The following is a 144,179-nucleotide window of genomic DNA, read 5'->3' on the forward strand; positions in this document are numbered from 1 at the left end:
CTGGTTGAATCTTGACTGATACAATACCTTATTTTACCTTATTTTTGTATATCATTTTATAGTTTACTATCTCTGCATATTTTACTGTATTAATATTAATAGATGAAAAAAGTGGTGCCCAGAAACACTAAATGACCCAATCCATGCCACACGGTCAGCAGGTGGCCTAATCAAGATGTGAATTAAAGCACATGATCCCTTACCTGACTACCCACCTTGTAACAGCAATGTGTTTGCAGGAAAACAAGCTTGTAAAGTGCAAGAAAGCTTTTTTGGAGGGATGGGTGAAAAAACATACTGTAATTTGGGTTAAAATGACTTATCTCTTTAGTAATAGATTCCAAAAATTATATAGAATTTCATATTTGAGTATTGAGGTTTGTGATTAATTCCCAGTACTTATGAAGAAATGAGAGGGGAAAAAAAATACCACAGATTATTTAGCAAAGTGTTTGTGATTAATTCCCAGTACTTATGAAGAAATGAGAGGGAAAAAAAAATACCACAGATTATTTAGCAAAGTGTTTGCTATTTACACGGAGAAGGCAATGGCACCCCACTCCAGTACTCTTGCCTGGAAAATCCCATGGACAGAGGAGCCTGGTAGGCTGCAGTCCATGGGGTCGCGAAGAGTCAGACACAACTGAGTGACTTCCCTTTCCCTTTCCCTTTGCTATTTACAATTAGTACGCTTCTTGAGGTGAAAGTGGAGTGGGCATGGAGTTCTGGGTGAGGAGAGCTCTTCTAGCGGCGACAGATACAGAAAGTCAGCAAATAGAACAGTAGGCCTTTTATGTTCTCACGTTGTGCTTGCATATCACAGTTCTGATGTAAATTAATCAACAGTAGGCCTCATGTCCCAACCCGGCCACTCTCTAAGAATATTTAATCTCTAGATTAATAGAGATTATGTATAGACAAATATCCTCCCCCCCACCATGGAACAATAATAGAAATAGAATACAGGAATAAAGGGACAATTTTGGAAACAATGTTTATTTTTAAATTGAAGGGGGGACTTCCCTGGCAGTCCAGTAATTAAGACTCTGTACTTCCACTACAATTCCTGGTTGGTGAACTAAGATCCCATATGCCACATTTGGTGCAGCCAAAAATAGATAGATAGATAGACAGATAGATTAGATAGATAGATAGATAAATGAAGGGGAAAAGATGAACAAAGAAACGCTTGGTATCAAGTATCACTATTTAACTCTTAGTTGTTTTTCTTCCCGCTTTCTTGCAAACTCAGAAAGCCATAGCCCATGCAGAGCGGAAATATATTGCAGTACACTCCCTCCTGCCATAGTGAGTGGTGTGAGGAGGCCCATTTGGGGGCAGCATCTGACTTAAGCAGGGCCAAGGAAGGCCCTCCCCCAGGACATCTTATGCCTGCCCCTAAGGACCATTTCTTCCCGCGCAGTGAAGCCCTGGACATGGGTTGATAGTGGTTTGCACTGAGAGTGGGGGAAGGTCTGCAGCAGGAGAGCATAAAGCTGCCCTGGAGAGAGGCGAAGGAAAAGAGCCAGTGAGGAGGGGAGCTTGGTAGTTCCAGTGGGTTGTCCCCGCTGTCCTTGAAGGCCTGTCCCACCTGGGGAGAGCTAGTATTTTGGAATATTACAAACTTCCTTTCAAAGAGCAACTAAAGAGCCCTGGGGAACAGGTCTCTCTCTCTGTCTCTCCTCTTTTGCATTCCAAGATATGAAGTTTGGAGTCAGAATTATGTCCGCTCAGGGGTCAGGTCAGGACTTGGATCTATGTTGCCAGAAGAGACTTAGGTGAAATGGGACAGTCCTGGTGGTCGACCCTTATGTACAATGGGTGAGACCACAGAACTGGAAGCAAGCACACGTACTTGGTGAAAAGGTCAGCATGTCTTGCTTTGAAACAGAAGGGCAAAATTTGGGGCGGGGGGGACCATTTAATGGAAGAAGGAAATATTTATGAAAATTTTCAATGCCTCCTGTTATTTTGTAGTTGTGCAACTTGGGTTGAATTTGAATCAGTAAACTCTCAGAGGGCATCTGTAAGCATTTAGACAAGGATAGTTAATTTGCAGCAGATACTAGCTTTTGTGCAAAGGCAGAAAGATGTACTGTAACATATGATGCAGATCACTTTAGAGTAATTGAACCATGGCTTTTGCATGCTTGCCATCCTAAGCTTATCTCTATCTGAAGCCTGTAGAAAGTCTTTTCCCATTTACATAACAGGGCAAGAGATTATTACAACTAAAATTAGATCCACGAATTGCAATGCATAGTGCTTTGTAGCATAATCAAATTATGATAAAATAGCCTTTATTTCTTTATGGCTATATAATATAGTTAGGTTCTTCAGTTATTTGTTTAGAAGTTAAGGAGTGACAGTACCATCTTATTATATTAAAGCATTGCTGATTTTTAGCCAAATTGACAACTTGCTTGATTGTTTTTTAGAAATGCTTCTTCGAAGAATGGCAAGGATCCTGATAAGGTCTAATTTGTTTTTCTTTCCATGCCCCTGTCCCTGCCTTTTTAAAAAATGTGGGCCACTGCACCTGAGTCCTTCCTGCTCACCCTTATCACTTAACCTGATAATACCGTCCTGAGAGAGTGGTTCCTGTTCATTTGATATGACCAGATAAAGGCAAAAGCCTTGTGCTTTCCTAGCACTGGAGAATCTTTTGCTGTTTTCTCTCAGATTCTGAACAACAAAAACCAAAAAAACCTTGCCCTTAGTTAAACTCTTTATTGTAAAGATATAAGAGGGGGAGGAAAACATCCAAACTGTTGAGAAAGACAGGAGGAAGTGGGGAAGGTAGGAACATGGGAATTTAGACTAATAGGACAAAGCTAACAGAACAAGAAAGGAGGAGATACACTGTAAGAATATGGCTGTGAAGGAAAAGGATGAGCGACTGGGGAAATACCACTCGATGGAAGTTTATAGCACAGCGTAGGAGCAGATTTCCTTGCCTGAAAGTATGGCTCTGAGAGCTTGTCCATGGCTTCCACCCCATCCTTTATTACCATTAATGCTAAAGATAGCGGGAGCTGCAGAGGTGGCATTTTCTTCTAATTTAATTTTCAGTTACTGAACTCACTTACCGACTCTTCAGAGCCTGAGGGAGGACGAGCCTTTGTTAAAGCCAAGGCCGTTACCTTTCACTTTTCTCTTCAACCTCATTAGATTTCCCAAGCTTTCTTTCTGGTCCTAAAGCACCGCTGCACGGTGGCTAAGCTATGTAAAATAACGTGGATTTTGTGTGTGTGTGTGAAAAGCAGCACCTGCAAAAAGGTCACACAAATTTCGACTTCAGTTGTATCCAGTGATGTCACCAAATGAAATCCTAGTGCAGAAAACGCGAGTAATACGGTATTAAATTGGTCACAGGCTTCGTGGAAGTCACAGCCTGCGACTTGGTCCACGGCCTCCTGCGGTGCAGTGATGAACCAGAAAGGCTTCTTGTCTGGTGGGCCCTTCATACATGTGCCCGGTGGGGAGCACCGCCACACACACGTTAGCTTCACTAACGCGGGCTTTGAAAAGGGGCTGCTAACCTGTGTCAGTCCACCGTGGGCATCAGAATTCTGACTTAATCAATGCGGATAACCCATTTCCCCTATATGGGGAGATTCTTTACAAAAATGGCATTTTTTGATTTCTTGAGAATGACTAAACTCTGGAATAAGAACTATGGTTGACTCCGACCAATAATGCAAATGATCCATAAAGGTTATATAAGGACCCTGTGATGTGTCTCTGCTTCTGGGTCTTCCAGGTCTGTGCTGTCTGTTGGACCCTGCTTTAGTGACCTCGTCCCAAATGGGCAGGCAAGCCAGGAAGGTGTTACTGCCTCAGGACTCAGCTGCTCATAGTCGCTGTGCCTCTGGTCTTTTTTTTTTAATTAATTACTTTTTTAATTGAAGGATAATTTCTTTACAGAATTTTGTTTTCTGTCAAACCTCAACATGAATCAGTCATGGGTATACATATATCCCCTCGCTTTTGAACCTCCCTCCCATCTCCCCACACCCTGCTCCCCACCTTCCCACTGCCTCTGGTCTTTGTGACAGCTGTCTTCTTTCCTTTGGTGCTATATTCTGTCCTTGATGTGAGATGGAAACATTTAAAAGGCGTTTACATGGGCAGGTCCCTCCGTTGAAGGGTGTACCTCTAATTGGATTCACCATTTGCTCAGTGGGTCAGCAGACACTTGGGGTGTGTGCACATCACTTCTTATTCTCTGTCACGTAGACTCACTTTATGTGAGCTACCAGGTGCATAAGAAACATTCTAAAGGATACATAATGATACAGGAGTTACTAAAGAAAAACTTGGCTTGAATGATAGCAAAAACATTTTATATTTTATTATTCTTAATTAAGAAGATGATGAGATAAAATCAGATATATTTGATAGTAGAAAAATATACCAGATTTCGCTTGGGTTTGTTCTGGAAGAGAATTTTACAAACTTAAAAAAAAGTACTTAGTATGAAATAGAATTTACATCATTATGCATTTATTGCAAAGTTACACTATTCTTGTTAAGAAACCATGTGTTCTGATTGCTTCTATTCTATCCCATCTATTTATTTCATTAAAAAATGCTAGTTACAAGCCACTCATTTATTTCATTGCTCACCAGTGGGTAGTGACACCCAGTTTATAAATGACTTTTTTATAATTTTGAGAAACATTAGCACAAAAGATAATAAAAATTCAACCTAATGGAAATTAAGTAGTAGACTTAGATGTCTAAATTCTAAACACACAGTATGCATTTTGTTCTTATTTTAAGTATTGAATTTAATTGCTGATTATTATTTTCCAAGATATTGATAACATGTTACACTGACTTCAATATGATGTTTCAAACCAGTCTGTGAGTATACACAATATTAAGACTCTTTATGATTATTATCTTATTTCACGTTCAGAATAACACTAGGAGATAAATGATGTATCAGATGAGGAAACTTGAGGCTGAGAGTTAGGTAATTGCTGCAGGCCATGGTAGACCTAGTAAGCAGTAGAGCAGAGTTCTCCCCAAGTGCTGTGATTTTCCCTCCAGTCCACAGGTCCTTAGCTGGGACTCTGTGCAGGGGTGTGTGTGTGTGAAGTGGGAGGAGCCTATCAGAATCACCAGGAAGTACTTTCTAACCACACCTCCTCCCTCCCCTTCCACCCAAACCTCATACCACACTTGGCTGCTGCTTAGACTAAAGGGGAAGGAAAGGAGGTTGATCCAGCTTTCCTTCTCTAAACAGACCTCACCTTGACACCTCCCCAGCTTGACATTTTTATACCATAATAGTTTGTTATATAACTTCTCACTAATGATTCAGTACATATCATAGGCAGATTGAAAAGTATACCAATTAGTCATGGAAATATAAAAAATAAAATAAAAAGCACAATGTCTCACCTTTTCTAAAGACAAAAAACTTTTGGAGGTGTTATAGGTATTTGAAAGTAGTTACTTCTAATGAAGAAGCCATTCATTAGGAAAGTAAGTCATTATACTGACAATATGTGCACAGTCATGTCCAATTCTTTGTGACTCTGGATTATAGCCTGCCAGGTTCCTCTGTCCTTGGGATTTTCCAGACGAGAACACTGGAGTGGGTTGCCAGCATCTCCTATGTCTCCTGCATTGGAGGCGGATTCTTCGCCTGCTGAGCCATTGGGGAAATCCCTATATGGAGAGTATAATGGCCAAGAAAAGATATCCCCTTCTCTTTCCCTAGTGACCCAGTTGTTGGACTGGAGCTGTTGTTTATTGTAAGCAGGCTTAAGTCAACAAAATTGGGCCTGGGATAGGGTGTATTGAGTAGACAGGTGAATAAATGCACACAAAAATTCAACTCATTTGTAGAACATGTATGGACACAAGCTGAGATATGACACATATTCAATAAATATTTTGTTTGACGAAACTAGTTTGTAAGCCATAAACAAAAGCTAGAAGAGAGCAGCATAAAAATTGAAATACAGCTAAATATAAAGTAGATTAAATAGGCACCGCTTTTGGAGTTCAAAAATGATTTTGTTTAAAAAAGTTTAAGTTAACAATAGACATTGAAAACTGGAGTTAGTAAAGAAGGTGGGGTGGAGTAGAACCAGGAGAAGAAGAGAAAAATGTCAAAGAATATTATTGGATAGTTTTTAGAGTCATTTTTCAAATACAAAATATTTTCTGGTTGAACTTTCTGAATAGCAGTCACTTAAAGACTATCATATTGGTAGTCAATTGCTAATAAATGGATTTTTTAGTAGAAGGGGTTAATGCATCAGTATTCTATAAAAGTAGAGTGCATGATTAGGAGAATATATTTTATATTTTGATGACATAAATTATGTGGGCTGAATTAAACTTTTGGAGGTTCTTGACTGAACTATTATTTAAAAGTCTTCGCTGGAATTGCTTTATTTGGTTACGATCTCTCAGAAATAAAGAATAGTTTTGAAAATATCACTAATCTATCAAATATAGTCACTAGTCAGTCTATCTAATTAACTGTTCATTTCCATTATTTAAGGGAGAACTGGTGTATTTCTCTGCCTCAAACTCCTTCACTTAGTCGAGCAGGTGTCCTCCTATTCTGTATGCTAGGGACAGCGGTAGGTTGGTGTGGTGAACATCACTGCTCCTCTCCAACATTTCCAACTCTCCTCACCTTCTGGCACTTGGGAAGACTAGCCTTCCCCACCTGCTTGCATATAGGTGCAGCTGTGTGGCTTTCTTTGGCTAAGATGGAGCAGTGAAGAGTACCACTTAGAGGTGGCATCAAGGAGCCTGTTTAGGATTTCTCATGTTTCCTCTTCCTCTTTCATGTTTTCCTAGAAGGGCACATGCCTCATATGGTAAATGCTTTGGCCGGTCATCCATGGAGAACAGGCTTCCGGGAGCCGAAGTCTTAGAGAGAACAAGAAATAACATTTGTTGTATTATTCACTGAGGCTTGGGGATTGTTTGTTATCACAGCATAACCAAGACCTATCTGAGTTGGGAAATAAACAATGCTGGTAAAGAATCTTAAAACATATGTATATATAACTCTAAAAATTGTTTTAAATTGATAATAAGTAGATATATATAAAATAACCTGTATCTTAGTTGTTATTAGCCAAGGGCTTTTCTTTGATTATGAATTTGCCGACTGGAGTTCCATATTGTCTTCTGTGAGGTACCACATAGGATGCTTTATATATGATTTTCCTTGGAGCAAGAATGTAAAGTTACGGGTGATACAATCTGAGTACAGGTTCTTCTGGCTTTTTACGTTGGCTTCTTACAAATATTTTACAGTTGTCTCCCTTAATATACCTACTCTGACAGCACTTTTTATAAAGACATACATTTATTAAGTCTTCCCAAAACACTCCTTAGTTTACATACAAATACCTCTCATTCTTTTTTACATTCATATTTTATCATCTTATGTGGTATTTAACTAAATTGTGATTATAATAACAAGTGCAAACAGCAGGAAAATTTAGGAATAGACATAACAGATTCTTAACAAGCATGTAATTAATCTAGTTAGACTGGAAGAATGGAGAATACTGGTCTTCTATGATGGCTCAGATGGTAAAGAATCTGCCCACAATGCAGGAGACTCAGATTTGATCCCCGTGTCAGGAAGATCCCTTGGAGAAGGGATTGGCTACCCACTCCAACATTCTTGCCTGGAGAAAACCATGGACAGAGGAGTAATTTGTCTGGTTAGACCAGATGACTGGAGAATACTAGAGAATAGCCTACTGATCATGAGTTTTGACACAGCGAGTTATCAGTCCAGTCTTTTAGACAGGCAACTAGAGAGTCAGGGTAGTGGACACAATTCTCTTGCATCTTCTCAGGTTGCGTGGATGACCTTCCTCCTCCTTTCTGTTGGTGGCACCCGCTCACACCAAGTCATCTTCCCTGGCTTTTGGAGTGGTTACTAAGGCCCCTGGTAATGCACGTTGGAAGATGTCTCCTTGTGAATCGTGACAGGAAACGAGAGCTGGCAGGGATGGGCAGGTGAATCTAGTCTCCTTTCTTCCCTCCATGGAGGGGACAAAGTGAGCTTCTCCTTGCAGCCTCTTAGGAAAAAGTCCTTCGTGCTGAGTAAACAGGCCTGTCCAGCGAACCATGCATCTTTGGAGCTCAGAATGAAGTGGTGATCATCATGATGATGACTTGCATTACTCCACATTTTCGTATTGCTTCACTTCTCACTTTCTCCTCCTCTTCATCACTCTGGGCTTCTATGTCCCTAGTGCTATTGCTTTAATCCCTCCGCCAACTAGCAGAAACACACAAGGACAGTCAGTTAATCTGGTGAGTCAGTTGCACAGAGGTTTGTTTTAAAAAGCTTCTAGGGAACAGTGCTAGCATCAGGCAAGGAAGGACTAGGAGCCCAGAGGGGTGGTGGAATACCTATGGTGATTTACAGTTTGTAGGGCTTATCTAGGGAATGCAACATATATTGAGACAACTAAAATTAATATAAGTCCTGAAGGACAGAGATGGAAAAATAGACCACTATAGAAAACAAGGTTTCTAGTCTGATATGAAAGCATAGCAAAGAGGAGGCATAATTATGCTATTACTAAAAACAAGAACTAACATTTAGTGGTTCTTACTATGTTCCAGCAACTATGTTAACCACTTACTTATTTAAGTGTTATAAAAATCCTCTCAGCTAGCTACTGTTAATTTTACCTCTTTTTAGATGAAGAACCTGAGGCCTAGGAAACTTCAGAGGTTTTCAAATGGTCACCCACTAGGAAATGGTGGAGTAAAGATTCCAACCCATATAGTCTGACTCCTAACCACAGAGTAAGAGAGGACAGGAAAATATTTAAATGGAGCACAAGGCACATGACAGCGATGGGGTACAGCCCAGAGAACTGAGAATATTTCAGGCCCCAAACAGAAGGACCACTTCATCAAGTAAAATGCCTGCATGCTGGATGCTGGTCAGAGCCCCTCTGAATAATCACTCAGAACTCAGCCAGCCTTCAGGTAAAGCGAAGCAGAGCTGGTGTAAGCCTTTTAGCAAGAGCCTGCTTCTACATTTTATAATAATTTCTGCAGATAGCTAGATCTTCCTGACTTTATTATTTCACTTATTCAATCACTCAGCAAATATTTAATAAATATCCACTCTGGGCCACGCAGAATTATAGGTGCTATGGATACACAGAGGTAATTAAGGCAAGTCCAAATATTAAAGAACTCCCAAGCTGGTAGAGAGGATTGCCAAGCACTCGAAAGATCAGAATAGAACAACAGTAAACATGGGGTGTGAGGAATTCAGAGGAGTGTATCAAACCCATTGTCTGTAGCTAGAGGACTGGGGAGATTCCCAGAGACAATGAAGCAGAGCAGAGTCCCCCAAATTGGACGTAATTTTCCCAGGAAACAAGGGAAGTAAAGGACATTTAAGGCAGAAAGAACAGCACACAGGAAGAAATGGAATCCTGAATGAGTATGGTGCATTCCAGAAACAGCTGATAACATGGCGGATTTAGAGAGCAGGAAGAGGGGGCTATACTGTAGTTCACCATCAAGACCAGGTTGATACTTTTGCAAGTGAAAGGAAGTGTTTTTCATAATTAATCTGGGATAACAGGAGCAAGCAAGCACTGTCCCAGATAAACTAGGATATTTGGTCACCCCAAGTAAGCAGAGCACAGATTTGAGAAGGTTTAGAAATCACATAGACTTGGATCTGGATCACAGCTTGGATAGTCAGAGGCAGAGTAATTGTGTGTAGTCAGTTACTAGCTGATGATGCCTTAATTCTTCATCTGTAAAATGGAAATTAATAATTCCTTCCTTGTAGGTTTGGGTGAATGAGGCAACTCGTATAATGTAACTAGTACACCACCAGTCTATAGTGAGTGTGCAATAAGTGTTGTTTCCCCGTGTCTACCCTACTCCCACCATGGGTCAAAAAAAGGGAGATGAGGCTGGAGGATTAGATAAGTCTGAGATCAGTTCAGTTCAGTTGCTCAGTCTTGTCCAACTTTTTGCGACCCCATGGACTGCAGCATGCAAGGCTTCCCTGTCCATCACCAACTCCTGGAGCTTGCTCAAACTCATGTCCATCTAGTCAGTGATGCCATCCAAACATCATCCCCTTCTCCTTCCACCTTCAATCTTTCTCAGCATTAGGGTCTTTTCAATGAGTCAGTTCTTCGCATCAGGTGGCCAAAGTATTGGGGTTTCAGCTTCAGCATCAGCCCTTCCAATGAATATTCAGGATTGATTTCCTTGAGGATTGACTGTTTAGATCTTTTGTATCATGCTAAGGAGTTTAAATTTCAACCTGAAAAAAAAAATAAGCAGAGAAGCTGTCCAACCATGCTTGTGCTTTAGAAATAATGAGTCTGGCATTCGCATATAAAATGTGTATCAGCAGTGAGTCTTATCCAGGAGCTCCTGGTGACCTCTGGCACCAGAAAGCCTGGAGATTTTCATCTTTCTGAATGGGACTCATCCTCTTCTGATATTTGAAAATGGGGGTAGGGAAGTTATCAGTCTTTTGGAGTGGCAACAAGCCACAGAAGGTGATTTAAAATGGGAAATTTTGATAAATTTTGAAACCTAGGAATCAGATTTTCAACGAGTGGTCCCACATTAGCAGCATCTGGGAACTTGAATTTGCTAGAATTATAAATTATCAACCCTATGTAGACTACTGAATCAGAAACTCTGGGGTGAGAGCCCAACAATCTGTGTTTTAACTGGTATGCAAAAAGATTCTGATCTGTGTCAAAATTTGATAATCACTGTGCTAATTCAAAAGATTCTGCAGAGCTCAGAATCCAGGGGCAGATGAAGGTCAGTGAATCAGAGAATAGGAATGAGTATGTGACCAAACTAAGGGAGAAACAGAAGTAGTCATTAAAGTCAAAGTATAAAGGGAGGGACTTAGAGTGCCAGAGTGGTGAGCGGGGGGCCTAAGTGAGAAAACATGCAGTTAAGATGGTCTCTGGAAAAAAACAGGGAGAGTCATTGTAGCCTGTGTTAGTTTCCTGGGGCTGCCATAACAAAGCACCTAACTGGGTGGCTTAAAGAACAGAAATTTGTTCTCCTATTTTGGAGGCTAGATGTCATAAATCAAGATATCAGCAAAGCCAGGCTCCCTCTGAGGTTCTAGGTAGAATCCTTCCTTGCTTTTTCCAGCTGCTGGGGGATATCCATCCTTGGCATGCCTTGACTTGTAGATGCTGCACCCCAGTCTTTGCCTCTATCATCACATGGCCGCCTTCCTATGTGTCTCTCCCTCTGTGTCTCTTCTTCTAGGGATACAAGGCATATTGTATTACAGCCCACCTTAATGATCTCATCTTAACTAATTACATCAACAACATCCTTATTTCCAAATAAGGTCACATTCTGAAGTACTGGGGATTCAGACATCAAGATGATTGCGTTCCTAGGTACTGTGGATTAGGACTTCAACATATTTGGGGGGCAGAGTGAGAGACAGAAATTAACCCCTAACATATCACATTGGGCTCTTCTATATGACAGTGCATAGTTTGGGTTTTCTTAGACATAGATCCTGAAACAGATTTGTTTCTAAATAGTTTATTTAGTAGGTGATCCCGGAAAGCACTCGAGGGAAGTGGAAGGGTGGCACAAAACAGGAAAGATATTCAGTGAAGGGTGTGGGCAGCCAGAACTCAATCCACTAGAGAAGCTGGGGAATGCACAGAGCTCACTAATCTGAGACAGGGCTCAGGTGTTTGCTCTGCCTTGGAGGAGGGCTACTCAGTAGAGCCGTTAGTCCTTGGGCATTCCCAGTCTGTTAACAGCCATGGAGGAACAGGCCTCGCTGCTCAGGAAAGCCCTCAGGTGGAGGGATGCTGGCAGCGGCAAGTCAGGTCAATGTGCACAGAAATGGTTGAGACCGAGGGCAGAGTACCACAGGCATCCCTGGGAGGGCTGGGCTTTAAGGGGGAAGAAGGAAATAAAGAAATGCACACCCTCCATACAGATCAGTAAATGAATCATGTCAAGAGGTCTATACAATATGAAATAGCCAATTTGATTGTTTAAGTTTCTCTCTCGGTTGAATTGATTTATTTTAGTCTAAAGCTGCCTGGCCTGTGAATAGTTAAAAAAAAATTCTTACATTACCTGATTTTAATTGTTGTAAAGTTACTAATAAGGATATTTGGAGTTTTCAAGGGACTTCATTTTTCTAAGTTTGTGAGAATTTGAAAAATAAGAAGACATTCTGACAGCTCCCTGGTACCACAGAAGGACACACCCAGACAGAGAGAATTTAAATAACCTGCCCATGGTCACTTAATATAATGCAGAAAGAACTGGAAAGAGCATTTCCTGTCTTGGCCTCCTCCCAATCTTTAGCTGTCCAGCTGTGTCTCACTTACTGGAGGATTAACGTAAACCAAATTGCTATGTTGGTATATGCTGCTCTTTCTTAAAACATGGTGGATTTCTTAGCATTAAGGTTTATTTTTAAGGTGATACCCTGCCTTTTCACATGGGTAGAACTTAATGCCACCTGTATCTTATTTTTTAAAAAAAGGAAACAGGCTCAGAGAGTTTTCTTGCTTACAATCATACAGCAAGTTTTTTTTTATATAATCAGAATTACAATCCAAGCTTGTTTTCCTCTGATTTGTATTCTTTTTACACAAACACAACTATTTTCTGGTTATTTAAGAGATATGCACATAGTGTGATCTCACCATCGAGATTGCTACTATAAAATACATTTTACTAGAGAAAGAGACTTCCCGGGTGGTCCCGTGTAAGACTCTGTGCTCCCAATGCAGGGGGCCTGTGTTCAATCCCTGGTCAGGGAACTAAATCCTACATGCCGCAACTAAGACCTGGTGCAGTCAAATGAATAAATTAAAATTTTAAACAACACTCTAAACGTGAAAATCACTTTATAAAAACTTAAAATATATATATGTATATATATATATATATTTTTTTTACTGGAGACAGAGGCACTCTAACATGATTTGACCTGCTCATATTTAAACTGTGTGCCAAGAAAGTTGGCAAAGTTCAGAAAGAATGATTTTTCCCCTTTACATACTGTGTTTTGTAATATGAAGATTTTGCATACAGAATGATATTCCTTTATATATGTAATATAGTAATATAAAATCCAGTGTGGTTAAACCACTATAATTTTGGGTGATAACCTAATTGAAGTTGCATGCAAAGAAGTTTCACCAACAAAGAATTATTTTTAACACTAGACTACGTGAGTAGTCCTGGAAGAGTCAAAGGAGAGAAGAGAATCTAGTTCTTACTTTCTCAACACAGTATTTAATGGGTAATCATGCTTTCTAGGCTCATAATTTATAATTGTCTCAAAAAATCATGAAAATTAGATTTATGACAAAATTTTAGCAAAGTTATGAAATAGATGTGAATTTCGTATTTTCTTTTGACAAAAACTGGATCTAGGAGGATTTTGTATGAATTATTCTTTGGATTCTTACTGACATGGTTTCAAATCCTATCTCCTACTTAGTAATAGCATGGACATTTTATTACTCAACCTGTTTTGTCATCTGTATTTTCAAACTTTTATCCCCAGAGCGACTGATCTGATCTGATCTGACTAATGTAATGCCTTATACACATAGTGTCAAGTCTTCTAAATAAAACTATTTTAAATGATTATGGTTAAGATAAACGACAGTCTGATATATTAAGTGTGTGTGTGTATGTGTGTTTGTGCACATGGACGTGTACTCAGTCCTGTCTGACTCTTGCAGCCACAGGGACTGTAGCCCGCCAGGCTTCTCTGTCCATGGGATTCCCCAGGCGAGAATACTGGAGAGGGTTGCCACGCCCTCCTCCAGGGGATCTTCCCGACCCAGGAATTGAAACTGCATCCCCTGTGTCTCCCACATTGTAGGCAGGTTCTTTACCTGCTGAGCCGTCAGGGAGGCCCTGATATATCAAGTAGACAGTCAGTAAAAAATATTTTTATTCCCAGTCATGGTATGTGCTCTTTGTGCTATATCATGACATGTGTTGAAAGAGGTATAGAAAGACAGAGACTTGGGAGTTGGACAGACTGGGATTTATCAATACCAAATATGGTCTTTATCAACCTTATGACTATTGATATGTTACTTAATCTCTCACTACTTCAATTGTTTCTTCTCTAAGACAAAAAACAGAAACAGCCATCCTTCAGTGTTGAGAATCAAATGAATTTATGAATATATGTGGTTCTTCAACCTTAGTTTTTTCATCTTTAAAATAGGAACCCTATTCATTACTTATCTTAAAATGTTATGAAGTCCAACTTAATGTGTTTGTAAGTAAATTTTTAAAAAATCTGCTGAGTGTTATACAAGTGTTAATTTTTGTTGTCATTAAAATGTCATTAAAATTACTAAATATGATATTAATATCATTAAAATAGTGAAAATTAAAAGATAATTTAAAATATTATAATTTCTTTCTGAATAGTAATTTATCATAGAAGTTATTTGCTTAACTCCCAAACTTAATCAAATCATGAAGTTGTTGAATATTATAAATCATGACCCAGTTTTTTCTTTTTTTTGGCTGTGCCCCATGGTTTGTGGGATCTCAGTCCCCCAATCAGGGATTGAACCTGGGCCCTCAGCAGTGAGAGTGTGGAGTCCTAATCACTGTACCACCAGAGAATTCCTATGACCCAGGATTTTTAAAAATTTATTTGTGAATATTTAAGTTTCTAGCAAACCAAAACCTATCTGCTAATGATTATTAATATTACAATTTTATTTTCATTTTTAAAACGATTTGTTATAAAGCTTCCTTTAATCACTCAGCCCTGCTGCTGCTGCTGCTAAGTCACTTTAGTTGTGTCTGACTCTGTGCGACCCCATAGATGGCAGCCCACCAGGCTCCCCCATCCCTGGGACTCTCCAGGCAAGAACACTGGAGTGGGTTGTCATTTCCTTCTCCATTGCATGCAAGTGAAAAGTGAAAGTGAAGTCGCACAGTCGTGTCCGAATCTTAGCGACCCCATGGACTGCAGTCTAGTAGGCTCCTCCATCCATAGGATTTTCCAGGCAAGAGTACAGGAGTGGGGTGCCATTGCCTTCTCCGCACTCAGCCCTACTCTCTATTAAATATGTGATTTAATCAGTAAAATTCCAATACATGACTTTTTAGGGTTTTGCAGCTTTTTGAAATCATGATAGTGTAAAATGTTTTCCTGTAATTAAAATGAACAAATTAGAAACATTGATGAATTCCTGTGGCTGAAGCCCCACAGGTAATCTCTGAATTGCAGGATCTGCCCTGATGAAGCTTATGTACTAAGTAAGGTAGAAGGCAGACAAGACTGATGATGTCACTGAAACATTCGTGGAGGAATTGGTACCTGAGTGAGATACTGGAGGCAAAGAGGATGGGAAAGGAGAGAGTGGTAGCCTGTGTAAAAAAGAGAGCTGGGATGACCAGGCATTTTCAGACACTCAGGCATTGGTCATGAGAAGAAATAGGAAATCAGTTGCTTGTGGGAGTCATTATTTCCCAGGCTTAGGAGGGAGTGAACAGACATGGAGAGTTTTTAGCAAAAGAGATGCCAACTAAAAAGTAAAGTTCTGGGGGATTAGCTTGTCAATGAAGTCAAGCTAAATAGAGTGGAGAGAAACAGAAAAACTTCTTGGAAGAGTATCGACAGTTTGGGTATGACTTGAGTCTAATGACAGGCATGGATAAAAGGTTAGGAAGTGAGTTATTACAAAAAGTTAAAAACATATTGTACTTGTCAGCTGATCCAACTGGAAATGGAAAGAGTTTGGGATTTTTTTGGGGGGGTGAAGGGAGGGACTTGTGGATGATATGGTCCACTCAGGTATAGAAACATTGTGTTTCATCTGATGGGGCATCCAATTAGAATATTCTTGTAGCAGAGGAAGGCTAGAGTCTTGAAAGTAGGCTAGTTCTGTGAAGAAGAAAATGTGGTCATGTATAACTAACCCTGGTCCCAGGTCCAGAGCTCAGGGAAGTAGACCTGTGTGCCATGAATTTTCTTGCTATTGTGAAAGAAAGAAAGTGAAAGTGTTAGTTGCTCAGTCATGTCAGAATCTTTGTGACCCTATGGATTGTGGCCCGCCAGGCACTTCTGTCCATGGAGTTCTCCAGGCAAGAGTCCTGGAGTGGATTCTCATGCCCTTCTCCAGGGGAACTTCCCAACCCAGGGATCAAACCTCGGTCTCCTGCATCGGAAGCAGATTCTTTACTGTCTGAGCCACCAGGGAAGCTCTACTGTAGTCCTACTGTATCAAAGGATTTTCTCTAAGAGGTACTTTGTTCAGATTACAGGTAAACTTTCTAGTTCTGAAAGTCTTTTCAACCTTCACACTGTCAACCAACATACTTATATTCTGTTGAACACCAAGAAAAGCTGTAGGTTTTCACATTTATTGTAATAGAATGTTCTTTGCAAAGCTTTAGCTATGGCCACTTAAATGTCAACATTGTTAACAATACTGTCTCTAAATTAGGTACCTACAGGAAAGCTCTTTTAGTGGAGAGGTCTTGCTTGTTATAGTTTTCCTATATTTGAATATATTAGTAATAAGAGGTATATTCCAAAGTACAGGTTCTTCTAGTCCACTATCCTAATCATCTGGGTTTAAAGTCAGTTTTGTACTTAAAAACTTTATGATTGGTTAGGAAAATCACCCCAAAAGTGAATACATCCAAAGAGAACTTTAGGGTTTTAGGCATTTAAAATATCTTTCATTCACCTTGGAATTAATTTTAATAAGAACACAGTTTGAGATAATTCTAAAACTGAAACATTCAATTTTTCAGTTTGTCAGTTTAGCAAGGTATCGGGATTTCTCCTTCCCTGCTAAAGACGGAGCTCTGGGTTTGTGGCTTTTTTCTGATATAATCCTGTTGTGTCTCTTTGCCCACTTTAGAAAGTCATGTGTGAAGATTTCAGGGCCATGTGCTTATATGATGGAAAGTAATTGAGAATATGGTGTCCTGTCTCCCTTCCGCTTTACACAAGTCACATCTCATGCTCCCAAAGTCATCTCCATTAGTCTTCCTGGCTTACTCTTAGTACCTCCTCCAGGTAGATTCTTGGGTCACTGAGAAAGGTACTTCCTATCAGTTGGGGTGTTCCCTTTACAGACATCCAAAAACTAATTAGACAGTAGGCACAGATCTTCTAACTATTGAATTTCTTAAAAATAAAAGTAAAAAAATTCTACCTTTCTTCGTCATCAGGCTAGAAAGGGCCAAGAAAAATTTGTGTTCTCAAAGTCACAAGATCCTCTAAAATTATGATTTTTTAAAAAAATTATATACGTCCTTCAATAGCAGGTAGTTTACATTTATAGATCCTAGTATTATTGTTATTTGAATACTAGTATCATAATACACATGTTTGCATCTAAAACCTAATACAATTTTAGTTGTTCAGGCATTAGTCAGAATAGGATTTCTCACCAGTGCTCACACGAGTTAAGTAAAAATAATCAGTGGTTGCTAATTTTCTTCCTTTTATATACTTGGACACACTTCATTTTATTTTTAAACATTTTTATTAGAATATTGTTGCCCTACAATGTTTTGTTAGTTTCTGCTGCACAGCAAAGTGACTCAGTCATACCTATACATATACATATACCCACTGGTTTTTAGATTTCCTTCCTCGTTTAGGTCAGCACAGATCATTAAGTAGGGTTCCCTGTGTTATGCAGTAGGTTCTCATCAGTTATCTATTTTATACATCATAGTGTATACATTTGGATACAATTTACATAATTGAAATAGAATCTCTAGTTGTTTAAAATATGCATAAAACAAAAAATTACCTATTATCTCTACTATCTGCATATCTATTTCTATATATCTGTATATACATATCGGAGAAGGCAATGGCAAACTATTCCAGTACTCTTGCCTGGAAGATCCCATGGGCGAAGGAGCCTGGTAGGCTGCAGTCCATGGGGTCGTGAGGTCAGACATGACTGAACGACTTCCTTTCACTTTTCACTTTCATGCATTGGAGAAGGAAATGGCAACCCACTCTAGTGTTCTTGCCTGGAGAATCCCAGGGACAGGGGAGCCTGGTGGGCTGCTGTCTATGGGGTCGCACAGAGTCGGCCATGACTGAAGCGACTTAGCAGCACCAGCAGCACCAGCATATATACATATACATCATATCTATATATACATATATATCAGTCTGTATCCATATCTATATATTGTATGTGTGTGACTGTACATGTCCACACATATCACATTTTTTCATGTCTTAAAGTTAGGTCTATTTTTACCCAAGTTATACATGCACACAAATTGCATCTATCAGCACTGAATTTATTCTTCTAGCCTTCCCAGTATTCAGGCAGCAACATATTTTGAAGATTGAATAATTATGGTTTTCTTAATATGAAAACTGAAAATTCAACTGGAGTTCAAAGCTGGAGTTATATCTAGAGTCTTCACTGATGCCTCTTTTTTAGTTATGGTAAAATGTAAATTGTGAAATAACGACTGAATATTTCATTCTGTCATATTTCACATGGCCTCCAGACTGTGTGCCAAGTTGGCGGAAGAATGTTGATAACTAAATGCCAAGAACTAGCCAATAGCTTGGCCACTTGCTAATGTAAAGCATCTGCTCAGTTGCAAATCTCTCCTTCCTAGAGGTAAATGTGGACCAGCAGGCTGGCCAGGAGTAAGTCCTGCAGGAGCCAAGTGACCCAGGCCACAGGAAGACTCTTCCTACTAAAAGGCCTCACTTTCCCAGTAGATAGGCTTTGGACCTCATCCAAAAATCAGTCCAGTTGAGCAATATTGACCTAAATGATTATTTTTAGCAATAAATTTATAAGAAGTTTTCAATCTGAAAATGACATCTAAAGTAGATACTTGCATTCTCCTCCTCCTCAAGCATCCTCACTACTAGTTTCTTCAACAAGGAAGAAACTGGAACTGCTCAGTGTATCACTGTATATTAGGGCAACCAGCCTCCAAAAGCAGTTGATAAACTTAGTCTCAAATTAAATCGATAGGACGGTTATGCTTAAGTACTTTTTTTGCTGGAGATTTCACCTGTGTGAGATCAGTCTTCATGACTGAAGTCCTTTCCTTTCACTTTCACTGGAGAAGCTCTGCAGGAATTTTGACTAACCCTAAAAGGTTTGCAAGTGTTCAGTGCAAGGCTACAGGATGTCTCCTCCTCCACCACCTCTAGTAATCATTGTTATTTTGAAGCCATTTTAAATCGACCACAGCATCCCTTATTCAGGAAAGCTCTCCTGGCTTGTGTCACTTCACCCCCATTGTTCTCTCTGGCAGGTAAGACTAATCCTACAGCTTTTTAACTTCAAACCTAAAGGAGGAAAGCGGCATTGCCAAGACACATGTGAATATCATTCATGTAACTCAAAGCAATGTGTTGCCACAGAGGTAATACAGTCATGAACGCTACCCCCAATTCCTGGGCTTCCCTTCTATTTAGAATGACTTCTATTTTCACACGCTAACCCTTGGTTCCAAAATGCAGCCTGGGACTGGCTCTCTGACAACATCGTGGAGAAGCTGTAATTATTGTTTAGTTAGGTGCCTGCTCCATTAAACCTGCGTGAGTCACTTTTGTTCTCTTCTTTTTTTTTTTTTTTTTTTTTTTTGCCACAAGGCTCCTGTCCCTTTAGATTCCTTGTCTCTGTGCGAAGGGTGAAGTCTCTCTAGGCTGTTCCCACAGTGTCCTCAGTCCAATAGGTTACAAAGGTACTAACACACTAAATAGAAGTGGTGCCCTTGGGAAAATCCATCTCTTCTGAGTTTGTTCCTGTCCCAGTGAATGAGGACCTCTTTGAGGTTACAAATATGTTTAGCAACATCTCCATACAAATGATTACAGGTTGTTTCATTCAGACTCCAAGGAGAAAGCGCTCCTATCTTGGACATGCGTGAGGTGATGAATACACTCTTTTGGAACAAGGAAGCTTTATTTAAAGGACGCTTTTATTCTGCTGAGTACCCTAATGAGCTATCCAGGGTGGCGCATCAGTGTGGGAGCAGGCGGAGAAGGCCCGTTACCCTCTTTTCATTAGTCCTGCTCTCCTTTGTAGCTCTGCTTGTTGTTGACTCACAGGACTCCTCGTTCCTGTGACTGCACAGAAGAAAAACCATGACTTTCATTCTGTGGCCCAAACCACCAAAACTATCAGCTTTCATGTATGGCAGACAGGTTATGGGAAACCTAAACTCTTGCCTCTCTGCCTATGACAGAGTCTCTCCTGGTAGGGGTTTTGCTCCTTCAAAGATGGATGCAGAAAACACCAGTCTGAGAGCTTGAGGGATATGCTTGTTTGTTAGGTTCGCCGTGTTTAACGATCCTCAAATCACTGGTGAATGAATTCAGATACAGTCGGGTTGGATCTATAAAAAGTGAATAATTAAGATCCTTATCCAGATAACCTGGGCCCAGTGCATATTTCAAGAGTCACTTTTCAAAGCTTGCATTATTCAGATAATGCCTCAATTTTTCATTGTCTGTAATATTTGTAGATTTGCCCTTAATGGCAATGTTTTCTTATCCTGATAGTCTTGGACTTAAATTCACACTGCAGTTCAGTTGAGACAAAATTTTTAATTACACGTCTACAAATTCATCATATTTTAGTAACATAGGACCTGTGGAGATTTTATTTCTCCACTTTCAGAGAAAGGTGAAATAAGTTTCTTGCTTAAAATATATAGATATTTAAGGCCAGATGTAAGATTTTCCACATGATTTATGTTGACCGTTGCCTTGAGTCTCCATTTTCCTTTGTATGTGTAATAACCTAAATGATACACTGGCACGATACTCAGAAACTCCGCTATATCTACAGAGATCCAAGAAATAGACATTTGCACCACATGAGTATAGATAATTTATTTTTGTACAGTGTCATTTGTGCCAAAATATGAAACACCTCATGGTTGATTTGATTACAAGGAGAAGAAGTAAGCGTGTCACACTGTTTCATTCAGCTGGTAGCCACAGACAGATGTAGGCAGTTCAACGTGGACAGCATCCTCAGCTTTGGAATATGATTTTACTCAGGGAACTCAGAGGCTCAGTGACTTTTTATGGCACTTAGCCATGCCGTCATTTCTTTGCTCGCCCTATATAATAGGGCTCGTCTATATAATACTTTTCCTTTTAAATGACAGACTGAAAACTCTTGGCAGAGAATAGAAATGAATTGGAGAAGATGTGTACAGGCAAACTCGAAACCTCAAAACACCATTCTCATACTTCTTAAAAAAGAAAGCTGTTAATTCTTCCAAATTAGTTAGCCAGTGTGAATTACAGGGTGTTTTATAACATACACTCCAACCTGTACTTTTTGTTGTTGCTGTTGTTTTAATACATTTTATTGTTTAAAAATTTATTTATTTTTAATTGGAGGATAATTGCTCTGTGATAACCTCGAGGGGTGGGATTGGGGAGGGAGGTGCAGAAGAGAGGCTTAAGAGGGAGGGGCCTTATGTATACCTGTGGCTGCTTCACGTCAATGTACGGCAGAAACCAACACAGCCTGCACCTTTGAGGCAAAACACAAAAGCCTTGTTTCCTTCTGACCATCAGGTAGCCCCTTGGCGTTTTGGTATTCCATTCTACTTGTTTTTTGTATTGAAGCCTCCGTTAGAGTGAAACCCTGGTGAATGAGGGTAGGCTGCCACTCCCTGAGCCCAGGTCAGTTTGCCTGGAGTTGGTATACAGGAGTGTTTTGTGAAAAACCTGATATCACATACAGCTGACACATTCTGTGCTAGTCCCCAGTAACTATGTGTCCACTGTAATTCAAACCTCTGTCCTTAAAAAGGCAGCTCCCAAAGTAAATGAAAATGGTGTTTGAGGGCAAAGTGACAGGAGCTACCGAAATAGGCAACAAAAGAAACCCCAAGTTCCTGTCGTATATTCCTGTGTTTGTGACCATTGTGCCAATTACACTAAAACCAAAAATTAAAAGGGAGAAAATAGAAGATTCCGATCTCTGAGTGAGGCCTGGTTGTATTTAAAATGATGAAGAGAGACAAGATGGGAGAAGACAAGAAAGGACGGGTAAAAACTTCTCCAGTTAGTCTTTATAATTAGTTAGGAAACATTTAATAACACAATCCGAGAAATGCAGCATGTGTGGCATATATCACATTTTAAATTAATTCTTGAAATAGTTACTGGTGTCCTACTTTATTTCAATTTTGATAAATTAGCTTACAGTCACTTTTTGATGGGTGTCCCATAAAGTAAAAATTAGTCTCTCATCTGCCATTAACTACTCTTCTTGTAGCAAACTAATGTTATTAATAACATATATAAAAGGGAAGATTTAAAATAGATATTGAAAGTTGATCCTATTAATTTATAGGTTTAATGATGGCATTAGAGGGGAAGGAAGGGGGAACAAGTTTTATTAGCTTCTGTGTATAGCTCTATAGAAGAAAAACCCCTTGATTGTCCATGTTTGATATAAAATCAGTCACTTGCCTTCATTATTCTTCATTGATATGATGTAACAGTCATCTCTGGTATTTTGGAATTTGGAGAAAAGGCCTGGAATTATAGGACTGCCTTTAATAGGCTAGTTTTTGTACTAGAATTGTATAAAACCATAGTCTGCTGATTACACTATTAGGGAGCTGCAGCCTCACTGGCCTGATGTCATAGTTACCTCTGGAATCCTTAATGTCTCAAGGCAGACTTTGACGTGATCAAGGGTTGTGCTTCTGGAAATTCTCTAATGTGATTTTGTCTGGATCCATGTATGTGCACACATGTATTTAAGTTTGAGCAATTAGGAAAAAAAAGACTTTTGTGCAACCCAGTTTTAAAATCTGTGATCTTTAAGCCTACCAGTGAATCCAGCTACTTTTCTGTGTGTTTGTTTTTTAAATTTATGTGCTTTCACACCTAAAGATACAACCAAATCAAACATAAGTAACAATAGAAGACCCAGTATAGACTAAATAGTGATCATACATAAAGTTCAGACAAATGATCTAGGGACAATTAAGTGAATTTAAGAAGTAGCTGGAAGAATCATCAGCTTTATTTCTTAAGTTTTCTGATTTTTGGAAATGTATTACAACTCAAGAGGGTATAAGCTCATTTTCATTAAATTGGTGGAAAAGAAATCAGAAATGTTTCTTTTGATTTGCAACTCTGTCACCAATGCGTGCCTGTTCATGAGTACATTCTTTTTAAAATATTTCTTTAAGGACCATTATTTATCACTCACCACCCCCACCCCCCAAACACACACTCAAATCCCCACCTCTGCATTAATTGTTCATTCTAACAATACATATATGTTTTAATCATATATATTTAACCTACTCAGCCTTTTTTAAAAGGACATATTTATGCATCAGAAAACCAAATAATTCCACTTTGTTCTGAGAGAACAACTTACATTTCATTCAAGTGTCTCTTTTTAGGTGATATTCTTAGCAGGGATTTTATTTACTAAATGACATTTCTGCTAACCTGGAAAGGAAGATATCCATTCTTCAAATACTGTCATTACCCAGCTTTAAAAAGACTTGATTGTACCATATTAGGAAAACAGTGTCAGATTTTCCATCAAACTTTCTCAGACTGTAATAACTGAGCATAAAAATGAACTTCCAGTAATGAAATGACTACAAAGCAAATTAATGCAATCAAGTCTTTAGTAACAACTCTGTCCATATCTGTTAAATATTTTCAAACTATTCTAAAAAAACACACCCAGAAGGCAAACTAACAGTGAATGGAAACAAAATGGTCAGCAGCGTGTGTCGCATGTTATTTGAATGGAAAGTAATTTATCGCGTCTGAAATAAAAGCTGTTTATTCTTGTGTTTCACTGTCTGTAACAATCTTTACCATTTATCTGTGAAAAAGTGAGAAACTGTACCGTTATTAGCATATGAATACTTGACACATCAAATTGGCTGTACAATAACAGAAGGGCATTTGCTATTGGTGTATGCACACAGACAAAGCAGCCATTTTGAAAAAAATGAAATGGGGTGGGTGGTTTAACCCTTTGCTTATCTTTTAGGTTTCCCACTCCTGATTTTGACCGGAACAGTTTAGCAGTTAGCATCAGAATATTTTTATAACAAAAAAAGTAATCAGGGGCCATTATGCTTATGATAATTATATTGATACATTCACTCTACTAGAAAAATAGAAGCAGAATGACAATAAAGGAGTTTGTGTGTGTGTGTGTGTGTGCGTGCGTGTGCATGCATGCACAAGATGGGGGAAGGGCGTGGAGTCTGGCAGTGAGTAGACGGTACAGAAATGAAACAATGCCCACGTACAGTTTTATTTCATGGCAACAACATAGTGGGCCTTGGGTCAGATGTGTGAAACTATTTCTCAAAGAAGCTGCATACATAATTGAGGCCCTCGAAGGGTTCCCAGTTGAAGTTGCCAGGCTACATTCATTTCAAAAGCAGAGCCATTTGTTATCAAATTTAAATTAACTCTCTGCACACTGAACTTGAATTTTAGAGCCCTGCTTACTTACAGTTCTTGAAATAGTAGAGAAAGGAGAAAACCTGCATCTGGAGAATGGAAATAAGATAGTCCCCACAAGGAACTGCAGTGATTCCTGCCTAGGCCTGCAGTGTAGCAGTAATTTAGATTAAAGTGAGAAAGATCTATTTGGAGTGACTAGAAACAAACCTGAATCTTCCCCTGTGATTTTTGTAGATCCAGACTTAATGCAAAATCATTTTATTTGTACATCTATATTTCAACTACATTTTATCTTCATCAAGCATTCTAGCTCCATCCCCTCTCCCAGTTAATTACTCTTTGCTGTGAAATTTAGAGTAAGACAATTTATAAACTTGTACAATAGTTGTACTATATTAATATGTCAGTATCAGTATTTTTGCTGTCTTGGAATACAGATTTCCCCCCCTAATCTGCATTGCTTTATCCTCTATTTTAAACCAGGTTTATGAAACTCACTAGATCATTTTTTGGTAACTGCCAATTGTTGATCCATCCATTCACTCAAAATGGAATATGTAAAATGTCTTGTGTTAGGACCTTTCTACAACTACACAGAGGAGAAACTTTCCTCCAAAAGAGTGGTGTGCATGTTTTTTCATAGGATGCATGCAGACATAACTGCACACAGTTCTGTGTCTGGCAGAAGTATTTAAAATTGAAGCTATCTTGATTATCAGAATTTTTTCATCACATGTAAGTTGGAAAAGTTAATTGAAGGACAGACTTTTATTCTTAAGTTTGATCCACAGAGCTAAATAGTCCATTCTGAGTAATCTATGTATTTTTCTTCTCTTTTGAAAAACAAATTCAAAGGTTTTAATCACCATTCCTTTATCCTTATAAGATATTGATTTGCTATAATCAGGTGAACCTGTTTTCATTCTTGTAATGAAATTTTAACATTTTAGTCTGAAACACATGTAAACTTTGCTTTTAAGGAACTAAAAAGCAAACAAACAAAATCAAACCAAAGCAAAGCAAAAAAAACCCCCACAAATATGAAATACTATTAATGGCTGTGATATTAAGTATAATGTTCCAAATATCTGCTGAAAGACCCCAAAGAACATGAAGAACATTTGTTGTTCTCTATAAATAACTAGTACTTGTGAAGTACGATTATAGCCATAGAAAATAGGAACTAATAATTCTAATGGCAATTTCTGTTACTGATATAAGAATAATTGATATGCAGTGTGAAAGTAGAGAAGAAAAAGAGTTATGCAACTTTAAATTCCTCTAAAATTGCTGAATGAATACATAGAAGCAGCCATTAGTCTAACTTTCTTTTCTTTTGCTAGGATATGTTGTATTAAAACCACAAACCATTTGCTTATTTAAAACCCTCTGCCGCTAACAATACTGTAAGTTAGTATGTCTCCCAAGTGCTCTTTGAGAATCTTGTTTACTTACTGGTGGAAGTGATGTCCCATATTGTGAACCCATGAGAAAAGTGCAACATGGTGGAAAGTGCCAGATCTTCTTTCCTTCCTCCCTCCCTTCCTTTTCTTTTTTTTCGGCGACTGCAATATGAGATTAAAAGTAAGACACTAAATCTTGTTAAATAGCAAAAGCTTTTTAAAAGATGATACATAAACTTGATGGGAATTTGTGTGCTTGAGGGGACACATTTCTGCTATTCCACAACTTTACCCCAGTTTAATCCATTGCCTGTGAAGAGTCTAAATGGTAGTGGGTAAAGCACTGTCAATTCTCCTAAATTTTTTTTCATCATAGAAGTAATGTGGTTTGGCTGTGGAAGACTGAATAATTAACAATATTAATTCTACATCTAGTATTTACATTAGAATTTTGTCTTTGGAGTCCTTCAAATTATTTTTCATATGTAAAATTATTTTTAAAAACTGTTAACTGCTCTAGGGAATTATCAACATACTTGCTTATTAATATCTAGACACTATTTACTACCAACAGTTTGCCCCATTGATATGTTGTATTTTTGTCAGAATATCTTAATTAATGTGCAGAATAGAAACTTCCAAAAAAAGTATACATTTTCCTTTTTCAGCCTTGTTTTTGCTGGCTAAAAGGATATTTTTATTATTCTGTGGAATTATTTTAAAATTTAGAGTTATTTCAGTGAATCTAAGTACCATGTTTGCAACCTTTTTATCCTCCCCTTTGATGGTTAGAATTACTTATTTGGTCCAGCAAGGTTATTTTGCATTTGAGGTTTTCTCTCTTGGAATTTGTCAAAATATGACAAACTTATAACTTTTTATAAGTCCAGAATTAAAATTTAAACTCAAGTGGTTATTAATGTTTGTTCTATTTGATAATTTGATCACATATCATAGAAAAAATCAGAGATGACTAGATATCAAAATATCTCAAGTGTTAGGGTTCATCTATATGACACCTTTGCTATTTTGACATTCTATAATTTTGGAAATTACCTAGTAGCAGTAAAAACACTATAATATGACCAGAAATTTTCTTATTAACATTCACTGAAAAAGGAAGAGATTAAGTTTTAAAAGGAAAATGAATGAAGAAAATGAAAAGTAATTCTCATTTCCTTTCCCTTTCTCTCTTCCTCTCTCTCACCCTCTCCTCATCTTTGACTTCTTTCTCAATCTGTTTCCTGCTTGTTTTCCTTCTCCGAGTCTCTCAGGCTAAGCCAATCAGCTCCCATGCATCGTGCTCTGGATAAACTGTGGGACACATATGGCAGGGAACTGGTTTGGTAAACATATGTCTTCTCGGGCATTGGACGTCTTGCCAGGAATGAGATATTCCATTTTGGGGAATGAGGGTGGGAAATGCTTAACCACCTACAGATGTTTTGCAGCAAAAGCTAAAGAATTGCAGTCAAAGAGCTGCAAAATGTGTAATTTGGAATTTTTCCAGGCTGCTTTTTTTAATAAGAAAAAAGTTAACAGCTTTCCTATTCATCTCTTTTGAGAAAATTTACAGTCGTTTCCCAGTTCTGCCCCATTCTGAAGTAAGGACAAAAGACTGAAACCGAAGCTGTCCATCTGCTCCATAGCAGTAATGTTATAATGGGTGCTGTCCATTTTTATGCTATTGCTCGTGTGTGCCCAGGGGACTGGAACTATTTAATTCACTGATTTCACAGCTCTGTTGTGTGTCACAAAAGGTTAAAAAAAATCCAACACACTTTTTAGCACCCTGTTTACAAGGACTCCCTGTAAATCTAACTGAAGTAACAGATTCCCACCCTGCCCCCACGCTAGCGCCCTGTTTTACCTCCTGATTTGGTGCATTTGGATAACAGGTCATAGATGGAGCTCACACCACTCACTTGGCCTTTACCAAAAATGGAAACCTCAAATCTGCTGTGAATGTTGCTTTCCAAAGCTCATAAATTCCAGGAGTAGATTTGAAAAGAAAATATGTTTGCCTTTAAGAACTCAGGATTAAACAACTCTGTTTCCCCAGAAGTCCAAGAATGAATTCTCTAGGTTAGCAGAGAGTTTATGAAAACCTGCCGAGCAAGACTGACGACGTCTATGCCTCTTAGCTGGGCAAGAGGCCGAGCAGTCCCACACACAGCTGGTGTGAGCTGGTGTTTTGCCAAGACTGTAATGAATCCTCTGTTCTTGCGGGCATCTTCCTCGGGAGACAGAGGTGGCCAGCAATACCCACTTGGGTCCCTTCTGTGGTCTTCTCAGAGCAGTGATGTGTCGTGTTGAAGCTGGCACTATGCTTACCACCAAAAAAGAGAAGGTGGACCTAAAGTCAAGGATGTTTCTCTCTCTTCCCACCAAAAAAGAGCCTCCACGAGAATGCCTCCGAGTACCATATCCTTCCAGCAGCCCACATGCCATAGTATGTTTCTCTTCTATTTTGGGCAGTTAAAATATTAGCCATAGATGATGTGCTGTGCTGTGCTGTGCTTAGTCACTCAGTCGTGTCCTACTCTTTGTGACTCCACTGACTGTAACCCACCAGGCTCCTCTTTCCATGAGGATTCTCCGGAGAATCCTCTGGACTCTCCAGAATACTGGAGTGGGCAGCCTTTCCCTCCTCCAGGAGATCTTCCGAACCCAGAAATCGAACCCAGGTCTCCTGCACTGCAGGTGGATTCTTTATCATCTGAGCCACCAGGGAAGCCCAGATAATGTGCTGTCTTGGTGCAATTGTCACTTTGATTTTTATAACATTAACCCAACTCACATCCAACTATGGTGGCTGTGAAGATACCTATATAGTCCCTTGAAAACTAGTTCCTGAGTAAACAAGTGTAAAGGGCAGTGGGGTTCTCCTCATATACCACTTTAAGAAATATGATTATTAAAAAGCTGTATTTCTTCATTTCTTTTTTCAGTCACAATAGCAAATATTTATGTTGGGTTCATAAGTTACATGAAACCATTGGATGCTGCAGGCACCTGAAAAATTTAAATCAGAAATGCTCTCTAACCTTAGAAAAATTCCATAAAGTAGTTTGTTAACACTTCTCACACTCAATGTGTTCATTCATTTATTCATTCATTTATGTATTCATCCAAACATTTCTTGAGAATCTACTGTGTACTTGTGTGTTGTGTGTTAGTCACTCAGTCATGCCCGACTCTTTACAACCCCATGGACTATAGCCCACCAAGCTCCTCTGTCCATGGGATTCTCCAGGCAAGAATATTGGAGGTTGGCATGCCCTCCTCCAGGGGATCTTCCTGACCCAGGGATTGAACCCTGGTGTCCTGCACTACAGGTAGATTCTTTACTGCCAAGCCACCAGGGAAGCCATACTGTATGCTTCAGTTCAGTTCAGTTCAGTCGCTCAGTCGTGTCTGACTCTTTGCGACCCCATGAATCGCAGTGCGCCAGGCCTCCCTGTCCATCACCAACTTCCGGAGTTCACTCAGACTCACGTCCATCGAGTCAGTGATGCCATCCAGCCATCTCATCCTCTGTCGTCCCCTTCTCCTCCTGCCCCCAATCCCTCCCAGCATCAGAGTCTTTTCCAATGAGTCAACTCTTTGCATGAGGTGGCCAAAGTACTGGAGTTTCAGCTTTAGCATCATTCCTTCCAAAGAAATCCCAGGGCTGATCTCCTTCAGAATGGACTGGTTGGATCTCCTTGCAGTCCAAGGGACTCTCAAGAGTCTTCTCCAACACCACAGTTCAAAAGCATCAATTCTTCGGCACTCAGCCTTCTTCACAGTCCAACTCTCACATCCATACATGACCAGAGGAAAAACCATAGCCTTGACTAGATGAACCTTTGTTGGCAAAGTGATGTCTCTGCTTTTTAATATACTATCTAGGTTGCTTAGCCTACTATATTTTTCTGCTTTGAGCCATCTTAAATATCTTCATGTCCCAGGAAGGCCTGTTCTACTCTATTAGATCTGAGAAATCCTTTGTTTCATTCAAACTTTCATTCTGTAATTTTTGGAACCTTTGTTTCCTCCAAACTTCTTTTCCCTAAACAAAGCAATGCCAAAATACTTGGTATCCCAGTACTGAAAGATGAAGTTTGGCAAGCATCAGTATAATATCGAGAAAATAGTGGCAGTTAGGACTATTCTTTTTACTTTTTTTTCTTTTTTAAACTTTTTATTTTGTATTGGGATAACATACCAAACCTCTGTTTATTTATTTATTTATTTATTTATTTTCAAACCCCTGTTTAAAATGCAGAAGTATATGAAATTTTTAGAACTTGAGGTTTGGGCAATGAATGAAAAACAAAATGGTCTAGCCAATATGTCTGGATACAGGCCAGGCTAATAGTATATTCCAGTCTTTTATTTTAAAATTTGAACGTTTGTTTTTACTCTATAAGAGGTAATTTTACAATGAAATATGGCTTTGTGAATAGCCACTTTTTCTGGACCACACAAGTTTTTTGGCACTCAGGATAAATGATAGTTTGAGCTTTCAATTCAACTTACAGTACTATGCTGAAAGGAAATTAAAATATGTATTTAATAGAACAAGACAGTAACAATGATGTTCTACAGATCTGTGTCATTTATGAAGAAGAGGGATCCAACTAGAGAAGTTTATGAATCTCCAAAATAATCAATTAATGAAGATCTCATCTTAGAACTATGGATATAATCTTTCTGATACTTTACTGAAAGTGAAACACATTCACCAATTCTCTAAAGGCAAAATTTCTCTTCACCCCAAATAAATCTTCCTTATAGGCCATTTAAATAGAATTAAGCTGGTTTGTAATGTTTCCAGAATAAACTCATTAACGTTAAGTCTATTAGGAAATGATATTAAAGCATTTAATTGCTTGTGCATATTAAATATACTTAAAATTTATGAAAATAAATATCTTGAAATTGAATAGATATTCTGCAAAAACAGAAAAGTGAATGTGGACTTAATACAAATCCATCAGGTGGTGTAGACATACAATACTACAATATGTAATGTGTACCTCTAGGAAGCATATGGAAATTCTAGGATAGAGAATCTAGACAAAACAAAGGCAAAAATCTGTTTTTAGTAGCATGTGTAGAATTGTTAATAGATTATAAATGGCAATTTAATTTTTTTAGACAATATCATTGGATGAAATATTGTATCCATGATAATGATGAGAAATTTACTGCAATAGGCATGGTGTTTTGTTGGCCGAGGCATTCACCCCCAAGAGAAAAATGCATATTTGAACGTGTGTCTTTACACTTTCAGAATAACATGTTTCAAACTTGCCTGACTGACAGCTGCCAATTATCAAAAGTTTCTGTGAAATGAAGAACCAGTTAACAATTTAACACTAATTAGGCGCATAAACAAAACTAATGATTAAGTAAACTTAATGAAGTCCCAAAGTCCTGGAACCTAGCCTTGACTTTTGTTTTCTCAAAAGCTTCTGTAAGGATTTTTATGTTTTAGATTTTATGGCTAGACAATACTAAGAAGGAAAACTTGAAACTATTTTGGAAGTCAGGTAAGCGTTTTTATAGAAACCTTGCCTTTATTCTCACACAATATCTATGCAAGACTGTCTAATACATTTGCTGGAACGCAACAAAATTGGTGGAATGAAATGGGTCCAATTCAGAAAAATGAATCCAGGCTTAACTTTGTAAGGTAATTTTTTTTCAAAACAGGGTTCCTCAGGACAGTTTGAATGGGAACACGAGTGATTAGTTAAATTCTAATTTTCTGTGTGTTCTGTACTAGGGGGAAAGAATTGAAAGAAAGAAACCATGAAAAATATATACATACTTGGGGAGACTTTGGATTACATATACAAATAGGTAATTTTTTTCCAGAAAAATATTAAACCACAAAGACATAAAACTTCAAAGATGTGGTTTTAAAAACAGCCATTGTACTTTCTCTCTTCAGTTATTTTAAAAAGTGAGACAAACTTCATGAAGTAGGATGAGCTAGTTTCTGTCATTCTAACATCTAGTCTATTTCAGAAGGCAGAAGTTTCTGTTAAGTAAGAGGTGCTGGGTCTAGTGTTCTTTGATTTACAAACTGCTGGATTGGTTTTGTCCTTCTTTAACCCCATTTTTCCTATATTTCATTTCCCTGAGGAGAACACCTGTGTTCGCTTGGTGCTGCTTAAATAGAACCACTGCCAAGATTCCGTCATGTGATGGGCATGACGATTTTACTCCCTGTCTGTGATTCAGCCACAGGCCTGCCTGAGATGGCATGTCCTTTACGGAAATTGTGCCTTGTCCATTTCTGATTTCACAGTAACTCATATGGCCCATGGAACACAGTGGATGCTCAGTAAATGTTTTCTGAATAAATCAGGTCGTTTAACAAAGCTTATAGTAGACTTCACTTAAACCTGGGCAAGAGGTTTCAAGGGCTAATGCTGTCCATTAGAAATTTCTGTGATGGTGGAAAGACTGTATATCTGCCGTGTGACTAACATGGTCATCACTAGCCACAGGTGGCTACTGAACATTTGAAATGTAACTAGTGCAACTCAAGAACTGAATGGTTAATTTCACCAAACTTTTATTAATTCAAAATGTAAATAGCCACAAGTGACTAGTGGCTAGATATCTTTAAAGGGTCCTGCTCCACATGTCCGTCAGCCATGCCTCTCCCCCGGCCAGAGGACATGTCCTCCAGGGCCCGTGCTCTCCCTTAGAGAACCTGCTTTGGATGCCCAGAGCACCGGAGTTTCCCACCCAAACAGTCTGTGCTCACTTCCAGGCATGCATGGCCTCTTCCAAGCAGGGCAACCCCTGTTGCTGGTGGACACATCCTGTACCAGAGGAGTTTCTGGAGGGGGACAGTTTGCCGCAAGGGTGGCAGGGTGGAAGAGTGTGGCCAAGGGCTTAGACAAGCAGCTGGACTGTCCGACCATATGTACGCGGCTCCTTGCAGTGCAGGAGGCTGGGACTGGAAGCTAGGGGTGGAGTGGGAAACTCCCTAAGCTACCATGTTCCAGCATCTATATTTAGCAGTTTAGTGATTTTATTACAAAATACATGCAAGAAATAAACTCTTAGTACATCATATGCATGCGTGCATGCTAAGTTGCTTCAGTCATGTCTGACTCTTTGTGACCCTATGAGGCTCCTCTGTCCAGGGGATTCTCCAGGCAAGAATACTGGAGTGGGTTGCTGTGCCTTTCTCCAGGGAATCTTTCCAATACAGGGATTGAACCCACGTCTCTTAAGTCTCCTGCATTGGCAGGTGGGTTCTTTACCATTGGGGCCTTCTGGGAAGCCCACATCATATGCAGTATGATCCAATGAGTTCATCTGTTCAGGGCCCCAAATATTTACCGAGCGCTTACTGTGTTCCAGGCACTTACTCTAAGCACAAGAGATATAGCAGTGAACAAAACAGAGCCTTTGGCTTTCATGGGGCTTATATTCTCTTATCTTGAGCAAGATAAAAAGCAAATAAGCTAAATAAATGCAGATGCACGTGTGTGTAAGAAAAAATAAGGCATCCTGCAAGGACAGAGAGTGACAGAAGCGTTCTTTTAAATACGTTGTGTGGAGAACACCTTTCTGAAGAAATCACTTTTGAAGAAAGACCTAAAAGAAAGCAAGAAGCAATGGAATATCTGGGGAAAGGGTTTCTCAGCTAGGGAATAGCAGATGCGAAGGCCCTGAGATGGGGACATCCCTGCCCTGTTCCAGAGAGCGCAAGGTCAGTCTCCTTGGAGTGCAGTGAAGCTGAAAGGAGGTGGCTCGAGTTCAGATCATGCTGGACTATAGAGGCTAAACTAGGAACTCAAGATTTACTCTGAGTTTCACAGGAAGGCATTCCATCAAAGCTGTGATATTTGCATTTTAGAAAGAATCACTATAGCTGCTTTTGGGAGAATAGGTGGCAGGGTGCAAGGGTGGAGGCAGGAAGACAGTTCCAGTGGCTCTTGCAATAATTCAGGTGGCAAAGGCAGGGACTTTGATAATGCTCTCCATGTTGTCTCAGTGGGAAGACACAAATTTAAAATGACACAATGAGCTTCTTTCAATCCTGGCAGTTTCGCTCTGCAGCTGCATGGGTGACCTCATTTGGAAATAATGTCTACAGTCTAAATTTGAGATCTTCATGATTGTGAGTCCAGGATTGAAAGGACCTTCTACTTACCCCCCTTAAGACACTAGAACTGGCCATGTTAGCCTCATAGAAGTGATTGTACCTCTATTGACACACCCTGACTTGTAGACACCCATGGAACCCGGACTACAGTCCATGGGGTTGCAAAGAGTCAGACACGATTGAGCAACTGAGCATGCACGGAGCCTGGACTCACTGCATCACAACAGTCCATGGTTCTGCTCGCAGCACTGCTGTTTCCATGCAAAGGCCTTATGGATTCTTCTTGGTGTGACATGAATCTCTTCATTTAGACATGAATACAAAACCACTCTTTAGAACTTTTCAAGCCTTCCTGTCCCATCGCTTCTCCCTCTGCTAAGGCTTTTGGGTCAAGGAGAAGGAGTGGTCACACTGTGGAGGAGGGGATGGATTAAACTACCCATGTTTTCCCATTACAAAGTCAGTCTCCTCCAAATAGCCAGCTTGAAGTAGCTTCTATAGAGAGGAGCAGAAAGACTTTCCCTCCGTCTTTTCAAAACCGCCTATAAAAGACAAGTAAAAACCTTAAAAAAAAAAAAAATGGGAAAGAGCAGTTTTGTACATACATTTCTATGCCTTTTCTAAAGGTTTTGTTATATTAATTTTTTGTAATTTTTGAGTCACTCACTGTGATGTGAAATTTTTTTTTCCTTCTCACTTTCCTCCAAGGACATAATATTATTGCAGGCTTTCTACTAAAAGATAAAATTACTGCCACAAGTAGCGCGAAGTCACGGAGAGATCATATTCCAGATTGAATAGTTTCTGAACAAAGAAGATGCTTTTTAAAGATTCTACTAAATGTGACTTTTCAAGGGCCAGTGTAGGCAGTCTAGACGCTAAAATTACTTAGTCCATCTGCAAATGGGAGGGGCCATGGCTCTCTGAGAAGACCTCTAGCTATACATAGGGCGGTGGGCTGACAGTATGAAAGAGCTTAATGAGGGTCAACCTTCAGAAACACTAGTTCACTTTCCTGTCCTATCACCTTGATTCTCCGTGACTTTCACATGTGAAATATTATGTGGAAACATTTTTAAATGTTGTATTTATCTTGTGGTTTCAGTGTTTCAAAGTCCTCTCACATTTATTGCAGTAAAACATATATGAAAGCATCTTGTAAATTGCAAAGCACTATGCAAATGGAAGTTGTTAGAATTGTTACTGCCTCATTTTTTTTTTTTTCATAAAATCTTAGGAAAGGCAGGTGTTAATACAACCCTCATCATATAAAAAAGAAATTGGGACAAGATCAGAAGATGTTAACTCTGTGTCCTTTTAGTGAATGATTTGGGGATTACAGAGAGCCAGTTAAACATTCTTTGTATCAACTTTCTTCTAACTATAAAACAGGTTTGATGGTAAATCTGTTTATGAATAGAAGAAGGATGCTGTGAAGCCACAAGGGAAGTGACATAATCCAATTTGCATTTGCAAAGACACAGAGAATACATTACAGAAGAAAAAAGCTGGAGGCAGAAGAACCAGTTAGTAGGCGGTTGCAGTAGGTCAAGAGAGAGAAAATGCTGAGGCTCGGTGAGGTTGGCATACATTGGGATGCAGAGAAGTGGAGGCATTGAAAAGACATTTTGAAGTTCGTGTTTGCAGTTCTTGTGATGGATAAGGGGAGGGGAGTTAAAGAAGAGGTATCTGGATGTAACTGGATTGTTGGTGGTGCCCTGTCCTAAGATATAAAACAGAGGAGGAGGTAAAGTTTAGGGAAAGAAGATAATAAGTTACAGTTTGGACATGTTGGGTTTGGGGGGCATGTGATAGAAGTCAGTAAGTAGTTGGCTCTAAGAGTCTGGCATAGAGGATAACAGATCTTAGCTGAAAATCTAAGTTTGGAAATCAGCATATTGATGGTAAGTGAAGATTACACTTCCAAATTGTGTGGAACAGAAGAAGGTGTCTTGTGAACCAGCTTAAATAATTCACAAAAGCTTTTTGTGTGTATCTATGTTCATTTTTCTGGAGAGTGAGAGCATAGTTTTGTTTTGTTTTTTCAGATTCTCAAAGGCGTCAGTGCCTCCAAAAGAAAAAAACAAGAAAACCAACATTGAGAACTCCCAGTATAAAGTGACCAGAGAGGAGAGCCTAGGACCAAATGCTGAAAAACACACATTTGAAAAAATAAACTTATTAATTTGTTTCTCTTTTGGCTGTGCTGGGTCTTGGTTGCTGTGCATGGGCTCTTTCTAGTTGCTGTGTGTGGGCTCTTTCTAGTTGTGATGAGCAGGGACTACTCTGTAGTTGTGGTGCCAGGGCTTCTCCTTGAGGTGGCTCCTCTTATTGCAGAGCCCGGGCTCTGGGAAGTGTGGGATCAGTAGCTGTGGCACACGGGCTTAGTTGCCCTGCAGCAAGTGGGATCTTCCTGGACCAGGGATCGAACCCATGTCCCCTGCACTGGCAGATGGATTCTTAACTGCTGGACTACCAGGGAACCCCCTGAAACACACACATTTTAAAGAAATAGTTTTATAAGGATATTGTGAAAGAGTGACCAAATGGGTGAAAAGTAGTCTAGAATCATGTAAGTCAAGGGGTGACAATGTTTCAGGAATACCGGCATTGCCAACGAGGTCAAATATTGCCAAAAGCTCAAATAGAAGAAGGATGGAAAGGGTCCATTGGGTTCGTATCTTCAGGGTTACTATGACCTTGTCAAGAGTGATTTAAAATGAACTGGTGGGAGCAGAATTCCTCACGTCAAGGGGCAAATGAGAGGTGAAATGGGGGACTCTCAAACTTTAAAATAAGAAAAGCCTAGGCCTTAGCTAATTCCAAGGTTAACAACTAGGATTGGTTTCATATTTTTCAAAATTGGTAAATCAGCTTTCAACCTTTCTTGTACTCACATTCTCCTTTCATTTTTCTTGGAAATCCTGATTATTCCCCCCTATTATTTAGTGACATTCTGTTTCCTCTTGAAAGAAAAGTCAGAAAAAAATCTACATGCAAAACATTGTCCTTAAGCCTACGTATAAAGTAAAAGCAGTAGACTTTTTGTTGGGTTCTAATAACAAACTTACAGATGTATGTTTTCATAGCGACAAGATAGCACTCAAATAATAGTTGAACTGAATTCAGTTATATTGAGGGGATCACCCAGCTTAATATTGCAGAGAAACTCTGTAACTTCAGAGTTTAAATCCTGCCCAAACTACTTATTGTAATTATCAATCAAATGGTTTGAGGAGAGCATCCTCGTAAACCAGAAACTGAGTCGTTCATTTTTTGAAAGATTGCTTTGGCATCATAGACAAAACAGTGTTAAAGATAACTTTTTAAAGATAAAACTATTTGGTGAAAAGGATGAAGATTATGCTGAAAATGTAGTTTGTTTCCCTTGATAACACAAAGCTTTAAGAAGACACTTTTTCTATGAAGTCTGTTATGATGGAATTGAAATTTCTTCCCTCTCTCCACCTATCACCATCTCAGTTCATTAAATATTTTGTCCTTATTTTTTTATATGTCTACTTTTCTTCACTATTATCTGAAGCCTCTTGGGAGCAGGTACTATATCATATCATCTTTATATTCCCAATCTCTAGCCCATGGGATGTAATAAATGCGTTGAATGAATGAATGAATGATTTTTTAGTATTTACCCAAATGTATCTGTTAGTCACATTTTGAGTTTCCACTAGTGTAATAAGAATTGGAATTTTCTGTTGTCGTTAGAGATGACTATTTTTCCCACAATGCATTTGGATTATTATTAATAAGACAATGGGAAAGAAAATGTCACAATTCATTTGAGATGCAAAGAGCAAATAAACAGCAGTTAAATAACAGACATTAAATGTTGCACATATGTCAAGTAATAACAAGGAAAATTTTCCTGGAACTTGAAACACTGATGAGGGAGATTGTTACAGCATCAGAATTTTTTAGCCTAAAAGGAGTCTGATACAAATTAATCGTTATGTGTATTAAAAGAAAGAAGAGAACAATGAAATGATATCATTAGTTCTACTGACAGAAGACTCCATGGCTTCAGAGCTTGTTATCTGACATTTTACAAGAGTGATTGGAATGCATATGGCTGGGAGGGGTTGCACCAGCTACACTTTTGTAGCTTCCTACCTCCCTCTGGGACCACAAGTGCATCCCTTTCAGGAAGGACTTACTTCTACACTAAAAGAAAACATAGTTCAACAAAGAACAAGACACATACCCACCACTGGGTGAGTTCATTGCATTGAACATTTATTTATTTGTCCAACTCTAAATCACTACAGATGGTGACTGCAGCCATGAAATTAAAAGACGCTTACTCCTTGGAAGGAAAGTTATGACCAACCTAGATAGCATATTCAAAAGCAGAGACATTACTTTGCCAACAAAGGTTCATCTAGTCAAGGCTATGGTTTTTCCAGTGGTCATGTATGGATGTGAGAGTTGGACTGTGAAGAAGGCTGAGCGCCGAAGAATTGATGCTTTTGAACTGTGGTGTTGGAGAAGACTCTTGAGAGTCCCTTGGACTGCAAGGAGATCCAACCAGTCCATTTTGAAGGAGATCAGCCCTGGGATTGCTCTGGAAGGAATGATGCTGAAGCTGAAACTCCAGTACTTTGGCCACCTCATGCAAAGAGTTGACTCATTGGAAAAGACTCTGATGCTGGGAGGGATTGGGGGCAGGAGGAGAAGGGGACGACAGAGGATGAGATGGCTGGATGGCATCACTGACTCAATGAACGTGAGTCTGAGTGAACTCTGGGAGTTGGTGATGGACAGGGAGGCCTGGCGTACTGCGATTCATGGGGTCGCAAAGAGTCAGACACGACTGAGCGACTGATCTGATCTGATCTGATCTTTAGTCATAATGAAAGGGGCAATGGAATTTTCAAAGTGATTCTGATTTAATTATGGCAATGATGCATGGACATACAAAACCTCTTTTTTACATTCTAAAAGCCTTTATTTAATATGGCAAGATGTACTTGGTTAAAAAAACTAAATTTGTATAACATGCACCCCAAAATTCTTGTGGAATTTTTAGAATATGGAATGATGGTTTTAGCAATTATGCAAAATACTTAATTGTAGAGTCACCAAGTTATACATCTCTGCAATACTTAAGACACTTTACTAAAAAGTGTCAAGAAATGACAGTGGTTTTTCATTTATTATGTTACTCTACATCTATTATGTTATCATGCATCTATGCCTGGTCTTGATATCACTCCTCTAGTGATAATAAGCCAAGAAGCAATTTTAAAGATATACAATGTGGGATTTTTTCTATAGAAAACCATGCAAATATTTATCTGCTTATTGGAATTCTGAGCCTACTTTTCTATCTATTACATCTGTCAGGAAATCTTACAAGAATAAGTTTGCGTGTGGAATTTCTGACCCTTGTTCTTGGATGATATACTGTGATGTCAATAATATTTGCAGCTACTGTGTGAATAGCTTTTCCTACCGAGATGCTTAAGTCAGAATCTGAGAGTGAGGGGAAGGTTCTCTTTCCCTGATCACCTGAGCACATCAAGATGAAGCTGCTGTGATGAATTTTCCATTGTTAAAATGAAAATACTTGCCAAAGAGTTACCTCAAGAGGATGGCTTTCTGCAGACCCCTCTACTTTCAGAGCAAAATGATTAGTTCCCTCCCCTATCCTCCCACCCACAAAAGAGATCATTTCAGTGCTATTTTTAAAAATGAAGCTTTGAATGTATTGTTTTATTTTATCTCCGTTATCCTTCCCTATTTATATATCTAGCCCTGACCTCACCTGACCTCCAACTCAAAGGCCAACCATCTGCCTGATAGCTACACTGGAAATTTCACGGGCATTTCAAACTTAACGAGTCCCAAACTTGAGATGGATGTATACACTGCTGTATTTGAAATGGATAACCAATAAGGACCTACTGTATAGCACATGGAACTGTACTCAATGTTATGTGGCAGCCTGGATGGGAGGGGAGTTTGGAGGAGAATGGATACACATATATGTATGACTGAGTCCCTTCACTGTTCATCTGAAACTATCACAAGTTTGTTAATTGGCTATACCCCAATACAAAATTTTTAGAGGTTTAAAAAAAATGAAAAGAACAGCAACAAAGAAGTCCCCAACTTGGTGTTTGGCCGCCACTTCCTTCAGCTTCCTTTGTCATAGCCGCCTCCCTTTTGGCAAACTGTGCCACTGTCCACTCAGGAGTCCAGGCAGGCAACCTAGGAATCACCTCTCACTTAATAATTCCTTTATGTGCAGGCAACCCTTCAGAATTATTATTAGTGTCATCTTCAAAACACATCCTGAACATGTCCGTTTGTAGGCATCTCCACAGCTACCACCTCAGGATAAACCATCATTATCTCTCACTTGAGTGATGGTAAACGGATCTTTCTGTTTCCCCCTTTGCTGCTGTATAGTCTGTTCTGCACTCAGTAAGTGGCCTTTTATAAGTATTAATTTGAGTGGAAAGTGAAGTCGCTCAGTTATGTCTGACTCTTTGCGACCCCATGGACTGTAGCATACCAGTCTCCTCTGTCCATGGGATTTTCCAAGCAAAGGTACTGGAATGGGTTGCCGTTTCCTTCTCCAGAGAATCTTCCTGACTCAGGGATCGAACCCAGGTCTCCCTTATTGCAAGCAGACACTTTACCGTCTGAGCCACCAGGGAGGTGGATGTTTAAATAAAACCTTCGGATGGTTTCCCACTGCTGTCTCCTTCCACAGCCTTCAGTGCCCTGTGTAATGTGGCCCTCGCCTGTCTTTTGTTGTTGTTCAGTCGCTTAGTTGTGTCCGACTCTTTGCGACCCTGTGGACTGTAGCCCTCCAGGCTTCTCAGTCCAAGGGATTTTCCAGGCCAAAAACTGAAGTGGGTTGTCATTGGGGCCTGCTGCTGCTGCTGCTGCTGCTGCTAAGTCGCTTCAGTTGTGTCCGACTCTGTGCGACCCCATAGACGGCAGCCCACTAGGCTCCGTCGTCCCTGGGATTCTCCAGGCAAGAACACTAGAGTGGGTTGCCATTTCCTTCTCCTATGCATAAAAGTGAAAAGTGAAAGTGAAGTCGCTCAGTCTTGTAGGACTCTTAGCGACCCCGTGGACTGCAGCCCACCAGGCTCCTCCATCCATGGGATTTTCCAGGCAAGAGTACTGGAGTGGGGTGCCATCGCCTACTCCATCACTGGGGCCTACCAGACTTCAATTCATTCCACTCTTCCCCTCACTTACTGTGTTCCAATTAGAGGGACTGCCTGTGAACACACCAAGCTCACCCTTCCTTAAGGCAGTTGGATTCCTTCTAACACTCCAAAGCTCCACAGGGGTGGTACAGGTGTTTGGTCCTTTGGGGATCAATTCAAATGTCACCACTTCAGATGTCTTCCATGACCATCCAATCTAAATCTTAACCTGAAAATGTACCCATTACCCTGTTGTTGTTTTTCTTACCTTTATCACAATGTGATATTTTCTTTTTTATTTTGTTGTCCGTCTAACTTTCCTAAGTAAACACTATCCTCTATGAATATAAGCATTTGGTCTGTTGCGTTTAACTACAATATCTACATCAACTGGAATGGCTTTGCCCCATAGTAAACACTTCTTAATATTTGCTGAATTTATGAATAAATGGATGCAGCTCTAGAAGTTTTAAATAAGTGTATTTAGAAATGTAGCAATTAATAACACTATATTAAAAGTAACATGAGGCTTAGCCATGTGGAATAACTAATATTTCTACTGCAAAGGGCCTAATAAATCTAGGTGATAGCATTTCAGTGGTCAAAATACATTGTACTAGCTCTGGGAAATGGATCCTGGAAGTATGCACAAAATACTCAGATCAGATCAGATCAGTTGCTCAGTCGTGTCCGACTCTTTGCGACCCCATGAATAGCAGCACGCCAGGCCTCCCTGTCCATCACCAACTCCCAGAGTTCACTCAGACTCACGTCCATCGAGTCAGTGATGCCATCCAGCCATCTCATCCTCTGTCATCCCCTTCTCCTCTTGCCCCCAATCCCTCCCAGCATCAGAGTCTTTTCCAATGAGTCAACTCTTCGCATCAGATGGCCAAGTTTCAGCTTCAGCATCATTCCTTCCAGAGCAATCCCAGGGCTGATCTCCTTCAGAATGGACTGGTTGGATCTCCTTGCAGTCCAAGGGACTCTCAAGAGTCTTCTCCAACACCACAGTTCAAAAGCGTCAATTCTTCGGCGCTCAGCCTTCTTCACAGTCCAACTCTCACATCCATACATGACCACTGGAAAAACCATAGCCTTGACTAGACGGACCTTTGTTGGCAAAGTAATGTCTCTGCTTTTGAATATGCTATCTAGGTTGGTCATAACTTTCCTTCAAAGGAGTAAGCATCTTTTAATTTCATGGCTGCAGTCACCATCTGCAGTCATTTTGGAGCCCAGGAAAATAAAGCCTGACACTGTTTCCACTGTTTCCCCATCTATTTCCCATGAAGTGATGGGACCAGATGCCATGATCTTCGTTTTCTGAATGTTGAGCTTTAAGCCAACTTTTTCACTCTCCACTTTCACTTTCATCAAGAGGCTTTTGAGTTCCTCTTCACTTTCTGCCATAAGGGTGGTGTCATCTGCATATCTGAGGTTATTGATATTTCTCCCAGCAATCTTGATTCCAGCTTGTGTTTCTTCCAGTCCAGTGTTTCTCATGATGTACTCTGCATATAAGTTAAATAAACAGGGTGACAATATACAGCCTTGACAAACTCCTTTTCCTATTTGGAACCAGTCTGTTGTTCCATGTCCAGTTCTAACTGTTGCTTCCTTACCTGCATACAGATTTCTCAAGAGGCAGATCAGGTGGTCTGGTATTCCCATCTCTTTCAGAATTTTCCACAGTTGTTTGTGATCCACACAGTCAAAGGCTTTGGCATAGTCAATAAAGCAGAAATAGATGCTTTTCTGAAACTCTCTTGCTTTTTCCATGATCCAGCGGATGTTGGCAATTTGATCTCTGATTCCTCAGCCTTTTCTAAAACCAGCTTGGACATCTGGAAGTTCACGGTTCACGTATTGCTGAAGCCTGGCTTGGAGAATTTTGAGCATTACTTTACTAGCGTGTGAGATGAGTGCAATTGTGTGGTAGTTTGAGCATTCTTTGGCATTGCCTTTCTTTGGGATTGGAATGAAAATGACCTTTTCCAGTCCTGCGGCCACTGCTGAGTTTTCCAAGTTTGCTGGCATATTGAGTGCAGCACTTTCACAGCATCATCTTTCAGGATTTGGAATAGCTCAACTGGAATTCTATCACCTCCACTAGCTTTGTTCGTAGTGATGCTTTCTAAGGCCCACTTGACTTCACATTCCAGGATGTCTGGCTCTAGGTCAGTGATCACACCATCATGATTATCTGGGTTGTGAAGATCTTTTCTGTACAGTTCTTCTGTGTATTCTTGCCATCTCTTCTTAATATCTTCTGCTTCTGTTAGGTCCATGCCATTTCTGTCCTTTATCGAGCCCATCTTTGCATGAAATGCTCCTTTGGTATCTCTGATTTTCTTGAAGAGATCCCTAGTCTTTCCCATTCTGTTGTTTTCCTCTATTTCTTTGCATTGATCGCTGAAGAAGGCTTTCTTATCTCTTCTTGCTATTCTTTGGAACTCTGCATTCAGATGTTTATATCTTTCCTTTTCTCCTTTGCTTTTTGCTTCTCTTCTTTTCACAGCTATTTGTAAGGCCTCCGCAGACAGCCATTTTGCTTTTTTGCATTTCTTTTCCATAGGGATGGTCTTGATCCCTGTCTCCTGTACAATGTCACAAACCTCATTCCATAGTTCATAAGACACTCTATCTATCAGATCTAGGCCCTTAAATCTATTTCTCACTTCCACTGTATAATCATAAGGGATTTGATTTAGGTTATACCTGAATGGTCTAGTGGTTTTCCCTACTTTCTTTAAGTCTGAATTTGGCAATAAGGAGTTCATGGTCTGAGCCACAGTCAGCTCCTGGTCTTGCTTTTGCTGACTGTATAGAGCTTCTCCATCTTTGGCTGCAAAGAATATAATCAATCTGATTTCGGTGTTGACCATCTGGTGGTGTCCATGTATAGAGTCTTCTCTTGTGTTGTTGGAAGAGGGTGTTTGTTATGACCAGTGCATTTTCTTTACAAAACTCTATTAGTCTTTGCCCTGCTTCATTCCGTATTCCAAGGCCAAATTTGCCTGTTACTCCAGGTGTTTCCTGACTTCCTACTTTTGCATTCCAATCCCCTATAATGAAAAGGACATCTTTTCTGGGTGTTAGTTCTAAAAGGTCTTGTAGGTCTTCATAGAACCGTTCAACTTCAGCTTCTTCAGCGTTACTGGTTGGGGCATAGACTTGGATTACTGTGATATTGAATGGTTTGCCTTGGAAACGAACAGAGATCATTCTGTCATTTTTGAGATTGCATCAAGTACTGCATTTCAGACTCTTTTGTTGACCATGATGGCCACTCCATTTCTTCTGAGGGATTCCTGCCCGCAGTAGTAGATATAATGGTCATCTGAGTTAAATTCACCCATTCCAGTCCATTTCAGTTCGCTGATTCCTAGAATGTCGACATTCACTCTTGCCATCTCTTGTTTGACCACTTCCAATTTGCCTTGATTCATGGACCTGACATTCCAGGTTCCTATGCAACATTGCTCTTTCCAGCATCGGACCTTGCTTGTATCACCAGTCACATCCACAGCTGGGTATTCTTTTTGCTTTGGCTGCATCCCTTCATTCTTTCTGGAGTTATTTCTCCGCTGATCTCCAGTAGCATATTGGGCACCTACTGACCTGGGGAGTTTCTCTTTCAGTATCCTATCATTTTGCCTTTTCATACTGTTCATGGGGTTCTCAAGGCAAGAATACTGAAGTGGTTTGCCATTCCCTTCTCCAGTGGACCACATTCTGTCAGATCTCTCCACCATGACCTGCCCGTCTTGGGTTGCCCCACGGGCATGGCTTAGTTTCATTGAGTTAGACAAGACTGTGGTTCTAGTGTGATTAGATTGACTAGTTTCCTGTGAGTATGGTTTCAGTGTGTTTGCCCTCTGATGCCCTCTTGCAATACCTACCGTCTTACTTGGGTTTCTCTTACCTTGGGCATGGGGTATCTCTTCACAGCTGCTCCAGCAAAGTGCAGCCATTGCTCCTTACCTTGGACGAGGGGTATCTCCTCACCACTGCCCTTCCTGCACAAAATAATACACGAAATCAAAACTTTTGAGGTTGTTGGTTGAACTGAACTCTTTATTTTTTTTTACATTAAAAAAATGTTTGGGTGCACGTGGGCTTTCTCTTGTTGTGATGTGTGGGCTTCTCATTGCAGTGGCTTCTCTTGATGCAAAGCACAGGTTTTAGAATGCACAGGGCTCAGTAGCTATGGAGCATGGGCTTAGTTGCCCTGCAGCATGTGGGATCTTAGTTCCCAGACCAGAGGTCAAACCTGTGTCCCTTGCATTGGAAGGTGGAATCATAACCACTGGACCACCGGGGAAGTCCCTGAGCTTAACTCTTAAAAAAAAAAAAAATGAGGATAGAATAAAAGAAACTGACAAGGAAGCAAATACATAGGGTAGATGGAGAGAGAGCTGTTCAAAGTCCTAGCAATGAATGATAACCAGGGAAGTAGAAATTCACCAGGTTGAAAGAGCAACTTTTAAGAGAATCTTTATCAGGGCTGACCTGAATTGGGTTTCGAGTACGATGAAGGTTTAGGAGGAAGATCAAGAATTATTCTTATGTAACAATGTCTTGTAAATACAGTAAGCATTAGGAAGAGTTTTCTTTTAAAGGATCTCTCACTTTTGATCATGATTGATACTCTCATAGAAGCAGAGATGATAATACTCTTAGAGAGTATGAAAAACAAAGCCTCCAAAAGCAAAATACATAGTGTATAAAATTTGTGAAAGGAAAGGTGAGATCCTGACAAGATCCAAAAAGGGATTGAAAACAGTAGATGGTGACCTGGACTCCCTAGAATTGATACCAAATTTAAAGACATACACAAACAGCCCTAATTAACCCTGGAAACACGACCACTGTTAACCCTGGGTACTTCTCATCACCCAGCAGTCAGAATTCAATGTGTGAATTTGGAATAGAAACTCATTTCACTCCCACACAACATAATTATGAGGTAAATTTTCTGGAAAAACAATGCATGTAATACATTCCAAACTCAAGTGGAAGTGATTTTAAATTATTTGCTATTTTGGGGTTATTCAAAACAACCAAACGTTGATTTCATAGCTATATCATCACATATTTGAAATGAATGGAAGAATAAATGAATTTATATACAGTGAAACATTAGGTTGGGTGGTAATTGGCTGCAAATAGAAAGATGAGGCAGTACTGTATATAAGCTCTCATTGCTAGTATAACTGTGCTTTAAAATTTATGAATGTTATATATAGCATATATATATATATATATACAAAATCAAATTAATTTCAGGCTAGAATGCACCTGATAGATTATCTGTCCAGTCCTTCATCATTGTGGGCTTAAATATTCAGTTTTATCATTAGATATGTACTTAAACATGATCAAAATTACTGTGTAAAGTGTGATAAGGAAACAACCTGGAGAGGTTCTGGGTTTTGCTCAAGGTCACACAGTTGTTTTAGGGTTGAGTTGGCATGGCTCTTGACTCCTAGGGGAATGGTCTCCTAAGAAAACTACATCAGCATATCCATCACTAGATGATCCAGACCAATTTAGTTAGAACTATTTGAATATATTATTTGTCTATCAAGTGATTATTTTTATTACATATGAATTACCTTTTCAGTGTCTTCTAAAAGCACCTGCTAGGGGAAGAAAGCAAGAAGATTGGGCCATTTTCCCCAACACTCTATTTATAATAATTCTAAAATCCTAATATTGAAGGGAATATTTTTAAAATTTATTTTATTGAAATATAGCTGATATACAATATCTACTGTACACCAAGTGAATCAGTTATACATATATATATATATATACATCTTTTTCATATTCCTTTCACAGGATACTGAATATAATTCCCTGTGCTATACTGTAGGACTGTGTTGTTTATCTGCTTTATGTATAATAGTTTGCATCTGCTAATCCTAAACTCCCAATCCATCCCTCCCTGATCACTCCCCCTTGGCAACCGCAAGTCTGTTCTCTATGTCAGTGAATCTGTTTCTGTTTCACACTAGAATCCGCCTGCAATGTGAGAGATCTGGGTTTGATCCCTGGATTGGGAAGATCCCCTGGAGGAGGAAAAGGCTACCCACTCCAGTATTCCGGCCTGGAGAATTCCATGGACTGTATAGTCCATGCGGTCGCAAAGAGTCGGACACGACTGAGCGACTTCCACTTTCAATAATAACTTTGAATCCTAAACTCCGAATCCCTCCCTCCCTGATCACTCCCCCTGGGCAACCGCAAGTCTGTTTTCTATGTCAGTGAATCTGTTTCTGTTTCAAGGATAAATGTATTTGTGTCATGGTTTAGATTCCGTATATAAATGATACGAGGCATTTGTCTTCTCTTTGTGGTTTACTTCGCTTAGCAGGATAATCTCTACATCCATCCATGTTGCTGCAAATGGCGTTTCATTCTTTTTTACTGGTAAATAGCATTCCATGATATATGCACCACATCTTATTTATCCATTGATGGACATTAAAATTGTTTCCATGTCTTGGCTATTGTAAATAATGCAGCAAAGAGTACTGGGGTACATGGATCTTTTTGAATTATAGTTTTCTCTGAATATATGCCCAGGAGTGGGATTGCAGGATCAAATGGCAACTTTATTTTTAGTTTTTTTTTTGAGGACTTCCATAATATTTTCCGTAGTGGCTGCACCAAATTACATTCTCACCAACAGTGCTGGAAGGTTCACCTTTCTCCATACCCTCTCCAGTATTTGTTATTTGTAGATTTTTTAATGGTGGCCAGTCTAACTGGTATGGTACCTCATTATAGTTTTGACTTGCATTTCTCTAATAATTAGCCATACTAAGCATCTTTTCATGTGGTTTTTGGCCATCTGTGTGTCTTCTTTGAAGAAATGTCTGTTTAGACCTTATGCCCATTTCTTGATTAAGTTGTTTTTTATTGTAATTGAGTTGTATGAGCTGTTTGTATATTTTAGAAATTAAGCCCTTGTTGATTACATCATTTGCAAATATTCTGTCCCAGTTGGTAGATTGTCTTTCCATTTTGTTTATGGTTTCCTTTGCTGTGAAAAAGCTTCTAAGTTTGATTAGGTCCCATTTGTTTATTTTTGCTTTTATTTCTATTGCTTTAGGAGACTGACCTAAGGAAACATTGGTATGATTTATGTCAGAGAATGTTTTGCCCATGTTATCTTCTAAGAATTTTATGGTGTAATGTCTGATATTTAAGTCTTTAAGGCATTTTGAGCTTATTTTTGTGTATGGTCAGAGGGAGTGTTCTAACTTCATTGTTTTACATGTTGCTGTTCAACTTGCCCAACACCATGCCAAAGAGACTGTTTTTTCTCCATTTTATATCCTTGCCTCTTTTGTTAAAGATGAATTGACTGTAGATGTGGGCTTATTTCTGGACTCTTTGTTCTGTTCCGTTGATACATATGTCTGTTTTTGTGCCAATATCACAATGTTTTGATTACTGTAGCTTTGTAGTATTGTCTGAAGTCTTGGAGGGTTATGCCTCCTGCTTTATCTTTTACCTCAGGGTTGCTTTGGCAATTCTAGATCCTTTATGATTCTATATAAATTTTAGGATTATTTGTTCTACTTCTGTGAAAAATGTCATGGGTGACTTGATAGGGATTGCATTTGGATAGTATGGCCATTTTAATAATATTAGTTCTTGAAGGGCATACTAAGTTCCAAACCTCTCTTTGTTCTCTGGCCCACCTAACTATGGAAGAACTTGTATACATAACAAAATTATACTGTAAGTTTAGGATCCTTAAGTTAAAAAATGTGTTTTAAACATGCTATAAGAATTTGTCACTTTTTCGTAGTTTTTTTGAACCAAAAGTATATGTCTTTATTTATTTTAGGAACACAGAGGTAACTGTTGACACCTGATTTCCTTGTGGCAGATGACCAGATAGAATTGGTATTAACATTGTGCATAAAATGCCAAATGCAGGGGGAATGACAAATGTGCCAAATGATTTAATATCAATATTGAGTAAAGGTAAAGGTTAACAGAGATGATCTTTTCCTCTTAGTTTGCAAAATAATTTGAAAGTGCTTTTTGCCTTAGAAAAATACTTTACAAAGCATGACTTTAAAATGAAGATAGTGGTTTTTATATATGTTCTAGTGGTTTTTATATATGTTCTGCAAAAGCACTATTGTATACCTGATAGTCACTTAGCAGTTTTGATTGGTATATGTTTAATAGTGAAAAAGGATATTTAAGTCCAATGTTTGGGGAAAAAACTAAATAATGATAATCAGAAAAGATATTTCTTACACTAGGTTGAGCAATCTTAATCAAACCTGAGAGTGTTTCAGAGATAGGCTCATAGCCTGTCCTCTTTTCTCACTTTTCCCCAAGGGAGCTTGGTGGCAGAAGAGGGTGGATGAGCATGAACCAAGTATCATGTCAACTGACAAAGTATTGGCTGTTGCCTCTGTACTCACTTAGCCCTCTTCCCTTTAATGAGGCGATCTTAATAACTGTCTCTCAATTTCAAAAATACTGAACAGCCAATGCAGATAACTTTTAAAATGCAGAAAAATAGAAAGGAGAGATGAAATTTTAAAAGTCAACATCAGTCTTCCTGCTGCTGCTACTGCTAAGTCACTTCAGTCATATCCGACTCTGAGCAACCCTATAGACTGCAGCCCACCAGGCTCCCCCGTCCCTGGGATTCTCCAGGCAAGAACACTGGAGTGGGTTGCCATTTCCTTCTCCAATGCATGAAAGTGAAAAGTGAAAGTGAAGTCACTCAGTCGTGTCTGACTCCCAGCGACCCCATGGACTGCAGCCCACCAGTCTCCTCTGTCCGTGGGATTTTCCAGGCAAGAGTACTGGAGTGGGGTGCCATTGCCTTCTCCATCAGTCTTCCTACTCAGATATAATTCCTGCTAAGATCTTGGTATGTCGTTACCACTAAGCCATACTATATATTCCGATTTTACTTTTCTTATCGATTGTGCCATAACCAATTTCCCACAACAATAAATACTCTTCTACAATATCCTCTAACACAGCTGCATGCTATTCCATTATATGGGTATACTCTAACTTACCCAGTCTCCAAATTTGAGATCTGGAATTTTTATTTGGGGGCATTATTAATAATGTCAGCATATTAATTTTTATTCTTTTGTCTTCTTTTTTCAAATAAGGATACCAAGTAAAGAAAGAATTATTAAGGGAGGTGCATCTATTCTGTTTTCATTAATAAATGCACTCATTGGAATGAAGGGTTACATAAGTTATGAAAAGTGTCTTTTGTCATTTGACGTAGCTTGAGATAATATTGAATTAATCATTAAATTCTAGTTTAGTTCTAGTTTACTAAAAGAGACTGGACTGGATTTTTTCCATTCTGGGTTATGGTTTTATCATGTAATCATAATGTTAGAAAAATCAGTAAATTATTTTTGGTGAAGTTTTGATTCTCAATAATAAATGTAAAGTTTATACAAGAATATTCTTTAGCAGCCTATTAAACACAGAGACGCTGGTGTTGGGCTTTGAATTAAAGTGAAGTTAGCAAAAAATTATGGATCCCTATTATCTCCTAATGACAAAGGAAATCAATAGGAATCGTATTGTGGTCCCATTCTTGTATTAAACCATATATTTTAAAATGATATTGCAATTTTTAGTAAAAGGGAAAGAGTTGGAAAATTTTAACAGGGAAAATAGGAACTGTTCAACCACAACACCTGTTAACAGTGGCTAAGCGGTGATGTGATAGAGGTCAAAGTGGATTTAAGGAGTAAGGATAAAACCCAAATAAACACATTTTCTGAAATATGATTTTAACCATAAGATAGCAGAATATGTTAGTTATCAAGACTCTTTCTGAAAATTTATTGTATATTAAACTACAATATTCTTTTTTCCCCCAAACAAGACTGACTTCGCAGTTTATGAACTATATAAACTCATGTATACACACACACACACACACACACAAAGATTTTCTGCAAATGTAAAAAGATTTTTACTACCTTGATGAGTTCTACTATAGTCAATTATCTTTATAAACTAGCACATTATGAGTAGGGAAGTTCCCATATTAAGAGTGATGAAACAGTTAATAATTTCATATTAGATGCTATTGCTCTTCTAGACACATGTATTTCATAGCCAGTAACACAAAATCGAGAAACACATCTACACCAAGAACATATTTTGTTGCTATCTTCTAGGAAAAGAGATATTATTTATTTTCCGGGAGTGAACTTCTTAACTCACAGCTGTAGTAACTTCCATTTTTCTTTCCCCAAACCTAATACAAATTCCATATGTACAATGGATCAGAACATAAGCTTTTTGAAAAACCTATATAAACCAGCTGTTTGCAAGGTTCCTTTTTTGTTTTATTGGTTAGCAGCAAATGGATTTTTGCATAGACTCAGATGTTCAGAGAGAACTCCGTAGCAGCATCCTACACATGGTGTGGAATGATACTGGGAGAAGACTACCTATTGTTTGCAAGACTAGACTCTTTAAAGCAAATGTGGAGTACAATAATCTGATAATAAATGCCCAAACCCCATCTTTGAACACTTTCTGCATTATGCATATCATACAAGTACTGTGTGCATTTTGAGATTATCGTGACCGGTGGATAATGATGTCAGCAGCACCACAGTATTAAAAATATGAAAAAGTATTCCCATTGCATTTACTCTCTTTTTGGAGATGCAATGCTAGTATCAACTTGCAAATGGACCAGAATATATCTCCATAAGCAACCACTGTTGCTTAAGACACCACAATATCAGCATATATGTGTGTATGTATGGATATATATGTTATATAGAGTTACATGCTATTTATATCCTAAGTTAAACTCATACTTAACTACTTTTGCAAAGGATTTTTGAATTATAATGACAATTTCTTAGATTATACGCATGGTGATTTTTTTCCTGAGTCTGTTCTCAATCTTTATATCCTCTAATCATACAAGCAGAATTGCATGTGATGCACAATAAAATATTAGCCATAAAATCTGAAACAATTCTTACATCTTAATAATACTGTAGTTTAACACAAAGGCAATACATTCTGCTTTTTCCATTTCCTGAAAACCACAAAACTCTATTAGCCCTCTCCGTATGCCTGCAGGAAGCAAGGTTGGTAATTTTAAAGAAGTATTTCAAAGTTCTAATAACATAATTGGAGGGATTCTGTATGAAAAACAGAGGAACTTAATTTCTACAAAGTAAGTCTCTTGAATAATCATTAACCAAAACTTATATAGATTTAAATATGAACAAATGAGTAAATAACCATAGTAGCCTTGTACTTTATTGACCTGGAGTCAGATAACCTGAATATGAGTTCTAGGTGGAGAAGAGGGGGAAAAGGGAGTTTATGGATGTTGATTGTCTGTGCTCTGCTCTATCCTAGGTGTTTGTATGTCTCATCTCACATCTCTATAGGGTAGACACTATGTATTCCACTTAACAACTGTGCAAACAGGCTCAGTGATGTGATACAGCTTGCACCTCAGTTACAGTGCTAAGACGGGCACCTGAAATTGCAGGCAAGATCCATCCTTGGTCCTTTACAGTATACTTAAAATTGAACTTTCTGAATATTTAGTTTCCTCAGGTATGAAAGAAGGACAGGAATGCTGCATTACTTTAAGGATCAAATGAAATATGCAACAATTTTCTAAATTGTGGAACTCTACAGAAATAAGAATGACCAGAATAAACAGCAAGGTTTTATTAGCAATAAAGTCACAATCCATATTCCACAGCATTTCCTTCTCCCCTCCTCTTTCCATTTTTCCTTCTGACATCTCTCCTCTGATTCACCTCTTCCCTCCATGGTGAAAAAGTCTTTTTGGCAACTTAAAGTTGTTGGTGTTGTTCAGTCACTCAGTCGTGTCTGGCTCTTTGAGATCCCATGGACTGCAGCACAACAGGCCTCCCTGTCCTGCAGCTTAAAGTTGCCGAGTAGGAATACTGAGTTTGGGCCCTAGAATGTACCCGTTTTCTCTCCTCTTATTTAGTCTTCACCTCACTGTAGTAGGGTTTTGCCTCCTCCACTCCACTGAAACCACCAGTTTCTTCACAAGCACATTTGGTGCCTTTGTCCCAATTAGGAAAAAAGGCATCTGCTCCTCTGGGGGATGATTTCATGAGCAGAATGAAGGCTGACATCCTGGTTCAGTCAACAACTTGTACAACTATCTTTAGCCAATGAAGATTACTTTGCCAAGGTCATCAATGACCTCTTACTGGCAAAATCCAATGGACTTGTTTCAAACTTCATCTTATTTAAGTTCTTTGTGACATTTAACAGTGTGAATTTCCCTCCTAGAACCAACCTCCCCTCCAAGAGAATCTGATCCCAGTGTTTCCTGATTTTCTTCCTAAAGTTCTAGCAGTTTCTTAGTCTCCTTTTTTCTTTTTAAATTAATTTTTATTGGCGTATAGTTGCTTTGTATTGCTGTGTTAGTTTCTAACTGTACAGCAAAATGAATCATCATACATAGACATGTATCCCCTTCCTTTTGGACTTCCTCCCCATTCAAGTCACCAAGCATTAGGTAGATTTCCCTGTGCTATACAGTAGGTTCTCATTAATTATCTATATTGTATATATATCAGTGTATATATGTCAAACTTGATTTCCCAATTCCTCCCTCCCCGCTTGGTGTCCATATATTTGTCTCTAATTTTTGGAATATTACTCAGCCATAGAAAAGAATGAAATTGAGTCAAAGAGATGTAAATGAACCTTGAGAGTGTTATACAGGGTGAAGTTAAGTCAGAAAGAGAAAAATATCATATATTAGCACATGTATGTGAAAACTAGAAAATGGTAAAGATGATCTTAGTGTTCTGCATGGGCTGTTTTTTCTCTAGCTGCTTCTAGGTTCTGTCTTGAACCTCTTGTTTCTTATGCCACACCAAGTAATGAGCTACCAAAAGATGGCAGTATATAGGTTTGGGCTAAGTTCTGCAGCAAGCTATAATCTTTGAATGTGAGAATCATCTAATCCAGCCCTTGGCGGAAGAATCAGTGTGCTCTGAAACAAGACATTAGGGTGGCCCCTATTTACATGGGTTCAACCCCACCTTCCATGTATTACTCTGCCTAGTACGTTCCTAGAGGATGTCCTATGGCCATGGTTTGGGGAGAACTGGTGGTGATGAGGGGCATCCCATTCATCTCCATAACTAGTACTTGTCACAAGGCCTGGTACACAGTTTCGTTGACATGAATGAATGATTCTAGCCATACCACTGGGAGGTGCTGAGTGACCTAGGAAAGGCCACTTCAAACCCTCTGGATTTCAGATTCCTCATGTGTAAGAAAATAGTAATGAGAAGGCTTTCCTGGGGTCTGTGATTTTGAGAATGAACAAATATTTTTGAACTTTGAAGTGCTATGCAAATGGAAAGATTACAAGATTAGAGAATTGCCTCTGTGTCGTTTGTTAGCAAATATGCCTAGAGTGTAATCATTTAATGACTAAAAGAAATGGTTCAATTTTCTCATTGGCAATTTTTTGTTCAATAAAGTGGATAGCCTAAATGATAGGAATTCATATTATTTTCTATGGAATTCGATGAAGTTACCTTCATTTTGAATCAAACAATGATAACCTTTTAACAATTCTGTTCCCTGAATTCATCCTGAGGTTGAAAATGTGCCCACCTTTGCTCCATCATTTACCCAGGTGGCACATGAACTTGTTGTGGCTTCTGCTCTCATCTCCCTGCTGCTGACTGTAATGATTGTCATCTGGCTTTTGTTCCCACAAATCCTCAAAATTATTCTCATCAAGGTGACTCAAACTTCCTTTCTGCTAAATCCAGGGGACACCTTGAGGCAGCCTCTCCCGTGACCAGCTTAGCAGCCTCTGACACAGTGGACCGACCCTCTTCACTGAACTTTTGCTTAGCTTGGTGCCTGTGTTGGTGCACTCTCTTGATTTTCCTTCACATCGAAACAATCTTCCCCATTTCCTTTTCTCCATTAATTTTCTCTTGTGCCTATGTCCTGGGTCTGTTTCTCTGTTTTTTTGTTTTCACTCTACATTCACTACCCATGCAGTTTCATGCATTTTTAGACTTTTACTCATGATCTACATTCAGTTCAGTTCAGTTCAGGTGCTCAGTCGTGTCCGACTCTTTGCAACCCCATGAATTGCAGCACACCAGGCCTCCCTGTCCATCACCAACTCCCGGAGTTCACTCAAACTCATGTGCATTGAGTCCGTGATGCCATCCAGACATCTCATCCTCTGTCGTCCTCTTCTCCTCCTACTTCCAATCCCTCCCAACATCACGGTCTTTTCCAAAAGTCAACTCTTTGCATGAGGTGGCCAAAGTACTGGAGTTTCAGCCTCAGCATCAGTCCTTCCAATGAACACCCAGGACTGGTCTCCTTTAGGATGGACTGGTTGGATCTCCTTACAGTCCAAGGGACTCACAAGAGTCTTCTCCAACACCACAGTTCAAAAGCATCAATTCTTCGGTGCTCAGCTTTCTTCACAGTCCAACTCTCACATCCATACATGACCACTGGAAAAACCATAGCCTTGACTAGACGGACCTTTGTTGGCAAAGTAATGTCTCTGCTTTTCAATATGCTATCTAGGTTGGTCGTAACTTTCTTTCCAAGGAATAAGTGTCGTTTAATTTCATGGCTGAAATCACCATCTGCAGTGATTTTGGAGCCCAGGAAAATAAAGCCTGACACTGTTTCCACTGTTTCGCCATCTATTTCCCATGAAGTGATGGGACTGGATGCCATGATCTTCGTTTTCTGAATGTTGAGCTTTAAGCCAAATTTTCACTCTCCTCTTTTACTTTCATCAAGAGGCTTTTTAGTTCTTCTTCACTTTCTGCCATAAGGGTGGTGTCATCTGCATAGCTGAGGTTATTGATGTTTCTCCTGGCAATCTTGATTCCGGCTTGTGTGTCTTCCAGCCTAGCGTTTCTCATGATGTACTCTGCATATAAGTTAAATAAGCAGGGTGACAATATACAGCCTTGACGTACTCCTTTTCCTATTTGGAACCAGTCTGTTGTTCCATGTCCAGTTCTAATTGTTGCTTCCTGACCTGCGTATAGGTTTCTCAAGAGGCAGGTCAGGTGGTCTGGTATTCCCATCTCTTTCAGAATTTTCCACAGTTTATTGTGATCCACACAGTCAAAGGCTTTGGTATAGTCAATAAAGCAGAAATAGATGTTTTTCTGGAACTCTCTTGCTTTTTCCATGATCCAGCAGATGTTGGCAATTTGATCTCTGATTCCTCTGCCTTTTCTAAATCCAGCTTGAACATCTGGAAGTTCATGGTTCACGTATTGCTGAAGCCTGGCTTGGAGAATTTTGAGCATTACTTTACTAGCATGTGAGATGAGTGCAATTGTGCGGTAGTGTGAGCAGTCTTTGGCATTGCCTTTCTTTGGGATTGGAATGAAAATGACCTTTTCCAGTCCTGTGGCCACTGCTGAGTTTTCCAAGTTTGCTGGCATATTGAGTGCAGCACTTTCACAGCATCATCTTTCAGGATTTGAAATAGCTCAACTGGAATTCCAGCATCTCCACTAGCTTTGTTCATAGTGATGCTTCCTACGGCCCACCTGACTTCACTTTCCAGGATGTCTGGCTCTAGGTGAGTGATCACATCATCGTGATTATCTGGGTTGTGAAGATCTTTTTTGTACAGTTCTTCTGTGTATTGCCACCTCTTCTTGGCTGTTCTCAAATCTCTTCTCCAGTCCAGGCCAGTCTTCAGTTTCACCGCCAAATAACTATCTTCTTGACCAAATGAGTTGTCCACAGACAATTTAAAGTCAACATGTTCAAAATCAAACTGTGGGTTTTTGATGTAATGAATGGGCTTGTGCAAAAGCTCATGTTTCTTGCAGGGAGAAGTTACCAGCCTAAGTGTCTTCCCAGCAGAAGGGACAAAATTCAGAGTGTCTACACATGCTATTCCTTCCACCTTGAATCCTTCTTCCATGCCCCATGCCCTGGCACCCTGCCATCTGTGTTCTGTTCATTCCTGCTAATCCTCAAATTTCTAATTTCAATGGACCCTAGTCCTGAAAACATCCCTGACCCTCACAGTCTGAATACGACCTTTCCTATGTGTTTTGTCAGAAATCAGTCATTGATATTTTTCTGCCATAGAGGTTTGTGACATTTTATTGTAATTATAAGCATACACGTCTCCCTCATTAGATTTTAAGCTCCATAAAGGCTGGGACCACATGACTTCCTGGTGGCTCAGTGCTAAGGAATCCGCCTGCCAATGCAGGAGACACTAGTTTGATCCCTGTGTCTGGAAGATGGCCTGGAAAAGGAAATGGCAACCTACTCCAGTATTCTTGCCTGGAGAATCCCAAGGACAGAGGAACCTGTCGGGCTATAGTCCACAGAGTTACAAAAGACTCAGACATGACTGAGTGACTAAACAACAACAAAAGGCTGGGACCATGTCTGTTGTGCTTGTCTTTACAGCCACAACTCCTAACACAATGCCTGATGTGGATAGTTCTCAGAAGGGCATGGGCTAAACACTCACACCAAAAGGCATCTTCTTCACACCCTGCATCCTACCCAAGCCATCATCATATTGCCTAAAGCACTGTTTTGCACTTATTTTTTATGTTTCTTTCTAAAAGACTGTATGTGGTTTGAGGGCAGAAAGACTATTCAGTTCAGTTTAGTCGCTCAATCATGTCAACTCTTTATGACCCCATGGACTGCAGCAGCCCAGCCTTCCCTGTCCATACCAACTCCTAGAGCTTGCTCAGACTCATGTCCATCGAGTCGGTGATGCCATCCAACCATCTCATCCTCTGTCATCCTCTTCTCCTCCTGCCTTCAATCTTTCCCAGCATCAGGGTCTTTTCCAATGAGTCAGTTCTTCGCATCAGGTGGCCAAAGTATTGGAGTTTCAGCTTCAACATCAGTCCTTCCGATGAATATTCAGAGAGACTATGACTGATTCATATTTTTATGTCCCAGGGCCTAGGACAGCACCTAAGACAAATGAGTGCTCAGTATATGTTCATTTAGTACATGAATAAAATGATAGAAGGGGGAAGAACTAGCCTATTATTTCCTTACGTGTGTTCTAAGGATCACTAATCCTATAGGATCTTTTATATTACAGGTTGGCAATTTTTTTCTGGAAAGAACCAAATAGTAAATATTCCAGGCATTGGAGGCCCTCTGTTGTTGATATTTTTTCAACTCCCTAAGTTTGTAGAGGAAACCAGACCCAAGGAAGAAAAATAATTTTCCCAAGGTCACGAAACTATTCGTTTCAGAAGGAGCACAGAATCTCCCAAATTCTAGACTCTCATTGCAGTGTCTTTCCGTATAAAAGCTTTCACCTTCATTATAGATGTCTCCCTTCCCTCTCAATGGCCAACAGCAGCACCTCCTTCTAGGCGCACATGTCCAGGCCCTATCTGTGCCCGGCAGACTGCCATCTGGGCTTTATTCCAATTGTACTACTGCACTTCTGTCTAGCTAGAAGATGTCAAAGTAACTACTTGACTGTTGAAATGATTGTTTATTTGTTGTTGTTGTTGAGTCGCTAAAACATGTCCTATTCTTTGCGACCCCATGGACTACAGCACACCAGGCCTCCCTGTCCCTCACCATCTCCCAGAGTTCACCCAAATTCATGTCCCTTGAATCAGTGATGCCATCCAACCATTTATTTGCTCACTCATTAATTTTTTCTTTTAACAAAGGTATTTAGCTGGCACTAACAAACCAAATTGCCACCTCTTATTTGTGAAATGTTCATTAAATCTCCACATGTTACTGTGTCTTTTCTTTTGAAAGAAATGTTAGAAATCTTTAATAGCAATATTGTCATCTTGCTGTAGACAAGCGTCTGTTACTGTTTTAAATCCTGACAGCCTGGGCCAAGGTGACCCTGTTCAGTTCCTAGTGGGGAAATGTATCCGTTTCCTGGCAAGGATGTAAGAATGCACAGTGGAGAAGGATTTCTAATTTCTCAGAATGAGAACAACTTACTCTCCTAGCTATTTGTGACTTTCTCGAGCATTGTCTGTGCTTTGATTCTGTTCCCAGCTATTGGCAATGGATTAAAGGAAGGCAGTAACACATTAGGATTAAGTGACTTTTCACTGAGTTAAAACATTATACCTACAAATTTCACTTTATACATGTTGTCAATATTTTTTTAAAAGGACAGAAGGAAGTATGTGCCTCATGGTATTTTGCTAGCTTCTTAAACTTTGCTGCTCACATTGCCAACCTAAGTGTATCCTACCCTTGGTTCCTTCTCCACGTACAAACTTAGAACCCCAAAGCCTGCTTTGCACACTCTCCAGTGATGATTGAGGGCCGCTTCAGGGTAAGTTCTGTGGGGACCAGGTGGTCCCACAGTGAAGGGAGAAGGAAGGGTTGCTCTCTTCAACCTCTCCAACAAATCGCTGTGTTTTCCACACCCAAGCCAGAACCCACGGTCAGAGTGCATTAATTTCTTTCCTTGTCTACCCAGAGCTATTGCCTCGGTTCCAAAAAGTTTTCTTTTTTTGAAATGGAGATGAATTATGCAAGTTACTGCTGACCTCTGAAGCTTGGCTTTTCCCATTGCTGCTAAAATTTTTAGAAATAAGGTAGATGTAGTATTATTTCCATCTGTTTTTAATTTTAGTAGAGGTAAATTGTGTGTTCATCTATCTTCCATCTATCTCTCTATTCATCTGTCTTCTCCTGGTTAACAAGAGCTAAGATTCAGAGTCAAACTTCTTAAGTTTAAATTCTTATCCCAGTAACTTCTGGGATTTTAAGTTGGTTGTTCAACTTCTGTATTTCTCAGTTATCTCATCCTTAAAATGGTAATAATGTTAATGCTTTATAACTAGAGTTGTTATAGGATTAAATAAGATAACACACACAGAAAATTTGGACCAGCGTGTAATTTGTAGTAGCACTCAATAAGTGTTATTTATTTATTTTTATTATTGTTATTATTTTGATGATCTGTACTTTGTTATTATTCAAGAAGTAAATTCTATATCTATTGTGAAAAAAAGAAGGAGATAAACTCTAGCACAGGCAAAGGAAACAGTAGTAAGAAGAAAAAAGTAGGTCTATCTAAGCCACCAGGAAGCAAAACAAAAGGAAAAAGCTGTGTTGATCACAATAAACTGTGGAAAATTCTGAAAGAGATGGGAATACCAGATCACCTGACCTGCCTCTTGAGAAACCTGTATGCAGGTCAAGAAGTAACAATTAGAACTGGACATGGAACAACAGACTGGTTCCATATAGGAAAAGGAATACGTCAAGGCTGTATATTGTCACCCTGCTTATTTAACTTCTATACAGAGTACATCATGAGAAACGCTGGGCTGGAAGAAGCACAAGCTGGAATCCTGCTGAGCACTGAAGAATTGATGCTTTTGAACTGTGGTATTGGAGAAGGCTCTTGAGAGTCCCTTGGACTGCAAGGAGATCCAACGGTCCATTCTCAAGGAGACCAGTTCTGGGTGTTCTTTGGAAGGACTGATGCTAAAGCTGAAACTCCAATACTTTGGCCACCTCATGAGAAGAGTTGACTCATTGAAAAAGACCCTGATGCTGGGAGGGATTGGGGGCAGGAGGAGAAGGGGACGACAGAGGATGAGATGGCTGGATGGCATCACTGACTCGATGGACATGAGTTTGAGTGAACTCTGGGAGTTGGTGATGGACAGGGAGGCCTGGCGTGCTGCAATTCATGGGGTTGCAAAGAGTCGGACATGACTGAGCGACTGAACTGAACTGAACTGAACGGATAGACCACTTTTTCCCCTTCAGTCAAACTGCAAGAGTCTGTAGCACATCCTTCAGCCATAGCTGGAGAATACTCAGTTGAAGAATTTTGCAGTTAAGAAAGCTTCTGAGGACTAATTTAATTGACTCACTCTTATGCTTAACATTATTTCTATGGGAAAATGAATTCTACACTATAAACAAAGCAAACTAGAAAAAAAACTTTTGAAGGGAGACCAATCAGTAAACTAGAACAGCCAATAAACTACATTTCTGGTTGAGAAATAGAAAGACATGTTGGTGCCGTTTAGATGGTTATGGCATGTCACTGTCATGCTAATGTTTTGGGGGTTTTTTTGCCTTTTTTATAAAAAGGAAATCAACATGTATTTTAAATGTCAATTCAATTTCAAGCAAGAGTAGAAGTAATGTCTTTACTAAAAATTACTGTTCTATTTGTCTTTCTAACAAAAATACTCTGTTATGTTTGTCTTTCTAATGGAGTAATAAAATTAAAATTTTTATTCAGGTGAAATTTCTTAAAGTATATAATGAATTTGGCATTATAATGAAAATCAAGAAATATTTCTAAATTTAAAGATATAAGGAAAAGAGCAAAATCAAAATGATGATTTTCGATCTGCAATCTGAGGAAATAATTATTCCAAAAGTGTACTGTTGCAGCTGACTGTGAATGCTGTACAGTGTAATTGTTCCTCTTATTTTTTTTCAAGTTTTACTTTTAGAAAAGTTATAGTTTAACTTTTCTTAGTTAATATATCTTGATATTTATATGATAGAAAAATAATATACTTAAGGAAAGATTTAGTTGAGATCTCAAAAGTTCAATCTTTTCAATTATTTTCAATTTTATGCAGATAATAATATAATACTATGAAATATTGGGTAGACTGTTTAAGCTGACAGTAGCTCATGAGGTATCTCAATCAATCAATTTTTTCAATGTATTTTTGAAATTTGTTTATTCAGTATGTTCCATTGGTTAGATGCAAATGGGATGGTATAGACAGTATTTCTAGAACAGGAACACTATCTCTACAAACAGCAAGGCCATTATAGCAGAATCACCTTTGGAGGTACAATCCCTAGGTTACACCTTCCCAAGAGCTCTTCCACCGAGGTCCTCAATCCCCAGCATGGCCTTCAATGCCCCTTGTCTCCTGGTATTTACAAGCTCATGTTAATCCCTCACATAATGAGCAGAGTTAACTTGTATAGCAAATGGGATACAGGCAAACCTCAGAGATATTGCAGGTTTGATTCCAGGCCACAGCAATAAAGCAAATATGTCAATAAAGTGAGTCACACAAATTTTTTGGTTTGTCAGAACCACTTCTGAATGCCTGCTAAGTTTGAGGAAACCTGTACGTGGCAAGAGATAATTAACATCCTCCATCTTCAAAACGCCTGAGGGAACTCCCTGGTAGTTCAGTGGTTAGGTCTCCTTGCTCTCGCTGCCAAGGGTCCAGGTTTGATCCCTGGTTGGGGAGCTAGGATCCTGCATGTCATGCAGTATGGCCAAAAAAACAAAAATAAAAAAACAAACACCCAAACTGTGGTCTGTCTTTGGCCATAGTTTCTTCTAGCTACTATTCATACAATTAACAACATCTTCCAGGTTGCAGTGAAGTTTGCTCTTCATCATGTCAAACATCTTTCACCAATCCCTGTATGTTGACTTTTAGCCTCTGTTTTCTCCGTTTCCTTGAAGGTTTACATTTTAACATCTAGCCTGATAGGGAGTTTCGGTGAAACCTCCTGAATAACCATTTGCAACATTTGATTTGTTATAATTAGTCAAAATTCTGCACCAGAAATAAATCAAAGGCAAAGCTAAAAACAAGGCAGGGAAGTGCCATTAAAGAAAACACAGAATGGCATATGAATATTCACTGGCTGAAGTCTTAAAACGGCACTCATCATATGTATTGGCTGACTGTAAGTGAGAAAACACTATATTTTTCTGTATTTATATTTGTATCAGTCAGAATAGGTTAGATTTTGCTGTAATATAAAAAAAAATCTCAGAGATTTTATAAAACAAAGATTATTTCTTGCTCTATATTTCCATGGCTTGACTTGGAATTTTGCTCTGTATCATTCTCACTTCAATCGAACAAAAAAGTAGTGGGAACATTTCTGGTCACCAAGGAAGAAGGAAAAGGCTATAACAATTTATATTCACTTTTACTCAAATTCCATTGACCAAGTAGTCACATGGTCGTGCCTAATTTCAACGAAGAGGAAGTACAATCCTATTGTATCCACAAGGAGAATATTTTGTTAACAGCACATTTGCCACAGTATGTATGAATTAATATCAAATATTTCTGAGGTCACTATACTATTAAGGCAGTGCTACATGAGACGGACTTATATTGTGACTTTTTTCAGGCAGAGGGAAGAAGGATTGAAATGGAGATAAAATGCAGTAGAGAGAGTACAAAAGAAACAAAAAAGGGTACAAGGACAATTAACTGAATTTATTTGTTATGTTGTGTGTTAAAGACCAAATGCCTTGGGGCACAGGGAAAAGGAAAGGATGATAGTGACTAGATGTTTATAGAATCACTGAATGAATGAATGAAGCCCTAGAATCTTGAATAGTTTATTAATGGTCTCAGGTGGCTCCATAACCCTGTAGTTGACCCAGTGCCTCTAATGGTCTCTTTCGCTGACTGGCCACCCACTCTGTACTCAGTACTAGCAGTGACTTCGGTCAGTCTGGAATCCTCGAACCCATGGAAAATTGTGTTTATTCAAGTTTGGACCATACTAACATTGGTGAGCTTGGCCATTTCTCAACTCTCTGAAGACCATCCCCTATGAGTTGTGGCATTTTCATCCATTGCAAAATTCATGAGGGCCATAACACTAGCCACATGGAATATCTACTCTTCACAGTTATGAAAGGAATAGATTTTCTTTGTGTAGTCATTATATTGAGATAGATGGTAATTCTTTTCTCCTATCTTTTCTCACTTTGTTTCCAATTCTTTGACTTGTTCTGCTTTCTGAAACATTTTCTTAATTTTATCTTTTTACTTTTCTTTTGAATTTTTAATTGACTATAATATATTTTTCATATTCAGAAGTTATTTCTTTTATTGTTCCTTTTCCACAACATTCTATTCTTGCTTTATGGACCCAATTTTTTCTCATATATCTGAAGACACTGACAGTGAATTTGAATTTTTTTCCTCTTTTCTTTGGGTCACTATCTTTCCCTCTGTCTTTAGAGTTTATTTCTGACTTTCACTTGGAAGACTTTACTTATCTGTCTGATGATCCTTAATTGCCCAATTATATTTTAAAAATAGAACATTATAAAGCTGTGCGAAAGCTCTGCATGTACAGGAAGAGCTTACTAATGACTGGACTTCACTGTGGGGGTCAACCAGCACTTTCTGAGGTGAACCCAAATTTCAGTTTGTATAGGTCTTTTCTTGGGGACCACTCAGTTTCTCTAGAGAGCTCTCTTGAAGTCTCCTACCTAGGAAAGCATGTACCTGGCTACAAGTGATTTAAGAGCAGAGCTAGAGAAGGGGATAGAGTGTTATAATTTAGTATTAAACTTTGATTTATTTCAGTCTTATGCGTTAGCCTCAGCCTCTGCTATGCCGGGATCCTTAGAACAAGACCCAATATAGTTTATTTTCTTTGGAGACTAACCCCTTCTCTCCTGCTGGAGAGAGAGTGAAGTGTGTGTGTGTGTGTGTGTGTGTGTGTGTGTGTGTGTTGAGTGTGAAGGGAGGGAGGAGATCTGGGTGTTCTCTCTGTCATATTCAAGCTCTCCACCCCTCCTTTAAGTATTTAGCCCTACACTCCACCCTCCCTCTGCATTCAGGCTCTCAGGACGTTTTGGCACACTCCTGGCTCTGTTCCTCTGATCTTCATGTACTTGTCTATCTGCTTTTCTTCTAAATAGTTATTGAAATCCCATGTTCACTATTTTTTTCTTTCTCATTTCTTTTCTTAGAGGCAAATACCTTTGTTATTTTTTGCTATCATTTTGGTAGAGGTTGTGGAAGAAGAGATAAGTGCGTGTAATTAATTCACCATTTTTTAGCCAAGAGCCCCTTAGGTTTTTTTCTCTACAAGCATCGAGGCAATCAGAACTTTTCACAAGAGCCCTTGATCCTTAAATTCTTTTCCCCCACCATTTTGCAAAGTAGGAAAACAAATTTACTCTTTGACCTAGTAACATGGATGAAAAATCTAAATAAGTAATTGTCCATGATAAAGGGCTTTCCTCTTCAACAGTTTAATGGTACACCCTATGTACACTTACCACAATATTATTTTGTGATTGCATAGTTTAAGATTTTTGAAAGAAGCATAAAACATTATCAAATAGGTTAAAATGCTATTAGCCTCTGAATAAATGTTATACTGTTTTGAACTTTTTCTTAATGGACCACCAAAAGATAAAAATAGAAGAGAATTCTGTAAGTCATTTAATTTTTCCCCCCAATCTTTCCCAATCTCTCTGGAACCATTTAAAACAATTAGCATTTCAAGATCTCAAATTTCAGTATTATATATATAATTTTCCTTTAATAACTGCTTTAAGTTATTCTCTTCGCTTGTTATCTTGCTTTATACCCAAGGTTAAAGCACTGCGTGTATGTAAATATTGATTGCTCTATTGCTTGTTTTGTTACAGAAAGGTATTTCAGTAGAATATTTAGGAATATTCCTGATGTGTTTGTAAATTGAGGCTATTTTCTGATCACAACTGCCAGACTGACATCCTTTCAAAGTCAGTAACTTATCTATAAATACAAATTTCCTAATAGACACAGTCTCACAGTGTTGTGATTTATTGTTATTAATATCATTGCAAAATATTTATAGAACATATTCTAGAGCATAAGCAAGTTTTCATCTTAGTTTGAAGTATAATAAGACAAATAAACATTAAACAAAATAAAGAATTGCTAGGATCAGGAATGAGTTATTCTCCAAAAAAACAACTAAAAGGCACCAAGTGAGGATGTGAAAAGGGGTTGACCAAACTGGCTGGCACTCCTCTTACAGATGAGACCATCACTTGAGAAAACACCAAGGATGAAAAGCTGACTATCTCCCATTTCAGTAGTTGATCATTCCCCCCACCCTTTGCGTGACCCAGAAAAGCAAATTAGAGCAAAGAGGAAATTAAAAGGTGTGAGTTCTAATAGTGAGCCAAATTTACCTGAGCAAAGCACCTAGGCAAATTATCACTCATTTGTTAAAATATCATTTACTTTACCATTCTCAGCACACCAGTAACAGTGATAGTGTTGCATGAGTTAGGTAAAAGAAAACCTTAGCCAAAACAAAATGAAAACATTTGGAGATTTAAAAAAAAAGGCTTTTCATTTCAAATAAACCGAAGGTACTACAAAAGGACCAGATAGCATTACCAGCATCCAATTACATCACCTGTTATTCTAGAGTCTGGATTGAGCAAATCCAGAAAGTCCAAGGGGTTCTTAGTTCAAGTTGCTTTAAATTTAACAACACATAAGAGCTTCAAATATCAAGATGCTAACTAAGATGTCGTGAATGGCTGATTATAAGATTGGGGAAAGGAAAAGTTTGTTCTGTTTAGTAACTATTTCCACTCTTTGGATTTAATTTTTATCATAAAATGCTGGTATTTTGTCATATTTTACCTGAAGGTTTGCTTCCAAAGTTGTGATAAAGACCAAGACCATAGAATCATATGAGAATATAAAAGGAAACAAACCAAAGGATGACAAAGAGTTAAAACACAGTCAGCCAACGTGAAAGGCAGTGTCCCATCTCTAAACTGATAATGCCATGAATTTAGGATGTTAGGGGCAAGATAAACAAATTCTGAGACTCCATGTCAGAATATAGTGACAGGTTACACTGAAGTACAGAATTGGAATTCAGAGGCGGAGTTCTCAGGCTTTTCTCATCACAGAATTAGGCGACTACCTGACCACAGATCCACTCGCCTGCCACACTCACAGAGACACACAAAAAGGAACACTTGGAAAGAGAGCAAGGCTGCCTTCATCCCATAAAGACGATGGCAGATTTCCCAAGAATGGCACTTAGGGTTAGAGAAAACCGAGGATGAAGAACGCCTTAAAAAGAAAATCCACAAAGAGATATCTGACCCTCACCTCAGCTATGGATGCTAGAGAGAAGAGAAACAAAGATCTCGTTATTCAGACATTAAAACAAACACATGTACAACATTGATAAGCATTTTGCTTAAAGGGAGAAAAGAACAGGAAGGGCTGAAAGTCTCCACACAGGCCAATCTGTTTGATGAAAACATATTTCCTTTTTTCTTCTGGCCTCCTCTATAAGACAGTGTACAAAGTGCTCATTTATATTTTCTTTGTTTTCATCCCAAAGCTAGAAGATCAAAGAGTTAATAAAACCTCCTTGCTATAGAAGGTCATTACAAAACTAAATGCAGCAATTCAAAGTGGAAAATAGAATGAATGCCAAGGAGATGTTTAACGAAGTAACATTCTAGATGTATTCTTTGAAGAACATTTGCAGACTCGTTTGATTGCTTTAGAGAGCGCGGGGTACAATGCATCCTGTGCGGAGCTGGCATTGGCTGACGGTTGCGTGCTGCGGCGGCCCCGGCCAGGCCTCTTGGAATCACAAGTGTGTTTGATAGAGAATTACCTAAGATGGTAGAAACGTTCATGAGTATTTTACATAGCAAAATAGTATTAAAAACTTCCGTCTTTTTTCCCTTAAGCCTAATTAAATGTCCAAATGCAAGACATGAAACTAATCATTTGAAAAATATTTTGAAACACTGTTTTTCCAAGAACTAAATTGGATGCCAAGATAAAAGATTAGCTTGATGTTTTCGACTCACTCCTGAGATCCTTCTTCTTTTTCTTTATTTCTCCTTTTTTGTCCATCTTCAGTGCTGACATCCTTAGAATGGGAGCAAATACAGAATATAGAGAGGTAGGCAGGAAAACTGTCAGTATGGCCATACTGATTTATTCAAAAGAGGCAGGCTGGTATACTGGCTTTGCATTTCAATGTGGCATGTCAGAATTTGCCATTCACTGTAGCCCTTGAATCTCAGCATTAGGGCTCATTAGGTTTCTTCCTTAAAAAGAAGAGCAGAAAAGTCTAGAACGTTAGAAATGACCATGCTGCTTGTGGAGTCATGGCTACATGGCAACATGGAAGCTAATGATTGAGGCTGGAATCTCTGATACATGATCAAAAAATTATCCTTTCACTATCTAAAAACTTGGAACATACAGGTTGTTTTCAGTTTGAGGAGGAGGAACGTCTTTCCCAGGATAATTTGGGGGTGGTGGAATAGAAAACTGGCCAAGCTAGATGTTCAGATAACGCTTTGACACAGAGGAGGAGTATAATCAGAAGACAACATAGGAACATAAAGAGATGAGATTAAGTTTAAGCGATGAAAGTTTTTAATTATTTGGGGCAAATAATTGACCTAGTTCATCATAAAATGAAACTGTTTGGAAGTACCGTTGAATCTGTGCCGAGGCCAATAGTATTTTTTTTTTCTTTTTGCATCAGTGATGCATGTCACCTTCCTGCAAGGCAACCAGTTTGCAGATCTGGCCAGAGGGAAAATTACTGGACAACAAAATGAAAAGGAGGCGTAAGTCAGCCCAGATCTCTGAACCCTAGGAAAGGCAACTTCCCTCCCGCTCATGAAAGAGGACGATTGTGCTCAGTACCACTTATCTGGTGCCAACAATCTGGTAAGCTCTCTATTCAGCCCTGCACCAAGGCTACAGCAAGGTGACCTGGAGTTTGGGGCCGAGGTCAGGGAAAGGTCACTGCCTGAAAAATGAAACTAGTCAAATGGAAAGAATCCCAGGAATGGGTGAGGTTAGTCACCCACAAAAGTATCCCAATCCAAGAAATGGCATAAGAAGCTATTTCTTATGACTCTGAGGTTCTGACTCTTTTTAAATAATCTTGCTGCCCCTAGCAAACTGGTGCTAGGATGCTCTGAAGCATAGTCATAGGAATCTGCATTTTGTCACTAAAATTCCTACAGACTTCTTCCATTCCTTCTACTCTTCAGGTTTTCCAGTTCCCTCCTCCTTTCCCTTATTTCCACCACCACCTGCAACTTCAAAACTAAAGATCAGACACCATCATCCTGTTGTTTGAAACTTTCTCTGAAAGCTGGTCCTTTCCCTTCCCCAGCCTCTTCCTGGTGCCTCCCTGCAAAGGCAGAATGTTAATACACAGATTTGTACGTGACAATGTTAGGTGGTCCTAGTATGCCATGACTGTCCATTTTGAATAAGCCTTTTAAAGTTAAAGGAACCTTAGTGCTTGGAATATTTGTTTGCCCTTTCATAGCTTTTCTTATCTCACGTGATGCTTATGAGTCCTGATATAAAGTACCTGTTAGGCTCAGGATTACTTATTTTCAGCCTTCCAAAGGGAAAAAAAAATGACATTTCTTCTCCTGGATGGCAAGATGAAAACATTTTATTTATATCACTTTATATTTGTGAAAAGACTAGATGACTAGATGTACTTTGAAAAGGACTTTTAGTTTAAATAGATAGCTGGAATTGATATGTACGACTGATATGTTTACATTCATATGATTTCTTTTTCTAAGAAACCCCAAAATCATAAAGTTAGAGAGTATTCAATTACTTCTCTTCAGTGTGTTAAATGATGAAGAGGGAGAGTTTAAGTTCTTTTTGTTTTATATTTGTTGTCAAGAATTCATGTAATAAAGTCAAATTTGTACAAAAAAATTTCACGAAATTATTTTTAAGAGAATCAGTTTTCATAGATAAATTTCAGTAGGTCATACAATTCTTTTAATATGAGCTCCTTACTTTTATTAGTGCATTATAAATTATTTACCTTGGAAAAATACATTAAAAACAGAATTAGAATGTCTTTGGTTTATATAGCTCACAGCACTAAGTTAAAATAGTATAATACATGTTATACAGAGGGAAATGTAAATGTGGCCTAAAAGAACATATGAGTCAATTTCACATTAAACATTGACTAGAAAAGTTGACTTAAAGCAAGTCACTATATCACTCCACTACAAGCAAACGTTTCGTTTGTAAATAAGGATGAACTGACAGTGCTTGAAAGTATAGTTCATCAAAATCACAACAAGAAACCAAATATTATGAACATGTAAAATTCCATGTTTATTTAATATCCATTACATAGTCGGTTCATTGAAACTAGACTTTGTAAAGACAAATAACATTTCTGATGAACATAAACAATATCATATAGTTGAAATTCATCCTGTATTTTCACATGAATAAAGATGTCATGATGCAAGAGTTCTAACAATAAAGACCTTGCCGTGAATTGTCATGGCTTCTCTCAGCACTTCAAGGCAGCATCAGCCCCACCAGCTTGAGAGGAGAGCTTAGCCGCTGTGTATCAAGGGGCCCAGTGATCAGCACGTCTGCACTTAACGGTCGTGAAACCTTCCCCCAAAATCTGAGTTGGTGTCCAGTGTGGTCTGTGTCATGAGGACACATCCAGAGCTCAAGAAGAATATTCCTAGGACAAAAAATAACAAAGCCAGAAACTAAAGACAATATGCAGATAACGTAAAAAAGCTCACTTTAATCAAGGAGAAGTAGGAGTATTATACTATACAATATCAATGAGTATATTTTTATAGTTGCTCATATTCCTTAAAGTTCACTTTGTGCCAGGTGTGATGTTAAGCACTTTTTTTCCCTTTACCGTCTTATACAATACTTTAAGCACTATAAGAATACTTTAAAATAAGCAGGTAAGTTTGACAGAGGTTAGGAAACTTGAATGTGATTCACAGTAAGTAGAAGAACTAGAATGCCCTTTGTAGCAACAAACACAGTCCTGGCAAGGCCAGTTAGCTTCCTGTGTCCAACGCTGTGGATGAGCTGATAGCTTCCTCAAAGCCATTCACAACTCTGTTCTGCCTTGCTTTTCTTTACGATGGAGGCTGGAAAAGTAAAAGTCTTAATGTTCTAAAAAGACCTCTTTCTGTCTCTATGATGATATTTTTCTTTTTCTTCCAGTTTTTACAATCCAAACCACAGCACAGATTTCCTTGCTCCTAGAGTAACCATGTAATAGATTTTGACCAAGGAGAAGGTGAAATTGGTAGCTGGAGCTTCCCAGAATTTCTTTTAAGAAACAGACTCAGTTGTACAGCAGATTTTCTCTAGTTATGAGGGTAGATATCCTGTTAAGTGTTCTAACAGGAAGGAAGGAATTCAAGGAGGGAAAAAGGAAGAGAAAAAGAAAAAGATAAAGAGACTCCTTGATCTCTTCACCTCTCCATATCCTGGATTATCCATCCTCAGATTTGTTGGTACATAAGGAAAAAATCCTTTCTGCTAGGCCGTGTTAATTTGGTCCTTGTGTTGACTACAAGGATTATCTAAAACTGTTTTTAAAGATTTGTGACTTATTTAGGGGGTGGGAGCAATAATCAGCAAGTATTTGTTAAATAAAAGGATAAGTGATAGTCATATATCTTAATTGTGGCACATTCTATACCGTATTTCTACAATTAACTTAACATTGAGTGACTTTCCTTTCATAAATGCTAAACACTAGCACATCTGAAATAGCTATCAGTTCTTCTTGATGTAAGTATGAGGGTTAAAAAAATAAATTAAACCCTTTGGGTTATATGCACGAAAAGATGACTATAGTCCTGATCATAGGGCTCCAAAATCCAGAATTGAACTTATTACTGGGCCCAATAAAAAAGGAAAAGAGAAGAATCCAAGAGGGAAAATAAGAATTTTTTGCAGAAGGGTAGATACTCAGGTTAAATTGTTTTTTATTAAATTGAACGAGACCCACTTTCTAATCTACTCCCTGTGTTAGTGATTGAAATCCCATCTCCAGCATTCATTGGGTGCCTGATCTTAGATAAGTAGTTTCACTTCTCTACGTTGCCAACTGTTTTCAACCATAGAGTCCACATCTTGCAACCGTCTCATAGGTTTGCTTTAGGGTTAACTAAAACAATGAACGTGAATCTCCTATACTGGGCCTGACAATAAAGTATAGTTAAGAGACTTTAATCCTCCCTGCCACAGCCCTAACCCAGTTCCCATCACTCGTCCCCTTGACAGAAGTTTGACTTCAATCTCTGAAAACATTTTTCTTTTTCTTACTTCATAGCCCAATCACCATACAAAGACCACATTTGACTAGACACAGATTTTAGTGAAAGAAATACCTCCTACTAAGATGTAAGCTTGCTGAAGGCAGAACCGTGTCTGATCAGTGTTTACATTCCTCAGAATCTTGAGTTTCTACAGAGTTTCTAGTTAGGATATCTGAACAGAAAAGAATGTTTGAGCCCACTATATTAACATTGGATGATTTATCAATCCAGATGATATCTTTTTAAGCTACAATCTTGTCAACACTTACTATTTATGAAGCACAATGCCTGAGGACCTTAAAGCAATTGTCAACAAAAGCAACCCTGTAGTATGGATGATAATATGAAGGCACAGAAAGCAAAAAAGAAAAAACATCCTATAATAGTGGTTTACTGGGAGCTATTCACTATGCTAGGCACTGTCATACATTATCACTAATCCTCTGCAAAATGGGTGTCATAAGCCCTGCGTCACAGAAAGAAAAACCAAGGGTCAGAGACGACTGATAGGTGAATTCAAAGTGCCTTAATCAGTCTGTTTTCAGACCTTTCATCTCCTAATGCCTGAGCCCTGTACACTTCATGTACTACATCCCAGAAGATGTGCTGATTATGAATTTCTATGGAGAAGGCAATGGCACCCCACTCCAGTACTCTTGCCTGGAAAATCCCATGGATGGAGGAGCCTGGTAGGCTGCAGTCCATGGGGTCGCTAAGAGTTGGACAAGACTCAGCGACTTCACTTTCACTTTTCACTTTCATACATTGGAGAAGGAAATGGCAACCCACTCCAGTGTTCTTGCCTGGAGAATCCCAGGGACGGGGGAGCCTGGTGGGCTGCCGTCTATGGGGTTGCACAGAGTTGGACACGACTGAAGTGACTTAGCAGCATGAATTTCTGGGACAAAAAAAGTCAAAGCAGTCATTTGTCTAGTTTAGTTTGGGACCTTAATTATTTAGATCTATAACATCAAGATAATTTATTGCTAGTAAAAAAAATAATATCTAATATTACTGTTTCAACCTACAGACGTCTCATTTAATCTTCACAACATTTCTGTGAGGTACATATCATTACCTTTTCTTGTAAACACATGTTCAAATTCAGGTAGAGAAATGGGCTTTCCCAGGTATCAGACCTTAGACCATACCACAACCCCATCACCTAGTCCAGAGTTCTTTCTGCCATGCTGCCATACTTTGCTCTCCATGCTGCTTTGCCTGAACTTCAGTGAAAATAGGTCAAAGGAAGGGATGAGGATGTGGAGTTATTAGCATCTTTGGTCCTTCTTCCTTCTATTATCTAAAATGCTTTCTGCTGAACAAGGATTTAAAAAAAAAAATAACTGGGCGTCTTCTAAGAAGGCATCCTTATAAAGTATGGATTCAATAAAGTAAGTCTTCCCACTGAGCATGGTTGAGTCAGTATTAGAGTGATTTTCTAAAGGTCCTTAGTTCAAGCTTGGTTTTCAGTGTGTTCTTTTTCTCTTCCTTGACGTCTATTTTCAAACCAATAGTGACTAATCACTTTATGAGCTAGAATAGCTCTGGTGAATTTAACAGGTGCTGTCTAGGTCACCAGTTCAGATTCCAAGATATATGGTTCTGTCTTCTTCTAACCTGTGACTTCAAGCAGTAAGACCAGACCAGTATCTTTAAACTAGTATATTGTACCAGAAGACCATTCTTTCCTATTTTGATTTAGAGGCTGGTGAGGAATCAACTAGGATTGTTACCCTTGAGAACTGGCAGGGCAGTAAGCATCATTCAGTCCCCCGACAAATTTAATAGCATGTCTTTCATGCTGTTAGAAACAGGAGAGCTAGATATAAGCAACCTGATGAAGTGGGATACTATATATTCCTTTAAAAAAATTCATCTGTAGTTTGGGAAAGGAGAAATTCGGTTGAGCAACAGAAAAGCAGAAAGGAGGAATTGACAAAGAAGAAAAATAATGATGATCCAAATTTTAACTAATCAGAAAGAATGATAAACTGAGTTTATCTATTGACTAAACCTGGGAAGGAGAGACAATCAAATGCCAGCTTGTCAACTCTGAAGACTAGGGAACCCTGGACAATAAAGCAGAAGGTCAGTTAATTCACTACTCAATTGTTCTTAGTTAGCTTTTTGATGATCTCTAAATATTTAAAAACTTTGTCTTCAAGTATTACTAAGAAAGTGTTAGTCACTCAGTCATGTCTGACTCTCTGTAACCTCAGGACTATAGCCCACCAGGCTGCCCCGTCCATGGAACTCTCCTGGCAAGAATACTGGAATGGGTAGTCTTTCCCTTTTCACAGGCTTCCCTGGTAGCTCAGCTGGTAAAGAATCTGCCTGCAATGTGGGAGACCTGGGTTTGGATCCCTGGGTTAGGAAGATCCCCTGGAGAAGATCCCTGGGTTAGGAAGATCCCCTGGCTACCCACTCCAGTATTCTGGCCTGGAGAATTCCATGGACTATATAGTCCATGGGGTTGCAAAGAGTCAGACACAACTGAACGACTTTCACTTTCACTTTTCCCTTCTTCAGGGGAGAAGTCTAGGAAGCTAGACTCACGCATTGCAGGCATATTCTTTACCATCTGAGCCACCAGGGCATGGCAACCCACTCCAGTTTCCTGCCTAGAGAAACCCACGGACAGAGGAGCCTGGCAGGCTACGGTCCATGGGGTTGCAGAGTTTGACACTACTAAAGCAACTTAGCATGCATTACTAAGGAAAGGTGCATGCATTACTAAGGAAAGGTACATGTGTCAGGAAGACTGAGTAATACTTACAGATAATATCCTGGTTCTTAGAGTGGACCAAAGATGTAAAGGTGTCCTTCACAGCCTCCCACCTACAAAAGCTTCTTTTTGTTTGTGCCATACCTTACGTATTTTTTATTTCTTCTTGAACCCTTGTTTATGATTGTGAAATGCCATACTAACAGGAATAAACACTTTTATTTCATTATTCTCTCTAACAAATATTTACTCTTTAATCTTTGCAACAAGCCTCTGAGATAGGATCCATTATTAACCCCATATTACAGGTGAGGAAGCTGGCACAGAGAGCTGAAACTCTCCAAGTTCATGGAGATAAATTCATTAGTGAAACAAGGATTCAAACTCAGGCAGTTTTCTCCTAGTCCTTGCTCTTAACCACTATACTCACTATATTTAAAGCAATTTAAATATTTTATAGTTTTCTAAATATAAAACTTCAGCTACAAACAGAGCTATAGATGTGTTTCCAAATATTTAGTGGTTCTATAACTTTCCTGAAAAATAGTTTTCTATTCAGAAGCTATGATTTAATTCCTAATCTGTTTAGGTATGCAAAGTATATTTTTTAAAATAAAAATGATCATATTATTTTTATCTATATACATATAACAATTATTTAAGAAATATGAAAATTTCATGAAGAACCTAAAAACTATAATATTTTAACTGGCTTTGTTCAAAAGCTAAGCCAGAGCTAACAGGGCACCGTTTTGAGATATGTCTAGTTTATAAATAGCAAAAGACTCCTATATTCCTACCATCATTTCTGGGCACTGTAAACATTGTTTGTATTAATGAAAATGCTAGTTCAGTTGGTGGCATTTTAAACAAGGAAGCAGAGGCTCTACTTTGAAGCTGAACATAAACATAATTGAAAAAGGTGATGATGAACTAAACCATATTTACACAAGCATTTGAAATAATGGCTCACGAGTCCTGTAGGATATTTTTCCCCTTTAAAGACAATCACACACAGTGCTCTATTGGTTCATTTCTTGGCATCTTATTCATGCTATAAATCTCCCTGCTGGATAGGAAGTCTAGGCATATCACCATCATTTTTCAAATTAAGCTCATTTCCCTTGCTGAGTGCTTAGATGAAGTAAAATCTAAGGATTTCTCAATTTGTTTCATTATTTTTTTGAAATCAGAATTTCAATCAGTGGCAAGTAGAATGAAAAACTTGTAAACTTTATACTATGGTAGGGGAGGATGTGGTGGGAGTATGTGTGTGTGTGTGTGTGGTTCATTCATGTTCCCAACCACAGACTATTCCAATGATGACAAAAATCTGGGACTAGAGACTGATAAATATGCATTCTCTGAGAAAAATGCAAATTTAAAATGAGGTGGACTTTACCTCAATTGCATATTTATTTAGCAAAGTCATAGAAAACCCAACCTCATTTCAGGTTTCTTGAAAAGTAAACCAAAAAATGATTAAGCATCTCTGATAAAAGTGTGAGATACGGCTAAAATGCTGAATATTACAGATGAAAGAAAAGAAACTTCCTACACTTAAAAAAAAATCAAAATTTATTTTACCCAAAATCATTTCTAGGCAATCTAGTGAGTAAATTGTGAACATCTCAGCCTGAAGCTTTTTTGAAGTTTTCCTGAAAGTTGCACACTTGGAGTTTCTATCTCTGGCCTTACTAGAAGCATGAACTTCCCATCTGTATATCCAAGGCGTACACTCTCCAAGAAGACACTAGCATAAGGTACCCTAGCATAGTGGTTCTCAAAATGTGATCTAAGAACTCCTGGTACTCCATGGACATACTATATGTAGCCTATAATGTAGGCTAGTCAGTGGCGATGACCATCCTCTTTGTTTTGGCATAAGCTAATAATTACTTAAGATCTATAGTAAAATTAGATGTCAGCTCCTATTGCTTCATCAAAGACAGCAGTAATTCTGATTAATTACATTAAAGGGTATGACTGAAGTAGAAGTAGGCGGCCTGAAAATTGAAGTATTTTTCCAGTCAGGTTCAGTAGATTTTCCAGACTGCTGAAGATTTCCAGACTATTGTAGATTTCCAGACTACTGTAGATTTCCAGACTACTGTATTCTATGAGAAAAAGTTTACCCATTCTAAAGGAGGTAGGTTTCAAATGACAATATGGAGTGTAATTTCCACTGGAATGGTTTCTCTTAATCTTGATTGGTGAAAACCATTCCCGTTGCTATAGTGCTGTAGTGCCCAAAGGGACCATAGTTCCTAAAGTCCTCAGACTGCCTTTCAGCACATTAACATATTCTTCCCAATCTTACAATGCTTGCACCTTAAGGGAAGGAGTTATGGCCTTTTTTTCTTTCCTTTTATCTTTTGTTGTGTGCCTAGCACCTAAGAGTCTGCTCCACAGAATCATCTTAAATGAATGCATGCTGCTACTGCTGCTGCTAAGCCTCTTCAGTCGTGTCCGACTCTGTGCGACCCCATAGATGGCAGCCCACCAGGCTCCCCCATCCCTGGGATTCTCCAGGCAAGAACACTGGAGTGGGTTGCCATTTCCTTCTCCAATGCATGAAAGTGAAAGTGAAAGTGAAGTTGTGTCCGACACTCAGCGACCCCATGGACTGCACCCTTCCAGGCTCCTCCATCCATGGGATTTTCCAGGCAAGAGTACTGGAGTGGGTTGCCATTGCCTTCTCTGAAATGAATGCATGAAGATACTTAAAGTAGATGATTTGATGTAGAGAAATCTTCGATTACATAAATGAAAAGTTATCATAAGGAAAGTAAAAATCATAATCCATTAGAAATGTCCAACCACCTCACGCCATGCCAAAATGTTTTCTGATATAAAGGGCATTTTTGTGACAACCTCCCCCTGCCCCCTGCGTAATCATTGGCATAAGAACACTGGCCTCCACTTTCACATCATTGTCTCCCTGCCTCAGACATAGGATGCTTCATGACTCTAAAAACCTTCTCTCAACCCCAAGCTTTAGACCCACCAAGCTTAGGTGTCGTTACCAATTCTATGCCATTTTATAATAGCATCTAGACCAGAGTACTCAAGCATCTTACAACATGCTCTTTCGTGAGCACAGGTTTTGGAGAAAGTGGCCAGTCTGTCACTTCCAGGATCCCAATGTTATCTTGCTTCTCTGCTGGCACCTTTCTGACCCACCAGAGGTTGCGGAGGAGGGATACTGTGGAAAGACTACTTAAGTCTGATGGTTGAAGCAATTAAACAATGTGTCAAGTTAAAATGATACCACTACCTTAACAAACTAGACATAATATAGGACTGAAGGAGATCACATTGAATATGGTCCTAGAAAACTGAGCTTGCTGTCTTAGAGGGGCAAGAAGAGCATTCCAGGGTCTTCCCTGGTGGTCCAGTGGTTAAGAATTCACCCTGCAATGCAGAGGACACTGGTTCAGTCCCTGGTCCGGGAAGATTCCACATGTCATGGAGCAACTAAGCCCCTACACCACAACTACTGAGCCAGCTGTCTAGATCCCAGGAGCCGCAACTACTGAAGCCCACACACCTAGAGTCCATGCTGCACAAAAAGAGAAGCCACTGCAATGAGAAGCCTGAGCATCACAATGAGGAGCAGCCCCTGCTCATCAAAACCAGAGAAAGCCCGTGTACGTCAATGAAGAACCATCACAGCCAAAATAAAGAAATGTTTTCAATAAAAGAACATTCCTCAAAGAGGAAACAATTATGCAGATGTCAGAAAGATGCAAGTTGGAAGTTTTAAGTTGAGGAGGTAATAGTTCAGAAATTCAAATTTGAAGTCAAAGTTTATCAAAATTTTTTCTCTCCTTCAATCTTTTAAGAAGGATAATAGAGAACAAGAAAATTCTGTAATTGGTTAAAGGGCAAAGGTGTGTGTGCTCTTGACAGGTGGCAGGGGGTGGGCAGTGGTGGAAAAAAAATCCAGCTGACTTCCATTCAACTAAGTGACCCTTCCTTGCTGAGTAGAAGACCCAAGCAGTAGGCCAGTTAAGGAGGACTGGCATGAAAGATGGGTGACCGCTGAGTCAGAAACCCTGGCAACAAAAGTGATTTTTTTTTAATCAGGTTGGTGGTTGCAGAGGGTTAGACAATGCTGAAGTTGGCCTGGTTGACTCACACAGACAATTTCTCTGTAGTATAAAAGGTTGTTTGATAGCATTTTCTCCACAGCAGAACTTTTTTCAAAATTGGAGTCAATCCTCTCAAACCCTGTCACTGCTTTATTAACTAAATTTATGTAATATTCTAAGTCCTTTGTTGTCATTTCAATAATCTTCACAACGTCTTCATCAGAAGTAGATTTTATCTACTTTCTTTGCTCATCCATAAGTAGTAACCCCTCACCTGCTAAAGTTTTATCATGAGACTGCAGCAACTCAGTCTCATCTCTAGGCTCCATTCTAGTTCTCTTGCTATTTCTACCACATCTGTATCTTTTCCTCAACTGAAATCTTGAACCCCTCAAAGTTATCCATGAGGGTTGGAATCAACTTCTTCCAAACTCCAGTTAATGTTGATATTTTGACCTCTTCCCATGAATCACAAATCTTGTCAATGGCATCTAGAGTGGTGCGTTCTTTCCAGAAAAATTTCAATTTACTTTGCCCAGATCTATTAGAGGAATCACCATGTATGGCAGCAACAGTCTTACAAAATGTTTTTTCTTAATAAGATTTGAAAGTTTAAGTTATTCCTTGATCCATGAGCTGTAGATAGGTGTTGTGTTGACAGTCATGAAAATAGCATTAATCTTGTACATCTTCCTTAGAGCTCTTGGGTGACCAGGTGTATTGTCAATGTGCAGTAATATTTTGAAAGGAATCTTGTTTTCTGAGCAGTAGGTCTCAACAATGGGCTTAAAATATTCAGTAAACAATGTTGTCAAAAGATTTGCTGTCATCCAGGCTTTGCTGTGCCATTTAGAGAGCACAGGCAAAGTCGATTTGGCCTAATTCTTGAAGGACCCTAGGATTTTCAGAATGGTCAGTGAGCACTGGCTTCAAGTCACCAGCTGCATTACCCCTAATTAAAGAGTCAGCCTGTCCTTTGAAAGCTTTGAATCCAGGCCTTGACTTCTCTCAAGCTATGGAAGTCCTAGACGGCATCTTCTTGCAGAAGGCTGTGTTTCATCTACCTTGAAAATGTGTTTAGTGAAGTCACCTTTATCTTAGCTAGATCTTCTGAATGACCTGCTACAGCTTCTGTACCAACACCTGCTCCTTCACTTTGCATGTTGGTGTTATGGGGGTGCTATGGTTTCCTTAAACCTCGGGAACTAACCTCTGCTAGTTTCACACTTTTCTTGTGTCCTCACTCTCTCAGCCTTCACAGGGTTGAAGAGAGTTAGGGCCTTGTTCTGGATTATGCTTCAGCTTAAGGGGATATTGTGACTGTTTTCTTGTTTGTTTATTTTTTTAATTCATTTTTAATTGGAGGATAATTGCTTTACAATGTTGTGTTGGTTTCTCCTGTACAACACGTGAATCTGCCACAAGTATACATATTTTGTGTCTAGTTTGATCTTCTATCCAGACCATTAAAACTTTCTCCCTATCAGCAATAAGACTGTTTCACTTTGTTATCATTCATGTGTTCACTGGAGTAGCACTTTTAATTTCCTTCAAGAACTTTCCTTTTGCATTTAAAACTTAGTTAACTGTTTGGCACAAGAGGCCTAGCTTTTAGCCTATCTCAGCTTTCAACATGCCTTCCTCACTAAGCTTAATTATTTCTAGCTTTTGATTTAAAGTGAGAAGCATGTGACTCTTTCTTTCAATTGAACACTTAGAGGCCATTGTAGGGTTATTAACTGGCCTAATTTCAATTTGTTGTGTCTCAGGAAATAGCTCTGAGGAGAGGGAGAGAAAGGGAAGGGCGGGTCAGTGGAGCAGTCATAACACACACGACATTTATCAGTTAGATTTGCTGTCTCATTTGGGCATGGTTTGTGACACCTTGAAACAAATATAACAGTAACATCAAAGATCACTGATTTACAGATCACCATAACATATGTAATAGTACTGAAAAAGTTTGAATTATTGTGAGAATTGCGGAAATGTGACACAGAGATACAAAGTGAGAAAATACTGTTGGAAAAATGGTGCTGATCAACTTGTTCCATGCGAGGTTGCCACAAACCATCAATTTGTAAAACCCGCAACAACAACAAAAACCCTACACAGTGTCTATGAAGTGCAGTAAAGCAAAGTGCACTAAAATGAGATAAGCCTGTAGGTACTTTATTCTCCTTGAGACTCAGTTGCCTCATCTGTAAATGGGACCACTGGGACCTCCTTCACGAATGAGGAGGATGGGCACGTCTGAGACAGCAGTCCTTTCTGAACCTGAAAAGGGCGAACACTAAGAAAGATGATGCTGGTGGGAGTTGCACAGTGGAAGAAACACCTGAATGGAGAGCTGAATATTGGAGTCTGTTCCAATTATGATAAAACTATGGAATGACCTGGTATTGATAAATAAGTAAATAGGTCTTTGTGTCCAAATTCTCACTGATGAACCGGGGGAGATTTCAGGACATAGAAAGCAGTTGAGCCTCCTAAACAAGACCAAAGATATAAAGGTCATTTGTGGGTCACAGAAACTAAACTGGCTCATATTGACACACACCACTAAAGAGGCATTGTGGACTCTTCACAGTAGTGTTCACAAATAGTGTTGCTTCTAGTCTACCCTCCTCTTCCTTTTCAAGAGAGAAAAGTTTATAAAGATTGGGCACCTGAGATGGGATCCTGCATGTTGTGAGGTGCTCCTGGATAAAGGGGCAATCTCAGGAGTGAGTCAAGGAGCTGCAAAGATGAGTTTCCGGCTATTATGAGAATGGCTCACAGATTATCCCCGATTTTACATGGTTGTCATTTCTGCTCTGGAACAGTTTTACTCAGGAATTCTTGGAAGAAGATCTAAGAGGGTGGAGCAGAATCCTTTCCTGATGAGCAGTGCTCAGTGGCCTTCCTTTCATGGAGTCTGTGGTGTGCGTGGAATAAGCCTCCTCGGAACTCCCCAGAGACAGAAACTTCTCTCATGGCTGTTCACCTCAGCCTTCAGAATCAGGAATGAAATGTTAGAGGGCCTGAAAATGGGAATCCTCCATAATGGGAGAGTATTAGTTACTTGGAGTAAAAAGAGTAGTGAATTTCCTGTCTCTATTTTACAACCTGGATGCTATTTACACGTTAAGAGAATCAGCCTATTTCTCACTTCAACCCTTGAACTTAATACTTGATTACTAGCTCTTAGTTACTCCTTTAGACAACTCAGTGACATGGTGCCTATTAGTCCCATTGTTGGAATAAGAGACACTGAGACAGAGCAAAGTGAAGGGATTAGTTCCCACCTGGCTGGAATTTGTAAGCGTATTAAATACTTACTCTGTTTCACCTCTTTCCATATTCAGTATAGATCATAACTGAGCAACAACAATAGATCATAACACCCAGCTGACTGATGAGTCTGCTTGACCATCTGCCCACCTCTTCTCTTCCTCCCCTCCCCTGATGGGAGAGACAGGCTTCAGTTAACAGAAATTAAGTGGACAAGACAGTAAGAGGAAACCTTTTTGTTGTTGTTGTTGAGTCGCTCAGTCGTGTCAGACTCTTTGCGACCCCGTGGACTGCAGCACACCAGGCTTCCCTGTCTTTCCCTGTCTCCAGGTGTTTGCTCAGACTCAGTGATACCGTCCAAGCGTCTCATCCGGTGTAGCCCCCTTCCTCTCCTGCCCTCAATCTTTCCCAGCATCAGGGCCTTTTCCAATGAGGGGGAAAGCATCACGATCTTTTCTTTCTTTGTATCAGGTAACCAAAGCATTAAGAGCTTCAACATCAGTCCTTCCAATGAATAGAATATTCAGGGTTGATTCCTTTAGGACTTACTGTTTGATCTCCTTGCAGTCCAAGGGACTCTTGAGTCTTTTCTCCAGCTACAGTTCAAAAGCATCAGTTCTTTGGCACCCAGCTTTCTTTATGGTCCAGCTCTCACATCTGTACATGACTACTGGAAAAACCTTTTATTTATTTATTTTTAAAGCCAGTAGTTCAGTGACCACTATCATTCTGAAATTTTGTTCCCTGTCCTTCAGAATATCTACTCAGCTGAGAGATAAATACCCTTGGAGGCCTTGACTCTGTTAGAAGAAAGTTGCAGTTACATTCCTCTCAGATCTTGCAGAAATACTTTTTATAGAGAATCATTGGATTTCACAAAAATGCCTAGATCTTTTTTTTAAGACTACAAGTTTAATTATTATATTTGTAAGATTTGCAGGACACATACTTTCTCCTTAATTTAAATTTCCCCTTTTTCTACTAGCATTTTAGTTTTGTATTTCAATGAACGCTTGTACATGTTTTAAAAAATTACTGTCTAGAAAATTAGTCTTGCTATGTTTTCAAGTATTCAAGACTTGTAAATCTAAAACAAAATAAAGCATGTTTTATTTTCAAAACAGAAAAAACAACTTGCTTATTTTGAATTTAATGTATAAATTTTTATATACTGGAGAATTTCCCTCCACTTTTTAACTAATTCATGTCTCACAAATCTAGCTTAATTTTCCTAATATTTGTAGTTCTTCTTCAATAACCTTATCTAGTCATGAAAATGAAGAAATACGTGTTTTGTTTTTTTTTTCAAGCTTAAACTTAATGTGTATTGTTCACAAAGTGATGGGGAAAAGGCCAGTTCATAGAAAATGATTCAAACTAGTCATTTTTTAGAAGTGATTGAATTAAAGACATGATATCACTTGGTGGAAGAGCTTACTCATTGAAAAAGACTCTGATTTGGGGAAAGACTGAAGGCAAAGGGAGAAGGGAGTGGCAGAGGATGAGATGGTTAGATAGCATCACCAACTCAGTATATGTGAATTTGAACAAACTCCTGGAGATAATAGAGGACAGAGGAGCCTGACGTGCTGCAATCCACTGGGTCGCAGAGTCGGACGAGACTTGGCAACTGAACAGCAGCAGCAACCATCACTTGTTGAGTAGCCTGTGGACTGCACTCCTGACTTCAGGATTTTCTGCACCCTCAAAGCTTTGGATCTCCCACCTGTCCTGTGAGTGAGTTGGTCTCCAGCCCCAACAGAACTATCATGATTTTTGCCATATAAGTGACTCCAGCCTTTATTTAATATTTGGGCTACTGTGTAAATATCACTGCAGTAATTTTAACTTAGATTTTATCTTTAACTTATTTTATCTTAAACTTAGATAAATGTGTTTTGAAAGGAAGCTTTGTTTCCATGCCATGAATAGATGATGACCTGGAAAAATTAATTTAATGAAAACTACACAGTATTTTTAAGTTCTAGCTCCACATAGCTGTCTGCTGGAGACTGAGCCTGAAGCTTGCCTTCTATTTCTTAAAAAGGAAGGAAAAACTGTTAGATAGTTCTTTGTCAGCACCAGTCTTAGACTTTCTTCTTGATATAATTAGAAAGTCTTCAAAAACCTGAAATGTAGTGCATTTTCTCATTGTATCATCCAATATTGATATGCCTCCTAAAATTATCTTGTACATACTAATGCTATACTTCCCTCCACCTGGGAAACACTGGGTTGTATGTTGTTCAAGACTTCTGCCAGCTTTAACAATTTATTATACTGCAAATCCATAATTTTAGTTTACAGACACACAAAAGACACAGGGGCACATTCCTCTTCCGGTGCTTTGAAAAGCTAAGATGCAAACATTTTGTAGGAAGAGCTGACTTTTCTCTATTCCATGACTCTGAGTAACTTGTTCAGACACGAAAAGGTAATGAGGAAGTGTGAATAAGAAGTGGTCAACTTGATTTAGTTGTTGCAAAAGATCTTTATCTAACAATCAAATTGGAAAATGTCATTAAACTGGTCAAACTATTTTTGGTAACACTGAAAGGCAAATGCTGTGATCAGTTTAACAAAATAGCTGTATCTTGGTAGAAAACTGATGCAGTTTGATACTACTGCAAAACTTACTGAAGCATCTTTAATGTGTTCTAACTGCCCAGTGACCATTTACATAATGAAAGTGAATGTCTTTAAAACTGAAATGAATGGCTATTTCCATTTGTAATTTTTGTGTGTGTTTGTTTTTTGATATATGCTTATACGTGTGTGCTTATTTGTGTCCAACTCTTTGTGACCCCTTGGACTGTAGCCTGCCAGGCTCCTCTCTCCATGGAATTTTCCAGGCAAGAATACTGGAGTGGGTTGCCATTTCTTTCTCCAGGGGAACTTCCCAACCCAGGGATTGATCCTACGTCTCCTATAGCTCCTACTTTGGCAGGCAGATTCTTTACCACTGAGCCACCTGTAACCTTGTACAGACAGAGTAACTACCTCAGTTCAAAAACTTTACACTCTCGTTTGTAGAGTGCTGCTAGGGTTACACAAGCATGTTATCCAACATGAGCAATTAAAGCTGACTCACACAGAAAGTGGCAACGGAAATGAGTGGGGAGGTTCATTGTAGTTTTTTACTTCTACTGTTAACATAAAACACCATACTGACAATTGAGATATCAGTATTTTTCAATAGCCCATTTTACTTGGCAGGCACCCCAAAGAGTTCCATCCATCTGCCTGGGACTCGGAGGTGATACTTTTCATAAGATTAAAGTTGGTGCTAGTCACTTCAGATACTTCTGAGTGAGTGAGAGGTAAATCGCCCGCACCAATAACAACCTCAAAAAGTCCCCGTGGCACCTGTCACTGTGAGATTGCGTTTTCAGTTCGCGCAAGCTTCTGCTGCTTCCTTATTCCTTCACCTGCTTAGTTTCTACTTCACTGTGCTTGGAAAACAACGAACACATGTGCGGCCCACAGGTGCCAAGGCGAATTACCCACAGTGTCTGCAAAACCAGACCCTGGGCTGGGATCTTGAAATTCAGGAGCTCGGTGTTTTGGAGCGCAAAGGCCTGGGAACCACATCTGGGTTCCATGACTAAGTGTGTGATGTTGAGCGACTCAGTTGTCTTCACTGATTTTCAGTGTTCCTTTCTCTAAAGGAAAGGGTAAGAAGGGGTCTTGACAGCTATTTTTTAGTTTAACATCTGATGATTCTGTATTGATATCTAGCATTAAAAATATTGTTTAATAATCTAAGACTTTAAAGGAGAACCCAGTCTGGCAGAAAGTTTTAACAAGAGTAGACAGCACAAACTCTCATCAAGTCATTCACTGTATTAAGGAATTAATCATAGACCTACAATTAGACAGATATTATGTCTCTGATTTGCTGGTTAACTCATTGACTCTGCTATATATTGACCTTCAGAAAGCTAAAGAATGATAGATATCGACCTAGCCATTAAGTAATTGATCTGCAAACATACCTGCATTAATATTTTATTGATTGCATTTCATTTTAATTGTAGTGTGGTTAAAATTCCAATGAGATAACTATCTTCCTTTAATGTGAAAAACCCCAGAGAACAGTAGCTCTGAAACATTTATCATAAAAATAAACATAGGCTATTACCCAACAATTATGTTTAAAGATGTCTGTGAGTGACTAGACTAATATAGGCCTTCATGTAAAACCAGTGATTTGCATGGCACTTTGCTGGGAGAGCATGTTTCCACAGATAAGCAGCATATTCCTAAGTCAGAGGACTAGCTGGGAAAATACACCTAAACTGTGATTTACTTTTCCACAACAGCTCCATCCTACAACCCATTAGTCAAAGCCGAAGCCTATGTTTTCCAAACAGTTTGTCAAAACCAATGGAATGTATTTATTTTATATTTGAACCAAAATGTGATCATTTGTAGCCACACAATTTTAAACTCTGATATTCTTCTTTTTATCCAAGAGCAGAAGTCTGATTTTTAGAAAGGTAGTTGGGAATAGTAATTTCAATCAGCTAACATCTGTTGAAATTTGGCTTTTCTTTAAAAAAAAAAAAAAAGTGATATAAACTTCAGTAGAGGTTTGGCTCAGCTTTTTATTAAAGTGGCTCCAGAAAAAATGATCGTCAGTTGGAGTTTCCTTCTTCTGGTCCTTCAGCACACTATCGAAAGCCTGTTTGTGTCAGGCAGATAGTCATATTCTCATGTGCATTCCTTATCACACTGTTTTCCCAATGGAATCAAATATAAAGCATCTAGTGACTCAAGCTTTAGGACCATATTTCAGAGGCCAAATATCAACCCACTCCTGCAACTAGAAAAGAAAAGGAAGTCGGAGCTAATAACCATGAAAAAATATTCTGTCAGAGATCCCAAGATCTCCTTCAGCTCTGCCATCACTTTCCTGAATTCTCTGCATTCCACACCTGATTTTCTTTAGGAGGAGGAGGCAGCCTTACAAAGAGAAGAATCCTGCCTCCATGGCCAGATTTGCTTTTGAAGCCTCACTTCTCCATTAACCAGATGTGGAACCCGGCAAGTAGTTAAAACCTCTTTAAGCCTAAGTTCCTTCTCTAAGTTGGAAATAATAATATCCTACTCAAGGTTGCTGCAGGGATAAGATGAGATAATGTGAGTAAAGCTCTTAGTACTGCATTTGCAAATGATAAGCACTCAGGAGAGTGTAGCTTCAATTTAATCTTGTCATTAGCAGAGCATAGAGCTGACAGATGAACTAAGATTTATTAAGTTCCCAGCACTCCTTGGGCAAAAAGAGGTTCTGGAAATTACCCTCTCCCTACCCCCGACCTCACCCCATTTTCTTTTTTATGAATCTGAGAGCTAAGTCTCTAGCTTGTGTACCATCTTTCCCTTCATCTCTTCTTTCTAATTCTTCATAGTTCATTTTAGAAATATCATTGTACATCAGCAAAACCACCAGCAGGCGAAAACAGCAAAAGAGAAAGTAAAAATTTAAATTATTAGCTAAAAGTTATTTAGTAGTAGTTATTTCTGGGTGGTGGAATTCATGATAATTTTTTTCTTCTTGCCTTATTTTTTATGTTTTCCAAACTTCTACATTGACGTAAGAAAATTAAAAACTGTGTGTGTGTTTCGCCGAGGGAAGTTAGTTTTAAAGCTCAGTAAAGGTATGTTTGTAGGGGATTGTCTGAAATAACTGGAGCATACATGAGTATTATTTTATTTTAGCCAAAAGCCCAGGACTTAGGGTTAAAGACATTGATTTCAATGCTAGTACCATGATTTAGTGGTTGTATGACCTTATTCAGTTAACATTTCTAAGCCTCATTTCTCTCGTCCATAAAATGGGGTAGTAATATCATTCTCCAATAATTCTTTGAAGATTAAACAACATTGCATGTGAAAAATATATGATATATGGCAGATAGATAGAGCTCAAATATGTTAGTTGACTTGTAACTTGAAGAGTATATCAATGCTTTTCTAAAAATTTATCAGAAAATTTAGACAAAACTCCTACAGTCATTAAAATTACTTCATACATTTGGATGTTCCATCCATACCTGAAGTGTGACATGGTAAAACTAAATATTTTTCCACATAGTTCCTTCCCACAATATCTCCCTTTCTAGTATTTATTAGCATTGCTGGTGAAAAGATCCACTTTACAGTTTCCCAAGCTAATGACATCAGTTCATTCCAACTTCTGATTTTGAATATTCAATCTGTGCCTTGTTCCAACTGAGGTTTCCTCTGACACATTGGTTTGATTTCATTCTTCCCTCCTTTAGGTTTTCTCAGCCTCAGCACTAATTGACATTTTGGGCTGGATTATTTTTGCTGTGGGAGTCTGTTCTGTGCATTGCAGGATATTTAGCAGCATCCTTGACCTTTTTATTATGGACCATCCTGGATCACGTATTTTGTGACCACCGAAAATATCCCTAGACATTGCCAAGGCAAATTCACTCCCAGTTGAGAACCACTGTTCATCTTGGCTCACATCCCATGACAACAGTATTCTCAACTTATACCATAGGTCCACATAATACTACTATAGGAACAGCAACTTTTAAAAGCATTTACCCTCAGTGTAGTGTTTGAATCTGTTAGAATGAATCTCCATATAATTTCCAGAGAGTGTGCAAGAGCATGCAGAATATGTTGCATTCACATCTCAGATGTAGTCTGAATAGGAGAGCACTTTGTGTTTGTCTGGCATTCCCTGGTGGCTCAGATGGTAAAGCGTGTGTCTACAATGCGGGAGACCTGGGTTCAATCCCTGGGTCAGGAAGATTCCCTGGAGAAGGAAATGGCAACCCATTCCAGTACTCTTGCCTAGAAAATCCTATGTTCGGAGAAGCCTAGTGTCCATGGGTTCGCAAAGAGTCGGACACGACTGAGCGACTTCACTTCACTTTGTGTTTGTCTGGTTTGAAGGTGTTATGCATTATTAAGTGAAAACGTCTCCCACATCACTAAACCTCACTCTGTAAAGTAACCATTTTTTTTAAAATGGCCTCATTTGCTTATTTTATTTTGTTAATTGCATTCAATATGTATTTTTACATATTATCTTACTTATTTACATTAAGACAGCTATTAATCACAGTTTAGAATGAAAATGCATTATGTACCTGATACTGTCTGCGCTGCACACCAACACATTCACTAATGTGTTCATTAAGTGTTAAGTAAGCAAGTATTATGTGTTTTTTATAATGCATTAATCCTTAGTAGGTTTTTATGTCGATGTTTAAGAATGTTTTAATGATATTTAGAAGAAGTGGTTGGGGTTTTTAGACGTACTAAGGATGCATTATTATTATTCTCATTTAGCATAATTAAATATTTGCTTTTGCTGCAAACACATTTGCCTTCCCACATGTTTTCAGAAGTAGCTTACATTCAGTAATTAGGAGTGCCTGTAGTTCTATTCCTGGAGCATTTAGTACATTGGCCTTTGTGCCAAGTACTTTGTATACATTGTCTCTCTAAAATTAGCTTCCTCAGCAGAGATACCTAGAAGATAGAATAGAGAATAGATGTGAAAGAGAAGTAAAAGACTTCATTTAAATTTTTTTAGAAAATATGTAAGTAATTCTGATTCTTAATCCTGACTGAGATAAAAATCCAGCTGTCCTCATTGTAAAGATAAGACATTCCTGTCCCTCACCTTCCATTTACTCCTTGTCCTCCAGAATCTAGCTTAATTTCCATCATTTAATTAAAACTCTACCAGCCATATTTGTCAACAGCCTCTGTGGTAAACCAAATAGGTTTCAGTCCTCATCCTAGTGATTTCTTGACTTTTTTCTTTTTAACTCCTTTGGTCATTTAGTCTTTTAAAAATACTCTATTCTCAGATATGTATTCTCAAGCTAGATTTTTTTGCCTTATCTGTAGACCTTAAATTTATCTGCACTCTGGACCTCACAACTTAGATGTCTTACAAACATGCTTATAGTTCGGTTATTAGGAACTGAATTCATCACATCTCACTATTGCAGGAAGGGGGACCCCTTCCAGGGCCTGAAACTAGGCTCTTGTCTAACACTCGGAAATGAACTGTCTGAGGAGACACATGTGCTGACAAAGCAAGAGATTTTATTGGGAAAGGGCACCCGGGTGGAGAGCAGCAGGATAAGGGAACCCAGGAGAACTGCTCTGCCGCGTGGCTCGCAGTCTCGGGTTTTATGGTGATGGGATTGTTTTCTGAGTGGTCTTTGGCCCATCATTCTAATTCAGAGTCTTTCCTGGTGGCGCACGCATTGCTCAGCTAAGATGGATGCTAGTGAGAGGGATTCTGGGAAGTGGACAGACACGCAGTGTCTCCTTTCGACCTTTCCCAAACTCTTCCGGTTGGTGGTGGCTTATTAGTTCCATGTTCCTTATTAGAATCTCCTGGCATAACACAACTCATGCAAATGGTTACTATGGTGCCTGGCCAGGGTGGGCGGTTTCAATCAGTGTGCTTCCTCTAACATCACTACCCCAAATCTGCTTTTTCTCCTGTGTTTCCCATTTCGATAAATGTGTTCATGATTACCATTTCTTCAGCCAGAATTAAGGCATGATCCATGGCTTTTCACTCTGCTCTAGCTCTATTATTCAATCAGTCATCAAATCCTGTTCATTCTATCTCTCTGGTAGTTTTTTTTTATTTTTTTATTTTTTTTATCCCCGGGACCCTGAGGTCCACTTCCGGGGTCACAGGTCACTCGCTTTGGGCTCCGCGCTCGCCCCGCTTCTGCCTCTCTGGTAGTTTTTAAATTCACCAGGTTTCCTGCTACCATCTTAGTTCTGAATCTCATAATATTTTGACTGTTTTAAGCAGCAGTTTCCAAAATGGCCTTCCAGGTGGACAAGAACATCTTAAAATAAACTTCATTTTCCAGAATTAACCAGGTACATATGCTTACCCAGATAAAAGAAGACACTTGACATAGCTGTCAGACCATGCACAACCTGGGCTGGTACCGCAAAACTGCAGGGAAAAGGCAGTGCGAGTACCAGTGAAGGACAAGAAAGGCATTAGGTTCAGGTGGGTGGTGGAGGGCAGCTAAAGATAGTTACCAGGAGTCATACAGGAAACGCCAAATATTGAGGTAAGAACAAGAAGAGGATCAGCAACTACTGAGGCAAACCATGGTGACAGGCAGAAACCAGGCAGTGGCAGAAGCAGGATTTATAGGGGTCCGCAGAATATCTTATTTATTACACAGGCCGTTTTTAATGGGCCAGGTACATACTTGCTGATTCTTGTACGATGGCATCTTAAAAGATGTTTGTAGTATATTTCCTGAGATATATGGTCTTAAGAAGTGTGTGTAAAACATTTCTGCTACTGCTAAGACACTTCAGTCGTGTCCGACTCTGTGCGACCCCGTAGACGGCAGCCCACCAGGCTCCCCCGTCCCTGGGATTCTCCAGGCAAGAACACTGGAGTGGGTAAAACATTTCTACTGTGTATCAAAGTAGGAGTTTAGTGAATTGAGCCATAAATGGTCAGTAGAAGAGAATAACTGAGTTACTTATTTGGGAGTAAAGGTAACATTTATGTTTAATTATATGTCTTTTGTATCTCTACCTCACCTTCATTCTAGGATCTCTTAAGGCAAAGAATTTTGCCTTTAATCCATGTCTATCTGTTTCTGCTTATAATACTTGCTTGGGCTTCTTATGTAGCTCTGCAGGTAAAGAATGCACCTGTAATGCAGAAGACCCGGTTCGATTCCTGGGTCGGGAAGATCCCCTGGAGAAGGGATAAGCTACCCACTCCAGTATTCTTGGATTTCCCTTGTGGCTCACCTGGTAAAGATTCTGCCTGCAATGTGGGAGAAATCTGCCAGCAATGCGGGAGACCTGGGTTTGATTCCTTGGTTGGGAAGATCCTCCGGAGTAGGGAACAGCTAGTCCCACTCCAGTATTCTGGCCTGGAGAATTCCATGGACTATACAGTCCATGGGGTCACAAAGAGTCAGACAAAAGTGAGTGCCTTTCACTTTCACTTTCAGGGCGCATTAGGTTTCTCCACAGTGTAATTTTGCTTATTTTGAAAGAGGACTCTATACAATTTCTTCTTGCCACTTGCCATTATATTACAGAAAGTGTTGACATAACATGTTGATCTTTGGATGGGATAGTAAACAAGCTGTAAAAATAATTACATGTAGGTAAATAATGTATATAGCAAAGAATATCATTTTTAGGTAAAATAGATACCATGGAATTTGGAATTTTCTAAAATAGTCCAATAACTTTCTTTAGATATAGATTACTTTCTTGCAAATAATTCTCATGCTCTGGCTTAAAAAAATTAACTTCTCTTAATTTTGTATTTTGCAAAAATTTTAGTGAAAGTAGATAAAATTGTCTATTGTCTATCCAAATGTTACAGATCTATATATTAATAGATTAAAATTTGAGATCATTTTCCTTGGTAGTTGATCAATAAAAGCAATGAACAAAGCATAGTTTGGAAATTGTATTGATCTTTCCAATTTAATGAAATTTAATCTAATGCAGGTGAAATAAACATGGGAGATTTGAAAGGTCTATTTAGCTCTTCATTTTAAAGTGCTAAATATTTTTATTTCTGTTTTCTAACTATAGCCTCTGACTGATTTTGTGGGTTCTATTGTCCTCAGGGGTAGCTCTGAATGTTACCTTTCTAAAGATGAAGAGTTATGGAATGGATTATATGAAATGCTGTATAGTGAAAAGTAATTAATAATGATTATAAGAGCTGTTAATTAACAAACCCATTCTAGTTGTAATTACTTATAATAGTGAATTATAAAATGACTTTATGTTAATGGATCAATATGAAAAAAAGGATTTTTAAGTTTGCAGTAAAGTGGGTATATGGAAAGTTAATAGAAGATAGAGCTTGATAAAGGTATCATCTAACTGGCTTGTCCACAGACATTTTTCACATATCTTTTGAGAAGACAAGTTTCTTTTTTTCTGATGAGACTCCCCACGTCCAGGTAGCTCAGTACTGACAAACCCTCACAACATTTCCTCTAGATTACGTGGCAAAACATCGCAAGGAGCAGCTTGCTGACCCTACCTGATGATCTGATTTCCTGTGAATTTTAAAAAGAGGATCTGCACGAGCAAAGTGGTTGTGTCAGAACCTAAAAAAAAAAAAAGAAGGGTCTGAATTAACCAGGATGTCTCTGGCTGATACTATTCTACCATATCAGTTTCTATTGTTCTGTTGTCTCCAGGAAAACTGTCTTACATTTTTATCATACTTTATGTGTATTATAACACTGGGCCCTGAAGAAAACCCAATGGGATGGTAGGACAGATTTTGGCCGAGATATACAAATAAAAACATAGACACTTGGAAGTATTATAAATATGATGCCAAGTTATATCTCCCTTCAGTAAGGAATGTGGAGGGGATGAGATGTTGACTGGACATTTCAACCACAGGAAGTCACAGCTGAACACCTAAAGATGATTCTACAAAGAGGAGAAATCAGCTTTTTCAATGATCATCATCTCAATATCAAAATGTCCTTTGTGATTTTCCAGCAAGAGTCCCCAGTTCCAGGAACTCAGGTATGAGTTTGCTCTCTATGTATTGCCTTCTAAACAGCTTGAAGGAGAAGGCAGCATATTCATCTCATTAGATTCCATGGAACATGAGAAATCAGGTGGAGGGAGGCTGTGGTCTTACAAACCTTTTCAAGTCCTTTATTATTGCACTGGTCCTGGTTAAAGCTAACATTTTGTACAGAAAAATGTGAAAGTGTTATTTGCTTTGTCATGTCTAACTCTTTGTGACTCCATGGACTGTAGCCCACCAGGCGCCTCTGTCCATGGGGTTTCCCAGGCAAGAACACTGGAGTGGGTTGCCATTCCCTTCTCTAGTGGATCTTCCCAAGCCAGGGATCAAACCCATGTCTCCTGCATTGCAGGTGGATTCTTTACCATCTGAGACACCAGGGAAACCCCTGCTGATACTGCTGCTGCTGCTAAGTCACTTCAGTCGTGTCTGACTCTGTGTGACCCCATGGACGGCAGCCCACCAGGCTCCCCCATCCCTGGGATTCTCCAGGCAAGAACACTGAAGTGGGTTGCCATTTCCTTCTCCAATGCATGAAAGTGAAAAGAGAAAGTGAAGTCAGTCAGTCATGTCTGACTCTTAGCGACCCCATGGACTGCAGCCTACCAGGCTTCTCCGTCCATGGGATTTTCCAGGCAAGAGTACTAGAGTGGGGTGCCAGAGGTAACAAAAGAAAATAATCTCACAGACACTGTAGAAGTATAGATTGTTAACGTTGTATCTAAAGAAGTCTTTTAACCCTAAACACAGTCAAGAAATAGTGAGGGGGCTTGCCTAAAGCAACTGCACCTTCAGGGTTAACACAGTGTCTTGATCACTGACTGTCAGGAGAAATAGCAGAATAAAATCACTGGCTAAATAATGAAGTGAGAGGAGAGAAGGAAGGTGGGAGGAAAGAATACACAAAAAAGAAAAATGGGAGACATGGACAGAGTACAAAGTTGAACTTTACTTTTTTTCCCATTTTGAAAAAGTACTCAGAAAAAGATCACAAAAATAGCTATTATATATGTTTAAAACTCAGGAGTTAGTTACAAACCAATATAAGTTATAAATTTATGCCCAAGATCAACAACACATTTTTCTGATAATCTTATTTTGGAAATCTAGCTATGTGGCATGAGGATTGACCCTGGTAAAAAGATGGATATTGTTAAAAACTAAAATGTATATAATACTATAAATAGAAATGTCTTGATTAACACATTTTTAATATTGCATCTCTAAAATCAGAATAATAAATCATAATATTACAAGATGGAAAAATGTTTGCATTTCAGGTCACATAAAACACGTGTATTTCTGCATTCAGTAATGCATTCTACTTGCTGAATAGATTTCAGTTTCATTGACATCTGTTTGATAAACCTAAAGTTTTAAGCATGTTCTTTTAGTAAAATGTCAATTTGCACATATATTCAATTTGCTTCCAGTCTTTTTTCCCATATGTTTATTGACTTTTAGCTCAGTCCCTGAGGTTCTTAAAAATTATGTAGGGCTATTTTTCCTTCATCACTGAGATGGGCACTGATCTAACTCAAGTTATGCACCTAAAATTTTAGTCGGAAGTATATAAACACAATATTCACTATCATAAAAACAGAACAGTAAAAATAACAATCTCGGTCCTTTACTCTCTGCAACACAAGGCACCTTGGCAGGTGACTCAGTAATCCTCCATTCCAGAATAGAGTTACAATATGGTGATTTTGCACCTTATTGTGGACTTTAATAAATTTTTTGTATTAAAGCACATTGAGGTCAATCAGCTCACATAGTGAGATCAACATGAGACAAATACATTCAGGTAATTTAATTATTTTGCTAACAATGTCTCCCCATTCACCTCCTTACTCCATTTTTGTCACACATGGTAATAAAGAAAGGGAAGAGAAAGATCTTTGGAGATGTTATGATAAAACCAACAATTGTAAAATGGAAATGCTTGCTGGATGGATCCTATTTTCTTTAGAAAGAAGTGTCTTTCAGTTTACCTCCACCTTGAGCAGCGTCTGGAAGTTTTCTGACATTGGTTTAGCCACCTGCGTTAAGTCACATGGTTTGTAACACTGCTGCTGCTAAGTCGCTTTAGTTTGTGTCCGACTCTGTGCGACCCCATAGACAGAAGCCCACCAGGCTCCCCCATCCCTGGAATTCTCCAGGCAAGAACACTGGGGTGAGTTGCCATTTCCTTCTCCAACGCATGAAAGTGAAAAGTGAAAGTGAAGTCGCTAGGTTGTGTCCGACTCTTAGTGACCCCATGGACTGCAGCCTACCAGGCTCTTCCGTCCTTGGGATTTTCCAGGCACTGGTAGAGACAAAATCTAAAACTTGTGCTCACCTCTTTCAGGACTGTAATGATTTTTAATAGGAAAAAAATGGAAAATTATTTTTAATTAAACCAGGGATCATAAACATTAGCAAGGAGATGAAGAGGACATTCTCAGTCCCCAAAATCTTTATGGCCATCTACAAATGGTCCCAGTTACCTAGAGAATTCTGAAACCTGCTGTCTGAATTATTTTTGTTAATGGCTAGCATCCACTCTGATTGGTTCCTATATCCATTCTAATTGGCCCACTTTTGTTGTTGTTAACAGCTTTAGTGAGGTAAAATTGATATATAACAAACTGTTCATATTTAACTGTATGTTTTTTTAAGTTTTCTCATATGTATTCACCTGTGAAAACCATTACCACAATCAAGGCAACAAACATATCCGTCATCCCTAAAAGTTTCCTCATGCTTCTGTAATTCCTGCCTACTGATCCTTCCCCTAGGCGACTACTGATCTGTTTTCTGTCACTATACATTAGTTTGAGTTTCCTAGACTAATATATAAATGATTTGTACTCTTTTTTTTTTTTTTTGGTCTTTCTTCTCTCACTCAGCATTATTTTGTTGAGATTCTTCCATATTGTAAGATGTACCAGTGGTTCATTTTTTGTATTGCTGAGTAGTATTCCATTATTCTACATTCCATTTGAATATGCTACAGTTTTTATATCCATTCATCTGTTGATGTACAATTGTCTAAATTTTTAGGGTTATTAAGAACTCTGTGGGTTTGGGCTTTAGATAGGTGTGCAGTTATGATTACATTTTGTCAGCTTTTCTAAGCCTAGTTAGCAGTTCATCACAGTGTAACTTTTGAAAGAAGTATTTCTGTTTCACAAATGACGAAACATCAACATCTCAGGATTGGTAAGCTATTACACTTCTTTTGTTTCATTCAGGCTGGGTCTATACATTTTAAAATTTTGGTTATCTCCATCAGTCAACAAGGTGTTTGATTGACCTGAGTAATCAAATTAGTGAAAATAGCTGATCTGAGAGCTTTGAAAATAAATGTAACTTTCTGCTGAGTTTCATGATTATTTCCCTGCTTGTTCTTTTGTTTCAATTTATTGGAGGTGATTATGTAAAGCTTAGCATTGTTAACATTTAAGTTAATTACAGTCTTATATCTATAACAAAGTCAAGAGTAAGAAGTATATCTCATTGAGGGAAAAAAAACTTCCATTTTTATTTTATAATTTTAAGAAGTATTTTAAAAAACTAATAATGGAATTTTAGGAAATTTGAAAAATCCATTGAAGTTATTTTTCAATTGGTTGAAGGCTGTAGTACAAAGATGGGGTAGTATACTGATTTCATTGACTGGCACTGTAGGAATATACCAATGTTTCACAGGTATACCATTATTAATACCCAATCCTGCAGTCCTTTTCATGCAGAACTCCCACTGGGAGTACCACATGAGAAAGAAGTGTAGGATGAAACCCGATTATTATAATTCACAAGACTAATTATGACTTTGAGTTTTCCTGGATAAGCTAATTCCTCCTGCACCCTGGGATCAGTAAGCACGAAAGTAGTCTCACAAGGATTTTGCTGCATTTAACATTACATATATTTATAAATAAATCCAGAGACATCAAATAGTACTTCAGCTCTCTGCTCTTTGTGTTTTGGTTTTAAAGTTATAAAAATTTTAAGTAAGAGAGTGCCACAGGTGTAATTTTACTAAAAGACAAAAATAAAATAAGGCACACACCAATCACATATTTTTTTGGCATTTACTCATTTGCTTTAAATAGACTGTTTATTTTTATTGGCATCACTGGTGAATAAGACTAAAGAGGGACATGGGAAAGCAAGGATTAAAGACAACTTGAAAGAAAGGAACACCCAGACAAATAAGAGTTGGAAGGAAAAGAGAGAAAGAGGAGGACTGCTGAAGATAAAAGAAGACTGGCAGGAGGGGCTCTGCTTAATTTTCTTTCTTTTTATTTTTTTGTGGAGAGCTTTGTGAGTGACAGAAAATGATTAGATATTCTTGAATGAGTTGAAATCTGTTTTTGATTTTTTGGTGTGACAAATCTCACAAACACTGATTCCAGAGTTTTTTCTGATGCCACTATAAACAAATCCTTCCAACTGCCTTTTTTATTCAGGCACCTATTGTACATCTATCTGAGAGGGAGTTTCTTTGTGTACTGAGTAATTTCCATGTTGTGAGGTTTCTTGTCTTCAGTTACCTCCAGTTTTATGCCTCAGTCAGAAAACTCACATAGCATTCAAAAAGGAAAACTCAAAGCAATATAGACTTTTTGTGCCTTTTACAAAGAATTAGAGCTGTGTGCCCCTACCAATATAGCAATATATTATATAAGGTCAATACTCCTTTTCACATGCCTCTAATACAGATGCATTTTATGAGGTAGAACAGCAAACACTGAATCACTCTAGTAGAGATACACAAAACAAGTAATTATCGCTAGTTGCAGAAAAATAATTATGCAGTTGTGTGATGAAAACCAGTTTTTAACTGGGAGGAGAAATTCTACCAAAAAAAAAAAAGCCTGTGGAAAGGCTAAATGTTGTGCTCTGGAAAAATAAGCCATTCTATAAAACTTCCTAATGCAGCTGTATCATCCAGTAGAGGTACCATACTTTTTTTATAAGAGCACATTGCACACTGGGTGTGATACACTCTGCTCGTATACAAGGCACTTATAATTACTGCTATTTTCTGTTGACTTTTCTGTCAAAATGACTATTTTCTCTATTATCAATTCATCTAATATTTTAGCAAGAATATCCTTTATTGTCACTTAATGCTTACCAGGTAGTCCTTGCTTATGATTCAATAGACACCTACGATCATTAGCAGTTCTTATTTGGAGCCCACTATCCTGTTATAAATGTTACCGTATATTCTCTGTGTCTAAGATATAAAAAAATAACATTTAGTTAAGGCAAAAAAAAGGTAACAGGGCTTTGTGTGTGATGCAGCATACCTTTTTTTTTTTACACTATATAGAACACCAATGTGATGTGTACATTTCTACAGAAGGTATTTATCTCAAATATCTACAGTGAGTTTGCTCTGCTCTGACATAGACCTAGCCCCCATTGAAGCCAAGAGGATTTTGTTTCCTTACTGTTAAGCATGGCTGTTCTGGGCCCTTTAACTAAATCCACCACCATGAATGAACTTAGAGCAGAAACAGCAAGTACAGCTACATTTAGGCTTATATCAGCATTTCTGTTTAATACATTTTAAAACTATATTTAAGTAATGTGGAGGTTATGACATGAAGTGACAAAACCCAAGCATGTGAGCTGGATGAAACTATCTTTAGCCAGGATTCCTGGGCCAATGTAATGAAGTATATGGGCTAAAGAAAGAGGCTCAGCTTTGCCTCTGAATTTTCAGGAGTATCAAGGCTCTCTAAAAGTCTTAATATTAAATATATCTTATCTATGCACCTTAATGGCATCTGTGACAAGCAAACAAGCCTGTGAAGCTTGAGGAAGTGTTCATCCTAATCCTTTTCAGTTGCTTCTTGCTGCTGCTTCTCCTGTGTCCAGCCCCACAGTTGCAAACTGGGCTCTACCCCACTACAAATGAAAAGAACAAACAAACAGCACTTCCTTTGGGGCAATTTCTAGGGCTGGGTTCAAGTGAAGTGTAACTTTTCTGAGCAAAGCTCTGAAATTGGTTTAGTAATTTGGAGTTAGAAAAGATTTGGTCAAGAGAGAAGCCTTCAAACTCCATTTTATAATAAGATCACCAATACAAACAAGTGACAAATATAATCTACATCTAGCATATCTGTTTATAAAATATAGAAACCTTGCCATTGTAATATTTTTGGGCACTTATTAATTGTAAATCTGTCTTTACCTCCTCATCTCCTAATCCATTCTAGAGCTTGATAGTAAATACCCTTATGTCAATGTGATATACTTTACTACTGCTAACAATAAATTCTTGTATACCATATTTTAAATGTTTTGGTAGACTAACAGTTTCCCTCAACAGTGTTAATGATGCAGCAAAACCATAAATTCTCAAATTGTGTCTATTGGGTTTTTAATAGACATTAAACTTTATTAAATATTTTCCTATTTTACAAATTATTTCATTTTAAACTTGGAAAAATAAATATTTGTTGCTAACCTCATATACTTATTTCAGTTTAGCATATACTAGTGATTATTCTGGCTATTTAATATTAATAATTGTTCTTTTTAAAAGGTTGATTTCTCATGTGGGGATTGGGTTTTTAATGTAATGTTAAGATTAATATGATGAAGTACTTTGAATTCTTAAATATTCATTTTAATCACTTCTAACAATATCTAAGTTGAATGCTTTTAAAAGTTCTTCTAAAACCATTGTCGGTTTTATTTTGTAAAATCTGCTTCAAAAATTAGTCTACCACTGTGAATGAATTGCTTTTAATAGAGAGATGGGAAGAGGGGGGAGGGGAGATTCAGGAGGAGAAAAATGTCAAGTGAATCAATATGATTAATTAAATTAAATGTGGATTCATAAAACTCATATTCACAGATTTACACACTATATTCACAGTGACATTTAAAATGTTTTGAAAATCCCTAAATAAAGTCCCATGTACATGAACATATTTTCCTTCTTTAAGAAATTTTTTAAAAACCTAACAACAAAACAGAATCATAAACTTTACTGCCAACTAATATACATTTCCAATATATTTTTTTTACAGAATAACAGGAACAATTTTAATATGTAAAAGTTTTAAATGAAATTGTATCTATTTTTGCTACTTTCAGAGATGTTTATGCTTAAGCCAACAGATAATCTTGACTGCTAATGTAACATAGTTTTCCTTATTTTAAATGTGTACCAAGGTCATTTTCATGTTAAGCCATTAAGCTTACAACTTTATGCTGTTCTTCTACTGGATAACTAAATTGCTGTACTTAGCAGGTCAAATATTTATTTTTAAAAAGTTAATTTTCACTTTTGTTTTTTTTTAAAAAGTTGTGACATATGACGTAGAAGAAACTGATTCTTAGATTTCTGAAATATATTGTTTTTTAAATTCAGGTAGTACAAAAGTATAATACCTGAAACCTACATGTAGAACTAACATCTATCTATGAATGATAAAAATGACAACAAGGTCTTTAACATGGCACAACACTTGAGAGATTTGGAGAGAATTTTCAGGTTCAGACAGTACTTAATGGCATGAATTGTTTGTAAGTTAATTTAACTTAAGAAAATCAATCGTCTTTAGATATTAATTCTGAGTTGTTTATGATTACTTCCTCTCCAAAGTCTATTAATGTTAGTGAGTTTCTCCCCCAACCCTGTGTGTGTCAAATTAGTATAAAGCCTTCCATATCTTCTTTCGTGAGAAGTATATTATATTGCTTTCACAAAAATCCAGTGTAGCTTAAGCTATTTTAACAAACGACAGTCTTTTTCCCTGTAAAAAATGGTTCCAAGATAAAGATTTTACATCACAGAGAAAATGGAAGAAAATTGAGAGAATACTTTATTTCCTTTAGTAGCCTGCTATTGATGATGAAAAACAAGGCAACAAATGTAATTGGTAAAACAAACCCCAAAGGAAGTTTCAAGTGTCTCTAATAGGGGAATATTCTTAGTTGTAAATCGCTCAATTTTATCTCTAGAACCTAAAATATGTATCCCTGTCCCCCCCCCCACCCAATCTTGCATCCAATTTCAATACTTCAGCCTTATCAAAGTAAACAAGCTATTGTTAGAATAGAAAATCCAGCTAGGTTGGAGGGCTGCTGCCACTTCCCTCTCTTCCTAGCACAATTCGGTGCCAATAGCTTTTGGAAAAGGGAAGAAAGAAAGGTCTGCTACTGTGCTGTGTGGAAGTAAAGGGGCAGAGGGGCATCACTTCAATCTCTTGGCTCTGGTCCTTTCTCACTCTCACATCTCCAGAGAAAAGAGATGCTCTTCATTCACAAAACAAAACAAGAAAATCTCTATAATTATTTTTGGCTCAGCTCCATTGAAATTCATTCTCCTGGAAGCATCTCTGTTTTAGATTAAAACAATGCTTGGAATATTCATTCTCTGCTCTCTCTTTCTTTCTCACTCACCACTCCTGCGTGCCACCCACCCCCAACCACCACTCCCTGCACCGCCCCCCCACCACCTTTTTTCTCTTGCTTTCTTATTTCTCAGTCTTGGTTTCTCTTGCTCTCCATCCCTGTCTGGTTGAATTTTTTCTCAGCTGTGCCAAAGTTATATCTCAGAGGTTTTTAACATCATTGCCTACAAGTGCCTACTCAAGATCGTCATGTTTAACGTCAGTTGTTCAAGCCTCATACCTTCTTCCAACCAGGAAATTTCTCCAACCCTATATCCAGAGCCTATCTTACGGTTGTTGGTTTGTGATCTGATGTTTCAAGCCAAAAAAAGATATGTTCTAGTCAGTAAAATTGGGAAGAAAATTTACTTTCTCTTTCTTCCAGCCTTCTTTTCAATACCCAATCTTCAAAAGATGGACAAAGTCTTCATTGTCCATAGGAGGTGGTAGTTACTGAATTCCAGTGGTAAAGCATAGGAAATTATTATTTTAAAAATCCATTAGTTAGTTACTGACAAAATTTAGTGCCCAAAACCATATAACTATTAAAAATATTTTTTCTGTCACTGACTTTAACTTTGATTTTCCTTAATGGCAAAAAAAGTTTACCATTTTCCTTTTTGTTAAGGCAAAAATTTTTTTTCAGCACATGGAAAGTAGAATTCCTGCTCCAAATAGTTTGTATGTACATATTAATAAATTTATTAATGTTCTGTGAAACATGGGATTCTCTTTCCTTAAACAGTAGATTCATTTGGGCTTCTACTGCAAGGCAAGAATTTTATTTATGGTGTCTTACATTTTGTGGAATTCCAATTTCTTACACCTTTTCATTCTTGGTGACAAAAATTATTGATAAACCTTTCATAGAAAGAGGTAGCTCTGATACCTACTTTCATTAGCATTAATGTGTCTTTCTATTTCTCATTCTCTAATTTGAATAATTAATTTGTGTTCATTTTAAATTCTTGGTTGTTAGCAAAGGCATCCAACCCTAGTACCCATCACCCAGGGAGTGAGCATCCTATTTAGGGGTGCATTTCTGCTCCTTTGAACAATGAATATTTTGTGTGGATACTGTAGTCACATATAACTAAGTCCTAGCCTTCCTACACTGTCTTGACAAACAAAACAAAATCCTGACCGTAGCCCAGAAGAGAAATATCTCTGGGATTTCCTGTCTCTCCAGTAACGGTACAGCAATCTTATAAGCATTTATTTAAAAGAGTTTGAGAATCTATTTCTAAGGCCTCACAAGAACCCTGATTACTGAATTCTATTTGGTTTACCGAATAAAAAGAAGGAAAAGAAGGAAAAAAAAAGGAAAACCACACACACTGCCATTAATTATACTGTAAACATTTAATAAATATTCTTTCTTTCTATCCTTTACCCTTTTCAAAAGGAAAGGTGGTAATTTACATCTATTTTGCCTCTTTCCACTCATTGTTTTATTTCTTTTCTTTCTGGCTTTCTTTTACTTCTGTAGAAAAGAGGTGGACATGTTTGAGAAGATAGAAATGTTTACTTAGTACATTTTTTTTCATATGAAAAAAAACAGCCTAGGCACTTTCTACTTTGTCTTATGACCTTTGTTAAACCTCTAATTCTGGAAGCTGCATTTTAATTACAAAATATTGTAAAGGGAATACAGTAGGAATACACAACCCTTGATTCTCAGCCAAATGAGAGAATTTAACAGCAATGTATGGTTGCTGGAATGGTTATGTTTGGGATCCATATGCATGTTCAACTCACACATTCAGGCAGTGCAATAAAGCAGGGAAAAAACAGCTGATACACAAAAGGGACCGTCTAGACAGTACCCCATCAGTCTGGCTAAATTTGGTGCTGGCATTCCCAATGGGATTGTAATATAATTGTTCTGGTGTCTGCGTTCATTCCCCCTGTCAAACACCATTCCAAATATACATCCTTCTCTCCCCAACCCTATTTCTTCCATAAATATGAAGCCCAAACTGTGCCATGCTAGAGAGGGTGTTGTTAGATGGCCCAACATTAAGAAAACATTATAATTTAGCAAAATCATGTTATTTAATTCCTTTAAAAAAAATCCTCCTATTACTTTCTAACTCCAAATAGAATTAATTTCAGACCAATTTAAATAATTTAAATTAGAACATGAAAAAAATTTTAATGCAAATACAAATAATCTTGAAATACTGAGCACTTTAGATGAAAGCAAATAGGCCTTTTTACCCCTTTATATTTATTAACCTCTGTTAGAAAATTTAACAGAAATCAGAGATGTGAAAGTGTAATGATGGACATGGATCATAAATTCTAATGAATAAAAAGCTAATGAAAAAAATGTTAAGCAAAAGCACTGAAAAAATGCAAATTGTGTATTTTTTCTTTCTTGGGTTTAAAAGCCATAATATTTTTTTCTCTCTAAACATCTTTTGAAAGTTAAATTTCTGTTAATTTATATAGGAGTTATTTAATATATTTGATTTTTTAAAAAGAGAAACCAGAAATATTTATCCACTGATTTGTAGTAACTATCAATTAATATTTTTAGAGATATTCTGGTTTAAGACATCAGGAAAATGAAAGTCACTATTTACAAAATAAAATAAAAAAACCCAACATTAAAATGAAAATGCACAGATCATTGACAAAGATGCTTATAATTTTAAAACTTTGACAGCACTGAAATTAAAGTTGTGAGAATCCCTTTTTATGGTAAGGAAAATGCAGATTTTAAGATTGTCGTATAATAGCCAGATATACTTATTTTATTTTCCAAAGTGTCACCTCTGGATATTATTTAGATATTAAAATTGACCAAGAAATCTTTTTTAAAAACCTTTTATTCTTTCAACTCCATGAAAAATTATCTTGGGAAAGAGGTTGGGCTGTTTGTTTTGTTATGTTTTTTTAATTGTGGGCTTATATTTGTACTTCTGTTTTGGAGGTTAATAATCCTTTCCTGATCCTGTAAACAGAAATTTGTCTCCCATCTTAGTGATTCTGAGATGCCAGATTACAATTCCAAGTGAGTGAAGAAAGTCTCCCCACCCCCACCAGGGACCAGTCTAACTAGAGCAAATTCAAAGCAAATACTTCAGGCACTAGATCCTGGCTTTATCCAACTTCAGGAGCTGAGGCAAGCCCACCAACCAAAACAGGGCCCACAAGAAATGGCTGTTCCAGGAAGAAGCAAGATACAGGGCCTCAACTCGCACAAAGACAGAGCACAGTTGCACAGAAAAGCACCACCAAAGGGATCGGGAAATACCCAGATACATTTTGCAGAGATGTCTTCAAATTCTCATGTGGGAAATGAAAGATTAAAGATTATAAATATCTTAAAATTTTTATGTGGAAAAATGAGATGAAGAGATTGTATCCTTACATTTTTAATTTTAAAAAAATAGTGATTTCGTATTTTTTTTTCCTTCTCTTGTATGAAATTCTTCTGACTTGGCACATGAATACAAGAAACACAGTCATTAAAAAAAAGACAACATAGTGATGATATGTGCGCAGTGTCTGCCTGAAGCTGGGTGGTTTGCTTGTGACTGTGTTTTATTCACCTTATTTATTTATTTTTTACAATATGTACTGGTAGAAAGTGAAAGAAAGGCACACCATAGGCCTCTTTGAGATGAAACAGTGTAGCCAAATCTGAGTTTTAGACTTGGTTTTCAAACTATGGAAGAATATCCTCTGAGACCTCTTAGGTCTTAACTGGATTAAAATGAATATATTTGTGCTCTGGCTCTTTTCAGCTAACTAATGTGCATGTGAATTGATAGTGTGCGAGGGAGCGGGTGAGAGCAAGTGTATGTGACACAGGGAGAGGCTGCGGGCTCCGGGCGGAGGGTGACTGTGAAGGAGCGTGCAGGATGGTGTGGGCTGCCTCCAAAGAGGGAGAGAAATGAAAATTAGCAGGCCCTGGGCTCCGGTGCGTTTTGTCTTGACGGGAGCCAGAAGAGAAGCTTGGTTGGGAGATGAGGAGGAAGGAGAGGGGTGGGGGTAAAGAGAGGGTGGAGAAGGGGGTGTGGCGTGTGTGTGTGTGTGTGTGTGTGTGTGTGTGTGTGAGCTGAGGTTTCAGTTATGGCTGAGCTTTGGGGTTTTGTTTTGTCGGTTCCTGGCATAAACAGACTGGAATTTCAGGTTCAGGTTGGAGTGCGGGCAGAGGGGTGCTTGTCGAAGTTTCTTTTTCTGGCCCTTCACTATGGTTGCTGCTCAGAACATTACTGCTGCTACAGAGGGGGTTTGGGGGGGAGCAGCCAGGGATGCCGGTCTGTCTGCAGCTGCCCCTCTCACACTTGAATAAAAGAACTTTTTTTTTTTTCCAGGGGTAGGGGAGCTGTGAATACCTTTCCCAATAAGAGATGAGGCATATTGAAAACTATATTAAATTACCCTGATTAACAATTTAGCCACGAACAGGGGAGCTTTGGGAGATCTCTATAGGCAGGACTGGGGGCTATTCATGCCAGCAGCTAAGAGGTCGAAAGGTTTCTGAAGTTCACAGGCTCAGAGCCTTTGTTATGCTAACAGACAATCTCAAATCAGCTGCCTAGTGGAGTGTGAAATATAAATGATTCCTTGAGAACTTCCAATAAGTTGTCACTCTTGCTCTCCAAATACCAGGACAGGCTGCTAATTTCTAGCAGGCCCTTTTGCAACATGGCTAGCCCTAAATGAATGCCTTTGTAGTTCAAATAATCTTTTCAAGGGAGCTGTCCTATCTTCATAGCCCAATGCATCTTGGTTTTGACTATTAAATGAAAATCAGGGCTCAGCAGTGCTTGACTTTTCCAATCGCCCGACGTTTGGGAAGGGTGGTGGCAGCTCTCATGCACAACAAGTTAGCACCCACTGCAGGAGGCTAGGGCATTAATAACAGCCGAGACCCCAGGAGCTACCCAACTCTCACCCCCAACTCCCTACCGGGAACAATGCTCCGGGAGAGATTTACGTGGTTTCCCTCAGGCTGGACTACCTTCTTCTTTGAACCACACCAACACTTCTCTGATTTATGAACCCTCTGTCCAAGAGGACGGCCAGCTGACCTGCCAGCATCTGACTGGTCACTTCGAAGCATCAACTTTGGAGAGGGAGGTATTCATTCTCAGGGCAGGAGAGGCCAAGGGGAAGACAGCAAGGTGTGTGTCCAGGCCATACCCCTAGTATCAGATGTGTGTGGATATTATTTTATCATTTGCCCATAAGAAGGATATAAACATAGCTTATGATCTTGGGTGTGACCTTTGAGCATATCCAGATAAATTAAAAAAAAAAAAAAAAGGCCCTGGCACTCTGAGTCTGAACTACAAAGCTTTTTAAGTAAGAAAAACCACTCCCCAGACAAGTTGGGGGGAGTGAGACTGAGAATCTATGTGGGAGAGTGTGCCCAAATCAAACATTCTAGTAAGAAAGGACAAAGCTAATTTATACAAATAAAGGAAACACGAAAGAAAGAGGACAGAGACCAAAGCAAATGAGAAATCCATCTGCATCAGTCTTCACAGAGGAAAGGATAAAACCTTTACAGTAATACCTTGAGTCCTAAAAATTCGGGTATTTCTGACTCCATGTCCTCGACTTCTTTTACTGAAATGCAAAAAACTCCATGATATCACAGAAGTGTCTGCTTTTTTCCAAACAGAGCAGGTTTGATTTTTGGCAAGGAATGGAAAAAAAAAAAAAAATCAAATGGACTGTATTTCTTAATATATTCTTAGGGTAAGTTTATAAACATGTAAATACATAGAAGCAGTATGTTTTAATACACCCTTAGGTGACTTTATAAAGCTTGATGATACAGCTGTACAGAAAATCAAGGACATTGATCACCCTTCATCATCTTCTTCCTCTCACTACAATGATTTACAAGTATTACTAACCACAATGATTTTAAAATATTACTTCAAAAATGATTGGGGAGTTCATTCTGATTGGAATAGAAACTGATTTAAGTAAATACTTTTTCTGCCTTAGGTATAGTTAGATTTACAACTATATATTAAAACATTAATTAAATAGAAATAAATGATGGTGTAATGTGTTCCAGTTTTGAAATCATCTAGCTTATGTGTTTAAATCTTGTTTGTTTTTTAAAAGCCAGAATACAGCATACAATGGTAAAAGACTCTGGGATTCGACTTAGAGAATTTAGCCACCAGAATAGGAGAGTGTTTAGGATTCAGATTTTTATTTGTTTCAGACTCTTATCTGTTTTGCCCAGTAAACCAATCTGCAAATACTATTGACTAGAAAAATGAGTTCAGATTACTGACACTAAACAAGTAAAAGTTTGTGGTTTCTTCTGCCAAATGCCAGAATTAGACAATAATTCGTTATTGATCTACTCACACCCTTTTCAGAGGGACTTAGGATCCTGGTTACCCTTATTTCAGAGACAGCAGAATGATTGGCTTCAGGGGCACATCTCATTACACAAAACTGAAGGCAACCCAGAGCTGAAAGTTCAACGGAGGCAACATAACTTGCTTAAATTTAACTTTTCACCCACCCCCTTTTCATTTTTAAAGTTAATTAATATTAAACTGTTAGTATCTAAGTTATTGACACATGCTGGAGATTCAAAGGGGAAACACCTTCCCTGTGCTTCCAAATACTTATTTTTACCACTTCCAAGGGTCCTCTCTCTTTCTGTCTTTAACACATCAAAACAGGGAAGAAAGCGCTTTTGTGTTATAACTACAGAGAAAACATTTGAGAATGTGTCAATGCTGTGAATACCAGCACCAGTTTGGAGGTTGGTTTGTTTTTCCCCCTGCCGGGGTATTTCTTTTCCCTTTGCTTTTGAGTCTTTAAACTCTGGCCACTTTGAGAAAAAGCAATGGTTGAAATGAAAAGTTAGGACAAATTGCGTTAAACCTGTGTGTTGCCAGAATATGAGCATGATGAAAGCAGTGTTGGGACATGGCAGAGCTGAGCAGCTCCACACACAGAAAATTAAAATAAAATAACAAATAGGAGCTGGTCTTTTCATTCTTCCTGAAATACTTCAGATCTAAGAGAAAGGGAATTCCTGTTTAAAAAAGCAAGTTTCTAGGGTTGCCACTGCTGCGTAGTGGGGGTGTCTGAATGTGTGTGTGTGTGTGTGCGCATGTGAGTGTGTGTTTGGGGAGAAAAGAAAGAATGGGGAGGAGGAAGGGCAGATAACTTTACTGACATATTAATTCTTTAGATAGCAGTAAATGAATGGTCCAAATAGACATTTGTTTCCCTTAATAGGTTTTGTACAGGTCTCTTACAAGCTGTGGCATATGCTTCATTTATATGTATATTTATTTAGAAGGATAGAGAATAATAGGTGTAGTTTGTCTATAGTCGCAGTTATTATTTAAAGTCCAAAGAAGTTACAACTTTTCTCTACTCCAAACACGGATACAAAGGTCTCTTATACATGCCTCCTGCATTATGTTGAAGGCCAATTAAAAATGAAGATAATATTCTAACTATCGAGCTTTGGGAAGAGGAAGAAGGAGGCTAAAAGGCAAAAGGACTCCAAGATGGCTGCCTCTTCCTTCTTTCCCTCCTCTCTGCCTGTTTTCCACACAGAAATTAATATAATATTTTGTTTAGAAATCACACTGTGGGTCACTTGTAAATGAGGCAGTCTCTGAAGCACCAACATCTGCCTAGAATACTCTCATGATGCCATCAAGGTATGGAGAGAGCTTAAAATGCAAACATTCAAATGTATTTAGATTTGTATATAGAGACTGGACTCACACACATACACACTTGAACGTGTGAACAACACACACAGCTGCAAAAGGAATAAAAGGCCGAAATCCTTCTTAATTCTTAGGACAGAAGGGCAAAGGAGGGCGCCAGGCCACCACCCTCCTCCCCAAAGGATCAAAAATGCACTGTTCATGGTCTGGATTCGATTTTTTAAAAAAGATATATCTTAGTGATGACTCTCTCATTAGGCGGACTTCTGAAGTCTGTGGAGACAAGATTTCCATAAATTATCTCTCTAACTCATCTCATGCTGGTGCAAAATGCAAAGCTAAAATTGTTTTTCTTTTAATTTTTTTACATTAAAAAAAAAAGTGTACCATGCTAACCAGCTTTCTGACTAACATGTTAAAGGCTTAAGAGCACTAGTAATTACTGCTATTAATTATAATAAATACATATTCCCAATCATCAAATCCCACCCGTAAAGCTAAACTAAAATAATGTCGGGAATAAATAAAAGTATATTTGGAGCTTTATAACAGATTTATAGCAGGTTTTCTGTGTAGACTGGAGTGCACTAAGCAGAGAACAAAGCAAATGGTTTAGTTCCTATAGGAAATATATTAAAAAGAAAAAAACCCACAACCCTTTATCTAAAAGCCATCAGGGACAAGCACTCAATACAAGTTAACAAGCAGGAACTGATAAGATAACATTTATATGAGGTCAGAAGTCAAATGCCAGTCAAAGGCTTTTAACCTCTTGGGTCATAAACAGGAATAGTTAAAAGTGAGAGGTAGTTATTTATCGGATTTTAAGGGTACCTGACCATTGCCAGAGAATCACCGATGATGAAACTAATTAGGATTTATAGAAAAAGAACTTTGTAGCTGTTCAAAGAAAATTAACCTAGAAACCCATAATTCTTCAATTGGTAGGGAGAAAAACAAACAAACAAAAAAAAAAAATCCTTCTTTTTGAGGGGAAAATAAATCTAGCAATTTAAATAGATTTGGTAACAAAATCTCTCTCAGAAACAATAATTTATAGCTAATGTACATATTGATTAATATATGGTGAATAATATAACTTATAAATTCTGTATTAACCATCCAACAACAAAAATAAGCATTACATAATTTATTTCCAATTTTTGATCTTTTTCTTTTACTCCCCTCGCAGAGCTCCTAAATTAGACAGAATATAACTCTGATACCACAGTCCTTCTTGCTCTCAGAATGTCAACATTTATAAATTGAAAAATATATATATATATTCTAATAGCAATCATTTTAAAGCATCAAAATATCAAAACTACCTAAATTTTTATCTTAATCTACCCAGAGAAACAGATGTCTCTTCTTTATTTGCGGTCAGAATATTTTCCTTTGTTTTGGTTTTTGTCCTTTTTTGCCTTTTCTTAGGTTTATATTCCAAACTCCCAAACAGTTCCTGGTCCCAGAGTCCAGGCTGGCTTCTATTTTCAAAGCATACCACCCCCCTTTTTTTCTCTTTTGCAATAAAAGAAAGCAGATCTAGGTATTTCTTTCTAGAGAGAAATAGAGGGATTGTTGTTAGGCCCTGCTAAGGCCCACTGTTTCTTTAAACAGAGTCCACAATACACTAGGCGAACATTGTGGATTTAAAATGCTTTTAAATATTTATCAGAAGTATTTTATCATCATATTCAAATGACACCTGGAGTGCACTCACCTTTATTGACAATCTCTGTTCTGAAAGTCCATTTGCTTCCTTAAAGCCCCCCAAGCAGAACAAGGACTACCCGTTTTCATTCAGTTAATGTTTAGTAAAAAACCAAGCAACCTTAATCAGCATGCTGATTGCATCGTCAACTAACAAATAATTTACTACTCTGAGCATTGCATTCCATTAAAAGCTCATTAAATTTTCTGTTCTCCAATGGGAGGTTTAGCTTTTGAACTGCATGCTTTTGCTTTGAATGATCATTTATTCAATTTTTGCAAAATGTTGTGTGTTTTTTTTTTTCTAAAGTATAGGTGAGCATTTCAATACCTATAGACTGCAGACACATGGAAACACAGCCCAGGGCTTGAGAAGGTTCTGTTTGACTTATAAACTCTGTTTCATAAAAATTCAACATAATCTCTTGCACTTTTAGGAAATCCTGAAATCACTGGGTGTATCTGTGGTGTTGTGTGACCCAAAGACAGTCTCAAATATTAATACAGAATATAAAATAGTAAATACCCCTTTAAAGCTTAAATTTCCCTTTTCTACGTATTAGAGTTATTGCTGTTTTTATTATTTTTAGCCTTATAAGTAGCTGTTTTCTACTGATTCAAAAAGGATCATGACACCACAAAGCCCTTACCATATTTGATGCCAAACTTAATACCTCGGGTGTGTGTATGTGGGGGTGGGGGTGGGGGGGGGGCTAAGGAATCCACATTTTCAGGGGTTTACCCTTTTTTTACAAACTCAGAATCCCCTGCATTATTTTCATGCCCAGACTCCTCTAGGAAAAAGTGTGTTTATTATTTTTAATTTAGGGAAATGTAGGAAAATCTCCAGCCCCCCAATTAACATGCATCTTTGGATTGCTAATTGTGCTCATTGCAAATTTGGGTCATTTTGCATGAGTGACTCTAATGTAGGGCTGAGATTGCCACGCAGCACAGTGGATTCCTGATTCCCTGCGCTAATCCTGAGCTCGGTGATTGTGTCAGGTGCCGTTCTGTATGCTCTAGCAGCTGGCTCATCCTCATCAATGCAAATAAGGCAACTCCTACAATCAGAGCCGCGCGAGTGTGAGGCCTGATTGCTGAGGGCAGGCTAAAGCACTACACAGACTCTCACTTTCAAATCACGCTAAGTGACAAGACAACCGCAGTGTCCCTCTAGTTCAAAATCAACCTTTGGAAAACAAAACAGGAAGAAGAGGACGGCTACAAAGAAGAGGCAAACCCCAGTGTTTGGGAAATGGACTTGTTTAGATGGGCTTTATTTAGGTACAGAGATAATGTAAAGGGTATTTCAACAAATAATTCTTTAACTCCTATTCTGGGCAAGATACTTTGTTTTAAGGACTGCAGGGGGTGCAAAGTTGAGGGAGACACAGGCCCTGCCCTGCCTTTGTGGAACCCTACCATTTGATGGCAGAAAATTGAAAAAAAAATTAAGACAATAGCAATTATTATTAAGGTGCAGTCACCAAACTCTTTGATGAAAGGACCACAGAACGGATTTTTCCAGGAATTACTTAGAGGTGGCACTATGGCACAGATGTGAAGAGCAAGATGTTGGAAGCTGAGGGTTCAGATCCCAGCTTTGTCACTTACATGCTCACCCTTCTACCACCTTCATGGCATCCTCTGCAAAATTCCGGTGACACATGCACCGCGTCGGGATCCTAGAGGGAGGAACTGAGGGGACGCATCTAAGCACGTTTGCCACAGCGCTTGGCACGTAGTAAGTGCTCACTAATGTCGGCTGTGATTATTACTATTTCTTCCTTAACCTACAAAGAAGGCGGGAGGAGGGAATCCAGAAATAGCAATGTGCCACAGTTTGAAGGCATTTATTTGATCTGGTTCTAAATTCCCATTTTACATGTAGCACTTACCCTGTGGAAGTGAAAATACTGTGAATGCGAAAGAGCCCTGCACCTCTCAGTGGTGTCTGGACAGCCCTGGCCACTGGGAACATGAAGGAGAGAACAAGAAATCCCTGTGCGGTGCCTTTTCTTCTTCTCCAAACACGTGTGCAGACTTCCCCTGCATTTCAGCCCCACCCTCTTTATTTTACTGCCTAATCTATAAAGGAGGATTAACAGCAACATGCTGCTTTGGCATAGAGCAGATTCTGGGTGAGGACCTGTAGGTAGAGTTTAATGAATACAATTTTCTAGGACTGTGAGTGCATATTTTTAGCGACACGCTGGGCTCCAGCGCTGGCTCTTGAGACAGATGAACAGACCCTTTGATCAGACTTGGGTGTTACTCCAAGAAGCACCTTTTTCAGAAAGTACTTGGGGGAAAAATGTCTTCTGTTGTCCCTAACTCTTCATCGGCAGTTGACAGATTTGGATCTCAGATAACTGGTCCCCATCAGTGGCATGGTGACACTGAGATGCACCGTTGTGAGAAGCGTGGGGACCTCGGGGCTGGGACCAATCCGGTTGCTTGCTAAAGGAAACGGTGTGGAAGTGTGCCTCACCATCCTTCCCACTAGGAGAGTAGGCCAGAGGTAGTTAACCTTCCTGGGGGAGGCTCAGCCTAGACAACATCATAGACACCATATACCCCCTGGAGTTACTACACAATAAAACCGCTTCCTTTGCCAAACACAAAGAATGGTCTGGAGTTGGGTATTAGCAAACAGCAATCCAAATAAAAGAAGAGAGGGACAGGGGGAGGGACGAGAGAGAAAAAGAGAATAGGAAGGAAAGAAGGAAAACGACACGAAGTGAAAGCATAAAATAAGGTCTCTTTCCTGCTTTCGTTTGCCAGGGAGAGGGCAGCTGTCCAGTGTTGTCTTGATTTCAGCCACTGCCTTGGTGAGGATGGGGGAGGCTGCGGAAGAAGGGATTTTGAAGTGATGCCAAGCAGGGCAGGGATGAGGCTCCGGGTCTTGTGGCAATGGCTGTGACTTGAAGACCTTGGCCTGGGGACAGCATGATCAAGATGGTGAAGTGATTTGATCTCTTACATTCCCTGCTCAGGACCCTCTCCTTCTCTTTCTAATAGGATTAACAGATATTTTCCTAAGCAGAAATCAAAATGTGTCAAATCATCTGAGACAGTCAATTTGTTCACAATGCCCACATTCTTGCAGTAGGCATGCAGCACTATTCAGAAACAGTTTCATTTCAAGAGATACGATGCCGGGGAGAGGTAAACATTTATCTTCATAATCTTACACTCCTTTCAGACTGCTTAATTTTTCCCAGTGATTTTCCCCTCCTCTTTCACTCCACCCCTAAGCTCAGCTTCAAAACACGTTGTATCAGGAAAAAAAAAAAAAAGACATGACTTCCCAGAGGATTCGGGTCTCAGTGATCCTGATGATGTAACGTGTGCTCTCCATTATTCCTGGGAGCTCCCTGAGTGTGTTCCTGCATCCTGCCTCACAGCTTCCCTTGTTTGCATCACTTACACATCCTCCTCCAGCAACTGCAGAGGTTGCCTCCACCCCTTCCTCCCTCCTTATCCCAAGTTATCAGGACTCCTGCCCACCTCACCCCACCCCCACTCTTTCTTCTTTTATTGTTATTATTGCTATTATCCTTCCCTCCACCAGCACGGCCCTCTGCGGCTTCTCCTTAGGGAGGCATTAGGTTGCCTTCCTTTGGGCTACCTTAAAACTGCTGGTCCTCCTCCAGCTCCCTTTGAACACGCGGACCAGGGTCACCTTTGGAACAATGAATGAATGTACTTAGAGTGGGGTTCCAGCTTCACGTTGTTCGCATTCCTGAGACTCTCTTGTATCTTCATTCCCCCCTCCTCCTTCCTTCTCATTGAGACCCCATAAGATAGCAGCAATTAGAAGCACTGAGATGAACAGAAACAACAGCTACTGGTATGTTTTATTCTTGAGATCTGAATAGTAGACATTTAGCAAGAGGAGTAAAATCTCATCCCCTCCCGTTATTTTTTTTTTTTTTTACCATTTGTATATTCAGTGTACATGTGTAGTTTATTTTTAAGTGGATTTCTGACAGTATTTTCTGTAATAACATGTTTTCCATTGATGTATTTTAGGTGTCTATTTAACGATCATGCTCTATGTGATCATGGTGTCAAAATATAATGAATGGGTCCACTCTACCTAGAAAGCCCTCTCCACCATCTTCCCTTCCCGCCTGTTAAAATCCTACCCATCCAGTAGGATCCAGCTCACAGTGAAGTCTCCTCTGGGCAGGTGTCCCAGATCCTCCCAGGAGAATTCTTCTCCCTCCCTTGTGACTCCCATTGGGAGTATTGATGCCTCTGCTCGGACTGGAGTCTGCTTTGAAATTCAGCTATTGTTGATATATGTCTACAAAACTGGATTATGAGGCGGAAGACAAAGAACTCACGTCCTCCTTTCCGGACCCTCTGCCACTCCTAGGAGGGTAGCTGGCACAGCAGAGGGGCTCTATCACCTGGGGCTGAAGTGTGGGTGCCTGCCTGACTTTGGAGCCTGGGAAAAGCCCACCATTTGTGGTCCGTCTGGAGCGGGGGTTCATTGGACCACTCCTGGCCCACTTCTCCCGCCCCATTTCCACTACACTCGACAGTGATCTTGAGGCTTTTCTACATTAGAATTTTTAATATTTTTTCATCTAAATGCTCATCTTTAGTAAATATATAACTAGATGGATTGTGAAGTGAGAGAATTAAAAAGTGCTATCTTATATCTGAACGAATAAATCATTTATATTAGCTCTTCTGTTTCTAGGCTGGTCGGGTGTTGGCAACAAATACCAGGGCATCAGTACTCTTTGACATGGTGGATTCATTAATTTATTATTTTTTTAGTGCTCTGACAAGTTGTTTACTGTAAGCCAAATGTCAATTAGCATTGGCCTGAAAAGGAGTTGCTGTGCTACATGTGTTTGTATTTAGCTTTCAAGCCATCCTGATTATTTTGGCTTTTATTTGCACAACATATTTATCTTCAAAGACTCACCACCACCACACACACACACACACACACACACACACACACACAAATCCTACTTAAAATTTTAACATTTTCTTAAAAACCAAACCTTGTTGGCAACCCTATCATTTTAGTATTGAATTTTTTTCTCCTGATAAGGCAAATGACACTTTAGCCTTAGTTAATGTAAAGCAGGAAGGTGTTAATCTCATTTTCAACATGTCAGCTCTCCCAGGTAGGGTATTAATACGCAAGATCCCCTGCTGGCAGACTCAACAGACTCTTTCTGGCTGTGAAGTGAAGTCCAAACCTGGTAATTTTTGCTTTCTATTATTGTATGTGCTCAGGTCTATTTCATCCATTGAAAAAGATATATCAGTAGCTAAATGCATAAAAAGAAGCAAAGAGATGTTTGCAAACTATTGACTGAACTCTATATTCAGACACTATGATAGGTTTGTTTTAAAATAGTCACACACTACAGATGCTGGGAAAGACTGAGGGCAGGAGGAGAAGGGTGCAACTGAGGATGAGATGGTTGAATGGCATCACTGACTCAGGGGACATGAATTTGAGCAAACTCTGGGAGATAGTGAAGGATAGGGAAGTCTGGTGTGCTGCAGTCCATGGGGTCGCAAAGAGTCAGAGACAACTTTGCGACTAAACAATGGACATTTAGGTATATTTGAAGATAAACAGCAACTAGGTAAGGTAAGGTAAGTCACTTCAGTCGTGTCTGACTCTGTGTGACCCCATAGACGGCAGCCCACCAGGCTCGCCCGTCCCTGGGATTCTCCAAGCAAGAACACTGGAGTGGGTTGCCATTTCCTTCTCCAATGCAGGAAAGTGAAAGGTCAAAGTGAAGTCGTTCAGTCGTGTCCGACTCTTAGCGACCCCATGGACTGCAGCCCACCAGGCTCCTCTGTCCATGGGATTTTCCAGGCAAGAGTCCTGGAGTGGGGTGCCATTGCCTTCTCCGGCAACTAGGTAAGGCATACTTAAAAGACTTATATCTTACTTAAGTAAGGCATACCTAAAAGCTCTAAGATTTTACATCAGAGGACTCCAGCCCAATGTCACCCTTCGCTTAGTTTACTTTGCATTCTTTAAAACAATAATTGTGAAGAATTAAACAAGGAAAAGTATTAAAAGAATTAAACAAGGACTGTGTTGTAGGAGTTGTTATATAATTCCATGTCCCACAGGAAAAATGTATATTCTTGAAGTAATATGGAAATCGAACTTTTTATTTACTTTTTGGCAGGGTGTAGATATGAAAGAAAACAAAGTTTTTCCTGGTACTGAATTGGTACAGTGTTAAGAAAATTTGTTTCCCACAGAAATTATTAGGAGTTTGGGGGGTTTGTCCTACTTACTGTATTCTTACAAAATGCTAAAGGAGTTTTTAAAGGAAAGTTTCACAATAAGTTAGAGACAGAAAAAAAAAAACTGTAGTGAATATAAAAGAAATTTAAAATTAAGTTTTCTTATTTGTAAGTATGATTAATAGATCTTAAAGAAAATGTCACATGGTTCCAATTAGAATTGGCATTTTAAGCTCACATGGGAATGAGATTTTATGTGGCTTCTTAAAAAGTTGTAGATAAATAGATTATGGATATTGATGAATTATTAGTTCACTTGAACTGAAAATATGAAAGAAGAAGAAAGACTAAAACCAGTTGATGCCATAGGCAAAAAAAAAAAAAAAAAATCATTTTACAGGGGTGGGCGAGTAAGGGTTGTGGCTGTGGATCAAAAGGCAGGGCAGGAAGCACACAACCAAGGCTTCCAGCAAGTTAAAGAGAGATTGGCGAGGAGAAAGTGATGATGACACTGAAGAGGTTACTTTGGCACATGTCCTCCTGCTTGGTGGTCACAGGTTCCTGTTTTGTGGCTGGGACAAGTGTTATTCTACCCACTTTCCAGGGGTAGAAACCTAAGTGCCAGCAACAGACTCCTCTGAGTCATGCTGAGTTATGAGCAAGCCCCAGCCCGATCCTGTGATTCTTCTTCCTCCTCCTCCTTTTTTTTTTTAGTTTGAGTTGAGGGCTTAAAAGCTGTGGAAGGAATGGAAGAAAGATGAACCAAAAAGATGTGAAATAAAGACGAGAGCATCACGGAGCAAGTCAGAGCTGGCAAATGTACCCAGAAAAATAAGGCGGAGAAAAAGTGAGGTGATTTTTTTTTTCTTTAACTCCTGTCCAAGCTAATAACATGCACAGTGACTCTTTTTATGCATCTCCTGTCTGTACATATTTTCCCACACAGCATTCTATAGTTATATAATTCATTTCCTTGCCCACTGGGTCAATACTTTATCACTTTACCAGTTTCTTTTTGTAATAGCTTTTTATACTCCTTGCCAGTGAAGGTGTACCCCCAGAAGAAGAGAATGACAAAAGGAAGGAGAAGGTGGGCAAGAGAGGCCTGGTAAGCAGGATAGCTGTTACAGCTACATCTCGATTGTTCCATTTCCCCAGTGGGCATGATTATGCATTTCCCCTTAAGCATGAGCCCATGCTATTTTCTGCGTTTAGCTTTTACCTGGAACATGGATGAACTCACTTAAAAGTAAAACAGGATTATACTCTAGCATTGTTCATTGCAACCACGTAGCTCATATTTTATATATTGCACCTTACATCTCCTTCTGCAAATGCAACACAGTTATAACCTGTATAATTTGTATCATTGTTGACATTTTGATTTTGTTTGAAAACAGTTCAGTACAACGTTCACTGAAGATCTTAAACCTCACAGATTAGCAGTCTTAGAGTAAGATGAGGAAATAGTGGGAGAAAATAAATCATCAAAGCAATTAAATGACTTGCAAGGGATCACACAACTGTCTGAGTCTAAATTAGAAACCTGGACTTTTACTCTAGGCTCTGCATTGTACACATTCCTTCCCAGATTCGGTTGAGCCAGTGCTAAGTGCCACAGAGGATTGCATTGGAATTCCCTCCTCATGGGCTTATTCTTTTAGTAGGGCATGTTCCAAACAGTTCTGGGCTCAGTGCTAAAGAATTCACCTGCCAACGCAGGAGCCACAGGTTTTATCCCTAGGTCAGGAAGATCCCCTCAAGAAGGGAATGGCAACCCATTCCACTTTTCTTTCGTAGGAAAATCCTAGGGACAGAGGAGCCTGGCGGGCTACAGTCCATGGGGTCACAGAAGAGTCAGACATAATTGAGCGATGAAACAACAACAATGAACAATTCCAGAAAAAAAAATTTTAAAACATCTTTTGAGGGGAGAGAAATTCTAAGTCAAAAACCCCCAAGTCCCAAACCATCTGTTTGTTAGGCTCAAGCAATCTTTATAAGTAATAAAGAAAAGACAAAACTGGAAAACATTGGCCTTATTTTTCTGCCTGTCAAAATAAGTGAAGACAGAGACAGTCGAAGAAAAACATGGGCACTAAAATGGTTTCCTTATTCAAAGCCGCTGTCTCCTAATATTTTCCCAGTCACAAATGCTGAGTGCTCATTTCCTGTTAGGCACTGTGGTAGAGTCCCGTGAGGGAACAAAACAGACGTAACCCCCACCCTAATGAATAAGCTAATTTGGATAATTGTTCTACTTTCAAAATATAAGCAATCGACTTATCAGCCATTCCTATTTCAGTATGAATTACTTCAGATGAAGAGTTAGTTTTCTTGATTCTGGGTTCTAGGAGGATGTTAATTAACACTGTGTCAGTTTTATTGTTTATGGAAAGGATTCAGGGCAGTGAACAGAGGGGGAATGATGAAAAGTGGGAGACAGTTTTAAACCGCCGAGAAATTTGGGAGGGTATACCAAAATGTGATTCCATGGTAGAGAGTTTGTGGTTCTGGGCCCCATATTTTCCACCAGCCTTCTGGGTCAAAAAACTCAGCATGGGACACCTGGCAGGTGTGGAAAGGAATCTGAGTGAAGCAGCCTTGCCAGCCAGTTCCCTTTTGAGCTGTTGATAGAGTTTTGCCATCCAAAACTTCTTCCTCTTCTACCAGACATAGCAGGCTGGGTGTGAGACAGTAGTGAGCACAGAGAATTTGATCCAACTCTGCCATTATCTAGGTTCCTCATCCCCTCGATATTTATTGAGTAGGTGGCAGACATGGTTTGAGAGTCAGGGGATATAAGAATGAAGACAGAAGACAAGCTTGTGGTGTTAGGCTGAATACTGGCCCCCAAAGATATTCATGCCCTACTTTCCCAGAACCTGTGACTAGGTTACCTGACCTGGCAAAAGGGATTTTGCAGGTTGATTAAAATTAGGGACCTACAGATGGGAGACTCAGATTATCCAGGTGGGCCTAATCTAATCACAAGTCCTTAAAAAACCTGAGAACCTTTCAGGCTGTGAGTCAGATGAGACAGAGGAAGAAAGACTGGTTCAAAATGTATGAAGGACTCAGCTGCTATTGCTGGCTCTAAAGATGAAGGAAGAGGCCATGAGTCAGAGAATACAGATGGTTTCTAAAAGCTGGAAAAGGCAAGAAAATGCCCCAGAGCCTCCAGAAAGGACTATAGCTCTGCTGACACCTTGATATTAACCCAGTGAAACCTGTCAGATTTCTGATCTCCAGAATGGTAAGATAACACATTTAGCTTTGTTTTAAGCCAGTAAGTCTATGGCAATTTGTCACAGCAGCAATAAGAAACAAATATAACCCCTATCTTTTTTGTGCTTGTATTCTAGTAATACAACAAAATAAATACAATATAATACAATAAAAATATGCACGCAACAGATCGTTTTGCCTAGTAACTCAGTCATGTCCAACTCTTTGTGACCCCATGGACTGTAGCCCACGAGGCTCCTCTGTCCATGGGATTCTCCAGGCAAGAACACTGGAGAGGGTTGCCATTGCCTTCTCCAAACAGGTCATTTAAATGTTCTAATAATGCTGTGATGGAAATAAAGTAATATGATAGAGACGGTAATGGTCACGACTGAAAATTTTTCAGTGCTTCATTCAGTGCTTTGAGAGTGTGCCTCTGTGTACATTTTGGTGTTAGGGAAAGAGTAACTCCCCACACAGGAGTTTTTTTTTAATGTCTCCTTGCATGTAACTTGGAGCACAGGCATATCACTTAGGTTCTGCTAATTAGATACACCTGTGATGGATTGAAACCTACCCTGATGCTGGGAAAGATTGAGGGCAGGAGAAGGAGGCGACAGAGGATGAGATGCTTAGGTAGCATCACTGACTCAACGGACATGAATTTGCGCAAACTCCAGGAGATAGTGAAGGACAAGGAAGCCTGGCGCACTGCAGCCCATGGGGTCACAAAGAGTCAGACGTGACTTAGTGACTGCACAACAACAATAATGCTGTAATGTGAATCGGGTGCTGTGATGCAAAAAAGGACTGGGAGACTTCTCATCTCACCTCTCCATCTTTCCCTCCCCACTTCCCTGCCTTCCTATAATAGCAGCTGAGGGGACAAGGTAATACCTGGCACAAGAGAGCCAACATGTCCTTAGCAGCTAGTTATTCCTTTATCAAATCTGTTTGACAACAGAGTTTTGGATGTTAGTATAGGGGAAGAAGAATTTTTCCTTTACCTTTCTAGATTCTTTTGGCTGGTCTATTAATTAAATCGACATAAGATTGACAGGAGAAAAACAGATTTAATTACATATGTATGGGAACCCTGCAAAGACAATGAGATGCTCCCTGACAGTCAGGCAATTGAGACTTATATGCCATTCTGAGTCAAGAAGGAGATCTAGGGCTTCAAAGGAAAGGAAGACAGTTCACAGGAAGATGCAAGAGCAAGTGTTTGGTACATAAATGTTTGCCACGCCATGCAGAGACAATGGGACTCAGAGAGGACTTCGAACAAATAAGCTCTGTGGGTTTCCCCAGGTTACCAATCCTTGCTCGTAAGTTTTTGTAGTTAGCTCTGGAGATAGTTCTCTTCCTGGACCAGGCCCTCTGTCTGAATTCTTTCAGGCAGTTATCAGGGAGGTAAAAAAAAATTCTTCCTGCATCGTCTGAACTCAAATCCATATTCCAAAGTGGGCCATTTGGGTGAGGCTTGTTCTAATCCTCTTCAGTAGTTTGGAAACTTAAGCCTAGCTCTCCAGCCCTTTCAACAATTCAGTAAGCCACAAAATATCCTTTTATTAAACTCCTTTTCTGCTTAACCAATCAGAGTCACTATTGATTGCTTGCGACTGTAGGCCCTGATGGAAAAAGAGAGTAATTAGAAGAGACCAACATGAGACATAGGGTCAGGGAAGCCTCTCTGCAAAGGTGATATTGGAATTGGGGAAGGATGTGAGGGAGCAAGTAATATGAACAGTTGGGGAAAAACTGGAGCTGAAGAAGGAAGTGCAAAGGCCACTGTGAGGAGCCAGGGTCCTTGGAGAACAAGGCAAACAAGGCCCCTGCTTTGGTGGAATTTACCTCTGGTGGGAGTATTTAGACAGCAAAAGTAGGCAAATAATGAGTAACATAATTTCAGGTAGTGAGGTTATAAATAAAATGAAAAAGAGAGTTGCAGGCTGCAGGCAGAGGACAATTTTGGATGGGGGAGCAGGAAAGACTTCTCTGAAGAGGTGACATTACTCACAGATATAGGCGATTTATAACTTAGAGAAAAATCCCTTGAATACACTATCGAGACACTGCTTAGAGAAGTGAATTTCATAAGGGTCCTCAAAATACAAACAGATATTGCAGGACTGTCTCTGCCAATGTTAGAGATGTTGGGAGAATCAAACAGATGCTGCCCGGAGAGATGTTCTTAAATGCCAGTTGATTTCATTTCTTTGCTGATGTTCTTAAAACTTGCCAAATACATAGGACCACATTTTTAGGGAGAAAATTCCTTACATGATGAACATTTTTCTCCAACTACAGTTTGGCTTAACTTCTGTTTTGGATAGCTGCTATGTGAACAAGTACTAAGACCCAAACACAAAAGACAAAGGCAGTGTTGGTTCTTAATCATTTGGTCAGCAGCTCTTCTGGTTTGATGGACTAGGCTGTCAACAATGGAATAAAGGCAACACGAACAGAAAGAAACCTCAGCTTCAAGTAATAGTGTTCCAAATAATCTGTCTGCAGGTGGAAGATGCTGGTTTTATGTGAGCATGAAAAATTAATTATCAATGAAAAGGCATTTACTTCTTTCAGAGTCCATATATTTATTGACAAATAAATGTTCTTTATCTCTCCAGAAGCAAGAACTCTTCTCTAAAACTGTTTAATCAATTTAATGACACGAGTCAAGGCTTTGAGGGGAAAAAAGAACAAAGGTACTTTCTCAGATAGATCTCAGAAAAGATAAGGCAGGTGGATCTTTGGTGTGTTTATTTTCCAGTAGAGTAATTGTCTAGAATCTTTTCCCCACAAAACCATAAAATTTTTCCAGCAAAATGAAAACAAACTTAATGGTAAATATGGCAAAATGAATAAAGAAATCTACTTTTACTTTTTTCCCAAAGCCTAGAAATGGCAAAAGAGATATTTTTAGGAAGCACAAAGCAGCAGGGACAGAGATAATGGAAGAGCAGAACAAATAAACAAGCAAACAAGCAACCTAGAGGCTGGAAAGCAAGTGAATGAGTGGTAGAGAGAACTCAATGGCCCTGAGAATACAGATCCTGAGCCAGCAAAGAGGAAACCGTGGACTCAACTTTACAGCAAAAAATGTGGCAGTGCTAGATGTTTCTGGAAATGAGCCTGAAGAGGGATGGAGAGGTAGGTAAAGTAGAAAGATCTGCTGAACATCTGAAAAGCTGCCAGATCTCTCAACCACGGCACCAGTTTCCAGCGTCTAGGCAACCATCACCCCCACCCCAACCCCACAATCATGTCAGAGGGCCGGAGATCTCATCTCTGGTGAAGGCAAGACACAGGGGCTCTTGGCTGGGTGAGGCTAGGATAAAAAAGCAGGGAAAGTAAATAGAAATAGGCATGCTAAATGCTGAAAACCTTAACCTTCTTTACCTACCCACCTTCCAGAATATTATTCTGGACTTTTATTATTATTATTCTGGCAGACTTTTATTACCCTCAGGCAGGAGATTAGAAGATCTTTACCTGCACAGTCTGACCAGCCCCAAAGAAAAAGGTTAAATATACCAACATTCTATCGTGGTGGTTTAGTAGCTAAGTTGTGTCCGACTCTTGTGACCCCATGGACTGTAGCCCTTCAGGCTCCTCTGTCCATGGGGTTCTCCAGGCAAGAATACTAGAGTGGGTTGCCATTCCCTTCTCCAGGGGATCTTCCCAACCGGGGAATTGAACCCCAGTCTCCTACATTGCAGGCAGATGATTTACCAACTGAGATATGAAGGGAGCCATTCTATGCCCCCCAACTAAACAATCAAACCAGGTCACCCTAAGTAAAACTGTTGGATAAGACACTTCCTTATATCCTGCTCAACACCACTACACATACACAGATACATACAAATACACACAGATTGTCTTTCATTGGAGAGAAATATTTAATTTGAAATACACCAAAATAAAGCAACAGATAATAACATCTTGGAGGAAACATGCTCTGCATGAAGAAGAAAACCCCAAAACAAAAACAAATCACACCATTAATACACACATACACAGTGTAATATTGCTCAGCCATAAAAAGGAATGCATTTGAGTCTGTTCTAATGAGGTGGATGAACCTAGAGCCTATTATATAGAGTGAAGTAAATCAGAAAGAGAAAGATAAATATCGTATACTAACGCATATGTATGGACTCTAGAAAAATGGTACTGAATAATTTATTTGTAGGGCAGCAATGGAGAAACAGACATAAAGAACAGACTTATGGACATGGGGAGAAGGGAGGAGAGGGTGAGATGTATGAAGAGAGTAATATAGAAACTTACATTACCATATGTAAAATAGATAGCCAACGGGAATTTGCTGTATGTCTCAGGGAACTCAAACATGGGCTCTGAATCAACCTAGAAGGGTGGGGTAGGGAGGGAGATGGGAGGGAAGTTCAAAGGGGTGGGGATATATGTATACCTATGGCTGATTCATGTTGAGGTTTGATAGAAAACAACAAAATTCTGTAAAGCAATTATCCTTCAATTTAAAAATAAAAAAACAAACATAAATCATTAATATCTTCAGAAGGGTAAAAAAACAGATATGGCAACCATGAAGCAAAAATAGGATACTATAAAAATTAGAACATTAATAGACTATGTATAATTCCAAGCTATTGGAATTATATAGTGATAGTCACTCAGTCATGTCTGACTCTCGTGACCCCATGGACTGCAGCCTGCCAGATTTCTCTGTCCATGAAATTCTCCAGGCAAGAATACTGGAGTGGGTTGCCATTCCCTTCTCCAGAGGATCTTCCAGACTCAGGGATGCACCCAAGTCTCCTGCATTGCAGGCACATTCTTTGCGGTTTGTGTGTGTGTGTGTTAGTTGCTTAGTTGTGTCTGACTCTTTGCAACCCTGTAGACTGAAGCCTACCAGGACCCTCTGTCCATGGGATTCTCCAGGCAAGAACACTGGAGTGGGTTGCCATTTCCTTCTACAAAAGGAGCTATAGAAAGAAAGAAATTGAAGTCGCTCAGTCGTGTCCGACTCTTTGCAACCCCATGGACTGTAGCCTACCAGGCTCCCGCATCCATGGAATTTTCCAGGCAAGAGTACTGGAGTGGGTTGCCATTTCCTTCTCCCTTTGCTGTCTGAGCCACCAGCAAAGCCCTATATATATAAGCAGAAATGAAAAAGAGATTATAAGAAAGGAGAGATTAAAATTTCTGAAGAAATTTCCCAGAGCGTAGAACAGAAAAACAGATGAAAAAGAAAAAAAAAGATGACTAGCTCAGGAGAACAGAAAAAACAAATTGGGATGGGGAAGAGAGAAGTATTTTCTGTTGCTACATAACAAATTACCGCAGATGCAGCACCATAAAACAATGTATGCTTGTTATCCCACAGTTTCCTTGGCCAGGAGCCCAGTACCAACAGCAGGGGTCCTCTGCTCAGGGTTTCACAGGGCTCCAGTGAAGGCATCATTGGGGCTGGGGTCTCTTCAGAGGCTCACTGTTCTCTTCTAAGGCTCGTGTGTTTCTTGGTAGAATTTATTTCTTTATAGCTCTAGAACTCATGGAAGCTTGCTTTTTCAAGGCCAGCAAGAAAGAGCAAGTTTTACCTCTGAGTCCTTACTTACCTACCAGGTCAGGCCCACCCAAGATAATCTCTCTTTTGGATTAATTTAAGGTCATTTGATTAGGGATCTATATTACATTTGCAAAATCCCTTCACCTTTGCCCTTTAACATTATATAATCATGAGGGTGCCATTTTATTCTCTTTGTCATATTCTGTTGGTTAGAATCAATTAAAAGTCTTATCTACACTTAAGGAGAAGAGATTCTGTGAGGGTATGTATACCATGGAGTGGGATTCATGGGGACTGGATTAGAAGTCTGCCTACCACAAGACAGGAGAGAATCACTAAAGATATAATACAAGAAAGTTATTCAGGCTTGAAACACATGATTTTTCAGACTGAAAGAAATCACTGCATGCCAGCATAACAATGGTAACAGTGAACCACAGGAAGATCTGATAAGCTGCTACTGGAGGCCTTTTCCCAAACAGAAGGTCAGAGATGAAAATAGCATTGAAAGTCTAAATAGAACTACTTAAACCTCAAAGGTAATGTAGGAATGCCTTAAAATATATTAAACAAAATGATTTCTACACTTGAATTCTATATGTAGAAAAACTATTCAATTTAGATACTTTTAACATTTAAGATCTCAATCATTTCTGATGCACCTTTTCTCAAAGAAAAGCCTGAAATTTGCCCCATCAGAAAGGGGAGAAAGTAAAGAAGGAGAAGACAGGAGAATTAGCAGAGGAAAAAGGCAAAGGGAAGTCCAGGATCGTGCTAAAGGAAGATCCCAAACAGCTGTAATGCAGGGTTGAGAAGGCAACACACTCAGGATGGGGAAAGTTGGAAGGCTTCAAGAAACATTTCTTCTATAGAAGGAAATTCAGAATGGGGAATGAAATTAATAGAATACTTCAGTTCAGTTTGGTTCAGTCGCTCAGTCGTGTCCGACTCTTTGTGACCGCATGGACTTACTGCCTCTTAATGTACTTGAGAGAGGAATTCAGACCACTGACAGTTTTGAATTAGTGGTAGATAATCTAGAAAAAAACTAAGAAAAGAGCAGCATAAGATGATTATTAAAAATTACAGAAGAAAGGGAAAGAAATCCTGATTTACTACATTATGTAGTATGAATGAGCAACCTCTGGGAGATGATGAGGGACAGGGAAGCCTGGCATGCTGCAGTCCATGGCGTCAGAAAGTCAGACACAGTGTGATAACTGAACAACAACAACAATAGCTATGAATAGTGTTTACACAGTGATAATAATGTCAGTATCAAAGTGGGGTATAAATATAAATGGAGAATGAGAGAACAGGAAGGTTGTGCAGGTGTTGTAGGGGCATGAAGAGGAAAGTGAGCTGGATCTTCAACTTCCATTGCAGTAAATCTGTATATAATACCCGAAACTGTGAAAACAAGAAGAGGCTCTGCAGTGTGCTATTTGGATTCATGGAGGTAAATAGCTGAAGATCAGCTCCAAATGATGGAAGTGCTTTTGGAAAAGAGAAACTAGAACAGTGAGAGAAGGGGCAGGAGACTACCATTTCTCCATAACAAGGCTTATAAATCTATTTCATATTTTAAACAGTGTATATATGACTGTGATGAAATATACAAAATAAGCACAAGGAGAAATTATTAGATAAAGCAATTATCTATATAACTGCTTTACTTTTCATTCAGTTCAGTCACTCAAGCATGTCCGACTCTTTGTGACCCCATGAATCACAGCACGCCAGGCCTTCCTGTCCATCACCAACTCCTGGAGTTCACTCAGACTCATGTCCATTGAGTCAGTGATGCCATCCAGCCAGTGATGCCATCCAGCCATCTCATCCTCTGTCGTCCCCTTTTCCTCCTGCCCCCAATCCCTCCCAGCATCAGAGTCTTTTCCAATGAGTCAACTCTTCGCATGAGGTGGCCAAAGTACTGGAGTTTCAGCTTTGGCATCATTCCTTCCAAAGAAATCCCAGGGCTGATCTCCTTCAGAATGGACTTGTTGGATCTCCTTGCAGTCCAAGGGACTCTCAAGAGTCTTCTCCAACACCACAGTTCAAAAGCATCAATTCTTCGGCGCTCAGCCTTCTTCACAGTCCAACTCTCACATCCACACATGACCACAGGAAAAACCATAGCCTTGACTAGACGGACCTTTTTTGGCAAAGTAATGTCTCTGCTTTTCAATATGCTGTCTAGGTTGGTCATAACTTTCCTTCCAAGGAGTAAGCGTCTTTTAATTTCATGGCTGCAGTCACCCTCTGCAGTGATTTTGGAGCCCCCCAAAATAAAATTTGATAGTGTTTCCACTGTTTCCCCATCTATTTCCCATGAAGTGATGGGACCAGATGCCATGATCTTAGTTTTCTGAATGTTGAGCTTTAAGCCAACTTATTCACTCTCCTCTTTCACTTTCATCAAGAGGCTCTTCAGTTCCTCTTCACTTTCTGCCATAAGGGTGGTGTCATCTGCATATCTGAGTTTATTTACTATTTAATTCCTTATATAAGTTCACTGTATAGCAATGTTCATTTTGTTGTTGTGTTTTAACATCAAATTTACCAAACTTAAACATTAAATGAATTTTTTCTTGCCAAGCTTTATCTTTAAGAAGTTAGACATTTAATTCAAAGTTGTTGCAACTACCTGAAATATTTTTAGAACTGTTTTTAGAATTTTAAAGCCTGTGGCAAACTTCTTTAAATAACTTCAAAGGTGTCAATTCATGGATTTAATGTTTTGAAAGAACCAGAAATCATTTGAAATCACATTAGATTTGAGTGGTCAAGCTAGCTAAAGCTACTTTGGGTAAAAATCAAGGTATGAAAATAACCTGATACAACTGACTTTTTTTTGGATGGCTTATAAAGTAACTATGAAGTGAACTTAAAATGGAGAAGGATTCCAAAAGTGTATTGTCTTAGATGCATAATATTTATAATATGTATATGAGGTGACATTTTTAGTAAAGTACTTTCATAAAGAAGTTAAGGATATTCTTCATGAAGCACACAAACAAAAATCTCTATTAGAAACCTGCAGACGTCATTTTAGGGGGAAAAGGTCAAATGAGATAATATTGCTTAAATGTGCTTGGTGTTCTCCTTTCTTCTAAATCCAAGTAGGACTGACCCACCCGCTGAAGTTAGCAGATATAACTATCATTTATTTTCTTCTCTCCAGAAAAGAGATATGACTAGAAGTAAACCTATGCCTTTGAATGGACTTCTGCCTGCTTCCAGGTTAAGTTTTCTAAGTGCAACAATTGCTATCTCATGAGCTCTGGTGTTGCTGCATTGATGAATCCAAGACCTCCCTCCCTTTCTTCAGTGATGAGTGACATGGCTAACGTGCTATCAAAATCTTCCACTCTTTCTCAGAAATGCCTAACTGAACCTCACCAACAGAGGACCTCTGATACCCCATAGGTGATTTTGATCACGTTCTCCATTGTGGGGACCTCGTGGACATCCAGCTCTTTCTATTGGTAAACTTTTCTAAGCTTAGGAGAGTATTACCCAGGTGTAAGGAGACTGCCAGCTGGCCACTATGCTTTCCTCTTGGGCAAAAAAAAAAGGACTCCATTTCCCATCCCATCACGTAGATAGGTTAGCTAACGAAGCATGAGTAGAAGAAATATGTACCTCCCCAGGTCAGGCTCCGTCTGCCGTCTGGACACAGATAATGAGGAGGTACTAGGGGATGGTGGAACCAGAAAGGAGCCTGGGGTTCTAGATGACTGCACATAGTGGGGCTGCCCCTGCCAACCTAGCAGCTTCCCTGGACCATAAAATAAAGAAAACATACTTTCTTTAGGCAAATTTGAGTATATTCTTAAAAAAAAAAATGAGAGTCTCTTTTTACTGTAGTCTAGTCTGCACTCACTAATAAACTGGCTTTTCGCTTAGAATTAGGGACCTAATTTCTGACCCTTGAGAGCTTATAGATGAAAGAACTCCTCTTAAGCCAGAACTTCCTACTTGAAATATGAAAAATGGAAATGTGTGCTTGTTTTAGTTTTAGATAATACAGTTCTAATTGGAAAAGTATTTTAAAATGAAAGATATATTACTTAGAAGTCATTTTTTAAATGAACAAACAGAAAACAAATGATTCAATACATTGCTACCCAAGAAATAAAAGTAGGCTATAATCTCAAGAAGACATGACAGAAATATAATTAATATAAAAGAACTGTGTAAATTGATGTGTTCAAGATTATCAGAAGAAAGAGTGCATTTACACAGGGGGTTTGGTGGAAGTAGGCTTTAAAGGCAGCAGAAAAAGGTAAAGAAGCCCGTGTGATTTGCCCTGACCAGTGTAATGTCTTCTTTTAAGATGAAAGTGAGATCCTGGGGTCAGAGATTAGCAGGCAACAAGGACACAAAGAGTCTAATGATAATTATAATTAAATGGCTCTGACTTAGAAAGAAATAGGAATCTCTGGGTAGAGTGACAGCAAAGAAGTAGGGGAGGGAGCGGACGGCCAGGCAGTGGGGCAGAGGGGGATGTGAAAGTCTGGCTTGAGGTTTCCGGCACTGTTCACTCCTCAGGCTCCCTGCGCCTTCAGAATGTACTCTACATGAAGCATGAAGCCAAAAAACAGTAGGTCTTATTAGTGTTGTTTTCTTTTTTCTTCCAGAATTCCTTCTTTTTTCAATAAACTTTTTTTTTTAATTTTAGAATAATTTTAGCTTTACAAAAGAGCTGTGAATTTCATATAGAGAGTTCTCATTTACTACACACTCGATTTTCTCTATTAAACTCCAATACTTCGGCCACCTGATGCAAAGAGCGGACTCATTTGAAAAGACCCTTATGCTGGGAAAGATTGAGGGCAGGAGGAGAAGGGGGCGACAGAGGATGAGATGCTTAGGTAGCATCACTGACTCAATGGACATGAGTTTGGGTAAACTCCGGGAGTTGGTGATGGACAGGGAGGTTGCAAAGAGTCAGACACGACTGAGTGACTGAACTGAACTGAACAACTTACATTAGTATGGTACCTTCCATACAATTAGTGAACAAATATTGATACAATATATTAAAGCAGAGTTCATGCTTTGTTAAGATTTCCTTAGTTTTTATCTTGTGTCCTTTGTATGTTCCAGCATCCCATCCATGGTAGCACATTACATTTAGTTGTTGTGTTTCCTTAAGTTCTTGTTGGCTGTGATAGTTTTCAGACTTTCCTTGGTTTTGGTGATGTTGATAATTTTGTAGTACTGGTCAAGTATTTTGTAGAATGTCCCTTAATTAGGCATTAGTCTGATTTTTGTTTTTATAAATAGACTGGGTTTATGGGTTTGGGGAGGAAGATCACAGAGGTAAAATGTTGTTTTCATCATGTATTAAGGGTATATACTCTCAGTATGACTTATATCTGTTAATCCTAACCTTGATCATCTGTTTGAGGTGATTTCATCAGGTTTCTCCAAAGTTTACTCTTTTCCCCACTTTCCATACCGTATACTTTGTAGGGAAGTCAGTGCACCTTGTTGTTATTCGGTCACTCAGTTGTGTCTGACTCTTTGCGACCCCATGGACTGCAGCCCGCCAGACCTCCCTGTCCATCACCAACTCCCGGAGCTTGCTCAAACTCATGTCCATTAAGTCAGTGATGCCATCCAACCATCTCATCCTCTGTCGTCTCCTTCTCCTGCCTTCAAACTTTCCCAGCATCAAGGTATTTACTAATGTGTGAGCTCTTTGCATCAAAGGTGGCCAAAGTACTGGAGCTTCAGCTTCACCATCAGTCCTTCCAGTGAATATTCAGGATTGATTTCCTTTAGGATTGACTGGTTTGATCTCCTTGCAGTCCACATTTAAAGAGCCTCACATTTAAAGAGTGGTGTGCTATGTTCCACCTTCTTAAAGGACCAGAAAGATGAGTATCTATCTAAATAACTTGGAATCCTTCTGCACAGGAGATTTACCTAGTTCTTTTCCTTATATATTATATTTATATAAATATAATTAGTATGGACTCATGGCTGTTTATTTTATGCTGTTGGTTATAATCCAATGCTATTATATTTATTTAGTTGCTGAAATTTTTCCAGTTTGGCCATTGGGAATTCTTTCAGTTAGCTCCTGTCTCTCCTTGACATATGCTCATTATGTCTTTTTTATTTTGCTTTTGTTTTCAGCACTTCCTTTGCTTTTGAGCACTGTAAGATGCTCCAGACTCATCTTGTGTATTTCCTGTCTGCCCTGTCTGGAAATTGGAGGTTTTTCCAAGGAGCCTTGGTTCCTTTTATTGGAATGGTATTAGAAAACATGATCTGGGCACTGGGTATGCTCATTTCCACTGGAGTATCCTTGCTTTGCTGCTGCTGCTAAATCGCTTCAGTCGTGTCCGACTCTGTGCGACCCCATAGACGGCAGCCCACCAGGCTCCCCGTCCCTGGGATTCTCCAGGCAAGAACACTGAAGTGGGTTGCCATTTCCTTCTCCAATGCATGAAAGTGAAAAGTGAAAGTGAGGTCGCTCAGTCGTGCCTTACTCTTCGCGACCCAATGGACTGCAGCCTACCAGGCTCCTCCGCCCATGGAATTCTCCAGGCAAGAGTACTGGAGTGGGGTGCCATTGCCTTCTCCGTCCTGCTCTAGGTTCTCTTAAATAACAGAGCAAGGATTTACATGTGTGTATACTACCTCCTGTATATGTACATATCTATATATATCTCTCTATATATCCATCTGTATCTATTTTAAGCTAAATGTGCATTCATATTGAAGTTGTCAATTCTAATGCATTACAATATGAATTAGAATCCATACAATATGAATGCATCACAGTATGAATTACAATATGAATTCTCCCTTTGCTGATCTAAAACTTCCCATTACAACAGTAAGGAAACTGGCTCCTGCCATCTGTTATACTTTAACTTAACTGTTCAATTCTATTATACATGCACACTGGTTTCAAAACTCTTATCCCATACCCCCAGTGGCAACTTGATCAATTAGAATACAGTACTTATGGACCACTGTTTTTGCCTTTAGTGTTATAAATTCTACTAATTTCCAAAGTTTCTTAGGTCAGCAACTTATTGCTTGACTACTGAACTTTTTCATACATTTGTAGTACAATTAAACTGTTGTCTCATGATCTTCTTTCTATCCTGGGATCCCCTGACCTCCTAAATGATATTTTTAAGTTAGGTCTTATTTTTAAGGTTAACTCTTTGTGCTATATAGTTCTATGAATTTTGACAAATCCATGGTGTTATTTAGCTACAGTCCATGGAGTTGCAAAGAGTCGGACATGACTTAGTGACTTAACAGCAACAATGTAGCCACCATTATGGTAGCATACAGAAGAGTTTCATCACCTTAATATTCCCCTGTGGTTCTCTTAATCAACCCCAACCCCCAAACTTCTGGCAACCACTTATCTCTTCACTGTCTCTATATAGTTTTGCTTTTCCCAGAATGTTATATAAATGGAATCATACATTCTGTAGCTTTTTCAGAATGACTGCTTTCACTCAGTGATATGTCTTTGCATGACTTGACAGCTCATTTCTCTTTATTGCAAAGTAATATTCCATTGTATGAATGTACAGCAGTTTGTTTATCCATTTATGTATTAAAGGACATCTTGGATACTTCCGATTTTTTGTTAACTATGAGTAAACACTCACACACAGGTTTTGTGTGGGCATGAGTTTTCAGATCAGTTGAGTAAATATTTAGGGAAATGGTTTGCTGGATTGTATGGCGAGACTCAGTTTAACTTTGTAATAAACAACCAAACTGTTTTCCAAAATGGCAGTGCCATTTTTCATTGAGAGTTCCTATTGTTCCATATCCTCACCAGCAATAGATACTGTCTTTTTTTTTTTTTTTTGGATTTTAGCCATTCTGATAGGTGTGTAGTGGTATCTCATGGCTGTTTTAATTTGCATTTCCACAAACACAAATGATATTTGTCTTTTTTATATGTCTGTAAAAAAGCATTTTTATGTGTCTATTTGCTGTCTGAATATCTTCTGTAGTTCATGCTTCTTTTTAAATATAGTCTTTCTTTTGAAGGAACAAAATATCATCTTGTATATTTCCTGTGCCCAACCTAGATTCAGCCATTTTTGTATGGTTGACTAGATTTCATTTTTTTTTTTTTTAAGTTATAGTCATGTTCTAATTTATCCTGACTGGTGTTTTCAGAATGCTCCAAATCTCTGTCTCACCTTTAGACATAGTATCTTGGATTACTTCTAATGCCCTAACCTCTTTCTTTAACTATGGATTTGTATTAGTTTAAATATCAGAGGGCAGTCTTATTTCCAAATTCTTAAAATAGGAAAGAAAGAGACAGCTTCATTGCTGCCTCGTAAAAGTTCTACATCTCCCTTTCTTTGAAAGTATTATTCTATTTAATTATAGCCATACTAGGCACTAAGGCTTCCTTGGTGGCTCAGAGGTTAAAGCATCTGCCAGCAATGCGGGAGACCTGGGTTCAATCTTTGGGTCGGGACAATCCCCTGGAGAAGGAAATGGCAACCCACACCAGTATTCTTGCCTGGAAAATCCCATGGACAGAGGAGCCTGGCAGGCTACAGTCTGCAGGGTCACAAAGGGTCGGACACGACTCAGTGACTTCACCTTCAGGGCTTCCCTGGTGGCTCAGAGGTTAAAGCGTCTGCCTGCAATGTGGGAAACCCAGGTTCGATCCCTGGGCTGGGAAGCTCCCCTGGAGAAGGAAATGGCAACCCACTCCAGTATTCTTGCCTGGAGAATCCCTTGGAGAGAGGAGCCTAGTAGGCTACAGTCCACGGGGTTGCAAAGAGTTGGACACGACTGAGCGACTTCACTTTCACACTTCAAATATTTTAGAATTTTTGATTTACATCATAGATCTCCTTTCATTATCCTAATATTTTCTTTTAAGCTTTTGTTTAGTGCAATGGTTCCCAAACTTTGGTGTGTACCAGGATTTCAGAGAGCTGAAAAACAAAACAGTAGTACAAGCTCATTAAGACTGGGGCCTTTGCATTTTTATCAAGATCACCTGGTGGTGTTGATATCACCCAAAGTTTGAGAACTATAGGTTTGGTGTTTGGAGCTAGTGAAGTGAAGTGAAGTGAAGTCGCTCAATCGTGTCCAACTCTTAGCGACCCCATGGACTGTAGCCCACCAGGCTCCTCCATCCATGGGATTTTCCAGGCGAGAGTATTGGAGTGGGGTGCTAAGGGCCAATCTAATTCTGAACAGAAAACACACAAACAGCCTGTCTAGACACTGATAACAACTTCAGAGGCCAATGCTTTGGTCTTCCTATGTCCCTAACCTAATATTTCACTGGGGTTTTGTTCAAGATTTCTATCTAATGTTGAAATTAAACATCAGTAGAATATTTATATTTTTATAGTACAAGATGGTATGAAAACCTGTTTATTCAGTTCACCAAAGGAACATATTTAAGCCATCTGGATGCATCATACCAGGTTAAATTAAAACTGTTTGAAGATGGGCACCAGAATTTGCATTTTAAGAAGTACACTACACCATACAGGGTAGACAATACATCCATCTTTTCATATTCTGGTTCACTACTCATCTATACAATACAAATTAAATGACGGGGTTTTTTTTTTTTTTTTTACAGTAAAGAATTAACCTAAATTGAGAAGACCAGATTCAACAATACAGCATTTTATAACCAGAAAGCAACTATTTCTCAGATATTTTTTCTTTAAAAACTTAAGTCTTCATGTGCTTTGTGTCCTTCTAAGCTATGGCTAATATTCAATGTAAGTTAAGATGGCACAATTCCATTCCAAAGAGAAAACTTCATCACATCAAAACATTATTTGCATATTCATAAGATTCTACCTCCAGGCAGAGACACAAGCTCTTTTTCTTGCAAACTATTACATCAATAGGAATATACAAATAAGCATCAAGAAAAATGCGAATAAGGATATTAAACGAAAAAATGTTCACTCACCAGTGCACAGTTTAATATCAGATGGAGAGTATGCTTGCTTGATTACAAAGTAAATTTTAAAGGGAAATAATTATGTTCATTGTTCATATAAATATTTAATTGCCATTATAACTAATAATTTCTAATACTGATGAGTGTACTTCTGAGCAATTGTTTGAATTTACTAGCAAATATACTAACAAGACTTTTTGGGAAAATATATTTAAATTTTACCTGAGGGGCTATTTTTTTAATCAAAATAACACACCAAGGCTGGTTGAAAGCACTTTGCTTTTTCAAAGGTCTCTACAAACTCAATTGTAACCCAGAAATGAGTATTTTCCCATGAAAATATAAACTGCTTGAACCACCTTTGCCAGAAACTAGATTATACTATTCATTTTACCAGTAACCAATGGTTACTCTCATGAGATATTTCCTTAACTTTTTGCTGTGAGGATAATTTTATAATCACTACTAAGCAGATACAAATTTTTTCATCCTTTTAAGAAATTTAAATTCCTCCTCTTAATCTTATTTTCAGTATATTTGGATGTATCTAAACTTTGTCAGTCAATCCATATCAGATAATTTCCACCTTCCCTCTAAATTAAAGGGATCTTATTCCTTCTATTTAATACTAATCCTGGAAACCAAAAGAAAAATACATGTAAACAACCAAAATTTTTAATGGCTTTGATTTGTTAATCAATGCAAAATTTCAAATATTTCTCTTGACCCCTCTGAAGTACCAATTGTTACAGTGTGGCTTAAGCAAAGCATTTTGAACATCTGTAGGACAGAAATCCTATTAGCAATGGGAGACTCTTTCTAAATCACTTTTTGTGTGTAATATTTATAATTATTAATTGATTAGGAATAAAGGACGTCTTCCATAGTTAAACAAAAAGTTGACTTTCTTAAACATCATCATGCTATTCCAACAATTCTAAACAAGTCAATTGGAACTGAGATTATCACAATTTCCATAAACAAAGGCTCCCTGAAGTTGCAAGTGATTTAAGAAGCCAAAGGCAGCCTGTTGCAGTTGGCAAAAATGGTGACTTGTGAGGCCCAGGTCCCTATTTATTGGTGTCTAGACTTAGAGCTTCTTTAGCTTTTCACTTTAACCTCAGGGCCTCCCCAAAGAAAGCAGTTTGGGGTTAGCAAAGTCCTTTGATTGTACTGTCATCAGAATTAAGGATCAGTAGGTGGGGACACCATGCCTCAATCCTGGAATGCATTAGGGAATAGCCAAGAGCATTTCTGCACAGATTTTGAAGGCAGTTGCCATCAGGTTTTAACTCACTCCCTAGCCTCAGAGCTATATTCTTTACACCGGTTCTTTACACCATATTCTTTACACTGGTTCCTTGCAAAGCAGTGAAGGGGCTTTAAAATTCCACTTCTGACCCATAAGACCTTCAGTGATCCTGTTTCTGCACCCTGTGCAAATTCCTTTTCTCATTCATACACTGAAGGTATGAGTCCATTACTTACAGTTATTGTTATTTATTTAATCTATTACCTACACACATTGAGAGAGACTTTAACTTTTCTTCAGTACACATCTAGAACAGTTCTCTCAATTTTAAGTTCTCGTATTCATGCTGAGACTTTGATATATGTAGGCCACGAGTGAGAAAATAGACTACATTTAACTTAATTAAATTCATATTGTCATTCTCAAATACCAATTTTAAAGGATTTGAATGTACCTGAACTGTAAATATTTTTTTAAATAAAATAACCAACTCAAATGATAAATGAAGAAGAAAATATCCAAAACTCTCATACGTATTTCAGAAGGAATAGAGGCCTCTAATGAGAGTTATTGTTGAAACCGTGTTCTTGTTTAGTAGTTAAACCAAGTCATAACACATTGTAGGTCTTTCTTGTACATCCCACATTTCTCAGCAAGAATCCACTTTTTGCCTAACAACTTTATTATTCATTCAGGAAAGAAAAATGCCTTCACCATTGATAAGTAAATTAAAAGTTAGCTTTAGAAAACAGTAGCCATTTCATAAATAAAATGGAGAGAGTAATTTTCATACTTGTGAATCGAAAGATGTCTCAAGATTGCCATTTGCTTGCCAAAAAGTTACTTTGTGAATAGTCACATAATTTTGAGACTTTATTATCAATACAGTTCTAAAATTTGAGTTCTTTAACCCCTAAATTTGGAAAATACCAACTTGTTTGACCTAAGCACCACAAAAAAAGGGGTTTTGGTATTTTGGTGCCAGAAAAAGAATGATTAGTTGAAGAGTAGAGATGACTTCTGAAACCAATTCAACGTATGCATTTGTGTGTATGTGTACTTACATGAATGTACATATGTAGTTATCAGTTACATTGAAAGAAAATACTGCTGACATTGATTACTATCCTTACATGCACGTAAATCTGAAAAGGTATTTTATAATCAACAATATATTTAAGATTATCAACGAGTGAAGTTTGGTTTGTGGCTTCAGCTTTTCTGTAGATCCTGCTGCCCTCTGTGTCTTTCTCTCTTACTCCCTGTCTCCAGCTAAAGACAGAGCATTCTGACCACCAGCACCAGCATCCACACACCATCTCCAGGTGGCCAGACTGGCAGAGGTGTAGGCATGTTCTTCATTGTGATTAATCTGCTGTAGAGATAAACTGAGATGATTGAAGAGTTGTAGTCCAAACTGTTCTCAAAATGTTTTCTGACTGTATATATGAAGACATGAAGAAACTATTTATAATTTTTTAACTTAAAGGACTAAGATAACTACATAAGTTAGTTTTGCCAAAAAAAAAAGAATTTCAGAGAATTATAGACTGGATGTTTTGTGTCCCACCAAAATTCATATGTTAAAACCCTAACTCCCAAAATGACTGTATTTGCAAATACAGCCTTTATGGAAATAATTAAGATTAAATGGGGTCAGAAGGGCACAGCCTAACCTGATGGGATTGGTTTCCTTATGAGAGGAGGAGAAGACACCAGAGAGCGCTCACTTTCCTCCCTGTGAGGACAGGTCAAGGAGGTGGCTATCTGTAAGCCAGAAAGAGCAACCCCACCAGAAACCAAATGTGCTAGCACTGTGTTCTTGAACTTTCCAGCCTCCTGAACTATGAGAAGATAAATTTCTCTTGTTTAAACCACCCACTCTGTGGTATTTTGCTGTGGCAGCCTGAGGAGACTAATACAGTCATGGAAAATATATTTCTAGGCACCCGAAGAGACAGTAGAGCAGGGAAGAAAGCAGAAGATTTGATTTGGCTTGACTAAGTTTATTACATATAACAGGTAATGGCTGCCTTATGTGCCCCATACAAACTTAAGCAAATAGGCAAACCAAAGAAAAATCTTCAACTGTCAGTGAAGAAGGCAGAGTTATACCAGAAGATGGGACATTTAACAAGTTCTCTGGAAACAAGTCTCCTCCTTAGATCCCTTTATTGATACACTGTACTTATTTTCTGAAATTGCCTAATTCCAGAAGGAAACAAAAAATTATGACTACATTCTACACAAATTTACCCTGTAATCTTTTAATATTTTATCATTTAATTATTTTTGATAATATAATAAGCATCTGCGAAGCCCTACTCAAAATAAAATGTGGCATTTATATTTATTTTTAGTTGGAATACTTTTTGATTAAGTAGAAGAATATCAGTATCCTGGGGTATAAATAGCTCTAGCTGAGAGCAAGCAAAGGCTTTTGGGTGCTGTGTAGTGCAGAGCCAATACGGATCATAAATTTCACTTCTAACAAAAGACATCAGGGTTAACAAAATTGTTTAATTTGCTCAGGCAGGATGAACCTTGTGCCTCTGCAAATTATTTCTTGAGTTTTATGTTGAATAATGCTCTAGAGAGATACTTTTTTCTCCATTTATACCCTAGTAGGAGTTAGCTTCTAGTTTATTTCAAGTACATAATATATGTGAAAAAGTGCTTGCAAATTAGAGGAATTATTGTAACACAAGTCTGCCTTAAGACATACAGGCACTCAAGTTAAACAGGAATTACGTTCTTTAGCTAACAGATTTATGGAATGTAATGAAATTTTGCTACTGGGTAGTAAGAATAGACTGCATAGTCTATTTCAATGGAGAATCGAAAAAGTAAGTAGGAGACAGTGTTGAGAAAGAACAATGAAATTGGAGTCAGAAGTCCTATATGACCTTGAGCATTTGACTTCTCTAAATCTTAGTTTTTTCTATCTGTTACATAGTCATTCTAGGCCATATTACTATTAGAATCAAAGTATATAATAGATATTAATGTATATTATGTCTTTCAAAGAACTATCTTAATTTACAATGTTGTTATATAAGAGGTAGGCGGCTATGTTACCAAGGCATGTGATGTAGGGTGAAAGGAATATTCTGTGATGTATAGAGCAAGATGTGTTAATGAAGAAAGTCCCTGCTAAGAGTCTCTAAAAACCCAGGTAAGTGTTCTGGAAACTGTTTTAGGGAAAGTGGATATATCAGAGCTTCTCAGTCACAGTACACATGAGAATCACCCAATTTTGGTGAAATTTCCAACACCAGGATCCTATCCTCCATGCATATTTTATTTAAGAAAGTTCACAAGTGGTTTTGAGAAACATCTTCATTTATGAATCGCTGGTCTTGAGCAGAGGTCAGAAAGCTTTTTCTTTAAGAATGAGATACTAAACATTTTAGTTTTTGTAGGCACATAAGATGTGTTCTCTGGTTTTGGTTTTTGACAGCCCTTTAAAAATGTAAAGATCTTTTAAAATGCCCCAGCCATATAATAATAAGCCGGGGCAGGGGGCAGTTCAGTTCAGTTCAGTCGCTCAGTCATGTCCAACTCTTTGCAACCCCATGGCCTGCAGCACACCAGGCCTCCCTGTCCATCACCAACTCCTGGAGCTTGCTCAAACTCAAGTCCATCAAGTCACTGATACCATCCAACTAGCTCATCCTCTGTTGTCCCCTTCTTCTCCTGCCTTCAAACTTTCCCAGCATCAGGATCTTTTTCAATAAGTCAGTTCTTTGCATCAGGTGGCCAAAGTATTGAAGCATCAGCTTCAGCATCAGTCTTTCCAATGAATATTCAGGACTGATTTCCTTTAGGATTGACTGGTTGGATCTCCTTGCAGTCCAAGGGACCCTCAAGAGTCTTCTCCAACACTGCAGTTCAAAAGCATCAATTCTTGGGCCCTCAGCTTTCTTTATGGTCCAACTCTCACATCCATATGTATGACTACTGGAAAAACCATGAAAAGTATGAAAGTGAAGTCGCTCAGTCATGTCCAACTCTTTGTGACCCCGTGAACTTTATCTACTAGGCTCCTCTCTCCAAGGGATTTTCCAGGCAAGAATACTGGAGTGGGTTGCCATTTCCTCCTCGAGGGGAGCTTCCCAACCCAGGGATCGAACCTGGGTCTCCTGCATTGCAGGCAGATACTTTAACCTCTAAGCCACCAGGGAAGTCCTAGGAAAAACCATAGCTTTGACTAGATGGACCTTTGTTGGCAAAGTAATGTCTCTCCTTTTTAATATGCTGTCTAGGTTGTCTCAGGCCAGCCCCACCCATCAACAGAAAATTGGATTAAAGATTTACTGAACATGACCCCACCCATCAGAGCAAGACCCAGATTCCCCCACAGCTAGTCCTTCCCATTAGGAAGCTTCCACAAACTTCTTTTCCTTCTCCATCAGAGGGCAGACAGAATGAAAACTACAATCACAGAAAACCACCCAAACTGATCACATGGACCACAGCCTTGTCCAACTCAATGAAACTATGAGCCATGCCACGTAGGGCCACCCAGGACAGAAGGGTCATGGTGGAGAGTTCTGACAAAACGTCTGCTGGAGAAGGGAATGCAGAACACTTCAGTATTCTTGCCTTGAGAACCCCATGAACAGGGGAAGGGGGCAGAACGAGGTTTTGGAGAATGAAGGAACTCACATCATAGCTTGTAAACTAGTTCATGATACATATACAATACATCGTTACTCTATGGATGCTTATTTTTTTTCATTACCGTGAAATCTTTGAGTATAGAGTCTTGTCTTACCTGGCTTTGTATCCCTGGAGCCCAGCACATTTCCTCACACATCACAGTCACTAAGGAATTGCTAGATGAATGAATGAAAGAGAGAAGGTCTATGAAAAAAATACTAATATTAGAGATGATAGCATTTGCAGAATCTATCCAATGATAAGAGAGGTTATAGTTTCCAAGTTAATTTCATCAGGAAAAATAGTAAAAACAAATAACAAAACCAAAAAAAACCCCCAAATCCCAAAAACACTCTACTGGCTTAATATTTGTTGAATTGACTATGTCAAACAGTTATGGCATTAATGTATGTTATTTGTTGTTTGGAAGAAACATGGTCTTGATTTTGTGGTTTTATGGGGAAGATGGAGGTTTCATTTCTTGGGTACAATAGTTACAGAACTTTCTCTGAGTCCAAGTCTTGGAATAAGAATGTAAATGTACCTTTGAGAAGACTGAAAGATTGTCTCTAAAGGAGAAATTTGGGAGACATTTGATTTCTACCATGATGTACTTATGGCTCTGGATCAGTACTGGATAAACTAACTTGTTTAGTCGCTAATCCTGTCCAACTCTTTTGCAACCCTATGGACTTGTAGCCCATCAGGCTCCTCTGTCCCTGGGTTTTCCCAGGCAAGAATACTGGAGTGGGTTGCCAACCTAGTTAGGTCTTTAAACGTCATATGACATTTAAAGATGAGTCATATGAATACATTGTTTAATTCAAAGTTATTTTTACTGAGAATAGAAACATGGTGAAGTGTGACACATCATAGTAGATTCACAGTCATCTAAAACGGCTTAAAACGGGCCTTTAAAAAATTGATTTTCCAAACATACTGACATATAATTGAGAAAATAATATATATTTATGATGTACAACTTGATGTTTTGATATTCTTATACATTGTGAAATGATTACTACAGTCAAGCTAATTAACATACTCGTCATCTCACATAGTTATTTTGTTGTTGTTGTTGTAAGAACATATAAGATGTACTCAGTAAATTTCAATATATAGCATGCAATGTAGTATTATTCAAGCATACAATATAGTATTAACTGTGCTGAACATCCACTGGATCATTGAAAAAGCAAGAGAGTTCCAGAAAAACATCTATTTCTGCTTTATTGACTATGCCAAAGCCTTTGACTGTGTGGATCACAATCAACTGTGGAAAATTCTGAAAGAGATGGGAATACCAGACCACCTGACCTGCCTTTTGAGAAATTTGTATGTAGGTCAGGAAGCAACAGTTAGAACTGGACATGGAACAACAGACTGGTTGCAAATAGGAAAAGAAGTACGTCAAGGCTGTATATTGTCACCCTGCTTATTTAACTTAAATGCAGATTACATCATGAGAAATGCTGGGCTGGAAGAAGCACAAGCTGGAATCATGATTGCTGGGAGAAATATCAATTACCTCAGATATGCAGATGACACCACCCTTATGGCAGAAAGTGAAGAGGAACTCAAAAGCCTCTTGATGAAGGTGAAAGAGGAGAGTGAAAAAGTTCGCTTAAAGCTCAACATTCAGAAAACGAAGATCATAGCAT

The 144,179-nt window shown here is 38.8% G+C and overlaps 1 long non-coding RNA gene and 1 other non-coding gene across 2 annotated transcripts; both read right to left on the reverse strand.

The window, feature by feature from the left end:
* Window positions 1–70,146: 70,146 nt before the first annotated feature.
* Window positions 70,147–111,809, reverse strand: LOC113895018. Its single transcript, XR_003511740.1, has 4 exons — window positions 111,635–111,809; window positions 93,315–93,381; window positions 89,646–89,761; window positions 70,147–70,539 (listed from the first exon to the last, which is right to left on the reverse strand). It is a non-coding gene; the product is annotated as an uncharacterized LOC113895018 (long non-coding RNA).
* Window positions 111,810–141,968: 30,159 nt separating this feature from the next.
* Window positions 141,969–142,040, reverse strand: TRNAC-GCA. The gene has a single exon. It is a non-coding gene; the product is annotated as a tRNA-Cys (tRNA).
* Window positions 142,041–144,179: the final 2,139 nt, after the last annotated feature.

This window comes from Bos indicus x Bos taurus, chromosome 7 (genome assembly GCF_003369695.1).
Source record: "Bos indicus x Bos taurus breed Angus x Brahman F1 hybrid chromosome 7, Bos_hybrid_MaternalHap_v2.0, whole genome shotgun sequence".
Taxonomy (NCBI): Eukaryota; Metazoa; Chordata; class Mammalia; order Artiodactyla; family Bovidae; genus Bos; species Bos indicus x Bos taurus.